Genomic DNA, 144,179 nt, shown 5'->3' on the forward strand with positions numbered 1-144,179 from the left:
CAATCTGTGGCCAGAAGTTTACACGTGTCTAGTTCTACGATAGAGGCACTCGTCTGAGACATGAGAGTTATACAAAAGATGCACTATCAGCCGAGGTATCTTAGGGGCCTGAAAGTTACATGGTGATCTTTACAGCAGGTAGCAATAAAACTTGTATCGTCATTGCAACTGCCCGCAATCAGCGGTGCAACTGGGAAGATGAAGCATCAGCGCGGCAAGGGGAAGGGCTTGTGGGTTGTGTTGCTGGTGAGGGAGGATGGTGCCTCGGGATGCAGGATGATTTCTGAGAGTTGCACGTTGGTCAATGGGCCCTATAGACAACCGTAAGCAAATGCGGGGACCTAGGGGACACGAGGTGGCCCTATGCGTGGACCTGCGGACTTTGGAGTGGTTCAACGTATGGTGATCCTGCGCAGATGATTTGGTCTTCTTGGAGTGCCACAGACTGGGTGTTTGGCCTCGGGTGACGCACAGAGGATTGGGAGGAGGGTTTCAATGCAGTCGGGTTTAAGTGTGGCAGTCGGATTAAGGGGTAGTCAGGGGCGTGACAGTGGGAGCATTGAGGGGGGGCTGCTGCGAAAGCCTCGGCTTGGGAGTTGGGTATTGGAGGCTGGACGCAGTGAATAGCAGTGAATGCTGGGGTATAAGGGGGGAAGCGAGGGGGTCCTGGGATCAAATCTGCCGACTTTGGAGTGGGGGATTGAGGTTTGGATCTCGGTGTGGTCCAACCTCCTGTGATCCTGGGCCGATTATTAATCTCCCAGAGTACTCACAAAGAGGAATTTGGCCTGGGGTGATGCAACGGGGGGGGGCATAAGAAACGTTTTTCAATGTTGGAGATGGGTTAGATGGAGACAGAGTGTGTGAGTGGGAGCGGTGAGAGTAGAGGGGCATGGGGGCCCTTGTTTTGGTGGCTTAGGGAGGGGCAGCAAAGGGTCTAATTACAAGGGAAAGGTGGGGCCGAGGAAACCAGGTGGCGCAGGAGGACGTTTTTTACAGATAACAATGGAGTGGGTCGGTTAGAGTACATTGCCCCCACGTGCCTGCAAATATGGTTGGCGTGGAGGTGGGGTTCTCAGATGAAGTGATGCAGTAGTGCAAGCTTTGCTTACACTTAAGAGTAAAAACGCAAGTGTAGTACAAGCTTCACTTACACTTAATAGTTAAAGCGCAGGCAGTAGAGCATGCTTTAATGACACCTGACAGACAAGGCAGAGGCAGAGCCACATGTTTGGAAGGAGAGATCCACGGGGGTAGGGGGGCGGAGGGGAGTGGGGACAAGAACCAGGAGTGGGAGAGAAGAAACTCTTGCACTAACAGATTAACAGGAAGAGGTGAGAGGGAGCGGGGGGGCTCTTTGTAAGACTCTGGAGCATGGGTACTCACAAACTTTCTCTCGGGGGCCACATTTACAGTGTGGTTTGTGTCCGTGGGCCACACCGATGGGGGCGGGGTCAGTGGGGAAGGGGGCGGGGCTAGAGCAAAGAAAACCTGTGCCCATGAGGTTGATCACAGGTACCTGCAGTGGACGCCTTCGTCCACTGAGCCACCAGACCCGGCATACACACATCTCTCTCTCTCTCTCTCGCTCTCTCTCTCCCTCCCTCTCTTTCTCCCTCCCTCTCTCTCTCTCCCTCTGTCTCTCTGTCTCCCTCTGTCTCACTCACTCTGACTCTCTCACTCCCTCTCTCCATCTCTCCCTCTGTCTCATTCACTCTGACTGTCTCACTCTCTCTCTTCCTCTGTCTCACTCACCCTGACTGTCTCACTCTCTCTCTCTCTCTGTCTCCCTCTCTCTCTGTTTCCCTCTCCCTCATTCTATTTCCCTCTCCAGAACTCTATTTCCCTCTCTCCCCTTTCCCTCTCTCTCCTTGCCTCTGTCTCCCTCTCTCTCTTTCCCTCTCCCTCATTCCCTCTGTCTCCCTCTCTCTCTGTTTCCTTCTCCCTCACTCTATTTTCCTCTCCCTCCTTCCCTCTCCCTCCTTCCCTCTGTCTCCCTCTCTCTCCCTCCCTCCCTCACTTGCTCTCCCTCCCTCGCTCTCCCTCCGTCCCTCGCTTGCTCTCCCTCCCTCCCTCGCTCTCCCTCCCTCACACTGCCTCCCTCGCGCTCTAGCGTCCCAAACCCCAGGCATTGCCCGACCCTATGTCGCTACACCCAGACCCCCGGTGCAGACACCAGGACGCTCGGAGAGGCTCGGCATAGTGCCTGGGGGCCTTATGGCTCGTCCACCACCTGTCTTCACTACCGGGCCGTACCACTGAGCTAACGGACTCTTTGAGAGCCACGGCTGCCCAAAACCGGGCGCTGCGTCCCTAAAGCCAGTGAAACTCACGCAGAGGGCAGGGCGCTGTGAGAGCCTCGGCTCTGTCTCTAGCGCCCCAAACAATGTGAAGGTAAACACCCAGGCTATCAGTTAAACACAAACCAGCTATGTATTCGACTAAAGAATTCCCAAAGTTGGAAACTTAAACCATAACACAAACAAACATAATGATATCAAAAATAGTATTTTTTAATAAAAACAAAGATACATTTATACAATGTAAATATACACTTATAATAGATTATTGGTGCAAAAATGATGAGTTTCCTAATTGAAGAAAACATAAATTTAAAACATATTTGGATAGACACTGATACATATCCTTTCTACAGTTATTGTGGCTGTTGAGTTACTTTACAAAATCTAGCGCCCCAAACACCAGGCACTGCGGGACCCTATGTACAGATGAAGGGACGTTTATTTTGTGATTAGCATGGGGACCGAAGAAGAAAGGTGAAAGAATGTCTGTCCCAGGTGGAGCGTGAGGATAGTGTCAACCAATACACAATTTCTGTTTTACGTCTGTTATGTCATTGATGGCTATGACTTCTTTCAGTAGAAGTTGGTGCCTATTATTATTTTGTTTTCATTCGGCTCCAGTTTTATATCATTGATGGCAGTGATTTCTTTGATTGGAATTTGTTGCTGATTTTTTACTGCTTTCTGTTTTACCTCTTATGTGTGGGAGGTGCCTCTTCGCAAATGTAAGATATCTATGCTACAATATAAGTGTTATTTTTGCAAGCATCCTTTTGAAGTAGCTCTGTGCTACATAAATTAATCTATGTCTTTTTCTTATGCTTTGTGGGGCTAGTTTTTGATTACAAGTGCATATTTATGAATCGAACTAGCACCCCTGGTGCGGACATCAGGACGCTCGGAGAGCCTCGGCTCTCTCCCTGAAGCTCGTCAACCTGTCTCCACTACCCGGACACCTGAGCTGACGGACTCTCTGAGAGCAACGTCTCTATCTCTGGCGCAGCCAAACACCGGGCGCTGGGCCCCTAAAGCCAGTGAAACTCACGCAGAGAGCAGGGCGCTGCAAGAGCCTCGGCTCTGTCCCTGGAGCACGGAGAGGCGGGCAACACAGGACACTCCGCAACGCCCCTGGTGTTTCCAGACATTGTTGGACCCCGTCACCTCTGCCACTGAGCACCGGAGCTGAATGGCTGGAGCTCTAAAGAGTGTCTGCTCTGTCCCTGGTGCTCCCAGAACAGGGTAGAGCCGATGAGGCTCTAGGCAGCGCCACTGGTGGTCACAGAGTGCGAAACAACGGGAGTCTCTGTACCTGTGCTGTCAGCATCAGCCTGTGCCATGGACCGCCGCCCCTGTGCCCCTCGCGGCGGGAACCTCTGTGAGCCATCACCATTTGCTGCGATGACTGGCTGGCACCACTGCCACCCGTTCGCTCAGTGACCCCAGAGAGACTCAAAAACCCGTGCGCGGACACGGAACAGGTGCATCAAATCAATAAGCAAGTCGCTGAGGCGTTCCGGCGCTTGCAAAGTAAACACCAACTATCCAAGCGGACGCAAATGAAAAAGCCTCGCTTTGTTTAGTCCTGAAAACAGTCTTGGAAACGGCGTGTCTCCTATGCTGTTCAGCTTCAAAGTGTTGCTGCCCGCCTGCGAAGAAGCTCAGCGATTTGAGAACATTTCTTTACTGGGCACGCACACACAATCTCCCCACACAGCCGCACCCAAGCACTTCACAGGTTTTTAAACGACCATTGGCATGTTAATGAGGTTTTGTTCACCTCTCAGCGCCCCTGCAGCTCCACTCTGACTATAGTGAGAATCGCCCGGCCCCCACAGAGCAGCAGAGTCTGAGTCGCGCTCTGTTTGCAGACACTCTTAAAAAGGAAAAAACAAAACTCTGGTACGATGTCTGGAAGGTCCGCGGGCCGCCAGGGAAGGCCTGCCGGGCCGCCACTGGCCCGCGGGCCGTACTATGAGTACCCCTGCTCTGGAGAGTCTAAAGACAGCTCTTGGAGCCAAAGTTATAAATGATCAGTAACTGTATTTCTCGTTTTTAATGTTCAGCATGGGACAGGATGATCTCCACTGGGGGATCCGGGGAACTGGGTTAAGTTTCAGATATAACAGTCAACACCCTATGATTCTGGGCAAATCGCTCAATCTCCATATATATATATATATATATTCACTGAAAAAACCATAGGTTATAGACCATATATAGTTAGGAATTAGCATTTACAAAACCTTGAAAATTCACTGAAAAAACCATAGGTTATAGACCATATATAGTTGGGAATTAGCATTTAGAAAACCTTATTTTACTCACACAAAACCATTGAAATTCCATATATAGTTAGTTGCACTAACTATATATCGCGCACCCGCAATCCACTGCTGATGATGTCACATATTACATCATTCATGACATGGTCAGTGACATCACTGATGACATCACTGATGACATCATCTAGTGTCTGTGTGTTTTTGTAAAGTTTAAATACGTTCTACATATTGAAGAATGACTGGATGTATGGAAGACTGAGTGTGTGTGTGGCTGGCTGGGAGGTGTGTGACTCTGTGCATATCAATGTGTACTTGTATCAGTGATTGTATAAGAGAGTAAGTATGTGTTAGTATATGTGTGAAAAGTATGGTGTTCTGTGTTAAACTATAGATGAGGAAATCGAAGTGTGATTGATTCTTCACAGGACTGACTAGGTGTATGAGTGCATATGATAGTGTTCTAATAATAAGTGACTGTATGTATGAGTAATTGTATGGGTGAATGAGTGAATGTGTGTGTAGACGTACGAATCAGTGAGTGCGTATGTAGTAACTGTTATTGGTGTGTCATGATGTCATCAGTGATGTCATTTGAGATGTCATCAGTGATGTCATTTCAGATGTCATTAGTGATATCATCAGTGATGTCACTGAAGTATGGTGTTCTGTGTTTAACTGTATAGATGAAGAAATGGAAGTGTGATTGATTCTTTACAGGACTGACTTGGTGTGTGAGTAACTCCATGGATGAGTGGCAGTGTGTGACTGTCTGCATAGGTCTATGAGTGCATATGATAGTGTTGTAATAATGAGTGACTGTATGTATGAGTGATAGTATGGGTGAATGAGTGAATGTGTGTGTAGACGTAGGAATCAGTGAGTGCGTATGTAGTAACTGGTATTGGTGTGTCATGATATCATCAGTGATGTAATTTGAGATGTCATCAGTGATGTCATCAGTGATGTCATTTGAGATGTCATCAGTGATGTCATCAGTGATGTCACTGACCATGTCATGAATGATGTAATATGTGACATCATCAGCAGTGGATTGCGGGTGCGCGATATATAGTTAGTGCAACTAACTATATATGGAATTTCAATGGTTTTGTGTGAGTAAAATAAGGTTTTCTAAATGCTAATTCCTAACTATATATGGTCTATAACCTATGGTTTTTTCAGTGAATTTTCAAGGTTTTGTAAATGCTAATTCCTAACTATATATGGTCTATAACCTATGGTTTTTTCAGTGAATTTCATTGGTTTTTTAACAGCTAATATCTGTAGCTGTAAAATGTATTCTTCTTTAAATCCAAAAATATATTTTATATGTTTATTAATAACTTTTTTTAAAATTTTTTTTTTTTCTTCGTTCCCGCTTCGCGAATCGGGAAGCTTCCCGTTAGCTGACCTTGATGCCGCAAAATAGACCACGAGCCGGTAAACGTTTCTTTACCGCAACTGCCGCGTTAGAAAACAACATCGTCACGCCTCCCGTCCGCATGACGTTTCGCGTTGTCGCGTGATACGTCATATGACGTGCTACGTTAGCGAACTGGTACGCTTACCGAGTCGCAAAGCACAGGTTTCTGGAAGCAAACCGGGAGGCCCTGCAAAGCGCGTAACGTAAACACAGCAGGTCATGTGACTTGGTAATAACACTTTTCATTGGTTCATTTCACTTTTGGTTTCCTAATGATGTAAGACTAGGTCATATAATAAAAAATGAACACTTTTCATTGGTTGAGAACTATTGTTTTTCCCAAATGATAAAAATCCCTCCTTCTTTCCTCACTCTGACTTTCATCATTGTGAGAGAAAGACCCTTTGTTACCAGTGAGCAATGGCTTCTTTAGTAGCTTCAGCTGGTGCTTCCCCACCACCTCCACCACATCCAAGGAAGAGTGGACCACCTGCTGAAGTTATAATTCAGCAAGAAGAGGAAGAAGAGGAACAGGACGACGAGCACAAAGAGAGGCACTTTTTGCCTGAGGAGCCCAGGACGTCTCACCGGAAAGAAAATTTCATTTGGCAATTTTTTAAAATTCCCAAAGGTCAGAAAAAAGTAAATGCAAGATACGTAACTTGCCTTATATGTCAAGATAGACTGTCCAGAGGGACCGAGAAAAAATACAGTTTCGGAAACTACACAATGCATCGCCATATGACTAGGTGGCATCCTAACAACTACAGTGCTGCACAGTTTCGTAACGACCTAGATAATCTCCCTATTATGGCCAGAAGATCTGTTGTACCGGAAGTAACGGGACCAGAGGGCAGGGAGATGGTGCCAAATATACAAACGAGATTTCGTGAAGTAAAACAAGTCTGCGTACATTGCAGTGGATTCATTTGCTACGGAGAAAGAAGCATCACTCTGATCAACAGAGCTATTGACAATCATGCTCCTGTTTGTCCGAAACGCCCCAAACAATAAATTCTTTTTTTTTTTTTTGTTGCTCCTGTTGAGCCCTTTACAATGAATCGTTTTCGTTGCCCCCTCTGAAAAAAACCCCCAAAAAATATAAAACTGTTCAGAAAAATAAAAAAAAAGTAAAAAAATGTTCAGAAAAATAATAAAAAAAATATAAAACAACAAAAACAATAAAAAAAAAAGTTCTTTTCAGAACTACCTCCCCGGTATTAAAAAATTGGTACAATATTTGGAACTGTGCCAACCTCTATTTCTCTTAGTTCGCTTCCCAGTTCGCTCGCCGGTACGCGAACCGGAAGCGAACCAAAAAAACAGTAAGTATAAGGGAAGGAAACAGACAGTTATGTTAAAAGAAAGACAGCTATAGGGGAGTAAACTAGAGATACTATTACCCGTAATCCACTGCTGATGATGTCACATATTACATCATTCATGACATGCTCAGTATGTATGGAAAGGGGCAGATTTATATTAACTAGCACATCCCCAGAGATGCACCAGTTAACGTGCACCGCTGCTCTGCCACCCACGGTCTGCCGCATTTACAATCAGATAGGACAAAGCTGCATCAAAACCCTGCGCCTGCTTGAAGCAGACATAGATCTTGACGCAGGTAGGCTGAAAGTTAAAGCAACAACTAAGTGTTGTGTGCAGAAGTTGCAAAAAAGGAAAAATGGCGTTTAAACCAGTAATGAGCCCATGCTAACTTAACACAGTGTAAAGATATCCAGGATCTACATCAGTTTGGGGTTCACGAACCTGGCAGGTACAAGGCACTGAGGCTTTGCACCGTGCATATCTCATCCCAAATCATATGTTGTTTGTGAATGAAACAATTTCCCAGACCAAATGCTTTGGATTGGCTACTTCTAAAAAATTAAACACCCCTACTATCCCGGACTTAGAGGAATATGATGGTTGGAGTAATTTTACTCGGTTGTCCATTAAAGATTTACAGGCCCTACTCCATAATTCTTCCTTTAACATTTCCAGTATAAATCCAAAAGGTTGGCTGCTTTGGCAACGTGCCTTATCCACGGTTTAATAACCCTGCCTTTTGCTTTATATAAGTTTTCAAATTGTATGAAATATATACCAATAGGTCGTTATGCACCTTTAGGTAGTGATTTTCTTCATGAGGTCTGGTCGCTTCCATACACATACAGATGTTTCAAAGATGATCAAGAAGTTTATCTGAATGGAGAGGAATGCACTGAGACGCCAGATCATTCACTAATGTGTAGACACATACAGTTACACGGTTCATGCAACAAACACCGACCAAATATGGCTTGCGTGTTGCAAGGCACGCCAGTTCCTGCTATCATCCCCACGTTCAAGTTGTTGGAAAATGGTAGTTATTTGATGCTCAATAATGAAGATTGTTCTGGGTTAATTAAAAGTATTCCTTTTATCGTAACAGTAAGTGAACGGGTTATTTGATGCAGAAATGTTCTATTTCCTCCCACACATGAACATAGGGAGTTTTCAATCTGGCCACAAATACCAACCTTGGGAGCAGATTTCAACGGCATGGCAAGAATAAGAGCTCTTTTGTCTCAGAGAGAGGTGGCCTTGAGTTCGGCCCGTGAAACTTTCGTGCTTCACATAGCGAACACCCGTACAGAGGTGCAGACCCTTTTAAATACAGATTTGCCTTTCCATTTCAGCAAGATGGTTCGGACTATCTTTAACGCGTCCTCCACAAAGGGCCTGGCGCACTTTTTTAAAGTTGTTACCAGTGGTCTCGTGACTTCATTTGAGAAAATCTTTGGAGTCATCCCTGCTTTCTTCCATTCTATTTTTTCCACTGTGCTTGGTGGATTCCCATTTTTACTTGCATTACCAGCGGACGCTCTTGTGCTTTTTTACATTTTTAAATATGGATGTCCCTCCTGTGCAAGCTCCCGCCCTGCAGCTGCTGACGCTGTTCCGCAATCGCATGCTTGAATATTATGGCACAATGCCGTTGGCGATATTAAGCACGGCATATGGATTATCTTTTCGATTCTCCTACTTCACCTGTGTCCAGCCTGTATTTCACTGCCTGACCTGTGATTTCGATTGGGCCATTGATTTGTGTCTCTGCAGACCGGTTTCTCCTGACGTCGACTTTAATCAGCTGATGACTCCTATCATTACTCACGAGTTGGTTTGTCCTGGCGAAAGGATTATGGCTGTGGCATTGATGCATGGACTAATTGGTCCCTGGAATTTACTGGCGGCAACACAGTCTTTCTTGGAACAGAGCTTTCTTGAAAACCCACCGAGCTGTCCTCTGATGGTGATAGAGGATCCGGTGCTGGGAGAGCACGTATGTTCTTTTCCGCTTTTAAATTGGATGGCTGAACTCTTTTCGGATGAAGACGGTGACTTCCTATTGGAGGCTGTTGCAGCTTATTTTGCATACACAGTTATGTCATAGACCTTTTTCATGTTTGATATGCTGAGTACTAGCATTTCATTGACAATTCATTGACTTATTTGTCAAGTTTTTATTATTTAGCTTGCCTATTGGCTTAAGCCTCGATAAAGTAGTTGGCTGTTTTATTTTTCTTTAGCATTAAATTTTCCTAGTTTTTAATGTTTTACCTTGCGGACCGTCCACATATAAAGTTGCAATCTGCTCTCATGAGATGCCACTTCTATTACCTTATTCAGTTCGTTTCCGGATCATGGGGAGGTGTCATCTAGATCCTGGATATCTTTACACCGTGTTAAGTTAGCATGGGCTCATTACCGGTTTAAACGCCATTTTTCCTTTTTTGCAACTTCTGCACACGACACTTAGTTGTTGCTTTAGCTTTCAACCTAGTAGTTCATCGTGGTTTACATGAGAATAATATGTTATTGCTCTACTATCTGCTTTGCTTGTTAAACTATATCTGTACAGCGACTGCTGAAGTTTCAAGAACAACACGATACAGAATTGTTATGAGGTCTGATCTCCACGACTTCATACTCATAACATAAGTGCAGCTTCTGCCAATTCTGGGCATGAGGCGGGTTTTATATTGCTTTGCCGAACACACATACACAACACTTGATGCGGTTCACATGAAGAGAGAGCTGCTGTATGCTGATGTGATTCCTTCAAATCTAAGACACTAAAGTATGGGCACGCCCTAAACCAACACAAAGAGACCTTCTTAGCAAATAATATAATATGTGTATTAGGGAGGGTGAGATATAAGCAGCCGCGGGCCGTGGAGGGAGTTACGGTGGGGCAGGGAGGCGGGGAGGGGGAGGGGCAGGGAGGAGCCCTCTCCACCCTGCCCCTCCCCCTCCCCACCTCCCTGCCCCACCGTAACTCCCTCCACGGCCCGCGGCTGCTTATAAGTGTTGCTAACTCTCATTCATTTACAGCATGTTAACATACTGTCACCATTCGCTTTTTATGTACTAGTAACTATGCTGGTAATTTTGCTACTGATAATATGTGTACTTGTATTATCTAAGATACTACGCCTGAGAAGACGGCATTAGTAAATAAACATTTCAAATACACATGTGTTCTTCTTAACTCCATGTTCTGGTTTCTAACAAATATATAACGACCGACTCTTCATGAGTTCCACGTATCCTGAGGTACTATAAGTTCATATTCTGGATTGTCTAAACATTGAGAGTTTGTTATATCCAATGTGACACTGTACCTAGCTTGCTAAGGGGTTTTTGATTACTAAGGTGAGTTTTGGGGCACCCTAATTCGCCGAGGTTCCAATCCTCTGTCCACAGTTCTGTGTGAGAACAGAAACCCTGCGACAGGGGCACCCCTGAGCCTTGCTGGAGCTTCATCACACTTGCGATACAACTCCAGCAATGCGCCACCTTTACGGCACAGATACGTCACGCATCTGTGCTGTTTTTGCCCCATGATGCGCCGCATTGTAAATGCAGCACACCATAGGTGACGGAACAGCGGCACAGAATGACTAACACATCCCTGGTGATGCGCCAGTCATCATAAATCTATCCCTATGCTTCTTATCTTGTTAGAGATGAACCGCCATATGTATCATCAAAGTTTTTTGCATTTCCTAAATAGCGAACTTTAAGGAATAAATAGCGATTCTTTACCATTCCTAGTTTGCGATGAGCTATTTGCTAATTACAAATTACCCATTCATTTCCATGCAGCAGGAGGCCCATAGGAATGAAGGTGCAATTTGCGATTAGCAATTACCTCATCGCAAATTACGAATTTTTCCGAGGGTGCAGGGGTGTCTCAAGAACACCCTGCTGCACCCCTGAAAAAGAAATTTGGGGGCATATGGCGCACATAAATTTTGAAAACATTCCTTTACCTCAAAAACGATTTTCAACTCATAATTTGAAAACACTGCACATGGGGAAATGACTTGAAATGTCCTTAAGACACATAAAAGCGTTTTTTGATTGCCTTTGCAGCATGTTTCAGTCACCTTTAACATGCCTATGTAACGCAAACATTCAAAATCTAAATTTGCCATGCACAGGTGGGAGCATATTTACAAGCAATTTGCTCCACAGACAAACTTCTTACATTGAAATGGGAAAAATAACATCAGAGACTCTCAATTACCTTATAAAGAAGCAGACACCATTATGTCCTTGTCATCAATATTAAAACCATTGCTTTTTCTCAAAAACGATTTACAAGTCATAATTTGAAAACACTCCACAGCTCCTATGCACATAAAAACCCTGTCAGTACTAATACTTCACATTTTCTCCAATTACAATCTCTCAAAGAAACAAAATCTATTTGTAAAACACTTGAGACAAAGCAACATTTGAAAAACACAACTTTCTTCATAATTTTCTCCTTAAAGCACACTATTTTCTATCTAAATTAAAGAAATCTTTTCTCACCTTAGCAAATACTTTGAGTTTCAAAACAGTCTCAGAAACACACCAATTTGTCTTCAGCAGAGCAAAAGGTATGCACTCCAGAGTCTGCAGCTATCAAAAGCACAGAAATGCTGTAATTCCTCACACATATCTCTCATGTCACCCAATCAAAACTCTTCCCTCACTTTTTTTCAAATCAAAACCCTTCCCCCCTCTGCCCCTCTCTGCTTTTTCTGCATAGCAACCACCTCTTGCAAGACCTCTGGTGTTTCCAAGTTCACACAACAATGTTGCAATTGAACTCTGAACTCTCAGTGCACCTGCATATCCAGTGCAATCTTTCATTTAATAATTTTTTCTTCGCCACTCAAAATACATCTTTCAACGAACTCATCCATGCACCCTAACTTTCTGTTTTCAGCAATCAAAATCCACCAATCACTCTTACTGCTTCATTAACACAGAAACTCCTCAGTTTTTTTCATTTTACACTCTCATTTTTTCAACTGCCATTTCATTGCCACACTTCATCTGACTGCAGGAGAACCTTCTCTCGCCATGTTTTCTGTCTGGATTGTTGGACATAGTTACATCTATTGGGCTCAGAGGTACGCTGAAAACAGGAATTTACCTAACCTCAATTTACAAGATGTGGAAATTAAGTGGTTTGGCCACAGAGGATTAAAATGTCACCAATTGATACCATTGGTGAAAACCTTTATGCATTTGCCAAAACCTGACCTGTTAATTGTGCACTGTGGAGGTAATGATTTGGGCACTTTGACTGGGGTAGGTCTGGAAATGCTTTTAAAGGACACCTTTGAGCAATTGATGGCACTTTTTCCTCAGACTGCCTTGGTATATTCAAATATATGCCAAAGACAAAAATGGAGGTGGTCGAACCAATTTTGTCCACAAATTGAGAAATCGAGGAAGCATGTAAACAAATCTGTTTCAGCTTACATGAGAGACCATGGAATGGGCTCCCTGTACAACAATAACTTGCGTTACTACATGCAAGATATCTACAGAGGAGATGGAGTTCACTTCTCAGATGAGGGCAACAGAATTTTCACTCTGAATTTAAGACTGTGCATTGGTACCTACTTATAAGTACCTAAATGTACCATAAACCCAAAAGCTCTTCTCAGAGCTACCCTACATCTGATCACTCACAATTATTATTTTACTCTAACTTTTTTCACTAATTTTCAAGAAAGTACGCTCCCCAGAACGCTTCCCGGTTCGCGAACCGGGCGCACTCCACGCAAAAAAACTAAAAAAACGATATATTTTTTTTTTGCCCTGCGAGACCCTTTTAAAGCCTCCACATCAAACCTAGGGGGTCAAGGAGGATCTACTATGCCCCCTTATGGTCATTTGCCCCTTCCCTTTGGCCTCCTCTTGTCTCTCGATCCTACCGAGAGACAAGATGGCGGCCGCTACGGACTGTTTGGAATGTTTACAGACGCCGAAGAACCAATCAGCTGCGCAAAGCTCCGTAACGCGAAAAGTACGCGAAGCGGAGCGCTGTTACAGATATGTATCTTTTTTTGAACGTTAATTTCTCAAAATCCACTGGAGCACATATATTGAGACCTAGCAAAGACACATCGGGCTACCAGTCCCTACAATTTTGCCAAGTTTCGTGCAAATCCATTCAGCCGTTCGATTATTATTATTTTATTTTTTTTTGCCCCGCGGGGCCCTTTTAAAACCTCCACATCAAACCTAGGGGGTCAGCGAGAATCTACTATGCCCCCTTATGGTCATTTGCCCCTTCGCTTTGGCCTCCTCTTGTCTCTCGATCCTACCGAGAGACAAGATGGCGGCCGCTACGGACTGTTTGGAATGTTTACAGACGCCGGAGAACCAATCAGCTTCGCTTCACAAAGCTCCGTTGCGCGAAAAGTACACGAACTGGAGCGCTGCCCGGTCCGCTGTTACAGATATATATCTTTTTTTGAACGTTAATTTCTCAAAATCCACTGAAGCACATATATTGAGACCTACAAAAGGCACATCGGGCTACCAGTCCCTACAATTTTGCCAAGTTTCGTGCAAATCCATTCAGCCCTTCGGGCTAAAAGTGAGGCCAACCGCCCTATGGAAAACTCAATGTTAAAAACACGTTTTGGGACCCCCCTTTTTTCTCGGCCCCCCCTTGACGAACCCCCCCAAATTTTCAAGGGCTGCTCACAAACAAAATGTGCCATTTTCCTGAAAATTTCAGCCAATTCCGTCCACAAACGCCAAAGTTATTAGACATAGAATTTTCAAAAATCCCATAGGGAAAAAATCCTAACTATATATACCTACTGGCGACCGCCAGTAGGTAATATACCTACTGGCGACCGCCAGTAGGTAATATTACCTACTGGCGGTCGCCAGTAGGTATATATAGTTAGGATTTTTTCTCTATGGGATTTTTGAAAATTCTATGTCTAATAACTTTGGCGTTTGTGGACGGAATTGGCTGAAATTTTCAGGAAAATGGCACATTTTGTTTCTGAGCAGCCCCTGAAAATTGGGGGGGGGTTCGTCCAGGGGGGGTCGAGAAAAAAGGGGGGTCCCAAAACGTGTTTTTAACATTGAGTTTTCCATAGGGCGGTTGGCCTCACTTTTAGCCCGAACGGCTGAATGGATTTGCACGAAACTTGGCAAAATTGTAGGGACTGGTAGCCCGATGTGCCTTTTGTAGGTCTCAATATATGTGCTCCAGTGGATTTTGAGAAATTAACGTTTAAAAAAAGATATATATCTGTAACAGCGGACGGGGCAGCGCTCCAGTTCGCGTACTTTTCGCGCAACGGAGCTTTGTGAAGCGAAGCTGATTGGTTCTCCGGCGTCTGTGAACATTCCAAACAGTCCGTAGCGGCCGCCATCTTGTCTCTCGGTAGGATCGAGAGACAAGAGGAGGCCAAAGCGAAGGGGCAAATGACCATAAGGGGGCATAGTAGATCCTCCTTGACCTCTTATGTTTGATGTGGAGGTTTTAAAAGGGCCCCGCGGGGCAAAAATAAATAAATAATAATAATCGAACGGCTGAATGGATTTGCACGAAACTTGCAAAATTGTAGGGACTGGTAGCTCGATGTGCCTTTGCTAGGTCTCAATATATGTGCTTCAGTGGATTTTGAGAAATTAACGTTCAAAAACAAGATATATATCTGTAACAGCGCTCCGCTTCGCGGAGATAAAATTATAACTGTATTACCTAGCTGTTGCTAACACCAGTTAGCGACGGCTAGTAGGAGATAGCGACCATCTTGGGCCCCACTTTGCATGTGAGTGATATTTATCACTAATGACATGCAAAGTGGGCATGCCAAGATGTTAGCGACTGGAAACAGTCGCTAACATCGCTATCTCCTATTATCAACTTTTAGAAATATTCGCGATAAGCGCGAATATCTCCAAAAGCTAGCCCCTGCCCTGAGCAGTTCTTAGCCATGTTATCCAATGGGAGGTGGATAACATGGCTAAGAGCATTAGCTCGGTAATGCATGAATATCGCTGAGTTTTCAGCGATATTAATGCATTGCGGTCGTTTTTTATCGTATTTGCGATAAACCTTGATAATAGCAAGGTTTATCTGCGATAATTTCTGACGATGCTTAGCGGTAAAAAAATCGTTGCTAAGCATCGTTAGGGATAAATATCGCTTAACTTTGGTAATATGCCCCAACGTCTGTTAACGTTCGATTCGAAGGAAATCAGGAAGTGTTGAAAAACATTGTCTGCGCCATCTTGCCTTTTTTCAAATGCCACACTCTTGTCGTGCACGGCAGCCATTTTAGATGCCTTGACCAGACCCACTCTGTGCACGCTGTCGATCCTTAGCATGGCTCCCCACCCTCGCAAGCATCTCCCCCAGGCAGTGGTCACCCCGCTCTCTGTCTTATGCATGGGTAATAAACCACCCCCCATCTGCGCTGCTCTTCCCTGAGAATCACACCCTGTGCCCGCCCGACACCTCCCTTTCGCCCTATTCACTACCGCACCCTCTGACACTCCTTTTCCTCTGTGTCCGATTGTCCAGGCCGGTCCTAGGGTATCAGCTAGCCCTGCAGATGTAGTTTATGGCCCCAGCTGTAAAGAATCACCCCTCTTCAAAGGAGTTATAGTAGATCAAGGCCCACACTCGATGAGATCCGTCACAGCAGACGCGTTCCTATTATCTGAAAACCATCCTGTATTGTGATTGGGGAGGGGACCGAGCCTGAAGCGGAAGATTCCAGGGATGACTCTTTGTACATCAAAGTTTTTACAATTATGTGTCACATTAAAAATATATAGCACTCCAACAAAGTAGTAAGATTATAAAACTTTAATAACTTATAAATATATACAAGAAAACAAAAACAGTAATAACATATAAACATTTTTAGGGAAAAACAACGAAGTAGCGGTCGGCTGTGCGAATAGTCCCAACGCAGCACAACGTCCAGATTTCTGGCGTGGGGCGTTGCGGGGGGTGGGTCATCAGTAGCAAACTGTTGTGCGAATAGTTCCAAGGCAGCAGAACGATGGCACCAAGGTGATGTCCAGTAAGTTGCCGCACTGGTTTTGGTATCCTACAATGCTGCTCGAATAACGGCGTGGGGCGCCCCGGGGGAGGCGGCGTGAACGGGCCTCTCCAGGTGGAGTCTCGTCTGTTGTAGTGGGGCGCCCCTTTACCGTTTCAGTTGCCATTCCGTCCGATTTTGGTCCACTGTGTCAAAAGCCGCAATTCAGCTGAGTTTCGCCCACTCTTGCGGTGCAGCGATAGGCGGCTGTCACAGGACTCTCAAAATGGCGGCAGGCTGTTTCCTTTTTGGGCCTGGTCCACTGAAATGGCCCTGGGACACCTTGGAAATCCGACGCTTGTCTGCTAGGTCTTGGACCCCATTCTCGAAAGCGTCCCCTCCGCCTTGAGGATTCATCAAAAGTTTTGGGGGCCCCCGACTCCTGTAGGCTTCTGGTGGGGAGCGGCTGCCATGATTGCTCGCGGAATGACCACGACGGAGCTACGAGATGGTGGTGCTCTCATTCTGACGCCAGCTTCAGTCTGAAACATCCAGAAACAAGGTGGGGCTTTCATCGTTTGGGAAAAAAATAAGTTTTCATCCAATGAAAAGTGTTGTTTTTAGGTCATATGATCAAGCCTTCCATCATTAGGAAACCAAAAGTAAAATGAACCAATGAAAAGTTTTAAAAACAAGTCACATGACCTGTTATGCGGCATAGGGTATAAAATGCGGAGAAAATACGTTGGCATGTGAGGCGGCGTCAGTAGCGGACCGATGTGCGAATAGGCCGAAGGCAACACAACGCGCCAAGATCCGGATGGCACCGAGGTGGTGTCCAGCAAGTTGCAGCACTGGTGTGGCCACCCTACAATGCTGAAAGTCGGCGTGGGGCGCCCCGTTGGCCTGTGAGTTTGCGTCAGTAGCGGACCGATGTGCGAATAGGCCGAAGGCAGCACAACGCGCCAAGATCCGGATGGCACCGAGGTGGTGTCTAGTAAGTTGCCGCACTGGTGTGGCCATCGTACAATGTTCAAAGTCGGCGTGGGGCGCCCCGTTGGCCTGTGAGATGGCGTCAGTAGCGGACCGATGTGCGAATGGGGCCAAAGGCAGCGCAACAATATTTTCTGACTGGAAGACACCACAAGGCGCTGAGATGCCAAGATTCGGATGGCACCGAGGTGGTGTCTAGCAAGTTGTGGCACTGGTGTGGCCATCCTACAATGGTAAAAGTCGGCGTGGGGCGCCCTTTTGGCCTGTGAGATGGTGTCAGTAGCGGACCGATGTGCGAATGGGGCCAAAGGCAGCGCAACAATATTTTCTGACTGACACCACAAGGCGCTGAGATGCCAAGATCCGGATGGCACCGAGGGGATGTCTAGCAAGTTGCTGTACTGGTGTGGCCATCCTACAATGGTAAAAGTCAGCGTGGGGCGCCCTGTTGGCCTGTGAGATGGTGTCAGTTGCGGACCGATGTGCGAATGGGGCCAAAGGCAGCGCAACAATATTTTCTGTATGGAAGATACCACTAGGCGTTGAGATGCCAAGATCCGGATGGCACCGAGGTGATGTCTAGCAAGTTGCTGTACTGGTGTGGTCATCCTACAATGCTGAAACTCGGCGTGGGGCGCCCCATTAGCCTGTGAGATGGCGTCAGTAGCGGACCGATGTGTGAATAGGCCGGAACCAGCACAAGGCGCCAAGATCCGGATGTCACCGTGGTGGTTTCATAATTGAGAGGTACTTCATCTGCAGTGGGGCGCCGAGATCCGGATGGCACCGAGGTGATGTCTAGCAAGTTGCTGTACTGGTGTGGTCATCCTACAATGCTGAAACTCAGCGTGGGGCGCCCCATTAGCCTGTGAGATGGCGTCAGTAGCGGACCGATGTGTGAATGGGGCAAAGGTAGCGCAAGAATATTTTCTGAAGAGGAGACACCACAAGGGGCTGAGATTCGGTTACCACCGAGGTGATGTCTAGCAAGTTGCCGCACTGGTGTGGCCATCCTACAATACTGCTCCGAATAACGGCGTGGGGTGCCCGAAGGGGGGGGGGGGGAGGCGGCGTAAACGGGCCTTCCTAGGTGGAGGCTCGTCTGCTGTAGTGGGGCGCCCCTTTACCGTTTCAGTTGCCATTCAGCTGAGTTTCGGCTGCTCTTGATGCTACAGCGACAGGCGGCTGCAACAGGACTCTCAAAATGGCGGCCTGTTCTTTGGATTTGGGCCTGGTCCACTAAAATGGCCCTGGGACACCTTAGAACTCGGACGCTCGATTTTTTTTTCCTTTCCTGTACATGCAAAAAAAGGTAAATGCCCGGTACGTTACACGCTTCATCTGCCACGATGAACTCTCCAGAGGAACCGAAAAAAAATATAGTTATGGTAACTATACCATGCATCGTCATATGGAGAGGTGGCACCAATTAATTATAGTGCTGCATAAAAGAGAGATTTGGAGGAGAACCCCTGACCTGCTAGTCCATTCATCAAAGAAGTGGCACTGACAGCATCAGAGGCAAGGGAAACGGTCCCAAATATTTAGAAGAACTTTGGAAAGATTAAAATGACATGTTTAGATTGTGGCAAATTAATTTCATGTGGACAGATGAGTGTTACTCTAATAAATACAGCATATGAACATCATCATAGTCGATGGTTGGTAGAGACATTTTGACTATATCCTGGACCTGCCCGTCTCGCCCAAAATGGCGCCGGAATAAATGGGACTCGTAACTCCTTGTTGTGTACTGGTTGCAGAACCTTGAAATCACGAGATACGTATGCAGTTTTGAAGCACATGGCGGGCGGGGACGAGAATTGATAGAATATTTCGACATCCCTATTGATATTAAGTTCTGATGTGTTATTGATTACTGTACTATTGAAAGTTCGAATTAACGTCACCCATGGTACTTGCCCGCAAATGTATATCTAGATAATTTTATTGTAACTGGCCCTGTCGTATTTTAATTATAAAATGTACGTCCACCGATTCCGTAACTGTTAGACACCTTAGTTCTTGCAACCTAATGGCCCGCCCGTTACGTTCCTCTACAGTGTAAATGTCTACTCATCATATACGATTACAGTTTGCTCCGTGGCCGGCCCACGTGGTTATAGGCTCGTATTTGTATAATGAAATTTTCACAATAAAGGTTTTTAAAAGAAAACATGGTAGTAGTATATACATTGGTAAAGTTTTTAATAATAGTCACTGTTTTAGAATCAGTAAAAGGCAAGTGAAATAAAGCAGACCAATTACATGAAGGGTAAAAGGTATAATTCGAAGGAACGCAGTAAAGATAAATGGTCAAGGGCTGTTGTGTTTTCTACTCCTGCAACATAAAGTGATCGATAAAAATCTCATATTCAGGCGTATCGGCGACTAAGACAGCAGGTCGACCCTCTTTTGCTCAACGGCTCCGTCATGGGACGAAGAAACGCTCTTTTTCTCGAAAAAAGAATATATTTTACTTGCAGGACAGTTGTAAATTTTCCGGGAAAGTACATTAGCCTGGAACATTATAACATATATTTAAGAAAAAATAATGTTCGGAAGTAATAAAAAGCGTATTTTTTAGGTCATATGACCAAGCCTTTCATCATTAGAATAAGAAAAGTAAAATGAACCAATGAAAAGTTTTATTAACAAGTCACATGACTTGTTATGCTTACGTTACGCGCTGCGCGCCCCGGATGACTTCCGGATGCGCTAACGCGGCGCGTCATATGACGCATTACGCGACAACGCAGGTCCAGAATATAGTCAAAATGTCTCCACCAACCAGCGGTCGGAACACAACCCCTTTCAGCAGGCTAAATAGTTCTGTTAAATGACAACAGAAGGGACAGGCAACAAGAACCATCAGTCAAAGAGGGGAGGGCTAGTTCTTCTCTACCGGGTTACATTGGGGCGCTACCGGAACTGATCGAATTGGTAGTCTACAGTGTTTCTGGATGTTTCAGACTGAAGCTGGGGTTAGCATGAGAGCAGCACCATTTCGTAGCTCCGTCGTGGCCATTCCGCAACCAATCATGGCAGCCGCTCTTTATCGTTATTTTGGGCGGGGTGGGTGGCGGAGCCAAGCTGTTTTGCAGCCATCATTGTGTGGAGTTCAGTTCATCTCACTAGTTTTGTATTTGTCATGAGGGGTTGTTCCTAATGTTTCTATTTTAGCGAGGTCAAAAAGAGATCCCATTAGTGGCCTACTGATTTTGCTCGATTCCTTTTCTTTTTTTTTTTACACGATTTTTCGTTATCTGCGAAGACTAAACAGAGTATTGCGACTCTGTGTTTGTTTGTAAATAGAGAATGAACCAAAGAGAACCAATTCTAAAACAGTAAATACTTGGATAACAATCAATCAAATGGAGAGAGAAGCAGGCACGACGTATTACAACGGGGGCAAAGGCCTGCGTTAACTACCCTTCACTATGTGCAAAGAGAGAGTACTCCTAATAGAAATGAGGGGGGGGGCACCATTCAAAGCAGATCAGTGTGCATAAACACGAAAATGTTTTCACTTACCACGTACTTGACATTCGACAGCTTATGATATTTGCCATTAAAAAACCATTGAAATTCACTGAAAAAACCATAGGTTATAGACCATATATAGTTAGGAATTAGCATTTACAAAACCTTGAAAATTCACTGAAAAAACCATAGGTTATAGACCATATATAGTTAGGAATTAGCATTTAAAAAACCTTATTTTACTCACACAAAACCATTGAAATTCCATATATAGTTAGTTGCACTAACTATATATCGTGCACCCGCAATCCACTGCTGATCATGTCACATATTACATCATTCATGACATGGTCAGTGACATCACTGATGACATCACTGATGACATCTCAAATGACATCACTGATGAGATCACTGATGACATCTCATTTGACATCAATGACCACATCACTGATGATATCATTCATGTGACAATACAATGCATCTCCTCACATTTTAATATAACCTCTGTTTCACCCAGTGTTAAATACAGAGTATAATTTTTGAAACCATTGACACACCAATACTAGTTACTACATACGTACTCACTGATTCCTACGTTTACACACACATTCACTCATTCACCCATACAATCATTCATACATACAATCACTCATCTTTACAACACTATCATATGCACTCATACACCTATACAGACACTCACACTCTGCCACTCATCCATGGAGTTACTCACACACCTAGTCAGTCCTGTAAAGAATCAATCACACTTCCATTTTCTTGTCTATACAGTTAAACATAGAGCACCTTACATTTTCAAACATATACTAACACATACTTACTTTCTTATACAATCATTGATACAAGTACACATTGATCTGCTCAGAGTCACACACCTCCCAGCCAGCCACACACACACTCAGTCTCCCATACAAATACTTGGACAATCAATCAATAACCCATATAGTTAATCATATAGCTACTGATCAACACATGCAGCAGTTTACAGAACAACAGACATAATGATGCACAAATTAAGACAGTTTAGTCACTAACCCATGCACTCAGTGAGACACATTTAATCACTCACTCATACATTCAGTCATGCACCTACTAAATCCTTCGTCCAGACACTTATACATCTACTCATTCTTCAATATGTAAAACATATTTAAACTTTACAGAAACACACAGTCACTGGATGATGTCATCAGTGATCTCATCAGTGATGTCATTTGAGATGTCATCAGTGATGTCATCAGTGATGTCACTGACCATGTCATGAATGATGTAATATGTGACATGATCAGCAGTGGATTGCGGGTGCGCGATATATAGTTAGTGCAACTAACTATATATGGAATTTCAATGGTTTTGTGTGAGTAAAATAAGGTTTTTTAAATGCTAATTCCTAACTATATATGGTCTATAACCTATGTTTTTTTCAGTGAATTTTCAAGGTTTTGTAAATGCTAATTCCTAACTATATATGGTCTATAACCTATGGTTTTTTCAGTGAATATATATATATATATATATATATATATATATATATATATATATATATATATATATATATATATATATATATATATATATATATATATATATATATATATATATATATATTCACTGAAAAAACCATAGGTTTCACACCAGTTATAGTTAGGAATTAGCATTTAAAAAACCTATTAAATTCACTGAAAAAACCATAGGTTTTACACCAGTTATAGTTAGCTGGAAATTTTACTCGCATAAAACCATTGAAATTCCCACGTTATAGTTAGTTGGACTAACTTGCGCGTGCAATGCACTGTTGATGATGTCACATATTACATCACTCATGACATGGTCAGTGACATCACTCATGACATCACTGATGACACCATCCAGGGAATGTGTGTCTTTCTGAAAAATAAATATTTTTATTATATGTATATGTAAAAGTTGATGGTAGAATAAATGTTTAAATAAGTGTGTAAATTGATTTTTTTTTATTTATAATTGATTGGTTAACTGGCTTATTAAGTGTATCTTAGTGAATACATATATTAGTGAGTAATGTTTAAATATTTAAATATATGTATTAATGTTTCACTTTGTGTATAAGTGGCTGCATGGGTTGGTGAGTAGCTACATGTGTAGGTATATGGTTTATTAGATTTTTTTAATATCAATATGAGTGTCTATATGTTTGGTGGGGGTGTTACTTAGCACATAGATGCATGAATGACTGACTCTCTCTTTGTATGTGTTTTGAAGACAGCATATGTGCAGGACTGTATGGGTGGATGAGTGTGTATATGTGTGTGTTAGTGAGTGAATGACTGTATCACTAGTGTCTTTATCAGTAACTACATATGTTTTAATCTAGTATATGTGAATATTGATGTATATAAGTGAGTATATGTGAGAGTGAGGGATTCTAAGAGTTCCTGTTTAAATTAGTATGTGTTTCTATAAGTGATTGTTTAAGAGAGTAAGTATGTGTAAGTTTCCTTAGAAGTAGAGTGGTAGTGTGTGTATAGCTGTATATGCTAATGAATGGATGTTCAATAGTTTATTTGCATGTGTGAGTATGTGTGTGAGTAACTTTTGGATGCCTGTCAGTGTGTAACAGGATGTATAGGTGTATCACTACATATGATGAGTGAGTATATGTATGAATGACTATATAGAACTGTTGGTGAATCAGTGCATGTGTATATAGATGGTGGAATTATTCAATTGGTTGTTGTAACTGGTGTGGGTATCTCCATTTTTTTTAAAATTTTAGTTTCTATTTTTGAATATGTGTTTTAAGGGTTACATTACAGTGAAAAGAGGTCTGTCACTCTGTCACAAGGATGGTGTCATCAGTGATGTCATGAGTGATGTCACTGACCATGTCATGAGTGATGTAATATGTGACGTCATCAGCAGTGCATTGCACGCGCAAGTTATAGTGAGTCCAACTAACTATAACGTGGGAATTTCAATGGTTTTATGCGAGTAAAATTTCCACCTAACTATAACTGGTGTGAAACCTATGGTTTTTTCAGTGAATTTAATAGGTTTTTTAAATGCTAATTCCTAACTATAACTGGTGTGAAACCTATGGTTTTTTCAGTGAATTTCAATGGTTTTTTAATAGCAAATCTTAATAGGTATAGAAAGTGAAACATTTTAAAACAAATTTTATATTGTATAAACATGTAAAAAAAAAGAAATTTTTATTTTTTTATTTGTAACCCGGGGGCGCTCCCAGGGCGCGTACCGGTGAACGCACTGGTAAGCGCTATTCTCGCAAACGAAAACAACATCGTGACGTTTCGCGTAACCGCGTGATGCGTCATATGACGCACAGCGTAATCGCAACCGAAAGCACGCGATCGCATAATCGCATACAATCGCGAAACGTCCTGACGCGCTTACGCTACGCACCCGCGGGCGCGCCCCAGAGCGCGACTACGGGCGCTCCCCGGTGCGCGTAGCGTAAGCGCGTCTGGTCATGTGACCTGAAAATAACACTTTCTATTGGTGCAGAACAGTTTTGGTTTCCAAATGAGTATAGCCTGGGTCTTGTGACCAGACTGGGTCTTGTGACCTGAAAATAACACTTTCTATTGGTGCAGAACAGTTTTGGTTTCCAAATGAGTAAAGCCTGGGTCTTGTGACCTGAAAATAACACTTCTGATTGGTTCAGCACAGTTTTTTTTTCCAAATGATAAAAAACCCCACCTTTCTTCCTCACACTGACTTTGGCTTTTGACTGAGGAAGACCTGTTTCATCTACAGAGACAATTCTTTTGTACTTTGAAATGGCTACTGTAGCAGCAGCTGGAGCATCTGCACCACCACCACCACCACAACCACCAAGAGGACCACCACAACAATACATTGCTGGTGGAGAAGAGGAGGAGGAGGAAGAGGAAGAGGAGGAGGGGAGCAGATGGCTGCCGGAAGAAATTACTCCATACAAGCCAAAAGAACACATTGTATGGGAGTTTTTTTCTCTTCCAGAGGGCAAGAAGAAAGTTAATGCGGCCAAGGTAACGTGTCGAATCTGTGGTGCAGAACTCTCAAGGGGCAATCCAAATAAAAAATATTCATTTGGGAATCATACCATGATTCGGCATATGACCCGGAAGCATCCTGCTAACTATTCTCGTGCAGAGATCAGGGAACTGGCCAGTCACCTCCCCCAGTGTTCAAGAACCAGCTCAAAAAGAAAGCAACCCAGTCAATCGGACCCAGAAACAACGGAGACGATGCCTTGCAGTCAGCAACAATTTGGTACTTTTTGAATCACTTGTACTGAATGTGGCAAGCTCATTGCCTATGGTGAAAAGAGCGTAAAGCTGATAGTCCTTGCTGGTCAGAATCACATTTGCCCCAAACAAAAGAAGTAATTTTTTTCGTTTTTTGTTTTTTGCTCAAGTTGAGCCATTTTCAATTCCCTTTCTCTTTGTTTCTTCCCATAAAAAATACAAAAAAATATAAAACTGTTTTGAAAAGCCAAAAAAAGTACAAAATGTTCAAAAAACATTAAAAAAAATATAAAACACCAAAAAGAATAAAAAAAAAGTTATTTTCAGAACTACCTTTCATTTATAAAATTAAACCTATATTTGTAAAGGATCTCCGTCAATTTTTTGTCCTTAGGGTACGCATACCGGGGCGCACCCCGCAAAAAAATAGATTTTTTTTTTTTTAATGAAGCAGTTAGCATGAGGAGAGTTATGTTAAGAGAAAAAGAGCTACAAGATGACCACAGACGGATTATTTATCACATAGTAAAAAATAGAGAAGGTGTAATTGGATGAAAGTGAGAAAAGTAAAATGAATAAAGGAGCGAAAGAAAGGAAGAGAGAGGAAGAACACTAAAGTAGAGATAGTGTGAGACTGTGATTGGCTGTTAAAAGAAAAAAAAAGGATAGTAAAAAATGGACAATGAAGGGTAGTGGCGGAACCACGATAAATGAAGAACGATGAGGGAAAGTGAGAAAAGACCAGGTAGTATAAGTAAAGAGGGATGAAAGAGGGAGAAAAATTGAATTAGGATAACACATGGGGAGTGACAAAGAGAGAGGACAAAGAGAGTAAAGGAAACAGTACCTGAATGGACTTGAGTAAAACAGTAAAAAAAGATAAGTAATGCAGTGTGTGTGACTTACAGGGAGTCAGTGGGTGTAGGTCGGAGTGTGGGTGTGTAAGGTGTGTCTGTGGGTGTGGTTGTGTGCAGTGTTTTGGTGTGGGTGGAGGTGAGGGTGTGTAAAATATGTGTGAGAAGTGTATGAGTGTGGGATGTATATGTGTTCGATGTATGTGTGTGTATGGAATGTGTGTGTGTGTTTGAGGAGTGTGTGTGGGAGGATTTTTTGTGTGTAGGAGGTGTGTGTGTGGTGTGTGTGGGGTGTATGTTACAGGTGTGTGTATGTGTTGGAAGGGGGATGAGGTGTATGTGTAGGAGTAAGGTAAATAATTAAGAAAAAGAGAATGAGTGAAGAAGCAAAGGAAGGGATTAGAGGGTAAGTAAAGTAAAGAAAAGGGATTGAAAGACGTTCAATATGAGATGGGAAATCGGAAAAGGGGAGTAAACATGTAGAATAAGAATAAGTGAGTGAAACAGAGTAAAGACACAGGAGTGTAGTAGATTAAGAAAATGTTAGTGAGCTTAAAGCAAAGGGTGATCACAAACTACATTTTTTTAGTCATTCTTACCATATAATAAATACATTTTTTAACTACACTTTGGGGCCGATTAGGATGGCGGACGGAAATGGGTACTGTCCGCCATGGTGGGGGAAATTTTACTCCCGGCTGCGCCGCGGAGAAACCGCGGTTGGGATTAGGATATTCATGTCACGAAACTCCGACCGCGGCGGACGGATCACAACCAACACCGTCCGCGGTGGACGGAACACAACCAAGTCCGTCCGCGGCGGACGGAGTCCAATGAACAACCACTGCCGCGGACGGAAATGACCGCGGAAAATAAAACATGTACCGCCATACCTGAGAATACTCCGTGGCCGCAATTAGGATAAATCCGCCCGTACCACGGAACTCACAGCCATCCACGTCCGCGGCGGAAACAATGCTACGAGAACCACAGCATCACTGCGGAAGGCCAACACGCACAACATCCCTAGCGCCTAACAAATGTATGAAAGTGCACCGCAAGTCCTAAGCAAACATACGAACATTGACAAGGCCCCTCCCCCCCAAGCACAAGCCACCATGACACGTCCCAATTATCCAATAATGCACACAAGTCAACACGCCCACCTACCACCTGACTCGCAACAACCATTGAGACACGACTACAAAAAGACACCCCCACACAACCACAATCCCTTGCACCACAGCATTGCTGCCAGCAAGAGGGCCATTCGAGACACTGCTAACTCACATAAAATCACATAGAAGACACCCACCCACCACCCTACCACACCCACCACACAAACACCCACCACACAAATCCCACACATCACACACCACACACCTGCACCTCCCAACTCACTCAACTCACACACTGAGCACCACACACTATGGCACCCAAAAAAAAACCAAATTCACGGAGACAGAGTTGCGGGTAATGGTAGATGAAATTATCCGTGTGGAGCCCAACATCTTCGGGGCCCAAGTCCAGCAGACGACCGTGGCGCAAAAGAACCACATGTGGGACAGGATCGTCACTCGGGTGAATGCGTCGGGGACTGTGCCGAGGACGAAGCACGACATTCAGAGGCGGTGGCATGACCTTAAGACCAGGGTCAAGGGCATCCAAACGAAAAACCACGCCAGAGCCAATCTTACTGGCGGTGGCACACCCCCGGAGCCCATACCCTACACCGATTGGGAGGAGAAGGTGCTGGTGATACTACACCCAGAGAGCCTAGACGGCCTTAACGAAGGAGAAGAGACTGGTGAGTACAAACCAAGCACCACGATCAGCACGACATGGTCAGGCTCACACAACTGAGAATAAACATCCCCCACGCCCCAACCCATGCACGTCGGACACCAACACACTAACATGTCCATGGCTCCCAACAGGCCCCCATGTTCACGGGGAGGGTGGTGGTGGTGGTGGTGGTGGTGGAGGGTGGGGTGTGTGAGAGGCCCAAACTACAACTCCCAACAGGCCCCCATGTTCACGGGGAGGGTGGTGGTGGTGGTGGTGGTGGAGGGTGGGGTGTGTGAGAGGCCCAAACTACAACTCCCAACAGGCCCCCATGTTCACGGGGAGGGTGGTGGTGGTGGTGGTGGTGGTGGAGGGTGGGGTGTGTGAGAGGCCCAAACTACAACTCCCAACAGGCCCCCATGTTCACGGGGAGGGTGGTGGTGGTGGAGGGTGGGGTGTGTGCGACAGGAAACAGAAATGTCTACAAATCAATGTAACCATGTACTGTCCACATTACTGACCAGCTCGATCTTGTCCCTCAGGTGATCGTCAACTGACTGGGGAAAGCAGTACCCGGCCGCCAGCCTCGCCTCCCACACCTACAGGACTCTCTGCTGACGACGACACAGGCAGCTCCGGGGCGGAGGATGGAGCGGGACCAAGCACGCAGCCAGGGCCATCTGGCTCACAGGGACTCCCGGGACCGACCAACGTCGCATGTGTGACTCCCGCGGCACCTGTCTCTGTGATCTGCACAGTCCCCACCACCACCAGTACCACCAGTACCACCAGTACCACCAGTACCACCACTACCACCAGCACCACGACTCCTGCCGGTGCCACCCAGCATGACCCAGCGCGCAACGCTGGTCCAACGGCCCCACACACAAGCAGGGTGAGTGGGCCACAAACACAGGCAACGGGACAACTGCCAATCAGGCGAGCCACACACCGCCGGTCAGAGGAGGGACAGCTACCCGAGCCAGTGGCACAGTCCCTACAAGCTCTTGCCAGGTGCCAGGCCTCATACGACCGGTCCCAGGCAAACGCTGATCGTGTTCACCAGGACTCAGTGGACAACACCAACATCCTGCGCGAAATCTCTGGCATCCTTGGCCAGATGTTGGTGATCATGGGCCAGCAGGCAACGATGTGGAGGGAATGGGTTGGCCGGAACAACCCCCCCCCCTCCACCAAGTGTGTCAGCGCCACCGCCACCGTCACCTCCGCCTCCCCCGTCACCTCCGCCTCCCCCGCCACCTCCGCCTCCGCCTCCACCGCCGCCACCACCACCTGAGCCCCTGGCGACGGATGTGGCCCATCACCAACCTGCCCTCCCAGCTGACTCTGTACCACCTCCGAGACGGAGGGGGCGGCCGAGGCAGGAAGTGGCTGAGAGCAGTGTTGGAGCGCCAGGCACACGCTCCAAGAGGGGACGACCTTGACAATGCCACTGCCTGTGCCAGACATTCACCCTGCAAACCATCCTGTCCCACATAGACAATCATTGCCACTGGTCTGCTGGACTAGCCTGACACCCCCCAATGTGGTGTCAGCACGGACATTTCATCTGCCATTACCTTCAACTCCAACTCCCTCCCCCCCACTTACTTGTAAATATTCACCAGCACAAAAGCACAACCTGTCAATAAATTGCATTTACTCACACAATGATGTTTTGCCTCCATGTTTATTCACATGATTGCCATCAGATACAGACGTAAACAGGTACAGGGATCATAGTCGCACATGATCATGGCGCTGCGGGAGTGACCTAGAGAAAACCAGAGACAGCAAACACACGTCAGTAAAGAGATTCACACACATCACAACACAATGCACAGCAACATTACACAAACGACAACCATCACACAAGCATGGGATGGGAGCACACACATCATGGACACTCCTATGTCCAAAGACATGAAGACACACATGTGCAACCATCACAAACCACACCCAGCTGATTAACCCCATATCCACACAACACCAGAAAACATACATGAGGCATTGTCAACCGCCACTAGAGGTAGATACTCACATTCAAGGGAAGTAGCGATCAATGAGCTGGCGCCTCTGGTCCACACCTTCCTCCTCACCACTATCCTCATCAGTCGACATGGGTGGGATGGGAGGCCGAGGAACTCCTTCGTCTTCAGGGTCCAACAGCAGTTCAATGTCATTGCGTACTGCCAGGTTGTGGAGCATGCAGCAGGCAATCACGATCTTGCATACTTTTCCTGGTGAGTAAGGCAGGGCCCCTCCGGTCTTATCGAGGCACCGAAACCTAGACTTGAGCAGTCCAAAGGTACGTTCGATGACTCTCCGTGTCCTTCCATGTGCCTCATTGTACCGCATTTCACCCGCCGTCCTCGGATTACGTAGGGGACTGAGGAGCCAGGGCCGGTTTGGGTAAGCCGAGTCGCCTATGTAGGGGGATGACAGAGACAAACATCAGAACAAGATATGGTGGGTACCCCATGCAACACAGAGATCACAAGAGTCCCCACTGCACACTCACCAACAAGCCACGCTTGACCGGGTGGCAGATTTGCCATGAGTCGTGGGACATTGCTGGTCCGCATGATGTGGGCGTCATGTGCGGATCCAGGAAATCTTGCACACACATGGGAGATGATGTTGCTCGCCAGGCACACCACCTGCACGTTCAGCGAATGAAAGTGTTTGCGATTCCTGAACACTTGTTCGCATGCCCGTGGTGGAATGAGCGCGATGTGCGTGCCATCAATTGAGCCCACAACGTGAGGTATGTGGCCCAGTGCATAGAAACCAGCTTTGACAGCTGGCAACTCTTCCGGACGTGGGAAATGTATGTACTCATCCTTGTACAGCATCATAGCTGTTAACACATCCCGAAGAACCGTGCTGAACATGGCCTGTGACATACCCCCGGCACCTCCAACTGTATACTGAAATGTGCCAGTAGCGAAGAAATGTAGTACCGCCATGACCTTTGCAGTGGGTGTAAACGAGCCAGGATACGTTCTACGTGGCTGCAGATGAGGAGACAATTGAGCCACAAGCTCCAGCAACCGACGTCGATCCAGCCTGAATTTCCAAATCACCTCCTCGTCTACCATATCCTCCAGCAGAGTGTATGGGCGATGCACATTTGGAGCCCTCCTGTGTGGGAGAGAGATGTAACTTAGGTCAACTTACAAACGACGCATTCGTGTACAACTCCATCACATGTGTACCTTACTGACAAAACTTCAGTCGTCACCCTAATGTATCGTAGACACATCACAGACACACATGCAACTGCATGCACACAAACGATAAGTTTACACACGCCATGTCATCAAGCACAAATGCCACCACCAATGATGATGTGCATACGGTAATGACATGCATGGTGACACAACGTAGAAATCACATACACGGAATGCATGTGTACCACCACCACTGTAGTCACCTCGACACAACAAGAAACTGACAACAGATGCATTAATTGGCCACACAGCCGTGATGTACTGTGTAGTTGTGAAGATGTAACAACGTCTGTAGGGTCAAACCCGACGTCAACACGTACAAATGCACATCTGTTGCCCATTGTGTGCCGACCGATGTCCATTGTATGGACACACATGCTATATTGTATGACATATGACCTTTCACAATCACGCTCACATCCCTCATGACGCAACTGCACACAACACATCACGGTGCAGCGTCTGACAAGATCACATATTTGGCGCCGCCATGGCGGTGCTCAACTTCCGCTACTTCCCAAAGGCCATATGCGGCCTGCGTCCCTCTTCCCATTGGCTGCATGTGCAGGGACCGTCACGGGCACACATCGGCAACCGCACGTGCAAGCCTCAGGCACGGATGCTTCAGTTGCAACATTGTACTATCACTGGCGCCTCCATGGCGGTGCACGTACACAGCGGGGGAGGTGCAGGCCTATACACCCTGCAGATGTACTCAATGGACATGCCAGTTCATGACCCCCCTTACAGTCACCTTGCATCATCCACCGTACACCGGCCGGAGCGGCCGGCCCATGAACAACCGCCGGTCCCGGCCATGAACAACCGCCGTGCCCGGCCATGAACAACCGCCGTGCCCGGCCATGAACAACCGCCGGTCCCGGCCATGAACAACCGCCGTGCCCGGCCATGAACAACCGCCGTGCCCGGCCATGAACAACCGCCGGTCCCGGCCATGAACAACCGCCGGTCCCGGCCATGAACAACCGCCGTGCCCGGCCATGAACAACCGCCGTGCCCGGCCATGAACAACCGCCGTGCCCGGCCATGATCAACCGCCGTGCCCGGCCATGAACAACCGCCGGTCCCGGCCATGAACAACCGCCGGTCCCGGCCATGGCGGTTGTGTTCATGGCCGGGCACGGCGGTTGTTCATGGGCCGGCCGCTCCGGCCGGTGTACGGTGGATGATGCAAGGTGACTGTAAGGGGGGTCATGAACTGGCATGTCCATTGAGTACATCTGCAGGGTGTATAGGCCTGCACCTCCCCCGCTGTGTACGTGCACCGCCATGGAGGCGCCAGTGATAGTACATTGTTGCAACTGAAGCATCCGTGCCTGAAGCTTGCACGTGCAGTTGCCGATGTGTGCCCGTGACGGTCCCTGCACATGCAGCCAATGGGAAGAGGGACGCTGGCCGCATACGGCCAATCGCAAGTAGCGGAAGCTGTGCACCGCAACAACAGGGCCAGTCATTGGCCCATTTCACGATCACGCTTCCAGGGCTGACCAATTGCTGGCGACGTATGCCACTGACACGTGCTGAGGGCCCTATATATGTGTCTTGGCCAAAATGAAACTTCCTACCCTGGGGACCAGTGCTGCCTGTGACCATCACCTCGACCTGCTGCTGCTGCTGCTGAGCTGACCACCGACTGCTGCCTGTGACCATCACCTCGACCTGCTGCTGCTGCTGCTGAGCTGACCACCGACTGCTGCCTGTGACCATCACCTCGACCTGCTGCTGCTGCTGCTGAGCTGACCACCGACTGCTGCTCTAGTGCCATACTCCGTGATCTTGCCATGTCGAGTGGCAAAGAGATCCGGTCTCGACCCTTCACCGCCGCGGAGCTTGATGTCCTCGTGGACGGTGTACTCCGCAACTATGGATGCCTCTACGGCGCACCGGGACGGGTGGTAAGTGCAGTGTGGGACATGTTGGTGTGCATGAGGGGGCCAAATGATCAGGCCTATTTCTATCTTAGCTGTGTAGTGTGGGCTAGACATATGTTCCTGATTCTGCATGGCTGCTGACAGTAACGTCTTGCCCCTATGTGTGTGACAGGCCACCTGTCCACTGACTTAAACCCTTTTGTCTCCCATCATGGTAGGTCAAGCTGCACCTTCGCAAGGACCTGTGGAGGACCATAGCACGGGAAGTACGGGCATTGGGGGTGTGCAACAGACGACATACACACTGCCACAAACGCTGGGACGACATTTCCAGGCTGAGCAAGAATGTAGCGGAAGTAACACTGGGCCTGATTCCAAGGACGCCCCGTCTGGCCCGACGCTCCATGACCCCTCTCATGCACCGTATCATTGCAGTGACGCATCCTGAACTGGCCGAACGTCTGAGTGCCGATCAACAGCAAACTAGCGGTGAGCATACTGTCTGTGTAGGAAACTTGTGAGTGCTATGCATGTATTGGTGCACAGACACACTATTGAGTTCCGTGTTGCGTATGTATGCCTGTGATGGCATTTTGGTCCCATTGGGTGGTACTCATTTGACATCCAGGTCCGCCATGTTGACACGCCACTTGCTTAGTAGTTGAGTGTTAAAGCACATCCCCTAGTGGTCCATGGCCCCATGGCAGAAAATGTGAGGATGACTGGTAGGGGTGGGCCATGTGCAGGATGAGGGCTCATAAACCTTTGTCTGCTATGTGATTTGGCTATCCTGTTCCTTCTGTACGTGAGTGTGCCCATGACTCACACATCTTTTCTGTGCATTTCAGCTTTGCCAGAGGACACTCAGCCACAGACGGTGGAGAGTAGCCGAGGAAATGAGTCCGGATCAGACTTCGCACACACGCAGACTGACACGGAGGAGGCCAGCGCCGGAGAGGGGGACAGGACCGTCCCTGAGGACTCGCATGTGGAGACACCATCGTCCTCCTCGTCGGACACTCTTGGTGAGCCTGCACTGTTGTCACAGACTGGGAGTGGGCACTCATCACCTTCTGTCGGAAGACAGCACACAGGGCCCACACTTCCGCCAACTGCACCATGTATTGTTCGTGGCCGGAGGAGTAGGGGGAGCAGAGTGGCGTTCGGTGCAGGCACCGCTGCCCCTGCCACGGTGAGCCAAAATGCACTGTGTGCTGAGGCCGTTGATCTGCTGCGACAGCTGTGTGTGGGGCAGACCAATATGACAAATGCTTTCCAGGACCATGATAGGAAGTTGGGGCAGGTGGTGGCATTCATGGAAGGGATGCATGGCGATCTTGCAGGTCTACACAGGACAGTGCAGTCATTGGCAAGCAGTGTGTCGTCTGCAATAGTACAGTCGAATGAACAGGGTGCTACTTCTGTTTCCCCATCTACACCGCTGGATGTCTCAGGGGGTAGTGATTATTCAGAGCAGGACTCAAATACAGGTTATTGCACTAGAAGCAGCGTCAGACAGCACGTCAGGGCACGCAGGGCACAGACCCCATCCCCTAGATCAGCTAAATCTGTTCACGTAGACGACGTCAGATGCACTGGAGTACACACACAGGATCCACAAGTGTTGTTGGGGGACATGCCTTCCGGAGCTACACAGGCATTCAACACGAAAGGTACTCCCAAGGCAAGGGATACTCACATGTCCATGGACTGTTCCTTGGACAAGGCCAGTCAGAAGACAAAGGCACCTACTAAGAGCAGGGAGACTCCCAAGAGCAGGCCCACAGCAGAGGTAAGGGACACTCCCAAGGACAGTGAGAAGACTAAGGCACCTACTGAGAGCAGGGAGACTCCCAAGAGCAGGCCCACAGCAGAGGTAAGGGACACTCCCAAGGACAGTGAGAAGACTAAGGCACCTACTGAGAGCAGGGAGACTCCCAAGAGCAGGCCCACAGCACAGGTAAGGGACACTCCCAAGGACAGTGAGAAGACTAAGGCCCCTACTAAGAGCAGGGAGACTCCCAAGAGCAGGCCCACAGCAGTGGATAGGAACACTCCCAAGGACAGTGAGAAGACTAAGGCACCTACTAAGAGCAGGGAGACTCCCAAGAGCAGGCCCACAGCAGTGGATAGGAACACTCCCAAGGACAGTGAGAAGACTAAGGCACCTACTAAGAGCAGGGAGACTCCCAAGAGCAGGCCCACAGCAGTGGATAGGAACACTCCCAAGGGCAGGGACACACACAGGGAGCAGGTGTCTGCTGGAGGCAGGTGCACCACAGACGACAAGTCTGCTGGCAGGAACAGGGCGGCGAGCAGGGCACAGGCTACATCCAGAGACAACACTCCACCTAAGGATAAGGCACATCCTACGGACAAGGCATCTAGCATGGACAATGGCGCTATCAAGGACAGGCATACTTCACCCCTGGCTGCACTGAGGCTGATGTTTTCTACTAAACGCCAAACTGATGTCTCCGCGGTGGAGTCCCCCCATACCTCCACTCCCATCCAGGCCAGTCAGAAGCAGAGGAGGGTGTCCCCTGTTGTTGCATCCCCCATTACACATCATTCCGAGTCCAGGCGGCAGGCACAGAGCAAACGACAAGCAGGCTCCAGCACGTCCCCCGAAACCAGATCCCCGCCAGCAGTTGCTCCACCTATGCTGGGTGGTGATTCTTTGGAGTCCCCACCACTTGGCAGTCCTGTCCTGTCCAGGGTGCACTCACACCTCCCTAAGAAACGCAGACACACACCATTGACACCTGCCAACCCCGATTTGGCTCTAGGTGAGCTATCCCCAGCTCCCAGGCCCACCCTGCCTCCTGGCCCATACAGCCCTGTGGCTCATCATTTCAGTTGTCCCAGTGGCGCTGGTGCAGTTGACTCTCATGTATCAGATGGTGGCACAGTGTCAGTTGTGCCCTCTCCTGTTGCAGGTCCTGGCAGTGTATCTGAGTCTATGGCTCACGTGTCAGTTAGAAGATCTGTGGCTGTGTTGCACACTCCTGTTTCTGGTGCTGGCAGTCTGTCTGGGTCAGTGGCTCACGTGTCAGTGACTACATCTGTGGCTGTGTGTCACACTCCTGTTGCTGGTGCTGCCAGTGTGTCTGGGTCCGTGGCCCATGTGTGTGTCACTCGGGCTGTGGCTGTGTGTCACACTCCTGTTGCTGGTGCTGCCAGTGTGTCTGGGTCCGTGGCCCATGTGTGTGTCACTCGGGCTGTGGCTGTGTCTCACACTCCTGTTGCTGGTGCTGCCAGTGTGTCTGGGTCCGTGGCCCATGTGTGTGTCACTCGGGCTGTGGCTGTGTGTCACACTCCTGTTGCTGGTGCTGCCAGTGTGTCTGGGTCCGTGGCCCATGTGTGTGTCACTCGGGCTGTGGCTGTGTCTCACACTCCTGTTGCTGGTGCTGCCAGTGTGTCCGAGGCAGGTAGTTCACGCAGTCCCCCTGAATCTGTGATGTGAGGTGCTGTACACTTCACTCAAATGTTACTTCACATGGTGTGTCCATTGAGAACTGCGTGGCACTCTTGTGGTCCCTGTGACGGGTTGGTAGGGACACGTAGTTGTGCTGCCTCTGATGTACCTGCTCTGTAATGCACAATGCCCTGTTGATGCTCTGATACTGCATGCTGCCCTCTCGTTACCTGCTCTGATGTACCTGCTCTGTACTGCACAATGCCCTGTTGATGCTCTGATACTGCATACTGCCCCTCTCACGTGCTGCCTCTGATGGGCCTGTTCTGTGCAATGGACTGTTGATGCACTTTGCCCCTCTCACGTGCTGCCTCTGATGGGCATGTTCTGTGCAATGGACTGTTGATGCACTTTGGCCCTCTCACGTGCTGCCTCTGATGGACCTGTTCTGTGCAATGGACTGTTGATGCACTTTGGCCCTCTCACGTGCTGCCTCTGATGGGCCTGTTCTGTGCAATGGACTGTTGATGCACTTTGGCCCTCTCACGTGCTGCCTCTGATGGACCTGTTCTGTGCAATGGACTGTTGATGCACTTTGGCCCTCTCACGTGCTGCCTCTGATGGGCCTGTTCTGTGCAATGGACTGTTGATGCACTTTGGCCCTCTCACGTGCTGCCTCTGATGGACCTGTTCTGTGCAATGGACTGTTGATGCACTTTGGCCCTCTCACGTGCTGCCTCTGATGGGCCTGTTCTGTGCAATGGACTGTTGATGCACTTTGGCCCTCTCACGTGCTGCCTCTGATGGGCCTGTTCTGTGCAATGGACTGTTGATGCACTTTGCCCCTCTCACGTGCTGCCTCTGATGTACCTGCTCTGTACTGCACAATGCCCTGTTGATGCTCTGATACTGCATGCTGCCCTCTCGTTACCTGCTGTGATGTACCTGCTCTGTACTGCACAATGCCCTGTTGTTGCTCTGATACTGCATGCTGCCCTCTCGTTACCTGCTGTGATGTACCTGCTCTGTACTGCACAATGCCCTGTTGATGCTCTGATACTGCATGCTGCCCTCTCGTTACCTGCTGTGATGTACCTGCTCTGTACTGCACAATGCCCTGTTGATGCTCTGATACTGCATGCTGCCCTCTCGTTACCTGCTGTGATGTACCTGCTCTGTACTGCACAATGCCCTGTTGTTGCTCTGATACTGCATGCTGCCCTCTCGTTACCTGCTGTGATGTACCTGCTCTGTACTGCACAATGCCCTGTTGATGCTCTGATACTGCATGCTGCCCTCTCGTTACCTGCTGTGATGTACCTGCTCTGTACTGCACAATGCCCTGTTGATGCTCTGATACTGCATGCTGCCCTCTCGTTACCTGCTGTGATGTACCTGCTCTGTACTGCACAATGCCCTGTTGATGCTCTGATACTGCATGCTGCCCTCTCGTTACCTGCTGTGATGTACCTTCTCTGTACTGCACAATGCCCTGTTGTTGCTCTGATACTGCATGCTGCCCTCTCGTTACCTGCTGTGATGTACCTGCTCTGTACTGCACAATGCCCTGTTGATGCTCTGATACTGCATGCTGCCCTCTCGTTGCCTGCTATGTTGTACCTGCTCTGGTGCCCACTTTTCCCATGCTCACGCATACACTGTGATTTGACCCCTATTTTGGACAATAAAGGTAGTCTATCAAGTCTCGTGGTCTGTCGTTGTCATTCCTGCTTGCGTACTGCAAATGTGTATTCGTATATGCTTCTCATCAGTGGTTTCGGTAACATGACACTCCCCCTCCCTACGTCACGTCCCTTGCTGGTATTCCCCTCCAGACAGCCAATGGTTTGTACCTTACCTGCGTCGTCGTCCATAGTAGGCCATGACTAGGACGTGGTGGATCGCGAAGAGCATCGGGAAAGCGTGTAGCGCCGGGTCCATGGTGGTGGTCAGCTTGCGGTGGGTATCTCGGCTGTGTCACCTATGTTCGCTGTGGGGATTCCGCCGTGTTAAGACAGGTTGTTTTTCCGCTGCGGTTTTATGTGTGTTTTCCGCCATCTTGATTTGGGGGACGGTCTTAGACGTCAGTGCGTACGGCGGAGCGTCCGGATGTGTTCCGTCCGCCGCGTGGTCGTGTGTAGTTGGCCGGCGGAGCGTGCTTTTCCGTCGCGGACGGAAATTTGACACGTTTTCCTATCCTGATATGGCGGACGGAGTATCCGCGGCAGGCGGACACGGAAAAGGCTTTTTCCGCCTACTCACGGGCCGCGGTGGCTCTTCCGTCCGCCATCCTGATCGACCCCATTGTATCTGTAAAAGAGAGAAGAAAAAATAAGTTATAATTAGTAAAATATGTATTTTAAATTAAAAGATACAAATGAAGAGGTTACAAATCATAACACTCTATTTAGAAATAAAGTTAGAGTGAAGAACACAGAAAGGGAAATAAACTAAGGTAGAAGGACAAAAAGAGGGAAAAAGAAATAGAAGGAGAGCAAATTACAAAGAGTAAGGCATATAGATTCACTGAGAAAAAGAGAGAGAAGAACAGAGAAATGAACTGAAGGTAAGAAAGATACTAAAACAATGTGAGTTAGCAAAACTAAATCAGGAAACAGAAGTAAGTAAAAAGATAATGACTGAGACAGAAAACAGTCTAATTAAGGATGCATTTAGAAGAATGAGGAATAGAAGATAACTGAGAGTAAGTGAAGAACAGTCATAGAGTGAAAGGATGAAGGGAGACAGGATAATATACAACGATTGAAGGAAATGGACTGAGGAAGTTATAAGGTAGACACACTAAGAGAAAAACTGAGTGAGGTGGAGTACAATGAGTGAGAAAAGGAAATGAGTAAGTGAGGAAAAAGAAGGAAAGAGAGGAGAAGACGACTAAAACAGTGGTACTGAGAAACAATAATTTGGTGATGAAAGCAAAGAGAAGGACATTGAAAGAAAGGAAATGAAGGATAGTAATGGAACCAGAGTAAAAGAAATGGGATGAAGAACGATGAGAAAGGAGCAGTGAAGTTGTTGTAAAAGAAGTGATAGAAGGTATATAAACACAAGTGAACATAACACAAGGGGAGTGAGGCACTGAGCACATAGAAGAAGTGAACGAAAAACAGAGAGAAGAGGTAAAAAGTAAGGAGCAAACAAAGATAAGCTAAGGAGAGTGGGTGATTTATAGTGATAGAGTGCAATAATACTGCTGAGTGAGTAAACAGGAATTACTAATAGAGCAAAGGAGGAAAATACGGAAAAGAAAAGAAAAACAGAAAGACTGAAAGCTGAAAAGTTATGCAAGGGAGAGACGGGATACACACAGTTGAAATGAAAATGAGGGATTGTCAAAGAAGTGGAGTAAGGGAACGGGGGTTACAGAGAGTGAGAGAAAGACATTATAAGTGAGTAAAAAGAAATGAAAGAGGATGGAAAAAGGAAAGTAAATGTCAGAGAATGGAATACAATTTAATTTACACAATCCAAAGTATAAAATAACTTGTACAACATGTTACAAAGTTTATTTTTGCTGTTCTCAGAATATATTGAATTTCACTTAAAAGAGTGAGTTCAAATTACTCATCATATGACAGCGGGAAAAAAAACCACAATCTAAAAGATTGTGTTTTAAAAAAAACCTTAGATACTGACAAATCACAAATCTACGCTAATCTTAGATTGACTTACTTTTCCTTGAGGCCAAATACTGTATCATGGTGGTCCTTTTCGCGTTGGAAAGTAGTTTGCTGTTCACTTAAAAATCCATTTCATCGACTTTCTAGAAGAAAAGCTCCAAGAACATCTGAAATATTTTCAATATTTTCATATACTCCTTTTTTCAGTCATGACTCTTTACTCATTCCTGCACCTTTCCATTTGGCCAAATAGTGTCAGATGTATGAGTATTTGTTCAAATTAATTCTAAGGCACTCTGAAATGATCTTTTTCCCGACGTTCTGAAAGAAAGGCTCTACAACATTTTCACAACATTTAAATATTTGTAAAACCATCTCTGACTCACTCATGTTCATCATTTTGTATAATACTAACCTCACTTATTATGAGATCCAATTACAGTACCTATATGACAAGTCAATTTTTTATATTGCCTGGAACACTTTTACTCAGAATATATTTTTAAACAGCAAAATAACCTTTATAAACTACTCCCGTCTTCATATGCCAATTACTGTTACCTAAATTTTGGCTGTAAAAACACTAGGTATGAATTTATAAAGCTAAAAGGCAAACGTTGTTTGAAAGTCAAATGAGTGTCGTTACATTGGGTCCAACCTTTAGAAGTTTTTAAATAGCATGTGTAATGCCCTGATGTTGTAGAAGGACCATCATGAAAAATAATAGCTACAGTTGCAAAGGTTCTTCCTGATATCGATAACTGAGAAGCCACGAAATTTTTTATAGAAGTTGTCAATTTAGTTCCATCAGGTCTACATCGTTGGAACATTAAAATGACATAGTGACCATAATTTTGTAGAAATAATGTGGACAGCATTGTAGACTTACATTGGGTACACACCATATTGTGATCAGCTGCTTTAACTAGATTATTAAAAGGCACTGATTTGCAGTCTGGTAAAGTCAAATATATAAATCTTTCACTGTCTATTCTAGTAGTACTTGATGAAGCACAGTTATCACAGTCATGTTGCCATTGATAAGAAAGGTTAAAAAGATTTTTTATATCTACTCCTTCATCTTCCAATACATCAAACATATACATTAAAAATTCCTGACAATCCTGCTGAATTATCTGTGAAAATTGATTTTGACCTGAACATATGTCTACAAGATTCCTAATTTCTGAAACACTTTCTGTTTTTCCTCTATCACTACTACATTTCTCTAACACAGAATTCAATAAACAGCACAATGTTTGTTCCCGATTTTCGACAATCTGATTTGTAAATGTTGAAGAAAAAAAACAACATTAACTACTACATTAGCATAGCAGTTGACACCAGAACTGTTTTCAAACTGAAATCCAACAACATCCTCAACAGAATCCTTTTTCCTTCTGCTTACAATTACAGTTTCATCTACTTTTTGTCTTTTTGCTACTACCTCACTGCAATTACTCTCATTTCTTCTTTTTCGGCCTACCACACGTTTTTCAATCAGAGGATATTGAGGCAAATGTGGAGCATACTCTCTTCTTAACCTATTGTATTCTTTAACACAATGTAGATCTGCACAAATCTTTGTTTCATCACACTCAATCAAGTACAATCCTGATAAAGTTCTGACTCGTGATAAAGCCACATATGCCATACCCTCTTTAAACACAGAACTTCCAATGTTCACCAAAGCACTATCTACACTTAAACCTTGAGATTTATGAATTGTCACCGCATATGCCAAACAAATAGGAAACTGTTTTCGGCGAACATATAAGTCTTTCAAGAGCAAAAAGCTAGCTGAACAACGACAAATTTGTTCTATTTCATCAATGCCATCAAATTTAATTTTTATAATTTCAATTCCATCTCTATTTTTGTAATTCACAAAACCAACAACATGACCCATTGCTCCATTTACCATACCTCTTTCAACATTTAAATTCCTTCTCAAAATGACACGACAATTCAAACAAACATTCAGAGTCTTTTCAAAACAAGCAGTTTTAGATATAGTCTTCTCCAAAGAATCCAATTTTGATTTCAAATTTTCTGACAAAATAATTGTTGCTCCCATATGCTCTATTTTATCTATAGCTTCCAGTTTCACTATCTCTTCATTTTCTAACTTCAGCATTTTGATGTTGAACATGGAACATTCTTTCAGAGTGGGCATCAAACATATGGCAGATTTCTTCTCGTTAATTTTCTTAAAAATATTCTCTGGAAGAATGTTTTCATTTGGGTACAAATTAGAAATTAACCGTCCATGTAAAGCTTCTTTCCCGTGTTGACTTATTTTTCCTACTCTTACATCTTGTAAAATATTTTTATAATCTTCATCCTTTGCCTGCAGCATATTTTGAAGCAGTTCTGCATATTTGAAGTTTAACCATATATTAACGTTTCCAATGCTTCCTAGGCACTTCCTGGTATCTTCATGTGTGAGCATTTTGAACACAGGTTGTCCTTTCACTGGAGTCAACTGCAGAAGATCTCCAAAAACAATAATATGTTTTCCTCCAAATAAAACATCATAGTCTGTTCTAAGAATTTCTTGCATTCTCAAATGCACAAAAGCAAGCATTATATTTGACACCATGCTTACTTCATCAATGATAAGAAGTTTCATTTTCTTCAGGACTCTCGAAACTTCGGAACACGCATCTCCAGATAGCTTGTGATATTGCAATTTGTTATCATGCTCCACTGGCAGCATCAGTAAAATATGTAAAGTGATCCCTTTAATATTATGTGCTGCCAGCCCACTTGGAGCAGTAACAACACAAGACAGCGGTGATTCAGTCCTTTTCTGCAGATAAGATGCAATTGCTTTAATCAGAAAACTTTTTCCAGTTCCCGCTTCTCCACTCACGTACAGTCGGACAAGCTTAAATGATGTACATGAGCACTCTTTCTTCTCATGACACAATCCATGTTCAACCTGTTCTGTGACTTCGTCATATATCAGTTTCTGCTCAACGTTTAATTGTTTCACCAAATCTTCTAAATTAATTACATCCTCTTGAGCTTGCTCCATAGCTCTTTCCACCTCATCCATGGCAGTGGCAGCTTCATTTTGGATAATTGGTCCTCCTAGTGGATCCTGACTCAATGAAGCAGAACTCTGACTGCCTTGAGAACTATCTCTCGCAATCTCTGCAGCAATTGTTGATTCTTGCTCTATTTCTTCATTCAACATTTGCAGATAATTTGGAAAAACAGGACATTCTATGGTATCCTTCATAGCATTAAAAGAGTCTTCATAACAGAGAAAATCTCCAAGTAGTTCCTCTTCTTCTCGCCATGGTTTAAAGAGTTGCAAAAGAGCCAAATAGTAAAATTCTCTTTTGTCTGGATTTTCACAACTCAATTTTCGATGATTAATCAAATGACCTTTTTTCTGTTTCACTAGACATCCTTCACATCCAATGATTCCATATATTCCATTATTGATATCTTCTCTGATGTTCCTCTTATAAATATATCTTTGCAGAACTTCATAGAGACAAACATTCTCAAGGTGAGGACTTCTATTTGGATAGTATATATCCAACATGTTTGTCTTCAAAATATCTGTACTTTCTGGTTCTTTCTCCGCCAAATACTCTATCTCTTGTACAGATTTCAAAACTCGATTTCGTGTTACAGCAAGACCTAGACTCACCCAAATGATGGTTCTAGATTTGGCATAGAGACTTGCTGACGACAATCGATCAGAACATTCATATGCTCCAATTTCTCGATGCGACAACATCTTCAGACTGTAACTGTACAATTTCTTGCTTAGGCTCTTTTCATGTGAAATGTCCTCCCAAATTTCCTTCAGTTCTGTCTTTTCTTTTTTTGTGATGTAAGACGTCACATATCGAGCTACAGCAATAGAGTTGTCAGCAACGAATTGAATATCCATGTTAGCATTCCACATGGACAAAATCACTGGGTTGTAGTCATTGATATACTTGGACTCTTCGTTTCTTTTTAAATTGTATGTATTTTTTTGTGATTTTCTCGTCACAGTATGTCGCAGAGAAGACATTAAATTATTTACTCTTCCTTTAGAAATCACTGGTCGTGGAAAAGCGAAACGACATTTTGTGTAGAACTTGTCCTTGTTTCTGAATTTTCGACGACAGTACTTTCCACAACGATGGGATTGAAAGCGTAAAACTTGTTGCCTTAAGTTGTTTTCTTCGGTAGTTTTCGGAACAGCACATGTTGAATACTTTTCAATGAAGCTCATCACTGTCTCATCTGAATCTGTTCCAAACTTGGGTGCATCTTTAATCCATAATAACATATGTATGTGAGGAACACCTCTCGCTTGATACTCCTTTCTCCAAAAGAAATCCAAAACCTCTCCAAGGGGAGGATTTTTTTTGTTGGTAATAAAAGACATCATAGCTTCAAATCTATGATTAAAATATCTGCATACATTCACTAGATCCAAAGAACACAGTTCTCCAGGTGTTTTGAATTCTATATTTTGTATATTAGCATTGGCCTCTCGTAGAAATTGAAGTAAGTCCTCCCATGCATACTCGGCACAGCTAAGAGTGAGGAACCATGTAGGAGTTCCTAAGTTTCTTAGCATACATTTCAATTCCCCATGGCGACGGTACCAATACACATTTGTACCACGCTGACATGCCATGAGATTGATTAGATGAGATTCTAAAATATTATCTTGCAGATTTACTTTCTCCATAAAGTCCTTCGCCGAAACATTTTGCAGATGTGCTCCACTTTTCAGAATATGGTTTACTGCATAAGAAAGCCCAGACAAGTCACTTTCATACAGTAGATGAAACAAATAGGGAATGCATTGACGAAACCTTGCATCTTCAGCATATAATCTTACAGTTCGATATTCAGATGCAGGAATTTGAAGTGGTCGATCGTCATATCGTCCACCTCGACCTGTTGGAAATAGCTGTGGAAAACAACGAGCTTCCAAACTTTCTTCCCATACACTAATGGGACTTACTTTTGCTGTTTTCATTTGACACAATTCAATTGCATTCCCCATTACTTCTTTGGAATGCAATGGATGAACAGTATAATGTTCATATATTTCTTCACTTCTAGACACATCAACTTTTTCAATTTGGCCGCCTGAACAATCACTGTCTTCATCTGCAGCTGTTTCCTATGCTGCAACACATACATCTTTGTAGTACTCATTGTTTTTGACTAAATACAACGTTGCCTTTTTGACTTTCCTAACATCCACTAAATCTTGCCAGATTTTTTTACTCTTTGTTGGATCCCCATTAACTAGAATAACTAAAGGTTCCTTTTCTACTTTTTCTATACCAATTGTATCAATATTTTTTCAAATCTAGGGGCAAATAAACAACTCTTCCCTTTAATCCTCTCTGCAAATCTGTAGGAGGCAATTTCCCTATCTTAGGCTCCATGCGAACAATTGCCTAAAAAGGATGGACACATTGAATCAAAATAGACTCATATGTATTTAAATCCATCAATTCACGGGGAATGTCTACCAACTCCAGATTATTATGAACAGCTCTAGCAGGCATTCTGTTTTGATTTAATTTATCATAACAATATTTACAAATACGCTGATCAGAACTCAAATCAAAACAATTCTCCACCCACAAAAAAGTTGCTAAATCTTTCCACTCATAATTATCCATCTTTTCACTTTTTGCATATAAATCAACTAACCTAGTCTGAATCTTAAAATGAGTCAGTCGACAACACACACAAGTAAAATTCGGCCTTTCACTTGATTTCACCTTAAACCTGGTAATTTCCTTCTCAAACTTTTCTGTATTTAAAATCTGTACATTGTCTTCCACATTACCTTGAATTGCTGTCTCAATTTCTACACTGTCCTCTTTTTCACGAAAATAACAAATCTCAATTTCTTCACAAATCTTCTTCACATCTAATTCAGTTCCATGCAAAAGAGCACTGTTTAATTGTTTAAGCTTAAGTGCAGGACTTTTTGCATAATACAACATTCTCACTAATTTCCTCATTTTGGTATGATGCACTGCTAACATCCTAAAATGATGAAAAACACTCTGATAGACTTTTCTAGAAAGACAAGCCAGTGAATGGCCTTGCAAACCTGTGATTCCTCTCACTCTGCAAGGATCTAAGTCTTGCAACAACTTCACTTTCTGCTTTATACTTTTTTTACTATATGTACGTAAGAAATTACAAAACAAATCAATTGATTCCTGTCGCACACTACAAATACTACTACACTTCCAAGTGTACACTGGACCCTTAGTACGTCTCCCTAAAACTCCATCAGATAACACCTCTTCTGGTTCTCTAGGCACAAGTTTCTCTTTTTCAATCGGACAACCGTCTTTCACTTCATACGCTCGACCACTGGTGTCAACTGCATGCACTAAATCATTCTTCTGGAAGTAACTCTCCTCATTAAAAGAATGGCTCACAACTTGAACTGTGCATCCATTCTCCAGAAAAAACTTTACAAAAATTAGTCCGGTTAATTACTCTTTTCCATCTACTGTTTGATTTGAAAACATCAATTGTCTTGTTAAGTGTCCTAATTCTATTGATTATTAAAATAAATAATTTTTTCTTAACTTCAAAAGCCTGATCAACAATCTTCTCTACACTTTTCTTTTTCTTATAAAAAGCAGCTCTCTGTTTACCTTTCCTAATGTTTTTTAACAAATTTAAAAGCACTCTATTGCGAAACATTCGTCTACGAATGTCTCTAAACTGATTCTGCCTTCTATTCCTATACATATTATTCTCTCCTGCTCCAGTTTTAGGATTCTTTGAAGTTCTCTCCTTCCTTTTCAATTTTACTCTCTCATTTTCTTTTTCTACATGCTGTCCATCATTTTTTTGGGATGTACATATGTTACGTAAAAAAGACTTAGTTGTCTTACCAGGAGCTTTGTTCCTGTTTTTTGAAGTATTTGTTGTGGAAGAATGCTGTAATTCCGTTGCTGTTTTTGATTTTTCCCGGTTACGTTGTTTCTTTGTCCTTTCCTTTGTGGGCATCTTTGCTTACTCTTGAAATAACGATTTCAATCTGTGTTAAAGAAAAAAGTAGCACATTATAGACCACTGTTACCAAACAACAAAGCAATGACAAAAAGCAAACTATCTATACAGGGTTACAGATCAGGTGAGGATTCTCCAGGGGTGCACAAAAGGTGAGGCCTGTATTGAAGAGTATAGTGGAAGACAGCTCTGTCCACAAGGACAAAGAAGATCAGACCTTTGTCTAAGTCCACTGCACTCTTATACACAGGCTTCACCACCTATGCTTCCCGAGAAAGTATTGAGTTATATAGTTATATAGAATTGTATTTTATAAAATTGTGAAGCTTCATGTGAAAGCGTTTGCTTCAGTCTTATTCCTGTTGTGAGGCAGGTGCAAGATTTTGCCTCAGTCTTATCCCGGCTGTGAGGCAGATGATTGTAAATACGATCTGTGCTGTGTTTCCTAAATGTGATGTCAAAAACGATTTTGGAGAAAATGAATGGTTTTTACATTTTTGATTATAATGTGGCGCAGAGGTTTAAAAAGTGACGCATCTACCTACATGCATCAATTTTTAAATATGGAGCAAAAAGGTACTTGTTTGGGTTTTCCTGGGGAGCGTAGGTGGTGAAGCTTGTGTCTAAGAGTGCAGTGGACTAGGCTTCATGAAGCATATACCTGTCTGCATTCTTAGACGCAGGTGTCAATTTGAATCTTTACAATGATGTTACCTGTGTTTTAAATCAGTGTAGGAAGCATATTGAGTTTGTTTGCATAGAGGAATTGTATTTTGTAAAATTGTGAAGCTCCATGTGAAAGCGTTTGCCTCAGTCTTATTACTGTTGTGAGGCAGGTGCAAGATTTTGCCTCAGTCTTATCCCTGCTGTGAGGCAGATGATTGTAAATATGATCTCTGCTGTGTTTCCTAAATGTGAAGTCAAAAACAATTTTGGGGAAAATAAATGGTTTTTACATTTTTGAGTATAATGTGGCGCAAAGGTTTAAAAAATGACGCATCTACCTACATGCGTCACTTTTTAAATATGGGGGGAAAAGGTACATGTTTGGGCTTTCCTGGGGAGCCTAGGTGGTGAGGCTTGTATCTAAGAGTGCAGTGGAGTAGGCTTCCTGAAGCATATCCCTGTCTGCATTCTTAGAGACAGGTGTCAATTTGACTCTTTACAATGATGTTACCTGTGTTTTAAATCAGTGTAGGAAGCATATTGAGTTTGTTTGCATAGAGGAATTGTATTTTGTAAAATTGTGAAGCTCCATGAGAAAGCGTTTGCCTCAGTCTTATTCCTGTTGTGAGGCAGGTGCAAGATTTTGCCTCAGTCTTATCCCTGCTGTGAGGCAGATGATTTTAATTGGATCTGTGCTGTGTTTCCTAAATGTGATATCAAAAACGATTTGGGGGAAAATAAATGTTTTTTACATTTTTGAGTATAATGTGGCGCAGAGGTTTAAAAAGTGACGCATCTACCTACATGCGTCAATTTTTAAATATGGGGCAAAAAGGTACTTGTTTGGGCTTTCCTGGGGAGCGTAGGTGGTGAGGCTTGTGTCTAAGAGTGCAGTGGACTAGGCTTCCTGAAGCATATCCCTGTCTGCATTCTTAGACACAGGTGTCAATTTGACTCTTTACAATGATGTTACCTGTGTTTTAACTCAGTGTAGGAAGCATATTGAGTTTGTTTGCATAGAGTAATTGTATTTTGTAAAATTGTGAAGCTCCATGTGAAAGCGTTTGCCTCAGTCTTATTCCTGTTGTGAGACAGGTGCAAGATTTTGCCTCAAAACACCTGTGTCTAAGAATGCAGCAGAGATAGGCTTCATGAAGCCTAGTCCACTGCACTCTTAGACACAAGCCTCACCACCTACGCTCCCCAGGAAAACCCAAACAAGTACCTTTTTGCCCCATATTTAAAAATTGACACATGTAGGTAGATGCGTCACTTTTTAAACCTCTGCGCCACATTATACTCAAAAATGTAAAAACCATTTATTTTCCCCAAAATCGTTTTTGACATCACATTTAGGAAACACAGCACAGATCATATTTACAATCATCTGCCTCACAGCAGGGATAAGACTGAGGCAAAATCTTGCACCTGCCTCACAACAGGAATAAGACTGAGGCAAACGCTTTCTCATGGAGCTTCACAATTTTACAAAATACAATTCCTCTATGCAAACAAACTCAATATGCTTCCTACAATGTTTTAAAACACAGCTAACATCATTGTAAAGAGTCAAATTGACACCTGTGTCTAAGAATGCAGACAGGGATATGCTTCATTAAGCCTAGTTCACTGCACACTTAGATACAATCCTCACCATCCAGGCTCCCCAGGAAAGCCCAAACATGTACCCTTTTCCCCATATTTAAAAAGTGACGCATGTATGCGTAATTTTTTAAACCTTTGCGCCACATTATGCTCAAAAATGTAAAATCCATTTATTTTCCCCAAAATCGTTTTTGACATCACATTTAGGAAACACAGCACAGATCATATTTACAACCATCTGCCTCACAGCAGGGATAAGACTGAGGCAAAATCTTGCACCTGCCTCACAACAGGAATAAGACTGAGGCAAACGCTTTCACATGAAGCTTCACAATTTTACAAAATACAATTCCTCTATGCAAACAAACTCAATATGCTTCCTACACTGAGTTAACACAGGTAACATCATTGTAAAGAGTCAAATGTATTTCTAATAAACATGCACACATTCTTTATTCCTTTAAAAAAATGTAAAAACCATTTATATTCCCCAAAATCGTTTTTGACATCACATTTACAAAACACAGCACAGGTCCTATGTAGAAGCATTCCATGTCACGACTAAAACTTCACAATTTTACAAAATACAATTACTCTATGCAGTAAAAACTTTTTACCAAGCATTATCAAAAAGCATGACACAAAGCAACATTAAAAAACCACAATTTGCTTCCAAATCTTCTCCATAGAGTATACAAGTCTCTATGTATATTAAATGAATCATAACTCACCTTTACAAATATTTTAGGAGATTCAGAACAGTGTCAGATACACACACCAATATTTCTTTAGCAGAGCTAAAGGTATGTTCTCCAGACACTGCAAACCATAAAGGCACAGAAAACCTCTAATTCTACACACATATTGCTCATGGTAACCAATCAAATCTCTTCCCTCTGTATTTTCAAACCAACACCCTTCCCCCCCTCAGCCCTTTCTACCTGTTACCATAGCAACTCCCTCCTCACTGAGCTCCCAGGGTTAAAAGTTTATTCTACAATGTTGCAAATCACCTCATCAAGGATGTTTGACCTGCGAATACACCAGCTTTTCTGGTGCAAGGTTTCTTTAAATGACTTTTTTTTAACCATTCAAATGATTTCTTATACAGAACACAACCATGCACCCTAATGTTCAGTTTTCAACTATCTCATTCTACCAATCATTGCTTGTGATTCAAGAGCACTGAAACTCCACAGTTTTTTTTTTGCAAACTCCTATTGTTCCAACTGCCATTTATTTTCCACACTTCATCTGACTGCATCAGAATCTCCTCTCACCATGTATTCTGTCTGGATTATTAGACATAGCTATATCCACTGGGCTCAAAGGTATGCAGCTACCAGAAATTTTCACAACCTTGACTTACCAAATGTGAAGATTAAATGGATTGGCCACAGAGGATTGAAATGCCACCAATTGATACCATTGGTGAAAACCTTTTTGCGTTTGCCACACCCTGACCTTTTAATTGTGCACTGTGGAGGAAATGACTTGGGCACTTTGACTGGGGTAGGTCTGGAAATGCTTATAAAGGACACTTTTGATCAATTTATGGCACTTTTTCCTCAAACTGCCTTGGTATATTCCAATATATGCCAAAGGCAGAAATGGAAGTGGTCCAATCAATTTTGTCCACAATTTGAGAAAGCACGGAAACATGTGAATAAATCTGTTTCTGCTTACATGAGAGACTATGGAATGGGTTCAATATACAATAATAACTTGCGTTACAACATGCAAGATATCTACAGGGAAGATGGTGTGCACTTTTCAGATGAGGGGAATAGAATATTCCTCCTGAATTTAAGACTGTGCATTGGTACCTACTTGTAGGTACCTAAATCAGCCACAGAACCCAAAAGCCCTTTTCAGGGCTACCCTATCTCTGATCACTCCAAATGATTATCTTTTTCTAACTTTTTTTCACTATTTTTCACCAAAGTACGCTCCCCGGTACGCTTCCCGGTGCGCGTACCAAGTGCTCCCCCCGCGAAAATTTGAAAATAATGTTTTTTTTTGTCTATATGGGCCTCCTAACACCCCCTCAGAAAACCTAGGGGGTCAGGGAGTGCCTACCGTGCCCCCTTATACCCATTCCCAACATTGTTTGTCCTCCATTTTCTGTCTCAAATCTACCAAAACACAAAATGGAGGACTCCTGTAGCGCTGCCGGTACGCGTACCGGGGCGCGCACCGGGAAGCGCTCTAAAAAAAAATGTTAAAAGTTAATTTACATAAAAACCACTGGAGACACTTTCACCAAATATAGAATAGCTCATACTACATACCAGTCCCTACCATTTTCCCAAATTTGGTGGAATTCCATTGAGCCATTTGAGCTGTGATTCCTCTCACTCTGCAAGGATCTAAGTCTTGCAACAACTTCACTTTCTGCTTTATACTTTTTTTACTATATGTACGTAAGAAATTACAAAACAAATCAATTGATTCCTGTCGCACACTACAAATACTACTACAATTCAAAGTGTACACTGGACCCTTAGTACGTCTCCCTAAAACTCCATCAGATAACACCTCTTCTGGTTCTCCAGGCACAAGTTTCTCTTTTTCAATCGGACAACCGTCTTTCACTTCATACGCTCGACCACTGGTGTCAACTGCATGCACTAAATCATTCTTCTGGAAGTAACTCTCCTCATTAAAAAAATGGCTCACAACTTGAACTGTGCATCCATTCTCCAGAAAAAACTTTACAAAAATTAGTCCGATTAATTACTCTTTTCCATCTACTGTTTGATTTGAAAACATCAATTGTCTTGTTAAGTGTCCTAATTCTATTGATTATTAAAATAAATAATTTTTTCTTAACTTCAAAAGCCTGATCAACAATCTTCTCTACACTTTTCTTTTTCTTATAAAAAGCAGCTCTCTGTTTACCTTTCCTAATGTTTTTTAACAAATTTAAAAGCACTCTATTGCGAAACATTCGTCTACGAATGTCTCTAAACTGATTCTGCCTTCTATTCCTATACATATTATTCTCTCCTGCTCCAGTTTTAGGATTCTTTGAAGTTCTCTCCTTCCTTTTCAATTTTACTCTCTCATTTTCTTTTTCTACATGCTGTCCATCATTTTTTTGGGATGTAAATATGTTACGTAAAAAAGACTTAGTTGTCTTACCAGGAGTTTTGTTCCTGTTTTTTGAAGTATTTGTTGTGGAAGAATGCTGTAATTCCGTTGCTGTTTTTGATTTTTCCCGGTTACGTTGTTTCTTTGTCCTTTCCTTTGTGGGCATCTTTGCTTACTCTTCAAATAACAATTTCAATATGTGTTAAAGAAAAAAGTAGCACATTATAGACCACTATTACCAAACAACAAAGCAATGACACAAAGCAAACGATCTATACAGGGTTACAGTTCAGGTGAAGATTCTCCAGGGGTGCACAAAAGGTGAGGCCTGTATTGAAGAGTATAGTGGAAGACAGCTCTGTCCACAAGTACAAAGAAGATCAGACCTTTGTCTAAGTCCACTGCACTCTTAAACACAGGCTTCACCACCTATGCTTCCCGAGAAAGTATTAAGTTATATAGTTATATAGAATTGTATTTTATAAAATTGTGAAGCTCCATGTGAAAGCGTTTGCTTCAGTCTTATTCCTGTTGTGAGGCAGGTGCAAGATTTTGCCTCAGTCTTATCCCTGCTGTGAGGCAGATGATTGTAAATAGGATATGTGCTGTGTTTCCTAAATGTGATGTCAAAAACGATTTTGGAGAAAATGAATGGTTTTTACATTTTTGATTATAATGTGGCGCAGAGGTTTAAAAAGTGACGCATCTACCTACATGCATCAATTTTTAAATATGGAGCAAAAAGGTACTTGTTTGGGTTTTCCTGGGGAGCGTAGGTGGAGAAGCTTGTGTCTAAGAGTGCAGTGGACTAGGCTTCATGAAGCATATACCTGTCTGCATTCTTAGACGCAGGTGTCAATTTGACTCTTTACAATGATGTTACCTGTGTTTTAAATCAGTGTAGGAAGCATATTGAGTTTGTTTGCATAGAGGAATTGTATTTTGTAAAATTGTGAAGCTCCATGTGAAAGCGTTTGCCTCAGTCTTATTCCTGTTGTGAGGCAGGTGCAAGATTTTGCCTCAGTCTTATCCCTGCTGTGAGGCAGATGATTGTAAATATGATCTCTGCTGTGTTTCCTAAATGTGAAGTCAAAAACAATTTTGGGGAAAATAAATGGTTTTTACATTTTTGAGTATAATGTGGCGCAAAGGTTTAAAAAATGACGCATCTACCTACATGCGTCACTTTTTAAATATGGGGGGAAAAGGTACATGTTTGGGCTTTCCTGGGGAGCCTAGGTGGTGAGGCTTGTATCTAAGAGTGCAGTGGACTAGGCTTCCTGAAGCATATCCCTGTCTGCATTCTTAGAGACAGGTGTCAATTTGACTCTTTACAATGATGTTACCTGTGTTTTAAATCAGTGTAGGAAGCATATTGAGATTGTTTGCATAGAGGAATTGTATTTTGTAAAATTGTGAAGCTCCATGAGAAAGCGTTTGCCTCAGTCTTATTCCTGTTGTGAGGCAGGTGCAAGATTTTGCCTCAGTCTTATCCCTGCTGTGAGGCAGATGATTGTAAATAGGATCTGTGCTGTGTTTCCTAAATGTGATATCAAAAACGATTTGGGGGAAAATAAATGTTTTTTAAATTTTTGAGTATAATGTGGCGCAGAGGTTTAAAAAGTGACGCATCTACCTACATGCGTCAATTTTTAAATATGGGGCAAAAAGGTACTTGTTTGGGCTTTCCTGGGGAGCGTAGGTGGTGAGGCTTGTGTCTAAGAGTGCAGTGGACTAGGCTTCCTGAAGCATATCCCTGTCTGCATTCTTAGACACAGGTGTCAATTTGACTCTTTACAATGATGTTACCTGTGTTTTAACTCAGTGTAGGAAGCATATTGAGTTTGTTTGCATAGAGTAATTGTATTTTGTAAAATTGTGAAACTCCATGTGAAAGCGTTTGCCTCAGTCTTATTCCTGTTGTGAGACAGGTGCAAGATTTTGCCTCAAAACACCTGTGTCTAAGAATGCAGCAGAGATAGGCTTCATGAAGCCTAGTCCACTGCACTCTTAGACACAAGCCTCACCACCTATGCTCCCCAGGAAAGCCCAAACATGTACCTTTTTTCCCCATATTTAAAAAGTGACGCATGTATGCGTCATTTTTTAAACCTTTGCGCCACATTATACTCAAAAATGTAAAAACAATTTATTTTCCCCAAAATCGTTTTTGACATCACATTTAGGAAACACAGCACAGATCATATTTACAATCATCTGCCTCACAGCAGGGATAAGACTGAGGCAAAATCTTGCACCTGCCTCACAACAGGAATAAGACTGAGGCAAACGCTTTCACATGGAGCTTCACAATTTTACAAAATACAATTCCTCTATGCAAACAAACTCAATATGCTTCCTACACTGAGTTAACACAGGTAACATCATTGTAAAGAGTTAAATTGACACCTGTGTCTAAGAATGCAGACAGGGATATGCTTCATGAAACCTAGTCCACTACACACTTAGATACAATCCTCACCACCTAGGCTCCCCAGGAAAGCCCAAACATGTACCTTTTTTCCCCATATTTAAAAAGTGACGCATGTATGCGTAATTTTTTTAACCTTTGCGCCACATTATACTCAAAAATGTAAAATCCATTTATTTTCCCCAAAATCGTTTTTGACATCACATTTAGGAAACACAGCACAGATCATATTTACAACCATCTGCCTCACAGCAGGGATAAGACTGAGGCAAAATCTTGCACCTGCCTCACAACAGGAATAAGACTGAGGCAAACGCTTTCACATGAAGCTTCACAATTTTACAAAATACAATTCCTCTATGCAAACAAACTCAATATGCTTCCTACACTGAGTTAACACAGGTAACATCATTTTAAAGAGTCAAATGTATTTCTATTAAACATGCACACATTCTTTATTCCTTTTAAAAAATGTAAAAACCATTTAATTTCCCCAAAATCGTTTTTGACATCACATTTACAATACACAGCACAGGTCCTATGTAGAAGCATTCCATGTCACGACTAAAACTTCACAATTTTACAAAATACAATTACTCTATGCAGTAAAAACTTTTTACCAAGCATTATCAAAAAGCATGACACAAAGCAACATTAAAAAACCACAATTTGCTTCCAAATCTTCTCCATAGAGTATACAAGTCTCTATGTATATTAAATGGATCATAACTCACCTTTACAAATATTTTAGGAGATTCAGAACAGTGTCAGATACACACACCAATATTTCTTTAGCAGAGCTAAAGGTATGTTCTCCAGACACTGCAAACCATAAAGGCACAGAAAACCTCTAATTCTACACACATATTGCTCATGGTAACCAATCAAATCTCTTCCCTCTGTATTTTCAAACCAACACCCTTCCCCCCTCAGCCCTTTCTTTCTGTTACCATAGCAACTCCCTCCTCACTGAGCTCCCAGGGTTAAAAGTTTATTCTACAATGTTGCAAATCACCTCATCAAGGATGTTTGACCTGCGAATACACCAGCTTTTCTGGTGCAAGTTTTCTTTAAATGACTTTTTTTTAACCATTCAAATTATTTCTTATACAGAACACAACCATGCACCCTAACGTTCAGTTTTCAACTATCTCATTCTACCAATCATTGCTTGTGATTCAAGAGCACTGAAACTCCACAGGTTTTTTTTTGCAAACTCCTATTGTTCCAACTGCCATTTATTTTCCACACTTCATCTGACTGCATCAGAATCTCCTCTCACCATGTATTCTGTCTGGATTATTAGACATAGCTATATCCACTGGGCTCAAAGGTATGCAGCTACCAGAAATTTTCACAACCTTGACTTACCAAATGTGAAGATTAAATGGATTGGCCACAGAGGATTGAAATGCCACCAATTGATATCATTGGTGAAAACCTTTTTGCGTTTGCCACACCCTGACCTTTTAATTGTGCACTGTGGAGGAAATGACTTGGGCACTTTGACTGGGGTAGGTCTGGAAATGCTTATAAAGGACACCTTTGATCAATTGATGGCACTTTTTCCTCAAACTGCCTTGGTATATTCCAATATATGCCAAAGGCAGAAATGGAAGTGGTCCAATTAATTTTGTCCACAATTTGAGAAAGCAAGGAAACATGTGAATAAATCTGTTTCTGCTTACATGAGAGACTATGGAATGGGTTCAATATACAATAATAACTTGCGTTACAACATGCAAGATATCTACAGGGAAGATGGTGTGCACTTTTCAGATGAGGGGAATAGAATATTCCTCCTGAATTTAAGACTGTGCATTGGTACCTACTTGTAGGTACCTATATCAGCCACAGAACCCAAAAGCCCTTCTCAGGGCTACCCTATCTCTGATCACTCCAAATGATTATCTTTTTCTAACTTTTTTTCACTATTTTTCACCAAAGTACGCTCCCCGGTACGCTTCCCGGTGCGCGTACCGGGCGCTCCCCCCGCGAAAATTTGAAAATAATGTTGTTTTTTTTTGTCTATATGGGCCTCCTAACACCCCCTCAGAAAACCTAGGGGGTCAGGGAGTGCCTACCGTGCCCCCTTATACCCATTCCCAACGTTGTTTGTCCTCCATTTTCTGTCTCAAATCTACCGAAACACAAAATGGAGGACTCCTGTAGCGCTGCCGGTACGCGTACCGGGGCGCGCACCGGGAAGCGCTCTAAAAAAAATGTTAAAAGTTAGTTTACATAAAAACCACTGGAGACACTTTCACCAAATATAGAATAGCTCATACTACATACCAGTCCCTACCATTTTCCCAAATTTGGTGGAATTCCATTGAGCCATTTGAGCTGTAGCACTGTCTAAATATCCTGAGGTAAATTACATGACTAAAACACATATGAAAGTGTTAGAATTTGCAACCAATGAAAATGTTACTTTCATTTTGTATTTTTATGTGCTGAAATTTCATTGGTTATGAACATGAATATATATGAAAAATGAGAGGGAAACACGGCCATTTTGAGTATTACTACCTGAGGTACATTTATAAAGGATTTCCTCTGAAAACATCAACTCCTTTCTGAAAGGTAATTTGTTAATTTTTAAGGGGAACTATGTTCTGCACTTTAAGTTAAATTGGAAAAACATTTTATGATAGTTTTTTACTGTCCCTCTGTTATAGTTATAGATTCAGATAGGCTTCTCTGTTATAGTTATGGATTGATTTAGGCTTCTCTAGTATATTTATGAATTTACTTAAGCTTCTTCACAAGCACTTTTTTATATTTCTACTTCCTGCCTGATACCATACACTGCCCAAAGATAACTTGACTGTTAAAAACTCAAAAGTACCTCTCTGAACTTAAACCCAACAGTGCCCTATCTCTACTGATATATTTATTTTTTATGCAATTTACAGCAACATAATGGAAGGAGATCAACATAAATGTAATATTTCATTCGAACTTGATCTTCAGGACAAGCCAGAGGAAGAGAATAACGATTCAGATTTTTTGGGTCAGTCTCTTGATGAAGAGTTTCTCAAATATGTGGAAGAAATGGAATAATGTAATCCAAATGAGGACATTCCCAACGACATAATGTTGGAAGTCTTATTACATTTTGAAAAATCAGAGCAATAAATTTATATTTAATAATTAAAAATTGTTCCAGACATTATTCTTTTTTATATGTAATCAATGAAATAGTACCAAAATGAATATAATATAATGTGAGACTTATAGTATACTGTGCAATTGTTTTTGTGATACATAGTAATTTTGCTCATAGTTACTTCCTTTCTCCCACTATATTATCTCCAAAATGTATTTGACATCTGTTTTTCATCTCCTGCCTCCTTTCTCTCACAGTCTGTCTCTAATGCACGATATCACCGCCACTTTTCTATACATTTACAAGAGATTAAATGTAATACTGGAAAACATCATAAGGGAGCAGGATAGACTACCTCTGAACCCCTAGACCTTCTCAGGGTGTGCATAAAGGATCTGTTTCTACTTTCCTGACAGACTATGCTATGCATTCCATATACCACAATAACTTCTGTAACAACATACAAATTATCTACAAAGGAGATGGTCTACATTGAATTTAAAACTCTGCATTGGTACCTACATGTTGGTACTTAAATACGCCACACAACACAACAACTCTATTCAGAGCTACCCTACCTCTAAGCACTTTAAATTATTATTTTACTGTTTCACTGAGTTGTCCCCATGTGTGGAGGGGGGGAGGTGTGTGTGGGGGATTTGTGGGGTGTGTGTGTGTGTCTGCGGGGGGTGAGGTGTAAAGGTGTGTGTAAGTGCGTGGGGTATGTGGGTGTGGGTGGGGGTGTGGCTGTGTAAGCTGTGTGTGTGGGTGTGGGTGTGTGGGGTGTTTGGGTGGAGGTGGAGGTGTGAGTGTGTGCGGTGTGTGTGGGGTGTGTGTGTGTGGGGGGGATATGTGTGTAGGATGTGTGTGTATGTGTGGGATGTGTTGGTGTGTCTGTGAGGTGTGTGTGTGTCTGTGGGGGGGAGGGAGTTGTGTGTATGTATGGGATGTGTGGGGTGTGTCTGTGAGGTATCTGTGTGTGCGTGTGTGTTTGTGTGTGTTGGGGGGGTTGAGGTGTGTGTGGGTGTGTGGGTGTGGGTGTGGGTGTGTAAGGTGTCGGTGTGGGGTGTTTGGGTGTGGGTGGAGGTGTGCGTGTGTGAGGTATGTGTGGGGAGTGTGTGACTGTAGGGGTGTGGGGTTGTGTGTGTGTGGGTGTGTGTGGGACGTACTTGTAGGCACCTAAAACAGCCACAGAACCCAAAAGCTCTTTTCAGAGCTACCCTACCTGTAATCACTCAAAATGATTATTTTACACTATTATTTTCACTATTTTTCACCAAAGTACGCTTCCCGGTACGCTCCCCGGTGCGCGTACCGGGCGCTCCCCCCGCGAAAATCGAAAAAAAAAATAAAAAATGTTTTTTTACCCGAGGGACCCTTTTATGGCCCCCACATCAAACCTAGGGGGTCAGGGGGGTTGTACCCTGCCCCCTTTTCATTATTTTCCCTTTTGTTTTTACCACCTCTTGTGTCTGGATCCTACCGAGACACAAGATGGCGGCCGCTACGGACTGTTTCGAATGTTTACAGATACCCGAGAGCCAATCAGCTTGCCATGCGCAAGTCGCATGGCGCACCCGGAGCGCTCCCCGGTACGCGTACCGGGGCGCGGCTCTAGATATATAAATTTTTTGGAACCTAAATTACTCAAAATCCTCTGGAGCACATATCTTGAGACATAGCAAAGGCACATCGGGCTATAAGTCCCTACAAGTTTGGTGAAAATCCATTCAGCCGTTCGAGCTAAAAGTGCGACAGACCGTCCTATGGAAATTAACATGGGAAAAACACGTTTTGGGACCCCCCTTTTATCTCAACCCCCACTTGACGAATGCCCCCCAAACTTTCAGGGAAGGAGCGGAGCGCCGCGAGGCAAAGTTGCTAAAAAATTCAGGCTGATTCCTCAACCGGCGCCAAAGTTATTCCAAATAGAATGTTGCGATTTCCCTATGGAAATCGATCCTAACTATAACTACCTACTGGCGACCGCCAGTAGGTAATATATATATATATATTACCTACTGGCGGTCGCCAGTAGGTAGTTATAGTTAGGACCTAGTTTCCATAGGAAATCCGCAACATTCTATTGGGAATAACTTTGGCGCCGGTGGACGAATTTTCCCTGAATGTTTGGGGGGATTCGTTAAGCGGGGGCCGAGATAAAAGGGGGGTCCCAAAACGTGTTAATTTCCATAGGGCGGTTGGACTCACTTTTAGCCCGAACGGCTGAATGGATTCCCACGAATCTTGGCAAAATTGTAGGGACTGGTAGCCCGATGTGCCTTTGCTATGTCTCAAGATATGTGCTATGCATTGCCAAACTAGATTGACAAAGGCCTCTTGAAGGCTGAAACGCGTCTCTCCTTGTGCTCATGATTGAGGGCGTCCTGCACTAAAATAAATGCCGAATCCAATGCCACTTTGTGTCCGTGCCTGCTCTCCGTGGATTCCATGTGGGAGCTGGGTGTTTTTGTTCATTGTGATACAGCGTGAATGGTCGTCACGCTTTCCCGGAACACCAGTCGTTTTGTGGCTCTCCTATCAGACCGTTTTTGTGAGGAGTACTGGAGTGCTATCAGGAGAGCCCCCAGCTGTGCAAACTGGATAAGGATCGAGGATGACTGCCGAGGGAATGCAGGTCTCAGAGCGGGGCGGTTTTCGTGACTGCCAGCATGGATCTGTATCTCACCGACAAGAAATGCCTTGCCTGGAATACTGGTACATACTGGTGACTGGGCACCGCGGACGCTACAAAACCCCGATGCGGTGAGGTGGTGATGGCGTTATCTATTTTGCGGATGGGTCCCCCTTAATCACGAGGTTGTGCCATTTAAAAATGTTTACGCTTGCCGTTTTTGTCCTTCAGACATTACCTGTCCTTGCCTGGGTGTTAACCGCCTCTTTGACACTGACTTTGCAACAACATTAGGAGGTTTATACTGCCTATATTTTACTGACTATTCTGCTGCATTGTGGGATCCGCAGTCTCTAAGGAATTTCAAGTGTGTGCCTGAAATAACTCTGAGGTGACATTTCTTTAACGATACAAAGATGTTACCTCATGCGCGAAGAATGTTTGCCGGTCCCGGGACGTCACACAGCAGCAACAGCTGATCATAACAAGGCAGAGTTCGAGTGTCTGCCCGAAATAATCTTGATGTGACATTTCTTGAAGGATGCCAAGGTGTTACCCCATGCGTGAAAAACATTTTCCGGTCCCGGAGCTCCAGGCAGCAGTAATTGTTGATAATGATATGGCAGAGATTATTTCTCCTTCCTTGACAAGGTCAGAGGTCGAGTTGTGGCAGGATAGTTACAGGCGCAAATGAGCTACCAGGACTATGGACAGTCATTAAGGACTACTATGAGTATGTGCGGCAACAGTTTTAAAACTATTTTGACTATTTTAGAACATATTGGCAACACTGGGTGTTAGTTTGGCTGAACAGTTTTAATGCCCGTGTGCATCCCATTGAGCAGTGGTTTTATTGTTATACATGCTTCATCGTATATTTTGTCTGTTTTATTAGGTAATTTCGCAACCTTGGTTAATGCACTGTGCACTTTATATCAGTATGTTGCGTCTTTCCTACATTTATGTTTATGAAGAGTTTTTAGGCAACGCGAGCATGTTGTATTTAAGCTAATATGGGAATACACACGCCATAGTATGTCTTCCATGTTTACCAACAGGGCTAGTGAGATGGGCTATTTAATGTATGAGCTATGCATTGCCAAACTAGATTGACAAAGGCCTCTTGAAGGCTGAAACGCGTCTCTCCTTGTGCTCATGATTGAGGGCGTCCTGCACTGAAATAAATGCTGAATCCATTGCCACTTCGTGTCCGTGCCTGCTCTCCGTGGATTCCATGTGGGAGCTGGGTGTTTTTGTTCATATATATATATATATGTATATATATATATATTACCTACTGGCGGTCGCCAGTAGGTAGTTATAGTTAGGACCTAGTTTCCATAGGAAATCCGCAACATTCTATTGGGAATAACTTTGGCGCCGGTGGACGAATTTTTGCGAATTTCTCAAATTAGGTGGCCAGTTCCGCTCCGCTCCTTCCCTGAACGTTTTGGGGGGGATTCGTTAAGCGGGGGCCGAGATAAAAGGGGGTCCCAAAACATGTTTTCCCCATGTTAATTTCCATAGGGCGGTTGGACTCACTTTTAGCCCGAACGGCTGAATGGATTCCCACGAAACTTGGCAACATTGTAGGGACTGGTAGCCCGATGTGCCTTTGCTATGTCTCAAGATATGTGCTCCAGAGGATTTTGAGTAATTTAGGTTAAAAAAAAAAATATATATCTATAAGCGCGCCCCGGTACGCGCACCGGGGAGCGCTCCATCGCGCTACGCGAGTTCGCGCGCGGAAAGCTGATTGGCTCTCGGGTGTCTGTCAACATTCCAAACAGTCCGTAGCGGCCGCCATCTTGTGTCTCGGTAGGATCGAGACACAAGAGGTGGCAAAAACAAAATGGGAAATGACCAAAAGGGGGCACGGTAAACCCCCCCTGAACCCATAGGTTTGATGTGGGGGCCATAAAAGGGCTTTGCGGGGCAAAAAATAAATAAATCGATTTTCGCGGGGGGAGCGCCCGGTACTCGCACCGGGGAGCGTACCATGAGGAAAACCCAGTGAAACAGTAAAATAATAATTTAAAGTGCTTAGAGGTAGGGTAGCTTTGCATAGAGTTGTTGTGTTGTGTTGGTGATTTAAGTACCAGCATGTAGGTACCAATACAGAGTCTTAAATTCCATGTACACCGTCTCCTCTGTAGATAATTTGCATGTTGTTACAGAAGTTATTGTGGTATATGGAATCCATACCATAGTCTGTCAGGAAAGCAGAAACAACATGGAGGCAGGAGATGAAAAAGAGATGTGAAATACACATTGGAGATAATATAGTAGGAGAAAGGAAGTAACTATGAGCAAAATTACTATGTAACACAAAAAGGTGGCACAGTATACTATAAGTCTCACTTTATATTATATTCATTTTGGTACTATTTCATGAATCACATATAAAAAAGAATAATGTCTAGAACAATTTTTAATTATTAAATAAAAATGTATTGCTGTGATTTTACAAAATTTAAAAGAACTTCCAACATTATATCGTCAGGAATGTCCTCATTTTCAGTCCATGATTCCATTTCTTCCACACAATTAACTAACTCTTCGTCCAGAGACTGATCCATAAAGTCAAAGTCTTCCTCAGGATTGTTCTCCAGAACAATTTCGAAAGAAATATTTGGTTTTCCTTCCATTTTCTTGCTGTATATTGCATTAAAAATAAATATATCAGTAGAGTTAGGGCAGTGTTGGGTTTAAGTTTAGACAGGTACTTCTGAGTTTTTAACAGTGAAGTTATCTTTGGGCAGTGTATGGTATCAGGCAGGAAGTAGAAATATCAAAAAAGTGTATGTGAAGAAGCCTAAGTAATTTCATAATTATACCAGAGAAGCCTAACTCAATCTATAACTATAACAGAGAAGCCTATCTCAATCTATAACTATAACAGAGGGACAGTAAAAAACTATCAAAAAAACCTAGGAGAAGGGGTTTTTTAGGGTACAGGGGAAAACTAGGCGCACAGCACACGTTAGTATACAAGATAAGTAGGTTCGGGTGCAAGTAGGTGAGGGGACCAAGACCCTAAACCCCTCCAAGTGTGTGCAGAGCACACGCAATATAAAGTAAAAACAAGTACCAATTGCACACCAAATTACAGTAAAGACAAAGATGCCTCAATGGACATGAAGGAGCAATTAAAAGTGGTCGAAACAGAGGAAGAAATGGATGTTGGATGACTCCTCTTTTATTGTATGGATGGCCAGCCGACACGTGTTTCGTCGTCAAGTTGTAACAGTGCTTGCACGACTCATCAGGGCTGTGACTCGAAGAAGAAGGACCACAGGTCGCTTAGCCGGTGATACTTCCGACCCGGCCCTTGCTCGGGACCAGGTAATAGGTTGGCAGGTATAGGATATTGCTTCAGATCCAGTGGACGGATTGTAGAGAGGGGAGTGCTCAATAAAGGAGACAGTGCTCCAAAATCCTGGAGTGCGTAGTGCCACTTGATAACACGAGCATTCACATGGAGATATGGGAATATGGAGGTATTAAGTCCAAGTGGTGGCAGGCGAGAGATCGTCGGATTACAGTGGAATCCGAAATCAGGTTGATAGTCAGAGGGGAGGGTGCTCCCAAGCAGCGGTTCCGGGTGCGGACCCTAGTAAAAAACTATCAGACAACGTTTTTACAAATTAACTAAAGTGCCCCTTACAAATTAACAACTTACCTTATTAAAAGGTGATGAAGATAAATGGAGAAAATTCTTTAAAGATGTACCTCAGGTAGTTGTAGTCAAAATGCCCGTGTTTCCCTCTCATTTTTCATTTATATTCATGTACATAACCAATCAAATGTCAGGAAAAAAAAGTAGAAAATGAAAGTAACATTTTAATTGGTTGTAAATTCTAACACTTCATATGTGTTTTTGTCATGTAATTTACCTCAGGATATTTAGACAGTGCTACAGTTCAAATGGATCAATGGAATTCCACCAAATTTGGGAAAATGGTGGGGATGTGGGGTTGTGTGTGTGTGGGTGTGTGTGGGACGTACTTGTAGGCACCTAAAACAGCCACAGAACCCAAAAGCTCTTTTCAGAGCTACCCTACCTGTAATCACTCAAAATGATTATTTTACACTATTATTTTCACTATTTTTCACCAAAGTACGCTCCCCGGTACGCTCCCCGGTGCGCGTACCGGGCGCTCCCCCCGCGAAAATCGAAAAAAAAATAAAAAATGTTTTTTTACCCGAGGGACCCTTTTATGGCCCCCACATCAAACCTAGGGGGTCAGGGGGGTTGTACCCTGCCCCCTTTTCATTATTTTCCCTTTTGTTTTTACCACCTCTTGTGTCTGGATCCTACCGAGACACAAGATGGCGGCCGCTACGGACTGTTTCGAATGTTTACAGATACCCGAGAGCCAATCAGCTTGCCATGCGCAAGTCGCATGGCGCACCCGGAGCGCTCCCCGGTACGCGTACCGGGGCGCGGCTCTAGATATATAAATTTTTTGGAACCTAAATTACTCAAAATCCTCTGGAGCACATATCTTGAGACATAGCAAAGGCACATCGGGCTATAAGTCCCTACAAGTTTGGTGAAAATCCATTCAGCCGTTCGAGCTAAAAGTGCGACAGACCGTCCTATGGAAATTAACATGGGAAAAACACGTTTTGGGACCCCCCTTTTATCTCAACCCCCACTTGACGAATGCCCCCCAAACTTTCAGGGAAGGAGCGGAGCGCCGCGAGGCAAAGTTGCTAAAAAATTCAGGCTGATTCCTCAACCGGCGCCAAAGTTATTCCAAATAGAATGTTGCGATTTCCCTATGGAAATCGATCCTAACTATAACTACCTACTGGCGACCGCCAGTAGGTAATATATATATATATATTACCTACTGGCGGTCGCCAGTAGGTAGTTATAGTTAGGACCTAGTTTCCATAGGAAATCCGCAACATTCTATTGGGAATAACTTTGGCGCCGGTGGACGAATTTTCCCTGAATGTTTGGGGGGATTCGTTAAGCGGGGGCCGAGATAAAAGGGGGGTCCCAAAACGTGTTAATTTCCATAGGGCGGTTGGACTCACTTTTAGCCCGAACGGCTGAATGGATTCCCACGAATCTTGGCAAAATTGTAGGGACTGGTAGCCCGATGTGCCTTTGCTATGTCTCAAGATATGTGCTATGCATTGCCAAACTAGATTGACAAAGGCCTCTTGAAGGCTGAAACGCGTCTCTCCTTGTGCTCATGATTGAGGGCGTCCTGCACTAAAATAAATGCCGAATCCAATGCCACTTTGTGTCCGTGCCTGCTCTCCGTGGATTCCATGTGGGAGCTGGGTGTTTTTGTTCATTGTGATACAGCGTGAATGGTCGTCACGCTTTCCCGGAACACCAGTCGTTTTGTGGCTCTCCTATCAGACCGTTTTTGTGAGGAGTACTGGAGTGCTATCAGGAGAGCCCCCAGCTGTGCAAACTGGATAAGGATCGAGGATGACTGCCGAGGGAATGCAGGTCTCAGAGCGGGGCGGTTTTCGTGACTGCCAGCATGGATCTGTATCTCACCGACAAGAAATGCCTTGCCTGGAATACTGGTACATACTGGTGACTGGGCACCGCGGACGCTACAAAACCCCGATGCGGTGAGGTGGTGATGGCGTTATCTATTTTGCGGATGGGTCCCCCTTAATCACGAGGTTGTGCCATTTAAAAATGTTTACGCTTGCCGTTTTTGTCCTTCAGACATTACCTGTCCTTGCCTGGGTGTTAACCGCCTCTTTGACACTGACTTTGCAACAACATTAGGAGGTTTATACTGCCTATATTTTACTGACTATTCTGCTGCATTGTGGGATCCGCAGTCTCTAAGGAATTTCAAGTGTGTGCCTGAAATAACTCTGAGGTGACATTTCTTTAACGATACAAAGATGTTACCTCATGCGCGAAGAATGTTTGCCGGTCCCGGGACGTCACACAGCAGCAACAGCTGATCATAACAAGGCAGAGTTCGAGTGTCTGCCCGAAATAATCTTGATGTGACATTTCTTGAAGGATGCCAAGGTGTTACCCCATGCGTGAAAAACATTTTCCGGTCCCGGAGCTCCAGGCAGCAGTAATTGTTGATAATGATATGGCAGAGATTATTTCTCCTTCCTTGACAAGGTCAGAGGTCGAGTTGTGGCAGGATAGTTACAGGCGCAAATGAGCTACCAGGACTATGGACAGTCATTAAGGACTACTATGAGTATGTGCGGCAACAGTTTTAAAACTATTTTGACTATTTTAGAACATATTGGCAACACTGGGTGTTAGTTTGGCTGAACAGTTTTAATGCCCGTGTGCATCCCATTGAGCAGTGGTTTTATTGTTATACATGCTTCATCGTATATTTTGTCTGTTTTATTAGGTAATTTCGCAACCTTGGTTAATGCACTGTGCACTTTATATCAGTATGTTGCGTCTTTCCTACATTTATGTTTATGAAGAGTTTTTAGGCAACGCGAGCATGTTGTATTTAAGCTAATATGGGAATACACACGCCATAGTATGTCTTCCATGTTTACCAACAGGGCTAGTGAGATGGGCTATTTAATGTATGAGCTATGCATTGCCAAACTAGATTGACAAAGGCCTCTTGAAGGCTGAAACGCGTCTCTCCTTGTGCTCATGATTGAGGGCGTCCTGCACTGAAATAAATGCTGAATCCATTGCCACTTCGTGTCCGTGCCTGCTCTCCGTGGATTCCATGTGGGAGCTGGGTGTTTTTGTTCATATATATATATATATGTATATATATATATATTACCTACTGGCGGTCGCCAGTAGGTAGTTATAGTTAGGACCTAGTTTCCATAGGAAATCCGCAACATTCTATTGGGAATAACTTTGGCGCCGGTGGACGAATTTTTGCGAATTTCTCAAATTAGGTGGCCAGTTCCGCTCCGCTCCTTCCCTGAACGTTTTGGGGGGGATTCGTTAAGCGGGGGCCGAGATAAAAGGGGGTCCCAAAACATGTTTTCCCCATGTTAATTTCCATAGGGCGGTTGGACTCACTTTTAGCCCGAACGGCTGAATGGATTCCCACGAAACTTGGCAACATTGTAGGGACTGGTAGCCCGATGTGCCTTTGCTATGTCTCAAGATATGTGCTCCAGAGGATTTTGAGTAATTTAGGTTAAAAAAAAAAAATATATCTATAAGCGCGCCCCGGTACGCGCACCGGGGAGCGCTCCATCGCGCTACGCGAGTTCGCGCGCGGAAAGCTGATTGGCTCTCGGGTGTCTGTCAACATTCCAAACAGTCCGTAGCGGCCGCCATCTTGTGTCTCGGTAGGATCGAGACACAAGAGGTGGCAAAAACAAAATGGGAAATGACCAAAAGGGGGCACGGTAAACCCCCCCTGAACCCATAGGTTTGATGTGGGGGCCATAAAAGGGCTTTGCGGGGCAAAAAATAAATAAATCGATTTTCGCGGGGGGAGCGCCCGGTACTCGCACCGGGGAGCGTACCATGAGGAAAACCCAGTGAAACAGTAAAATAATAATTTAAAGTGCTTAGAGGTAGGGTAGCTTTGCATAGAGTTGTTGTGTTGTGTTGGTGATTTAAGTACCAGCATGTAGGTACCAATACAGAGTCTTAAATTCCATGTACACCGTCTCCTCTGTAGATAATTTGCATGTTGTTACAGAAGTTATTGTGGTATATGGAATCCATACCATAGTCTGTCAGGAAAGCAGAAACAACATGGAGGCAGGAGATGAAAAAGAGATGTGAAATACACATTGGAGATAATATAGTAGGAGAAAGGAAGTAACTATGAGCAAAATTACTATGTAACACAAAAAGGTGGCACAGTATACTATAAGTCTCACTTTATATTATATTCATTTTGGTACTATTTCATGAATCACATATAAAAAAGAATAATGTCTAGAACAATTTTTAATTATTAAATAAAAATGTATTGCTGTGATTTTACAAAATTTAAAAGAACTTCCAACATTATATCGTCAGGAATGTCCTCATTTTCAGTCCATGATTCCATTTCTTCCACACAATTAACTAACTCTTCGTCCAGAGACTGATCCATAAAGTCAAAGTCTTCCTCAGGATTGTTCTCCAGAACAATTTCGAAAGAAATATTTGGTTTTCCTTCCATTTTCTTGCTGTATATTGCATTAAAAATAAATATATCAGTAGAGTTAGGGCAGTGTTGGGTTTAAGTTTAGACAGGTACTTCTGAGTTTTTAACAGTGAAGTTATCTTTGGGCAGTGTATGGTATCAGGCAGGAAGTAGAAATATCAAAAAAGTGTATGTGAAGAAGCCTAAGTAATTTCATAATTATACCAGAGAAGCCTAACTCAATCTATAACTATAACAGAGAAGCCTATCTCAATCTATAACTATAACAGAGGGACAGTAAAAAACTATCAAAAAAACCTAGGAGAAGGGGTTTTTTAGGGTACAGGGGAAAACTAGGCGCACAGCACACGTTAGTATACAAGATAAGTAGGTTCGGGTGCAAGTAGGTGAGGGGACCAAGACCCTAAACCCCTCCAAGTGTGTGCAGAGCACACGCAATATAAAGTAAAAACAAGTACCAATTGCACACCAAATTACAGTAAAGACAAAGATGCCTCAATGGACATGAAGGAGCAATTAAAAGTGGTCGAAACAGAGGAAGAAATGGATGTTGGATGACTCCTCTTTTATTGTATGGATGGCCAGCCGACACGTGTTTCGTCGTCAAGTTGTAACAGTGCTTGCACGACTCATCAGGGCTGTGACTCGAAGAAGAAGGACCACAGGTCGCTTAGCCGGTGATACTTCCGACCCGGCCCTTGCTCGGGACCAGGTAATAGGTTGGCAGGTATAGGATATTGCTTCAGATCCAGTGGACGGATTGTAGAGAGGGGAGTGCTCAATAAAGGAGACAGTGCTCCAAAATCCTGGAGTGCGTAGTGCCACTTGATAACACGAGCATTCACATGGAGATATGGGAATATGGAGGTATTAAGTCCAAGTGGTGGCAGGCGAGAGATCGTCGGATTACAGTGGAATCCGAAATCAGGTTGATAGTCAGAGGGGAGGGTGCTCCCAAGCAGCGGTTCCGGGTGCGGACCCTAGTAAAAAACTATCAGACAACGTTTTTACAAATTAACTAAAGTGCCCCTTACAAATTAACAACTTACCTTATTAAAAGGTGATGAAGATAAATGGAGAAAATTCTTTAAAGATGTACCTCAGGTAGTTGTAGTCAAAATGCCCGTGTTTCCCTCTCATTTTTCATTTATATTCATGTACATAACCAATCAAATGTCAGGAAAAAAAAGTAGAAAATGAAAGTAACATTTTAATTGGTTGTAAATTCTAACACTTCATATGTGTTTTTGTCATGTAATTTACCTCAGGATATTTAGACAGTGCTACAGTTCAAATGGATCAATGGAATTCCACCAAATTTGGGAAAATGGTGGGGATGTGGGGTTGTGTGTGTGTGGGTGTGTGTGGGACGTACTTGTAGGCACCTAAAACAGCCACAGAACCCAAAAGCTCTTTTCAGAGCTACCCTACCTGTAATCACTCAAAATGATTATTTTACACTATTATTTTCACTATTTTTCACCAAAGTACGCTCCCCGGTACGCTCCCCGGTGCGCGTACCGGGCGCTCCCCCCGCGAAAATCGAAAAAAAAATAAAAAATGTTTTTTTACCCGAGGGACCCTTTTATGGCCCCCACATCAAACCTAGGGGGTCAGGGGGGTTGTACCCTGCCCCCTTTTCATTATTTTCCCTTTTGTTTTTACCACCTCTTGTGTCTGGATCCTACCGAGACACAAGATGGCGGCCGCTACGGACTGTTTCGAATGTTTACAGATACCCGAGAGCCAATCAGCTTGCCATGCGCAAGTCGCATGGCGCACCCGGAGCGCTCCCCGGTACGCGTACCGGGGCGCGGCTCTAGATATATAAATTTTTTGGAACCTAAATTACTCAAAATCCTCTGGAGCACATATCTTGAGACATAGCAAAGGCACATCGGGCTATAAGTCCCTACAAGTTTGGTGAAAATCCATTCAGCCGTTCGAGCTAAAAGTGCGACAGACCGTCCTATGGAAATTAACATGGGAAAAACACGTTTTGGGACCCCCCTTTTATCTCAACCCCCACTTGACGAATGCCCCCCAAACTTTCAGGGAAGGAGCGGAGCGCCGCGAGGCAAAGTTGCTAAATTCAGGCTGATTCCTCAACCGGCGCCAAAGTTATTCCAAATAGAATGTTGCGATTTCCCTATGGAAATCGATCCTAACTATAACTACCTACTGGCGACCGCCAGTAGGTAATATATATATATATATTACCTACTGGCGGTCGCCAGTAGGTAGTTATAGTTAGGACCTAGTTTCCATAGGAAATCCGCAACATTCTATTGGGAATAACTTTGGCGCCGGTGGACGAATTTTCCCTGAATGTTTGGGGGGATTCGTTAAGCGGGGGCCGAGATAAAAGGGGGGTCCCAAAACGTGTTAATTTCCATAGGGCGGTTGGACTCACTTTTAGCCCGAACGGCTGAATGGATTCCCACGAATCTTGGCAAAATTGTAGGGACTGGTAGCCCGATGTGCCTTTGCTATGTCTCAAGATATGTGCTATGCATTGCCAAACTAGATTGACAAAGGCCTCTTGAAGGCTGAAACGCGTCTCTCCTTGTGCTCATGATTGAGGGCGTCCTGCACTAAAATAAATGCCGAATCCAATGCCACTTTGTGTCCGTGCCTGCTCTCCGTGGATTCCATGTGGGAGCTGGGTGTTTTTGTTCATTGTGATACAGCGTGAATGGTCGTCACGCTTTCCCGGAACACCAGTCGTTTTGTGGCTCTCCTATCAGACCGTTTTTGTGAGGAGTACTGGAGTGCTATCAGGAGAGCCCCCAGCTGTGCAAACTGGATAAGGATCGAGGATGACTGCCGAGGGAATGCAGGTCTCAGAGCGGGGCGGTTTTCGTGACTGCCAGCATGGATCTGTATCTCACCGACAAGAAATGCCTTGCCTGGAATACTGGTACATACTGGTGACTGGGCACCGCGGACGCTACAAAACCCCGATGCGGTGAGGTGGTGATGGCGTTATCTATTTTGCGGATGGGTCCCCCTTAATCACGAGGTTGTGCCATTTAAAAATGTTTACGCTTGCCGTTTTTGTCCTTCAGACATTACCTGTCCTTGCCTGGGTGTTAACCGCCTCTTTGACACTGACTTTGCAACAACATTAGGAGGTTTATACTGCCTATATTTTACTGACTATTCTGCTGCATTGTGGGATCCGCAGTCTCTAAGGAATTTCAAGTGTGTGCCTGAAATAACTCTGAGGTGACATTTCTTTAACGATACAAAGATGTTACCTCATGCGCGAAGAATGTTTGCCGGTCCCGGGACGTCACACAGCAGCAACAGCTGATCATAACAAGGCAGAGTTCGAGTGTCTGCCCGAAATAATCTTGATGTGACATTTCTTGAAGGATGCCAAGGTGTTACCCCATGCGTGAAAAACATTTTCCGGTCCCGGAGCTCCAGGCAGCAGTAATTGTTGATAATGATATGGCAGAGATTATTTCTCCTTCCTTGACAAGGTCAGAGGTCGAGTTGTGGCAGGATAGTTACAGGCGCAAATGAGCTACCAGGACTATGGACAGTCATTAAGGACTACTATGAGTATGTGCGGCAACAGTTTTAAAACTATTTTGACTATTTTAGAACATATTGGCAACACTGGGTGTTAGTTTGGCTGAACAGTTTTAATGCCCGTGTGCATCCCATTGAGCAGTGGTTTTATTGTTATACATGCTTCATCGTATATTTTGTCTGTTTTATTAGGTAATTTCGCAACCTTGGTTAATGCACTGTGCACTTTATATCAGTATGTTGCGTCTTTCCTACATTTATGTTTATGAAGAGTTTTTAGGCAACGCGAGCATGTTGTATTTAAGCTAATATGGGAATACACACGCCATAGTATGTCTTCCATGTTTACCAACAGGGCTAGTGAGATGGGCTATTTAATGTATGAGCTATGCATTGCCAAACTAGATTGACAAAGGCCTCTTGAAGGCTGAAACGCGTCTCTCCTTGTGCTCATGATTGAGGGCGTCCTGCACTGAAATAAATGCTGAATCCATTGCCACTTCGTGTCCGTGCCTGCTCTCCGTGGATTCCATGTGGGAGCTGGGTGTTTTTGTTCATATATATATATATATGTATATATATATATATTACCTACTGGCGGTCGCCAGTAGGTAGTTATAGTTAGGACCTAGTTTCCATAGGAAATCCGCAACATTCTATTGGGAATAACTTTGGCGCCGGTGGACGAATTTTTGCGAATTTCTCAAATTAGGTGGCCAGTTCCGCTCCGCTCCTTCCCTGAACGTTTTGGGGGGGATTCGTTAAGCGGGGGCCGAGATAAAAGGGGGTCCCAAAACATGTTTTCCCCATGTTAATTTCCATAGGGCGGTTGGACTCACTTTTAGCCCGAACGGCTGAATGGATTCCCACGAAACTTGGCAACATTGTAGGGACTGGTAGCCCGATGTGCCTTTGCTATGTCTCAAGATATGTGCTCCAGAGGATTTTGAGTAATTTAGGTTAAAAAATATATATATATCTATAAGCGCGCCCCGGTACGCGCACCGGGGAGCGCTCCATCGCGCTACGCGAGTTCGCGCGCGGAAAGCTGATTGGCTCTCGGGTGTCTGTCAACATTCCAAACAGTCCGTAGCGGCCGCCATCTTGTGTCTCGGTAGGATCGAGACACAAGAGGTGGCAAAAACAAAATGGGAAATGACCAAAAGGGGGCACGGTAAACCCCCCCTGAACCCATAGGTTTGATGTGGGGGCCATAAAAGGGCTTTGCGGGGCAAAAAATAAATAAATCGATTTTCGCGGGGGGAGCGCCCGGTACTCGCACCGGGGAGCGTACCATGAGGAAAACCCAGTGAAACAGTAAAATAATAATTTAAAGTGCTTAGAGGTAGGGTAGCTTTGCATAGAGTTGTTGTGTTGTGTTGGTGATTTAAGTACCAGCATGTAGGTACCAATACAGAGTCTTAAATTCCATGTACACCGTCTCCTCTGTAGATAATTTGCATGTTGTTACAGAAGTTATTGTGGTATATGGAATCCATACCATAGTCTGTCAGGAAAGCAGAAACAACATGGAGGCAGGAGATGAAAAAGAGATGTGAAATACACATTGGAGATAATATAGTAGGAGAAAGGAAGTAACTATGAGCAAAATTACTATGTAACACAAAAAGGTGGCACAGTATACTATAAGTCTCACTTTATATTATATTCATTTTGGTACTATTTCATGAATCACATATAAAAAAGAATAATGTCTAGAACAATTTTTAATTATTAAATAAAAATGTATTGCTGTGATTTTACAAAATTTAAAAGAACTTCCAACATTATATCGTCAGGAATGTCCTCATTTTCAGTCCATGATTCCATTTCTTCCACACAATTAACTAACTCTTCGTCCAGAGACTGATCCATAAAGTCAAAGTCTTCCTCAGGATTGTTCTCCAGAACAATTTCGAAAGAAATATTTGGTTTTCCTTCCATTTTCTTGCTGTATATTGCATTAAAAATAAATATATCAGTAGAGTTAGGGCAGTGTTGGGTTTAAGTTTAGACAGGTACTTCTGAGTTTTTAACAGTGAAGTTATCTTTGGGCAGTGTATGGTATCAGGCAGGAAGTAGAAATATCAAAAAAGTGTATGTGAAGAAGCCTAAGTAATTTCATAATTATACCAGAGAAGCCTAACTCAATCTATAACTATAACAGAGAAGCCTATCTCAATCTATAACTATAACAGAGGGACAGTAAAAAACTATCAAAAAAACCTAGGAGAAGGGGTTTTTTAGGGTACAGGGGAAAACTAGGCGCACAGCACACGTTAGTATACAAGATAAGTAGGTTCGGGTGCAAGTAGGTGAGGGGACCAAGACCCTAAACCCCTCCAAGTGTGTGCAGAGCACACGCAATATAAAGTAAAAACAAGTACCAATTGCACACCAAATTACAGTAAAGACAAAGATGCCTCAATGGACATGAAGGAGCAATTAAAAGTGGTCGAAACAGAGGAAGAAATGGATGTTGGATGACTCCTCTTTTATTGTATGGATGGCCAGCCGACACGTGTTTCGTCGTCAAGTTGTAACAGTGCTTGCACGACTCATCAGGGCTGTGACTCGAAGAAGAAGGACCACAGGTCGCTTAGCCGGTGATACTTCCGACCCGGCCCTTGCTCGGGACCAGGTAATAGGTTGGCAGGTATAGGATATTGCTTCAGATCCAGTGGACGGATTGTAGAGAGGGGAGTGCTCAATAAAGGAGACAGTGCTCCAAAATCCTGGAGTGCGTAGTGCCACTTGATAACACGAGCATTCACATGGAGATATGGGAATATGGAGGTATTAAGTCCAAGTGGTGGCAGGCGAGAGATCGTCGGATTACAGTGGAATCCGAAATCAGGTTGATAGTCAGAGGGGAGGGTGCTCCCAAGCAGCGGTTCCGGGTGCGGACCCTAGTAAAAAACTATCAGACAACGTTTTTACAAATTAACTAAAGTGCCCCTTACAAATTAACAACTTACCTTATTAAAAGGTGATGAAGATAAATGGAGAAAATTCTTTAAAGATGTACCTCAGGTAGTTGTAGTCAAAATGCCCGTGTTTCCCTCTCATTTTTCATTTATATTCATGTACATAACCAATCAAATGTCAGGAAAAAAAAGTAGAAAATGAAAGTAACATTTTAATTGGTTGTAAATTCTAACACTTCATATGTGTTTTTGTCATGTAATTTACCTCAGGATATTTAGACAGTGCTACAGTTCAAATGGATCAATGGAATTCCACCAAATTTGGGAAAATGGTGGGGATGTGGGGTTGTGTGTGTGTGGGTGTGTGTGGGACGTACTTGTAGGCACCTAAAACAGCCACAGAACCCAAAAGCTCTTTTCAGAGCTACCCTACCTGTAATCACTCAAAATGATTATTTTACACTATTATTTTCACTATTTTTCACCAAAGTACGCTCCCCGGTACGCTCCCCGGTGCGCGTACCGGGCGCTCCCCCGCGAAAATCGAAAAAAAAATAAAAAATGTTTTTTTACCCGAGGGACCCTTTTATGGCCCCCACATCAAACCTAGGGGGTCAGGGGGGTTGTACCCTGCCCCCTTTTCATTATTTTCCCTTTTGTTTTTACCACCTCTTGTGTCTGGATCCTACCGAGACACAAGATGGCGGCCGCTACGGACTGTTTCGAATGTTTACAGATACCCGAGAGCCAATCAGCTTGCCATGCGCAAGTCGCATGGCGCACCCGGAGCGCTCCCCGGTACGCGTACCGGGGCGCGGCTCTAGATATATAAATTTTTTGGAACCTAAATTACTCAAAATCCTCTGGAGCACATATCTTGAGACATAGCAAAGGCACATCGGGCTATAAGTCCCTACAAGTTTGGTGAAAATCCATTCAGCCGTTCGAGCTAAAAGTGCGACAGACCGTCCTATGGAAATTAACATGGGAAAAACACGTTTTGGGACCCCCCTTTTATCTCAACCCCCACTTGACGAATGCCCCCCAAACTTTCAGGGAAGGAGCGGAGCGCCGCGAGGCAAAGTTGCTAAATTCAGGCTGATTCCTCAACCGGCGCCAAAGTTATTCCAAATAGAATGTTGCGATTTCCCTATGGAAATCGATCCTAACTATAACTACCTACTGGCGACCGCCAGTAGGTAATATATATATATATATTACCTACTGGCGGTCGCCAGTAGGTAGTTATAGTTAGGACCTAGTTTCCATAGGAAATCCGCAACATTCTATTGGGAATAACTTTGGCGCCGGTGGACGAATTTTCCCTGAATGTTTGGGGGGATTCGTTAAGCGGGGGCCGAGATAAAAGGGGGGTCCCAAAACGTGTTAATTTCCATAGGGCGGTTGGACTCACTTTTAGCCCGAACGGCTGAATGGATTCCCACGAATCTTGGCAAAATTGTAGGGACTGGTAGCCCGATGTGCCTTTGCTATGTCTCAAGATATGTGCTATGCATTGCCAAACTAGATTGACAAAGGCCTCTTGAAGGCTGAAACGCGTCTCTCCTTGTGCTCATGATTGAGGGCGTCCTGCACTAAAATAAATGCCGAATCCAATGCCACTTTGTGTCCGTGCCTGCTCTCCGTGGATTCCATGTGGGAGCTGGGTGTTTTTGTTCATTGTGATACAGCGTGAATGGTCGTCACGCTTTCCCGGAACACCAGTCGTTTTGTGGCTCTCCTATCAGACCGTTTTTGTGAGGAGTACTGGAGTGCTATCAGGAGAGCCCCCAGCTGTGCAAACTGGATTAGGATCGAGGGTGACTGCCGAGGGAATGCAGGTCTCAGAGCGGGGCGATTTTCGTGACTGCCAGCATGGATCTGTATCTCACCGACAAGAAATGCCTTGCCTGGAATACTGGTACATACTGGTGACTGGGCACCGCGGACGCTACAAAACCCCGATGCGGTGAGGTGGTGATGGCGTTATCTATTTTGCGGATGGGTCCCCCTTAATCACGAGGTTGTGCCATTTAAAAATGTTTACGCTTGCCGTTTTTGTCCTTAAGACATTACCTGTCCTTGCCTGGGTGTTAACCGCCTCTTTGACACTGACTTTGCAACAACATTAGGAGGTTTATACTGCCTATATTTTACTGACTATTCTGCTGCATTGTGGGATCCGCAGTCTCTAAGGAATTTCAAGTGTGTGCCTGAAATAACTCTGAGGTGACATTTCTTTAACGATACAAAGATGTTACCTCATGCGCGAAGAATGTTTGCCGGTCCCGGGACGTCACACAGCAGCAACAGCTGATCATAACAAGGCAGAGTTCGAGTGTCTGCCCGAAATAATCTTGATGTGACATTTCTTGAAGGATGCCAAGGTGTTACCCCATGCGTGAAAAACATTTTCCGGTCCCGGAGCTCCAGGCAGCAGTAATTGTTGATAATGATATGGCAGAGATTATTTCTCCTTCCTTGACAAGGTCAGAGGTCGAGTTGTGGCAGGATAGTTACAGGCGCAAATGAGCTACCAGGACTATGGACAGTCATTAAGGACTACTATGAGTATGTGCGGCAACAGTTTTAAAACTATTTTGACTATTTTAGAACATATTGGCAACACTGGGTGTTAGTTTGGCTGAACAGTTTTAATGCCCGTGTGCATCCCATTGAGCAGTGGTTTTATTGTTATACATGCTTCATCGTATATTTTGTCTGTTTTATTAGGTAATTTCGCAACCTTGGTTAATGCACTGTGCACTTTATATCAGTATGTTGCGTCTTTCCTACATTTATGTTTATGAAGAGTTTTTAGGCAACGCGAGCATGTTGTATTTAAGCTAATATGGGAATACACACGCCATAGTATGTCTTCCATGTTTACCAACAGGGCTAGTGAGATGGGCTATTTAATGTATGAGCTATGCATTGCCAAACTAGATTGACAAAGGCCTCTTGAAGGCTGAAACGCGTCTCTCCTTGTGCTCATGATTGAGGGCGTCCTGCACTGAAATAAATGCTGAATCCATTGCCACTTCGTGTCCGTGCCTGCTCTCCGTGGATTCCATGTGGGAGCTGGGTGTTTTTGTTCATATATATATATATATGTATATATATATATATTACCTACTGGCGGTCGCCAGTAGGTAGTTATAGTTAGGACCTAGTTTCCATAGGAAATCCGCAACATTCTATTGGGAATAACTTTGGCGCCGGTGGACGAATTTTTGCGAATTTCTCAAATTAGGTGGCCAGTTCCGCTCCGCTCCTTCCCTGAACGTTTTGGGGGGGATTCGTTAAGCGGGGGCCGAGATAAAAGGGGGTCCCAAAACATGTTTTCCCCATGTTAATTTCCATAGGGCGGTTGGACTCACTTTTAGCCCGAACGGCTGAATGGATTCCCACGAAACTTGGCAACATTGTAGGGACTGGTAGCCCGATGTGCCTTTGCTATGTCTCAAGATATGTGCTCCAGAGGATTTTGAGTAATTTAGGTTAAAAAAAATATATATATCTATAAGCGCGCCCCGGTACGCGCACCGGGGAGCGCTCCATCGCGCTACGCGAGTTCGCGCGCGGAAAGCTGATTGGCTCTCGGGTGTCTGTCAACATTCCAAACAGTCCGTAGCGGCCGCCATCTTGTGTCTCGGTAGGATCGAGACACAAGAGGTGGCAAAAACAAAATGGGAAATGACCAAAAGGGGGCACGGTAAACCCCCCCTGAACCCATAGGTTTGATGTGGGGGCCATAAAAGGGCTTTGCGGGGCAAAAAATAAATAAATCGATTTTCGCTGGGGGAGCGCCCGGTACTCGCACCGGGGAGCGTACCATGAGGAAAACCCAGTGAAACAGTAAAATAATAATTTAAAGTGCTTAGAGGTAGGGTAGCTTTGCATAGAGTTGTTGTGTTGTGTTGGTGATTTAAGTACCAGCATGTAGGTACCAATACAGAGTCTTAAATTCCATGTACACCGTCTCCTCTGTAGATAATTTGCATGTTGTTACAGAAGTTATTGTGGTATATGGAATCCATACCATAGTCTGTCAGGAAAGCAGAAACAACATGGAGGCAGGAGATGAAAAAGAGATGTGAAATACACATTGGAGATAATATAGTAGGAGAAAGGAAGTAACTATGAGCAAAATTACTATGTAACACAAAAAGGTGGCACAGTATACTATAAGTCTCACTTTATATTATATTCATTTTGGTACTATTTCATGAATCACATATAAAAAAGAATAATGTCTAGAACAATTTTTAATTATTAAATAAAAATGTATTGCTGTGATTTTACAAAATTTAAAAGAACTTCCAACATTATATCGTCAGGAATGTCCTCATTTTCAGTCCATGATTCCATTTCTTCCACACAATTAACTAACTCTTCGTCCAGAGACTGATCCATAAAGTCAAAGTCTTCCTCAGGATTGTTCTCCAGAACAATTTCGAAAGAAATATTTGGTTTTCCTTCCATTTTCTTGCTGTATATTGCATTAAAAATAAATATATCAGTAGAGTTAGGGCAGTGTTGGGTTTAAGTTTAGACAGGTACTTCTGAGTTTTTAACAGTGAAGTTATCTTTGGGCAGTGTATGGTATCAGGCAGGAAGTAGAAATATCAAAAAAGTGTATGTGAAGAAGCCTAAGTAATTTCATAATTATACCAGAGAAGCCTAACTCAATCTATAACTATAACAGAGAAGCCTATCTCAATCTATAACTATAACAGAGGGACAGTAAAAAACTATCAAAAAAACCTAGGAGAAGGGGTTTTTTAGGGTACAGGGGAAAACTAGGCGCACAGCACACGTTAGTATACAAGATAAGTAGGTTCGGGTGCAAGTAGGTGAGGGGACCAAGACCCTAAACCCCTCCAAGTGTGTGCAGAGCACACGCAATATAAAGTAAAAACAAGTACCAATTGCACACCAAATTACAGTAAAGACAAAGATGCCTCAATGGACATGAAGGAGCAATTAAAAGTGGTCGAAACAGAGGAAGAAATGGATGTTGGATGACTCCTCTTTTATTGTATGGATGGCCAGCCGACACGTGTTTCGTCGTCAAGTTGTAACAGTGCTTGCACGACTCATCAGGGCTGTGACTCGAAGAAGAAGGACCACAGGTCGCTTAGCCGGTGATACTTCCGACCCGGCCCTTGCTCGGGACCAGGTAATAGGTTGGCAGGTATAGGATATTGCTTCAGATCCAGTGGACGGATTGTAGAGAGGGGAGTGCTCAATAAAGGAGACAGTGCTCCAAAATCCTGGAGTGCGTAGTGCCACTTGATAACACGAGCATTCACATGGAGATATGGGAATATGGAGGTATTAAGTCCAAGTGGTGGCAGGCGAGAGATCGTCGGATTACAGTGGAATCCGAAATCAGGTTGATAGTCAGAGGGGAGGGTGCTCCCAAGCAGCGGTTCCGGGTGCGGACCCTAGTAAAAAACTATCAGACAACGTTTTTACAAATTAACTAAAGTGCCCCTTACAAATTAACAACTTACCTTATTAAAAGGTGATGAAGATAAATGGAGAAAATTCTTTAAAGATGTACCTCAGGTAGTTGTAGTCAAAATGCCCGTGTTTCCCTCTCATTTTTCATTTATATTCATGTACATAACCAATCAAATGTCAGGAAAAAAAAGTAGAAAATGAAAGTAACATTTTAATTGGTTGTAAATTCTAACACTTCATATGTGTTTTTGTCATGTAATTTACCTCAGGATATTTAGACAGTGCTACAGTTCAAATGGATCAATGGAATTCCACCAAATTTGGGAAAATGGTAGGGACTGGTATGTAGTAGGGCCTATTCTATATTTGGTGAAAGTCTCTCCAGTGGTTTTTATGTGAATTAAATTTCAAAATTTTTGGGGAGAGATCACCGGTCCGCGCCCCGGTACGCGTACCGGCAGCGCTACGGGAGTCCTCCATCTTGTGTTTCGGTAGATTTGAGACACAAGATGGAGGACAAACAACGTTGGGAATGGGTAAAAGGGGACACGGTAGAGACCCTCTGACCCCCTAGGTTTTCTGAGGGGGGCTTAGGAGGCCCATATAGGCCCAAAAAAACAATTTTTTTTCAAAAATTTCGCGGGGAAGCTCCCGGTACGCGTACCGGGGAGCGTACTTTGTTGAAAATTAGTGAAAAAAGTTAGAGTAAAATAATCATTTTGAGTGATCAGATGTAGGGTAGCCCTGAAAAGAGCTTTTGGGTTCTGTGGCTGATTTAGGTACCTACAAGTAGGTTCCAATGCACAGTCTTAAATTCAGGAGGAATATTCTATTCCTCTCATCTGAGAAGTGCACACCATCTCCTCTGTAGATATCTTGCATGTTGTAACGCAAGTTATTGTTGTATATTGAACCCATTCCATAGTCTCTCATGTAAGCAGAAACAGATTTATTCACATGTTTCCGTGCTTTCTCAAATTGTGGACAAAATTGGTTGGACCACTTCCATTTCTGTCTTTGGCATATATTGGAATATACCAAGGTAGTTTGTGGAAAAAGTGTCATCAATTGCCCAAAGGTGTCCTTTAAAAGCATCTCCAGACCTACCCCAGTCAAAGTGCCTAGGTCATTTCCACCACAGTGCAAAATTATGAGGTCAGGTTGTGGCAGATGGTAAAAGGCTTTCACTAATGGTATCAATTGATGACATCTCATTCCTCTTTGGCCAATCCACTTGATGTGCACATTTGGTAAATCAAGGTTGTGAAAATTTCTGATAGCTGCATACCTTTGAGCCCAGTGAATGTAGCTATGTCCAATAATCCAGACAGAGTACATGGTGAGAGGAGGTTCTGGTGCAGTCAGATGAAGTGTAGGAATGAAATGGCAGTTGGAACAGTAGGAGTTTGCAAAAAAAAACTGTGCAGTTTCAGTGCTCTTGAATCACAAGCAATGATTGGTGGATTCAGATAGTTGAAAACTGAAAGTTAGGGTGCATGGTTCTGTTCTGTGAAAGAAGTAATTTGAATGGTTAAGAAAAAGTCATTTAAAGAAACATTGCACTGGATAAGCTGGTGTATTGAGAGGTCAAACATCCTTGCTGAGTTTATTTGCAACATTGTAGAATAAACCTTTAACCCTGAGAGGTGAGTGAGGAGGGAGTTGCTATGGTAACAGGCAGGCAGAAAGGGCTGAGGGGGGAAGGGTGTTGGTTTGAAAATTGAGAGGGAAGAGTTTTAATTGGTTAACATGAGGGATATGTGTGTAGAATTAGAGGTTTTCTGTGCCATTCATGGTTGCAGTGCCTGGAGTACATACCTTTTGCTCTGCTAAAGAAATATTGGTGTGTGTATCTGCATTTGTAAAGGTGAGTTATGATTCATTCAATATAGATAGAGAGTTCAGATTAGGAAGCACATTGAGCTTCTTTGCTGTTGGTTTGTGTGATGCTTTTTGAAAATGCATGGTATCACTATTTGCAAGATAGAGGATTTGTATTTTGTGAAATAGTGAGGTTTTAGTAGTGAAATTGAATGCTTGTACATAGGACCTGCGCTCTGTTTCTAAAATGTTATTTAAAAAACGATTTTAGGGCAAATCAATGGGTTTCAGTAGTGAAATTGAATGCTCGTACATAGGACCTGTGCTCTGTTTCTAAAATGTTATTGTAAAAACGATTTGGGGGCAAATCAATGGCTTTTACATTTTTGAGAAGGAATAAATAGTGTGTGCATGATTACATAAAAATATTTGAACCTTTCACAATCATGTCACCTGTTTTACCTCAGATTAGGAAGCAGACTGAGCTTCTTTGCTGTTGGTTTGTGTCATTTTCTGAGTAATGCTTGGTAGGAATGTTTGCAATAGAGAGGAAATGTATTTTGAACAATAGTGAGTTTTCAGTACTGAAATGGAATGCTTGTACATAGGACCTGCGCTCTGTTTCTAAAATGTTATTCAAAAAACGATTTTGGGGCAAATCAATGGCTTTTACATTTTTGAGAAGGAATAAATAGTGTGTGCATGATTACATAAAAATATTTGAACCTTTCACATTCATGTCACCTGTGTTACCTCAGATTAGGAAGCAGACTGAGCTTGTTTGCTGTTGGTTTGTGTCATTTTTTTGGTAATGCTTGGTAGGAATATTTGCAAGAGAGAGGAAGTGTATTTTGTAAAATAGTGAGTTTTCAGTACTGAAATGGAATGCTTGTACATAGGACCTGCGTTCTGTTTCTAAAATGTTATTAAAAAACGATTTTGGGGCAAATCAATGGCTTTTACATTTTTGAGAAGGAATAAATAGTGTGTGCATGATTACATAAAAATATTTGAACCTTTCACAATCATGTCACATGTGTTACCTCAGATTAGAAAGCAGACTGAGCTTCTTTGCTGTTGGCTTGTGTCATTTTTTTGGTAATGCTTGGTAGGAATGTTTGCAATAGAGAGGAAATGTATTTTGTAAAATAGTGAGTTTTCAGTACTGAAATGGAATGCTTGTACATAGGACATGCGCTCTGTTTCTAAAATGTTATTCAAAAAACGATTTTGGGGCAAATCAATGGCTTTTACATTTTTGAGAAGGAATAAATAGTGTGTGCATGATTACATAAAAATATTTGAACCTTTCACAATCATGTCACCTGTGTTTCCTCAGATTAGGAAGCAGACAGAGCTTCTTTGCTGTTGGTTTGTGTCATTTTTTTGGTAATGCTTGGTAGGAATGTTTGCAATAGAGAGGAAATGTATTTTGTAAAATAGTGAGTTTTCAGTACTGAAAAGGAATGCTTGTACATAGGACCTGCGCTCTGTTTCTAAAATGTTATTTAAAAAACGATTTTGGGTCAAATCAATGGCATTTACATTTTTGAGAAGGAATAAATAGTGTGTGAATGATTACATAAAAATATTTAAATTTTTCACAATCATGTCACCTGTGTTACTTCAGATTAGGAAGCAGACTGAGCTTCTTTGCTGTTGGTTTGTGTCATTTGTTTGGTAATGCTTGGTAGGAATGTTTGCAATAGAGAGGAAATGTATTTTGTGAAATAGTGAGTTTTCAGTACTGAACTGGAATGCTTGTACATAGCACCTGCACTCTGTTTCTAAAATGTTATTCAAAAAACGATTTTCGGGCAAATCAATGGCTTTTACATTTTTGAGAAGGAATACATAGTGTGGGCATGATTACATAAAAATATTTGAACATTTCACAATCATGTCACCAGTGTTTCCTCAAATTAGGAAGTGGATTGTGCAGATGAGGTGAGGCATGTCCAGGGGTGCAAAGGAGTTGAGGCCTGTGTCCATGAGTGCAATGGAGAGTACTTACCTCCTCTGACCCTTAGACAAGCATGATCTAATCTGCGCCCCTTGGACAGACCTTAATACATTGAGTATAATTGATGGTTACAGGGTGCATATGAGAAGAGGGGTGTCCAGGGGTGTAGATTAATTGAGGCCTCTCTAATGGTGCAGATGATTTGAGGTCTATTCAGGGTTGCAGATGAGGTGAGGATTGTCCAGGATTGCATAGGAAGTGATGCCTGTGTTGAAGAGTGTAGTGGAAGAGAGGTCTGTCCAGGGGTGGAAAGAAGGTGAGGGCTGTGTCTAAGAGTGTAGTGGGGGATAGGCTTCATGAAGTCCAGTCCAGTGCACTCTTAGACACCGGTCTCACCACCTATGCTCCCCAGGACAGGCCTTACCTCATGTGTACAATCTGCTTACTAATCTGAGGAAACACAGGTGATATGATTGGGAAATGTGCAAATATATTTTTTTAATCATGCAGATACTATCTAATCCTTGTCAATAATGTAAAACCAATTAATGTGCCCGAAATATTTTTTTAGAATAACATTTAAAAAACAGAGATAAGGTTATATGTATAAGCATTATAGTGTTTATATCGTTTGCTTATTGTCATTGCTTTGTTGTTTGGTAATAGTGATCTATAATGAGTTTTTTTTATTTGTTTACCACAGATTGAAATCAAGATTTCAATAGTAAGGAAATATGCCCTCAAGGCAGAGGAGACGGAAAGATGCTAAGCGGAATAAATCAAAAACAGCAACTGAATTAAAGCAGTCTCCTACAACAAATACTTCAAAAAACGCGGTAAAAGCTCCTGGTAAGACAACTAAGTCTTTTTTTCGGAACATATGTAGATCCCAAAAATATGATAATATACATGTGAATGTACGGAAGGAGAGAGCAAATTTGAAGAGGAAGGAGAGATCCCCAAAAAATGTTACTACAGCAGCAGGAGACAATAATATGTATAGGAATAGAAGGCAAAATCAATTTAGGGACATTCGTAAACGAATGTTTCGCAATAGGGTGGTTATAAATTTGTTAAAAAATATTAAGAAAGGTAAACAGAGAGCTGCTTTTTTAAGAAAAAAAAAGGTGTATAGAAGATTGTTGATCAGGCTTTTGAAGTTAAGAAAAAACTATTTATTTTAGTAATCAATAGAATTAGGACACTTAACAAGACAATTGATGTTTTCAAATCAAAGAGTCGATGCAAAAGAGTAATTAATCGGACTCATTTTTGTAAAGTTTTTTCTGGAGAATGGATGCATAGTTCAAGTTGTGAGCCATTTTTTAAAGAGGAGAGTTACTTCCAGGAGAATGATTTGGTGCATGCAGTTGACACCAGTGGTCGAGCATATGAGGTGAAAGACGGTTGTCCGATTGAAAAAGAGAAACTTGTGCCTAGAGAAGCAGAAGAGGTGTTAGCTGATGAAGTTTTAGGGAGACGTACTAAGGGTCCAGTGTACACTTGGAAGTGTAGTAGTATTTGTAGTGTGCGACAGGAATCAATTGATTTGCTTCGTAATTTCTTACGTACATATAGTAAGAAAAGTCTAAAATAGAAAATGAAGATGTTGCAAGACTTGGATCCTTGCAGAGTGAGAGAAAACACAGGTTTGCAAGGGCATTCACTGGCTTGTCTTTCTAGAAAAGTATGTCAGAGTGTTTTTCATCATTTTAGGATGTTAGCAGTGCATCATAACAAAATGAGGAAATTAGTGAGAATGTTTTATTATGCAAAAAGTCCAGCACTTAAGCTTAAACAATTAAACAGTGCTCTTTTGCATGGAACTGAATTAGATGTGAAGAAGATTTGTGAAGAAATTGAGATTTGTTATTTTTGTGAAAAAGAGGACAGTGTAGAAATTGACACAGTAATACAAGGTAATGTAGAAGACAATGTACAGATTTCAAGTACAGAAAAGTTTGACCAGGAAATTACCAGGTTTAGGGTGAAATCAAGTGAAAGGCCTAATTTTACTTGTGTGTGTTGTCGACGAACTCATTATAAGCATCAAACTAGATTAGTTGATTTATATGTAAAAAATGAAAAGATAAATAATTATGAGTGGAAGGATTTTGCAACTTATTTGTGGGTGGAGAATTCTTTTGATTTGAGTTCTGATCAGCGTATTTGTAAATATTGTTATAATAAATTAAATCAAAACAGAATGCCTGCTAGAGCTGTTCATAATAATCTTGAGTTGGTAGACATTCCTCCTGAATTGATGGATTTAAATACATATGAGTCTATTTTGATTCAATGAGTCCATCCTTTTCAGGCAATTGTTCGCATGGAGCCTAAGATAGGGAAATTGCCTCCTTCAGATTTACAGAGAGGATTAAAGGGAAGAGTTGTTTATTTGCCTCTAGATTTCAAGAAAAATATTGATACAATTGGTGTAGAGAAAGTGGAAGAGGAACCTCTCGTTATTCTAGTTAATGGGGTTCCGACAAAGAGTAAGAAAATCTGGCAAGATTTAGTGGATGTTAGGAAAGTCAAAAAGGCAACGTTGTATTTGGTCAAAAACAATGAGTACTACAAACATGTATGTGTTGGAGCAGAGGAAACAGCTGCAGATGAAGACAGTGATTGTTCAGCTGGCCAAATTGAAAAAGTTGATGTTTCTAATTTTTAAGAAATATATGAACATTATACTGTTCATCCTTTGCATTCCAAAGAAGTAATGGGGAATGCAATTGACTTGTTTCAAATGAAATCAGCAAAAGGAAGTCCCATTAGTGTATGGGAAGAAAGTTTGGAAGCTCGTTGTTTTCCACATTTATTTCCAACAGGTCGAGGTGGACGATATGACGATCGACCACTTCAAATTCCTGCATCTGAATACCGGACTTTAAGATTATATGCTGAAGATCCAAGGTTTCGTCAATGCATCCCATATTTGTTTCATCTACTGTATGAAAGTGACTTGTCTGGGCTTTCTTATGCAGTAAACCATATACTGAAAAGTGGAGCACATCTGCAAAATGTTTCGGCGAGGGACTTTATGGATAAAGTTAATCTGCAAGATAATATTTTGGAATCTCATGGCATGTCAGAGTGGTACAAACAAGTATTGGTACCGTCATCATGGGGAATTGAAATGTATGCTAAAAAACTTAGGAACTCCTACATGGTTCTTCACTCTTAGCTGTGCCGAGTATGCATGGGACGACTTACTTCAATTTATACGCGAGGCAAATGCAAATATACAAAATATAGAATCCAAAACACCTGGAGAACTGTGTTCTTTGGATCCAGTGAATGTATGCAGATATTTTAATCATAGATTTGAAGCTATGATGTCTTTCATTTCCAACAAAAAAATCCTCCCCTTGGAGAGGTTTTGGATTTCTTTTGGAGAAAGGAGTATCAAGCGAGAGGTGCTCCTCACATACATATGTTGTTGTGGATTAAAGATGCACCCAGATTTTGAACAGATTCGGATGAAACAGTGATGAGTTTCATTGAAGAGTATTCAACATGTGCTGTTCCGAAAACTACAGAGGAAAACAGTTTAAAACAACAAGTTTTACGCTTTCAATCCCATCGTTGTGAGAAGTATTGTCGTAGAAAATTCAAAAACAAGGAAAAGTTCTACACAAAATGTCGTGTCAGCTTTCCACGACCAGTGATTTCTAAAGGAAGAGTAAATAATTTGATGTCTTCTCTACGACATACTGTGACGAGGAAATCACCCAAAAATACATACAATTTAAAAAGAAACGAAGAATCCAAGTACATCAACGACTACAACCCAGTGATTTTGTCCATGTGGAATGCTAACATGGATATTCAATTCGTTGCTGACAACTCTATTACTGTGGCTCGATATGTGACGTCTTACATCACAAAAAAAGAAAAGACAGAACTGAAGGAAATGTGGGAGGATATTTCACATGAAAAGAGTCTAAGCAAGAAATTATACAGTTACAGTCTGAAGATGTTGTCACATCGAGAAATTGGAGCATATGAATGTTCTGATCGATTGTCATCAGCAAGTCTATATGCCAAATCTAGAACCATCATTTGGGTGAGTCTAGGTCTTGCTGCAACACGAAACCGAGTTTTGAAATCTGTACAAGAAATAGAGTATTTGGCGGAGAAAAAACTTGAAAGTAGAGATATTTTTAAGACAATCATGTTGGATACATACTATCCAAATAGAAGTCCTTACCTTGAGAGTGCTTGTCTCTATGAAGTTCTGCAAAGATATATTTATAAGAGGAACATCAGAGAAGATATCAATAATGGAATATATGCTGTCATTGGATGTGAAGGATGTCTAGTCAAACAGAGAAAAGGTCATTTGATTAATCATCGAAAATTAAGTTGCGAAAATCCAGACAAAAGGGAATTTTACTATTTGGCTCTTTTGCAACTCTTTAAACCATGGCGTACAGAAGAGGAACTACTTGGAGATTTTGTCTGTTACGAAGACTCTTTTAATGCGACCAAGGATACCATAGAATGTCCTGTTTTTCCAAATTATCTGCAAATGTTGAACGAAGAAATAGAGCAAGAAGCAACAATTGCTGCAGAGATTGCGAGAGAAAGTTCTCAAGACAGTCAGAGTTCTACTTCATTGAGTCAGGATCCACTAGGAGGACCAATTATTCAAAATGAGGCTGCCACTGCCATGGATGAGGTGGAAAGAGCTATGGAACAAGCTGAAGAGGATGTAATTAACTTAGAAGATTTGGTGAAACAACTAAACATTGAGCAGAAATAGATATATGATGAAGTCACAGAACAGGTTGAACATGGATTCAGTCATGAGAAAAAAGAGTGCTCATGTACATCATTTAAGCCTGTCCGACTGTATGTGAGTGGAGAAGCGGGAACTGGAAAACGTTTTCTGATTAAAGCAATTGCAACTTATCTGCAGAAAAGGACTGAATCACCACTGTCTTGAGTTGTTACCGCTCCAACTGGGCTGGCAGCACATAACATTAAAGGGATTAATTTACATCGTTTACTGATGCTACCAGTTGAGCATGATAACAAATTACAACACCACAAGCTATCTGGAGATGCTTGTTCTGAAGTTTCCAGAGTCCTGAAGAAAATGAAACTTCTTATCATTGATGAGGTAAGCATGGTCTCAAATCTAATGCTTGCTTTTGTGCATTTGAGAATGCAAGAAATTCTTAGAACAGACTATGATGTCTTATTCGGAGAAAAACACATTATTGTTTTTGGAGATCTACTGCAGTTGACTCCAGTGAAAGGACAACCAGTGTTTAAAATGGTCACGCATGAAGATACCAGGAAGTGCCTAGGAAGCATTGGAAAAGTTAATATATGGTAAAATTTCAAATATGCAGAACTGCTTCAAAATATGCGACAGGCAAAGGATGAAGATTATAAAAATATTCTACAAGATGTACGAATTGGAAAAGTAAGTGAGCATGGGAAAGAAGCATTACATGCACGATTAATTTCAAATTTGTATCCAAATGAAAACATTCTTCCAGAGAATATTTTTAAGAAAATTACTGAGAACAAATCTGGGATATGCTTGATGCCAACCCTGCAAGAATGTTCCATCTTCAACCACAAAATGTTAAAGTTAGAAAATGAAGAGATTGTGAAACTGGAAGCTACAGATAAAATAGAGCATATGGGAGCAACAATTATTTTGTCTGAAAATTTGAAATCAAAATTGGATTCATTAGAGAAGACTATATCTAAAACTGCTGGTTTTGAAAAGACTCTGAATGTGTGTTTAAATTGTCGTATCATTTTGAGAAGGAATTTAAATGTTGAAAGAGGTCTGGTAAATGGAGCAATGGGTCATGTTGTTGATTTTGTGAATTACAAAAATAGAGATGGAATTGAAATATTAAAAATTAAATTTGATGGCATTGACGAAATAGAACAAATTTGTCGTTGTTCAGCTAGATTTTTGCTTGTGAAAGCCTTATATGTTCGCCGAAAACAGTTTCCTTTTTGTTTGGCATATGCGGTGACAATTCATAAATCTCAAGGTTTAAGTGTAGATAGTGCTTTGGTGAACATTGGAAGTTCTGTGTTTAAAGAGGGTATGGCATATGTGGCATTATCACGAGTCAGAACTTTATCCGGATTGTACTTGATTGAGTGTGATGAAACAAAGATTTGTGATGATCTAGATTGTGTTAAAGAATACAATAGGTTAAGAAGAGAGTATGCTCCACATTTGCCTCAATATCCTCTGTTTGAAAAACGTGTGGTAGGCCGAAAAAGAAGAAATGAGAATAATTGCAGTGAGGTAGTAGCAAAAAGACAATAAGTAGATGAAACTGTAATTGTAAGCAGAAAGAAAAAGGATTCTGTTGAAGATGTTGTTGGATTTCAGTTTGAAAACAGTTTTGGTGTCAACTGCTATGCTAATGTAGTGCTTAATGTTGTTTTTTTCTTCAAAATTTACAAGAACAGATTGTTGAAAATCGGGATCAAACATTCTAGTGTTTATTGAATCTGTGTTTGAGAAATATAGCAGTGATAGAGCAAAAATAGAAAGTGTTTCAGAAATTCGAAATTTTCTAGATATATGTTCTGAACAAAATCAATTTTCACAGAATATTCAGCAGGATTGTCAGGAATTTTTAATGTATATGTTTGAAGTATCGGAAGATGAAGGTGTAGATATAAAAAATCTTTTTAGCCTTTCTTATCAATGGCAGCATGACTGCGACAACTGCAGTTTATCAAGTAGTACTAGAATAGACACTAAAAGATTTGTGTTTTTGATTTTACCAGACTGCAAATCAGTGTCTTTTAAAAATCTAGTTAAAGCAGCTGATCACAATATGGTGTGTACCCAATGTAAGTCTGCAATGCTGTCCATATTATTTTTACAAACTTATGGTCAGTATGTCATTTTAATGTTCCAACGATGTAGACCTGATGGAAGTAAATTGACAACTTCTATTAAAAATTTTGTGGCTTCTCAGTTATCAATATCAGGGAGAACTTTTGCAACTGTAGCTATTATTTATCATGACGGTCCTTCAACAACATCAGGGCATTACACATGCTATTTAAAAAGTCGAAAAGGTTGGACTAACTGTAATGACACTCATTTGACTTTCAAACAACGTTTGCCTTTTGACTTAAAAAATTCATACCTAGTGTTTTTAGAACCAAAATTTAAATAAAGGTAATTGCCCTATGAAGATGGGAGCAGTTAATAAAAGTTAGATTGCTGTTTAAAATTATATTGTGCGTAAAAGTGATGAAGACAATATGAAAATTATAGTTCTCATAAAGGTATGGTAAGTGGATCGCATATTAAGTGATATCTGTATTATAGGAAATGTTCAACATGAGAGAACCAGAGATGGAATTATGAATATTTAAATATTGTGAAAATGTTGTTTGAGCCTTTCTTTGAGATTGTCGGGAAAACTGTAATTTTAGAGTTTGTTTTAAGTAATTTGAAAATATACTGATACATCTCACACTATTTGGCCTTAAGGAAAGTTGAAGGAATGAGCAAAGAGTCATGACTGAACAAAAGGAGTATATGAAAACATTAAAACATATTTCAGATGTTCTTCGAGCTTTTTTTCTAGAGAGTCGATGAAATGGATTTTTTAGAGAACAGCAGAGTACCTTCCAACGTAAAGGACCTTCATGATGTACTATTTGGCCTAAAGGAAAAGTAAGTGAATCAAAGATTAGTGTATATATGTGATTTGTAAGTTTATATGTTTTTTTTTAAACATAATCTTTTTGATTGTGTTTTTTTTTCCCGCTGTCATATGATGAATAGTTTGAACTCACTGTTTTTAGTGAAATTCAATATGTTCTGAGAACAGCAAAAATAAACTATCTAACATGTTGTATAAATTATTCTACAGTTTGAATTGTGTAATTTATATTGTATTCCCATTGTCTCACACTCACTTTCCTTTTTCCTCTCTCTTTCAGGTCTCTTTACTCACTCACACTGTCTTTCTCTCACTCTGTTTCACACCCATTTGTTTACTGCACTTCTTTCACAACCCCTCATTTTCATTTCAACTGTCTGCATCCCCTCTCTCCATTGCACTACTTTTCAGTTTTCAGTCTCTCTGTTTTACTTCCCTTTTCCGTCTTTTCCTCCTTTGCTCTTTTAGTAATTCCTCTTTACTCACTCACCAGTATTGTTGCACTTTATCACTATAACTCACCCACTCTCCCTCGCTTATCTTTGTTTGCTCCTTTTTTTTTACCTCTTCTCTCTATTTTCCGTTCACTACCTCTATGTCCTCAGTCCCTCACTCTCCTTGTGTTATGTTCACTTGTGTTTATCTACCTTCTATCATTTCTCTTACAACAACTTCACTGCTCCTCTCTCATCGTTCTTCATCCCATTTCTTTTACGCTGGTTCCATCACTACCCCTCATTTCCTATCTTTCAGTGTCCTTCTCTTTACTTTCATCACTGAATCACTTTCTCTCAGTACCACTGTTTTTGTCCTCTTCTCCTCTCTTTCCTTTTTTTGCTCCCTTACTCATTCACTTTCCTCACTCATTGTACTCCACTTCACTCATCCTTCTGTTAGTCTCTCTGTCTACTAACGTCCTCACTCCTTTTCCCTCAATCCTTCTATATTATCCTCTCTCCCTTCATCCCTTCACTCTATGACTCTCCTTCACTTACTCTCAGTTATCTTCAATTCCTCATTCTTCTAAATGCATCCTTAATTAGACCCCTTTCCCTCTCAGTCATTAGCCTTTTACTTACTCATAATTCCTGATTTAGTTTTGCTAACTCATATTCTTTTAGTATCTTTCTTACCTTCAGTTCATTTCTCTCTTCTTTTCTTCCTCTCTGTCAGTGAATCTATATGCCTTACTCTTAGTAATTTGCTCTCCTTCTATTTCTTTTTCCCTTTTTTTTTGTCCTTCTACCTTACTTTATTTCCCTTTCTGTGTCCTTCACTCTTACTTTATTTCTAAATACACTGTTATGATTTTTAACCTCTTCATTTGTATCTTTTATTTTAAAATACACATTTTACTAATTATAACTTATTTTTTCTTCTCTATTTCACAGATACAAAGTGTAGTAAAAAAATGTAATTAAAGTTACATTAATTATATGGTAAGTGTGACTAAAAAAATTTAGTTTGTCATCACCCTTTGCTTTAACCTCACTACTATTTTCTCACCCTACCTCACTCATGTTTCTTTACTCTGCTTCCCTCACTTATTCTTATCCTCCATGTCTACTCCCCTTTCCCTAACTCCCCTCCCACATTCAACTTCTTTCAGTCCCCCTGCTTTACTTCCCTTACCCTTTGTTCCCTTCCTTTGCTCCCTCACTCATTCCCTTTCCCTTAATCATTTACTTTACTCCTGTCACTCCTTCTCTCGGTCCGTCTGTTCTCACAGTTCCTCATTTCCGTTCCCTCACTCTGTCTCTGTTATCGTCGCTGTCTCTGTCCCCTCATTCAGTCAATACTCTTTCGTCATGCTCACTTCCTACAACTCACCCACACTCCCTCACTTACCTTTCTTTGCTGCTTCACTCACTACCTTTCAGTCACTCCTTCCTTTACTCTCTCTCTTTTCTCTCTGTCACTCCCCATGTCTTACCTTTATTCACTTTTATCCACCCTCTTTAACCCCTCTTTACTTACAGTCACTTCTCTTTTCTAACCCTCCATCACCGATGTTCCTTTACTCTGGTTCCGTCACTACCCCTCATTCCCCATCCTTTACTGTCCTTCCCTTTACTTTCATCACCCACTCACACTCTTCCAGTACCTCTGCTTTAGTTTTCTTCCTCTCTCTTCCCTTCTTTCGCTCCCTTAATCTTTTTTTTCTCACTTACACTCTATTATACCTTCTCTCTGTCTTACTATGTAATATACAGTCCATCTGTGTTGCTCCCTCTAGCTCTCTTTCTCTTAACATCACTCTCTCTGTTCCCTTCCCTCATGCTCACTCGTTCATTATTTTATTTTTATTTTTTTTTGGGTGCGCGTACCCTGGAGAAAAAAGAATGACAGAGTTTTTAAAAAATATAGCATTTTTTTATAAATTGGAGGTAGTTCTAAAAATAACTGTTTTTTTTATTCTTTTTGTTGTTTTATATTTTTTTATTGTTCTTTTGAACATTTTTTACTTTTTTTGGTTTTTCAGAACAGTTTTATATTTTTTTTTGTATTTTTTATGGGGAGAAACAAAAAACAGGGAATTGTAAACGGCTCAACTGGAGCAAAAAAAAACCAGGAAAAAATTAGGGTTTTTTAGGGCAATTGTAGTTGTCACCAGCAAGGACGATGAGCTTTACGCTCTGCTCACCATAGCTGATGGTCTTACCACAAAAAATACATGTAACCCTGAATTCACCAAACCGTGGTTGCATGATTGGCATCGTCTCCCTTGTGTCTGGTCCCGATGGAGTGGGTTGCTTTCTTTTGGAGGTGCTGGGTGAAGATTGGGGAGGGTTACTGGCCAGTTCTCTCAGCTCTGCAGCAGCATAGTTGTTGGGATGCTGCGCTGCATGTGCCGAATCATGGTGTAATTACCAAATGAATATTTCTTATTAGGGTTCCCCCTTGAAAGTTCCATGCCACAGATTCGGCAAGTCACCTTTGGCGCATTCACTTTCTTCTTGCCCTCTGGGATGGAAAAAAACTCCCATACAATGTGCTCCTTTGGCCTATATGGGGTATTGTCTTCTGGGAGGAATGTCCTTCTCGCCTCCTCGTCCTCCTCCTCCTCTTCTTCTTCTTGACCACCAATGTGATGTTGTGGTGGTCCTCTTGGTGGTGGGGGTGGTGCAGATGCTCCAGCTGCTGCTGCTACTGTAGCCATTTTAAAGTACAAAAGATTAGAGACAGATCTCCAAACAGGTCTTCCTCAGTCAAAGGACAAAGTCAGAATAAGGAAAAAAGGTGGGGGCTTTCATCATTTGGAAAACAAAACTGTTCTGGACCAATGAAAAGTGTTATTTTCAAGTCACATGATCCAGGCTTTCATCATTTGGAAACCAAAACTGATCTGCACCAATGAAAAGTGTTATTTTCAGATCACATGACCCGACGCGCTTACGCTACGTGCCCCGGGGCGTGCCCGGCGGCGCTTACGTTGCGCGATCGTATGCGCTCGCGTGCTTCCGGGTGCGCTTACGCTGTGCGTCATATGACGCATCACGCGGCTACGCGATACGTCACGATGTTGTTTTCGTTCGCGGGAATAGCGCTAACGGGACGCTCACCGTGCCGAAGCACTGCGCTTACCGATGAGCGCATCGGTATGCGCCCCGGGAGCGCTCCGAGGCAAAAAAAAGAAAAACTATTACATAATTATACAATATAAAATTTGTTATAAAAAATATTACATTTCATACCTATAGAGATTTGCTATTAAAAAACCTATGAAATTCACTGAAAAAACCATAGGTTTCACACCAGTTATAGTTAGGAATTAGCATTTAAAAAACTTATTAAATTCACTGAAAAAACCATAGGTTTCACACCAGTTATAGTTAGCTGGAAGTTTTACTCGCATAAAACCATTGAAAGTCCCACATTATAGTTAGTTGGACTCACTATAACTTGCGCGTGCAATGCACTGCTGATGACGTCACATATTACATCACTCATGACATGGTCAGTGACATCAATCATGACATCACTGATGACACCATCCTTGTGACAGAGTGACAGACCTCCTTTCACTGTAATGTAACCCTTGAAACACATATTCAAAAATAGAAACTAAAATGTTTTTAAAAATGGAGATACCCATACCAGTTACAACAACCAATTCAATAATTCCACCATCTATATACACATCCACTCATTCATCAACAGTTCTATATAGTCACTCATACATATACTCACTCATCATATGTAGTGATACACCTATACATCCTGTTACACACCGACAGTCATCCAAAAGATACTCTCACACATACTCACACATGCAAATAAACTATTAAACATCCATTTATTTGCATATACAGCTATACACACACTAACACTTTACTTCTAAGGAAACGTACACATACTTACTCTCTTAAACAATCACTTATAGAAACACATACTACTTTAAATAGGAACTCTTACAATCCCTCACTCTCACATATACTCACTTACATACATCAATATTCACATATACTAGATTAAAACATATGTAGTTACTGATAAAGACACTAGTGAGACAGTCATTCACTCACTAACACACACACGTACACACTCATCCACCCATACAGTCCTGCACATATGCTGTCTTCAAAACACATACAAAGAGAGAGTCAGTCATTCATGCATCTATGTGCTAAGTAATACCCCCACCAAACCATACAAACACTCATACTGATACTAAGAAAAACATCTAATAACCCATATACATACACATGTAGCTACTCACCAACCCATGCAGCCACTTATACACAAAGTAAAACGCTAATACATATATTTAAATATTTAAACATTACTCTCTAAGATATGTATTCACTAAGATACACTTAATAAACCAGTTAACCAATCACTTCTTTTTTTTAAAAACATCCATGTAAACACTTATTTAAACATTTATTCTACCATCAACTTTTACATATACATATATAACACATATTTATTTTTTAAAAGACACACATTCACTGGATAGTGTCATCAGTGATGTCATGAGTGATGTCACTGACCATGTCATGAGTGATGTAATATGTGACGTCATCAGCAGTGCATTGCACGCGCAAGTTATAGTGAGTCCAACTAACTATAACGTGGGAATTTCAATGGTTTTATGCGAGTAAAACTTCCAGCTAACTATAACTGGTGTGAAACCTATGTTTTTTTCAGTGAATTTAATAGGTTTTTCAAATGCTAATTCCTAACTATAACTGGTGTGAAACCTATGGTTTTTTCAGTGAATATTACCTACTGGCAGTCGCCAGTAGGTATATATAGTTAGGACCTAGTTACCATAGGAAATTCGCAACATTCTATTGGGAATAACTTTGGCGTCGATTGAGGAAATTGCGTGCAATTTTCCAAAATGTTGGCCAGCTCAGTTCTGCTCCTTCCCTGAAAGTTTTGGGCGGATTCGTGAAGCAGGGACCGAGAAAAAAGGGGAGTCCCAAAACGTGTTTTCCCCATGTTAATTTCCATAGGACGATTAGACACGGCTACAGCCGGAACTGCTGAACGGAATTACACCAAACTTGGCAAAGAGGTAGGGACTGGTATGCAGAAGTGCCTTTTCTATATTTGGTGAAAATCCCTCCAGTAGTTCCTGAGAAAATCAAAAGAGAAAAAATATATATATCTATAGCAGCTTACTGTAAGCTTACTGTAAGCTTACCTTTCCGAGTACGAGCTGAATTCTAATTGGCTGTCAACTGTCTGTCAACACTCCAAACCAGAAAGTGTTGGCAGCCATCTTGTGCCTCGGTAGACTGAGGCACAGGAAAGCAGAAAAACAAACGTGTAGAACTCAAAAAGGTGGCAGAGTAAAAGCACCCTGACCCCTAGGGGGTCCCACAAGGACCCCCTAGGCCCCAATTTTTTTTTTAAATTGCAGGGTAAGCTTACTGTACTCTGTATGGTACACGTACGGTGCGCTCACCCGGCGATTTAAAAAAAAAAAATTTGGGCCTGGGGGGTCCTTGTGGGACCCCCTGAGCAGGCCTAGGGGTTAGGGTGCTTCCCTTTGCATGGTTTGCACCTTTGTTTCACTGCTTTCTTGTGCCTTGGTTCTACTGAGGCACAAGATGGCTGCCAACACTTTCTGGTTTGGAGTGTTGACAGACAGTGGCAGCCAATCAGCATGCCTTCCCAAGAAAGCTGCCTGCTCATTGGCTGTCAACACTTCTAACCAGGAAGTGTTGGCATCCATCTTGTGCTAGTGTTGACAGACAGTGGCAGCCAATCAGCATGCCTTCCCGAGAAAGCTGCATGCTCATTGGCTGTCAACACTTCTAACCAGGAAGTGTTGACATCCATCTTGTGCTCGATAGACAAAGGCAAAAGAAAGCAAAAAAACAAACGTGAAGAACACAAAAACGGGGCAGGGTAGATACATCCTGACACCCTAGGCCTGCCCAGGTGGTCCCACAAGGACAAACAAAGACCAATTTAAAAAAAAAAAAACCTGGTCTGTTTTTTTAAAAATTACCCCCCGGGGAGACCAAATCCTGGGGGCGTAGTGATAAAGAAGTGTGGGGGGTCCACAATCCCCCCCCACACTTCCCCGGGGACTGCCACCCCCGGGGCAAAGCAATGCAGCCCCTTGGCGCATACTGGAGGCTCCTGAAGGGCTAGTTGGCCCCCAGGGACCCCCAGTATGCAAGGGGAATTAGTTCCTACTCTGCAAACACGCCAGGGGTTGCGCTGCTGAGAGGTATAAAAAAGGGTGTGGCCTCATTACACCTCTCTGCAATGCAGCCCCCTGGCGCACACTGCAGGTTCCAGGTGGGCTAGTTGGCCCCCAGGGACCCCCAGCATGCAAGGGGAATTAGTTCCCCCTCTGCAAACACGACCGGGGGCTGCATTGCAGAGAGGTGTAAAAAGGGTGTGGCCTCATTACACCTCTCTGCAATGCAGCTCCCTGGCTTATACTGGAGGCTCCTGGTGGCCTAGTTGCCCCCAAGGGACCCCCAGTATACAAGGGGAATTAGTTCCTCCTCTGCAAACGCGCCAGGGGTTGCGCTGCAGAGTGTTGTAAAAAGGGGGCGTGCCCTCTGAACACCTGCCTACAAAAATGTAGTAAATCAGTATAAAAAAAACAAATTAATACATTTAAAAATTGTCATTTAAAAAACCTTGCAAATCCAGTTAAAAAACATAGGTTTCAGGCATTATCTAGTTAGAAATTAGCATTTAAAAAACCTTTCAAATTCACTGAAAAAACCATAGGTTTCAGGCCTTATATAGTTAGGAATTTGCATTTAAAAAACCTTGCAAATTCACTGAAAAAATCATAGGTTTCAGGCCTTATGTAGTTAGGAATTAGCATTTTAAAAACCTTGCAAATTCACTGAAAAAAACATAGGTTTCAGGCCTTATATAGTTAGGAATTAGCTTTTAAAAAACCTTTGAAATTCACTCAAAAAACTATAAGTTTTAGGGGTGTTATAGTTAGCTGGACATTTCACTCATACAAAACCATTGAAATTGCTCCTATATAGTTAGTTGTACTAACTATATTTCACGCACCCGCAATCCACTGCTGATGATGTCACATATTACATCATTCATGCCATGGTCAGTGACATCACTGATGACATCTCAAATGACATCAATGATTGCATCACTGATGACATCATCCATGTGACAATCACATACACCTTTTCATACACTAGTAAAATCTTTCATCACTCTTTGTAAAATACAGAGTATCATATTTGAATCCATTGACACAGCAATACAAGTATCTAAAAACCCACTCATTGATTCCTAGAGGTATACACACACCTAATCACTTACCTGTAGATTCACTCATACATGCTGTCAATGAACAATAGAACACTATCAAAAATACTAATTCACCTATATCGACATTACACACCAGCACACAACCTATTCACATATGAAGTTATCCTACTCACTTATGCAAACAATGGATCATACTTACTTAGCTACACACTTATACAAACACCACTTCATCTATTCATTTAGATAGTGAGTCATATTTAGTATATTATAAAATCATTATTACAAGTATACAGTTATCCATACAGTCACTCACACAATCATTGAGTCTTATGTATACTTATGTATATAAAACAACTGACACATACACTGCCTTTTATTTTTCTAGTTTGTTGGACATGTACCATTGAGAAATATATTTGCTCATCACCACACCCATAAAGATATTCACTCACCCAAACAACTGTTAGAACATGTAGTTTTAACTTCATATATCTACTGAATCAACTATTCACACATCTTTGGGCAGTCACACACCCTCCACCGAACCACACACACATTCACTCTCCCATACAAATACTCAATTAACTAATCAATAACTAATATAGACTTTTACATAGCTAGTAACCGACTGGAGAACCAGTTTACACAACAACTGACAAAGTGATACAGATATTCATACAGTTTAGTCACTATCCACTATATTTAGTGAGACACTATACATTGTTAAAGTCCTCCATCCAAATATTTATTTTTATATATCCACTCATACTTCAATGCAAATTGCTATATATATAATGCATATTTAAATAACGAAGCAAACCACATTCACTGGATGATGTCATCAGTGATGTCATCATTGATGTCATTTGAGATGTCATCAGGGATGTCACTGACCATGTCATGAATGATGTAATATGTGACATCATCAGCAGTGGAGTGCGGGTGCACAAAATATAGTTAGTACAAATAACTATATAGGAGCAATTTCAATGGTTTTGTATGAGTGAAATGTCCAGCTAACTATAACACCCCTAAAACTTATAGTTTTTTGAGTGAATTTCAAAGGTTTTTTAAAAGCTAAATCCTAACTATATAAGGCCTGAAACCTATGGTTTTTTCAGTGAATTTGCAAGGTTTTTAAAATGCTAATTCCTAACTAAATAAGGCCTGAAACCTATGGTTTTTTCAGTGAAGTTGCAAGGTTTTTTAAATGCAAATTCCTAACTATATAAGGCCTGAATCCTATGTTTTTTTCAGTGAATATATATATATATATATATACATATTCACTGAAAAAACCATAGGTTATAGACCATATATAGTTAGGAATTAGCATTTACAAAACCTTGAAAATTCACTGAAAAAACCATGGGTTATAGACCATATATAGTTAGGAATCAGCATTTACAAAACCTTATTTTACTCACACAAAACCATTGAAATTCCATATATAGTTAGTAGCACTAACTATATATCGCGCACACGCAATCCACTGCTGATGATGTCACATATGACATCATTTATGACATGGTCAGTGACATCACTGATGACATCTCAAATGACATCACTGATGACATCATCCAGTGACTGTGTGTTTCTGTAAAGTTTAAATATGTTTTACATATTGAAAAATGAGTAGATGTAGAAGTGTCTAAATAAAAGATTTAGTAGGTGCGTGACTGACTGTATGAGTGAGTGATTAAATGTGTCTCACTGAGTGCATGGGTTAGTGACTAAACTGTCTTAATTTGTGCATCATTATGTCTGTTTTCTGTAAACTGCTGCATGTGTTGATCAGTAGCTATATGAGTAACTATATGGGTTATTGATTGATTGTCCAAGTATTTGTATGGGAGACTGAGTGTGTGTGTGGCTGGCTGGGAGATGTGTGACTCTGTGCAGATCAATGTGTTCTTGTATCAATGATTGTATAAGAGAGTAAGAATGTGTTTGTATATGTTTGAAAATGTAAGGTACTCTATGTTTAACTGTATAGATTAGAAAATGGAAGTGTGATTGATTCTTTACAGGACTGACTAGGTGTGTGAGTAACTCCATGGATGAGTGGCAGAGTGTGAGTGTCTGTATAGGTGTATGAGTGCATATGATAGTGTTGTAAAGATGAGTGATTGTATGTATGAATGATTGTATAGGTGAATGAGCGAATGTGTGTGTAGACGTAGGAATCAGTGAGTGCGTATGTAGTAACTAGTATTGGTGTGTCAATGGTTTAAAAAATTATATTCTGTATTTAACACTGGGTGTAACAGAGGTTATATTAAAGTGTGAGGAAATGCATTGTATTGTCACATGAATGATATCATCAGTGATGTGACCATTGATGTCAAATGACATGTCATCAGTGATGTCATCAGTGATGTCATTTGAGATGTCATCAGTGATGTCATCAGTGATGTCATTTTAGATGTTATCAGTGATGTCATTTGAGATGTCATCAGTGATGTCATCAGTGATGTCATTTGAGATGTCATCAGTGATGTCATCAGTGATGTCATTTGAGATGTCATCAGTGATGTCATCAGTGATGTCACTGACCATGTCATGAATGATGTAATATGTGACATCATCAGCAGTGGATTGCGTGTGCGCGATATATAGTTAGTGCAACTAACTATATATGGAATTTCAATGGTTTTGTGTGAGTAAAATAAGGTTTTGTAAATGCTAATTCCTAACTATATATGGTCTATAACCCATGGTATTTTCAGTGAATTTTCAAGGTTTTGTAAATGCTAATTCCTAACTATATATGGTCTATAACCTATGGTTTTTTCAGTGAATTTCAATGGTTTTTTATTAGCAAATATCAAAAGCTTTAAAATGTCAAGTACGTGGTAGGTAAAAACATTTTCGTGTTTATGCACGCTGATGTGCTTTGAACGCTGCCTCCCCCCCCCTCTTTTCTTTTAGGAGTATTCTCTCTTTGCAGATAGTGAAGGGTAGGTAACGCAGGCCTTTGCCCCCGTTGTAACCCGTCGTGCCTGCTTCCCTCTCCATTTGAATGATTGTCATCCAAGCATTTACTGTTTTGGAATTGGTTCTCTTTGGTTCATTCTCTATTTACAAACAAGCACAGAGTCGCAATACTCTGTTTAGTCTTTGCAGATAGTGAAAAATCGTTAGAAAAAACAAAAGGAATCAAGCAAAATCAGTAGGCCACTAATGGGATCTCTTTTTGACCTCGCTAAAATAGAAACATTAGGAACAACCCCTCATGAGAAATATGAAACTAGTGAGAGGAACCGAGCTCGACGCCATGATGGCTGCAAGACAGCTCGGCTCCGCCGCCCACCCCGCCCAAAATAACGACAAACCCTATGCAAATATTATAAATATATACAACACACCAGCAAAGTAACAGGGTAAAACGTTTTATTAAATAACTATTTACATGGCAGCCTGCTGCAACATCGATCCAAATGCATGCCGCCGTTCCCGGGATTTCTCCCCGACTACTCTGCGGCCTACGAGATGGAGAGGCCGGGGCGTTGACTAGGCGGGGCCTCCGGCCGCAACCAGAGCGCCAACGATCGCTGCTGACGGAGGGGAGCCTTGCCGGTGAGACCACTGATCTGAAGAACCGCTGCCTGCGGTGCCTCCCTGAGCCGCTTGACGGAGGCCCCCGAGGGGCGGTGTGGTGGCGCGGACTCGGAGGGGGCGCTTGGCTCCTGCCCCCCCCCAAGTCTTGTTGCCCTGGTGTGGCCTGAGATCGCCCCGACATAGGCGGCCGGCTCCCGGGGTCAGGCGGAACTTTTTGCCTTTTGGTGACTCTTCCATTCTGGACCTTGTCCCACAATCCGTTTGACCTGAAGACACGTCCTGCGGTGCCCTGGTCCGACCATCACATATACCTGCACCAGGAGACGGCGTGGGGTGCACTGGAAGGGAGAGGCGGGGTGAACGAGCCTCCCCCACCTCCCCAGGTGGAGGTTTCTCAGCTGCACCCCAGCGCTTCACTCGGCCAGCTGAATTGCGCCCGCTCTTGCGGCACAGTGCCTCGCTCGGCCAGCTGAGTTGTGCCTGCTCTTGCTATTACAACGTCTCACCCGCCATCCGGCTGAATTGCACCCACTCTTGCGGTACAGCGACAGGCGGCTGCCACGGAGCTCACGAAATGGCGGTCGGCTCCACAGACTTGGGCCTGGCCTGCAAGGATGGCTCTGGGCAACCCTGGAACTTGGACGCTTGACTGCTAGGGCAGTGGAGAAGCGTGGCTCAGTGGTTAGAGGCGGCAGACCCGGAAACTGAGATCAGCTGTGGACCAGGGTTCGATTCCCCGCCTCGGCGGGTCTCGGGCTCAAAAAAAATTCCACGGACTTGACAATTCTCGCTCCGGTGCCTACTCGACTCACGGGGTCACACTCTGCGACTCTGGGCAATAGCTTGCTTAATCTCCACTACGGCCCCTCGTGGCGGGATGCCTGGCTTTCACCTTGTGAATACCCTGCCGGGGTATCTCACAGGGGAATACCAGGACGGGTTCCCTAAGCAAGCGCCTTGAGACCCCTGGGTGATTCGTGCGCTATATAAATCGAAATACATTTACATTTACATTTACATTTACATGGGCCCCATTCCCAAAAGCGTCCCCTCAGCCTTGAAGACTCTACAAGAGTCACCGGGGCCCCCGACTCCCGCAGACTTCCGGTGGGGAGCGACTGCCATGATTGCTCGCGGAATGGCCACGACGTAGCCACGGGGTGCTCTCATGCTGACGCCAGCTTCAGTCTGAAACATCCAGAAACACTGTAGTATCGCGTTGTCGCGTAATGCGTCATATGACACGCCGCGTTAGTGCACCTGGTGCGCGAAGCGAGGCGCGAAGCGCAGTTTCCCGGAAGCGATCCGGGGCGCGGCGCGGAGCACGTAACGTAAGCATAACAGGTCATGTGACTTGTTAATAAAACTTTTCATTGGTTCATTTCACTTTTGGGTTCCTAATGATGTAAGGCTAGGTCATGTGACCTAAAAATAACACTTTTCATTGGTTTAGAACTATTTTTTGTCCCAAATGATGAAAACCCCTCCTTGTTTCCTCACTCTGACTTTCATCTTTGTGAGAGGAAGACCTTTTTTCATCACTTAGCAATGGCAAGTGTTGTAGCTTCAGCTGGTGCATCCCCACCACCACCACCACCTCCTAGGAAGAGAGTACCACCTCCTCAGGTGGTGGTTGAGCAAGAGGTGCCCCCCCCCCACCTTCTTGTTGCCTGATTCGGCCAGCTCAATCGATCGAGCATGAGACTCTGTTGTGATCTGAAGAACCGCTGCCTGCGGTGCCTCACAGAACCGCTTGACGGAGGCCCCCGAGGGGCGGTGTGGTGGCTCGGACTGGGAGGGGGCGCTTGGCTCCTGCCCCCTCCCCAAGTCTCGCTCGGCCAGCTGAGTTGCGCCCACTCTTGCGGCCTACGACATGGAGAGGCCGGGGCGTTGACTAGGCGGGGCCTCCGGCCGCAACCACAGCGCCAACGATCATCGCTGCTGACGGAGGGGAGCCTTGCCGGTGAGAGCCACTGATCTGAAGAACCGCTGCCTGCGGTGCCTCCCTGAGCCGCTTGACGGAGGCCCCCGAGGGGCGGTGTGGTGGCGCGGACTCGGAGGGGGCGCTTGGCTCCTGCCCCCTCCCCAAATCTTGTTGCCCTGGTATGGCCTGAGATCGCCCCCGACATAGGCGGCCGGCTCCCGGGGTCCGGCGGGACTTTTAGCCTTTTGGTGACTCTTCCTTTCTCCCCGACTACTCTGCGGCCTACGAGATGGAGAGGCCGGGGCGTTGACTAGGCGGGGCCTCCAGCCGCAACCACAGCGCCAACGATCGCTGCTGACGGAGGGGAGCCTTGCCGGTGAGAGCCACTGATCTGAAGAACCGCTGCCTGCGGTGCCTCCCTGAACCGCTTGACGGAGGCCCCCAAGGGGCGGTGTGGTGGCGCGGACTGGGAGGGGGCGCTTGGCTCCTGCCCCCTCCCCAAGTCTTGTTGCCCTGGTGTGGCCTGAGATCGCCCCCGACATAGGCGGCCGGCTCCCGGGGTCCGGCGGAACTTTTAGCCTTTTGGTGACTCTTCCATTCTGGACCTTGTCCCACAATCCGTTTGACCTGAAGACACGTCCTGCGGTGCCCTCGCAATGCGGCCTGGTCCCTGAATGTGTGCAGGGGGACGGTATTGATTGGATCAAGATGGCGGCTTCACACAAAGCTGACTCAAGTGTTGCTGCTGATGCTATGCAGACAAAAACTGGTTTTCAGTTTGTACATTCTTCCGGATTTTTCCATCCAAGGCTGGTTGAGAGTTTGTAGAACGATGGCTTCAGATTTTCAACATACTACTCTTCAACATTCTTCATAAATGTAACAATGTGAGACTCACTAGGAGAACGGACGTTTATCTTTCCTTTCAAAATGCTGCCAACAATATTTTCTGAATGGAAGACACCATCTTGTAGCATAAAGGGCTGCGTCAAGGGTGGTATTGCCCAGAATGTCTTGTTTTCTAGTGCTCGTAATGACGAAGCCAGAACTGCCGAAAGGGATTCTGGTCCTGCCGCTACTTATTAGAGACATTGAACTATACTCTGGACCTGCCTGGCCTCGACCAAAATGGCGCCAGTATGGGAGCAACTTGCAACTCCTTATGACGTTCTAGTTACTTAGCCTTGACGTTATGGGGGATGTATGCGGTCTTTGTGTACATGGCGGGCGGGGAAGGGTACTGGCTGGGAATACGGACAACCCTATTGATGTTGATTTTTCATTATTGATTATTGATTATTGTATTAATAAAGCTTCGAAGTAATGTTACCCATGATACTCGCCCATGGTGTGCGTATGGACGATTTTATTGTAACTGATCCTGTTATACTTCCAATTATAAAATCAACCTTCACTGATCCTGCAACCGTTTGTCACGTTTAGTTTTTTCAATTAAATGGCTTGCTTGTTACATACTCCTATACCCCTGGCTTTTGAAAGACACCATCTTGTAGAATAAAGGGCTGCGTCAAGGGTGGTATTTTCTGAATGTTTTGTTTTCTAGTGCTCGTAATGACGAAGCCAGAACTGCCGAAAGGGATTCTGGTCCTGCCGCTACTTATTGGAGACATTGAATTATACTCTGGACCTGCCTGGCCTCGACCAAAATGGCGCCAGTATGGGAGCGAATTGCAACTCCTTATGACGTTCTAGTTACTAAGCCTTGACGTTATGGGGGATGTATGCGGTCTTTGTGCACATTGCGGGCAGGGAAGGGTACTGACTGGGAATACGGACATTCCTATTGATGTCGATTTTTCATTATTGATTATTGTATTAATAAAGCTTCGAAGTAATGTTACCCATGATACTCGCCCATGGTATGCATATGGACGATTTTCAAGTTCAAGTAAGCTTTATTCGGCTTTTGAATTTAAAACCATAAAAGCAGCAGAGAAAAGATACAAACATACAAAGAACTAGTCCAGCAAATCAAAGCATAGTTAAAAGAAAAACAGACTGTTTAGGACAAGCTAAAACAGTTTGACGAATCAACTATTCAAGATCCTAATCCAAAATACACAGAATCCTCCTTTATCATCAGGTATGATAGTAATTTGGTACACCGGGGCCAGGATAAAAGTCATGCAGATCCCAGATACGGATGGAGCCATCTCCAACTTTGTGTTGGGTAGAACGTAAAAAGGGGGCAATGTTTCTGTCTTTAAACTTAATTAAAATCAGATCTCCTGGAACATTTTTGGGCAGAGAACCAAGCCACCCCACCCTCCTGACGCTCAATATCCCGCCGTCTAAAACAGATGGTAAATGTCTATGGTTTTTAAGCCAGAAAATGGCTTTATTCATTAGGTCCTGCTGTAGTTCACGTTTACCCGGGGTGAGTTCAGGGACCCCAGAAAGCACGGTAACGTATGGCGCGGCTTCCGGGGGTAGGTCCATTTGATGCCTTCTTTCCAGGAGTCTGTGAGGGGTATGTTTTAGATTAAGAGGAGCGTTGCGACCACTTAGAGTGGGTGGTATAGGAGGGGGGTCACAAGTGGGAAGTATGCTGGAAGCATTGTTCATAGGCCTTTCATGGATGTTAGTAAAGGTAGAGGATGTGGATATCATGGTGTTGGCATTTGGTGGGAGGGACCTTATTACAGTGTTTTCGATCCTGGTCAGCCTCTCCCCCAGATCATTAATTTTTACGACCAGTGGTGATAGAGCACTGTTTAACATTCGTTCAATTTGGGCCAGCAGGGTCAAATGAAGGGGGGATACGGGGTCATTTGATCGAGTCTCCGCTTTATCCGAAGTTAGTGAGACAGGGTTTGGGGCGGATAAATGGGGGCTGCAGAAAGTTGGTTCGGGGGATGCGGGAGGTGTGAAATTTACTTGTTCATTGTCTCTGACCACTATAGGGGGAGTTAATAAATCCTGGGCATAGTTTATACCGCACATGGCATTCAATTCTTCCCAGATTGACATCGTGGTTGGGAGACAGGATACCAAGGGCAACAATGAACAGATCAAAGCAATAGAGGGAAAAAGGTTAGCATCTGACTGTACCTCCTCCTGTAGTAAAACCAAGTGTAGTGGCCCGTCCCGTCCTCCTCGTGCCTCTGAGGGCCACAGAGGGCCCGCCCTTTGCCCGGGCTTAGCTCGGCGTCCCGCTCGCGTCCCGCGAAGCGAAGCAGAGCGCTGTTTGTAGGCGCCTCCTGGCGCTTGCGGTGCGTGGCCAATCAGCGCCGCCGCTAAGGCAGCCGGGATTTGTAGTCCCGGGGCGGCGGCGCTGTCTCAAGACTGTGGTGACTCCTGGTGGTGGCGGCAGCGGAAAGGGACTCCCCTCGTCCCCCCAGCACAGGTAAGTGATGCCCCCCTGCTCCGCCAAGCAGAGCGCTGTTTGTAGGCGCCTCCTGGCGCTTGCGGTGCGTGGCCAATCAGCGCCGCCGCTAAGGCAGCCGGGATTTGCAGTCCCGGGGCGGCGGCGCTGTCTCAAGACTGTGGTGACTCCTGGCGGTGGCGGCAGCGGACAGGGACTCCCCTCGTCCCCCCAGCACAGGTAAGTGATGCCCCCCTGCTCCGCCAAGCAGAGCGCTGTTTGTAGGCGCCTCCTGGCGCTTGCGGTGCGTGGCCAATCAGCGCCGCCGCTAAGGCAGCCGGGATTTGCAGTCCCGGGGCGGCGGCGCTGTCTCAAGACTGTGGTGACTCCTGGCGGTGGCGGCAGCGGAAAGGGACTCCCCTCGTCCCCCCAGCACAGGTAAGTGATGCCCCCCTGCTCCGCCAAGCAGAGCGCTGTTTGTAGGCGCCTCCTGGCGCTTGCGGTGCGTGGCCAATCAGCGCCGCCGCTAAGGCAGCCGGGATTTGCAGTCCCGGGGCGGCGGCGCTGTCTCAAGACTGTGGTGACTCCTGGCGGTGGCGGCAGCGGACAGGGACTCCCCTCGTCCCCCCAGCACAGGTAAGTGATGCCCCCCTGCTCCGCCAAGCAGAGCGCTGTTTGTAGGCGCCTTCTGGCGCTTGCGGTGCGTGGCCAATCAGCGCCGCCGCTAAGGCAGCCGGGATTTGCAGTCCCGGGGCGGCGGCGCTGTCTCAAGACTGTGGTGACTCCTGGCGGTGGCGGCAGCGGAAAGGGACTCCCCTCGTCCCCCCAACACAGGTAAGTGATGCCCCCCTGCTCCGCCAAGCAGAGCGCTGTTTGTAGGCGCCTCCTGGCGCTTGCGGTGCGTGGCCAATCAGCGCCGTCGCTAAGGCAGCCGGGATTTGCAGTCCCGGGGCGGCGGCGCTGTCTCAAGACTGTGGTGACTCCTGGCGGTGGCGGCAGCGGAAAGGGACTCCCCTCGCCCCCCAGCACAGGTAAGTGATGCCCCCCATTGTAACTGATCCTGTTATACTTTCAATTAAAAAATCAACCTTCACTGATCCTGCAACCGTTTGTCACGTTTATTTTTTTCAATTAAATGGCTCGCTTGTTACATACTCCTATACCCCTGGCTTTTGAAAGACACCATCTTGTAGAATAAAGGGCTGCGTCAAGGGTGGTATTGCCCAGAATGTCTTGTTTTCTAGTGCTCGTAATGACGAAGCCAGAACTGCCGAAAGGGATTCTGGTCCTGCCGCTACTTATTGGAGACATTGAACTATACTCTGGACCTGCCTGGCCTCGACCAAAATGGCGCCAGTATGGGAGCGACTTGCAACTCCTTATGACGTTCTAGTTACTTAGCCTTGACGTTATGAGGGATGTATGCGGTCTTTGTGCACATGGCGGGCGGGGAAGGGTACTGACTAGGAATACGGACAACCCTATATACTTTCAATTATAAAATCAACCTTCACTGATCCTGCAACCGTTTGTCACGTTTATTTTTTTCAATTAAATGCCTCGCTTGTTACATACTCCTATACCCCTGGCTTTTGACCCTTTCCTACGCGCGGTCTGTACTACCGCCCTCGGGCGATCTATGTAATGAACAGACTACCATTGCCGAAACACAAGGGAATGCATCTCAGAGAGATAAGTCAAGTACGTGGTAGATAAAAACATTTTCGTGTTTATGCACGCTGATGTGCTTTTAACGCTGCCCCCCCCCTCATCATTTAGATTACCACCGCCCATTGCACAAAAGCGTATCGGGCGCTCCCCACGCAAAAAAAACTATGCCCCCTTATGGTCATTTCCCCCTTTGTTTTGGCATCCTCTTTTCTCTCGATCCTACCGAGAGACAAGATGGCGGCCGCTCCGGACTGTTTAGAATGTTGACAGACACAGGAGAGCCAATCAGCTTCGGTTCGCGAAGTTCCGTTACGCGTCAAGTACGCGAACCGGAGCGCTACCCGGAGCGCTATTACAGATATATATATTTTTTTGAACGTTAATTTATCAAAATCCACTGGAGCTCATATATTGAGACCTAGCAAAGGCACATCGGGCTACCAGTCCCTACAATTTTGCCAAGTTTCGTGCAAATCCATTCAGCCGTTCGAGCTAAAAGTGAGGCCAACCGCCCTATGGAAATTAACATGGGAAAAACGCGTTTTGGGACCCCCCTTTTTTCTCGGCCCCCCCTTGACGAAACCCCCCACATTTTCAGGGGCTGCTCAGAAACAAAATGTTCCATTTTCCTGAGAATTTCAGCCAATTCCGTCCACAAAATCCAAAGTTATTAGACATAGAATTTTCAAAAATCCCATAGAGAAAAAATCCTAACTATATATACCTACTGGCGACCGCCAGTAGGTCATATATATATATATATATATCTATATATATATATATATATATATATATATATATATATATATATATATATATATAAATAAATGTGGCTTTATGTAGCGCAATTCATGCTCAAGCTAAAGCGCTCTGATACTTGGTGCAAAATTCATGTTAAAAGGGAAATAAGTAATAAATGGAATTGTGCACACCACGATTTCCTTTCAGTGACGATGGGGCTGAAAACGGACAAATAACGTGAATACATGTTGTCAAACAACGACACAAGAATGTCAGAAGGGGGAGAGAAGGCAGGTTATAGTCGGAAAGATAGATGCAGGAAGGAAGGGGAACAAAGATGCAGGAACAGGAGGTGGCCTAAGGGCTAGCGCGGACAACCTCCACTATGGGTTCCGGGAAACTGGGTTAAGTTTCAGAGATAACGGTCAACACCCTGTGATTCTGGGCAAATCGCTTACTCCCCCATACATATTAAAAAAAAATAATGTGGCTTTATGTAACGCACTTCGTTTTCATGTATAGCACTCTGATACTTGGTACACAATTCTTGTTAAAAAGGGAAACCAGTAATACACACTGTTGCACACACAACGATTTCCCTTCAGTGACAATGGGGCTAAAAAACACCCCAATAACGGGAATACTCACGCTACTACTTGTGAAGACGGGGTAGGCCCTACCACAGGCTGACCCGGGCACCCTCAGTAAGACTTCCTGGGGCTAGATCCGCCGTTGGTCAGGCAGTCTGCCTCACTTCCGGTTTTCGCAGCTCTCGGGGGTGGTTTCACCGGGGCATCGGCAATGCAGGGTTGGCTTCCGCTGGATTCCTAGGAGCACACAAATGCGGGGTAGGCTCCCGCTGTACCAAGCAGGCACCAGCACGTCTCCAGGCAATGCGGGGGAATCCAGGCATCGCACGCATATTAATGTGCACTACTTTAAAAACAAGCATTTGCAATGCAATAGAACTCGCATTTACGCGTGTCCTATTGCATTTTAAAAGGGAGTACTGGTGGACAAAAAGGCACAAACAGGAGTGCGTGGGGGTGGTGATGGTGTCCTGAAAAGTCATGGACTGCGAAAGTGGAGGGGGTGAGCCACAGAACAAAATTGAGTTTACAGTAAAGGGAAAAAAAATCAATCAGGCTGGGCGTGACACTATTGATTCTTGTTTTCACTATAATCCGTCCACTGCACACAGCACCCCGAAACAACCTGGAAATTTATTTACACATTTGTGACAATCATGTCTTACGACAATATTTCAAACTTGACGGAACCAAGAGCAGAGACATTCGCCTTTACAGATACTGATGCCACCAAAATATATGTTCTAATACAAGAAGATATCACACCTATAACATCCAACAAAAACAAAGAAAGCAATATTAAACAATTACTGTATTTGATGAAAAAGGAAACCAACCAAATGCTGCATACCAGCACACTCATTAGGCACCATCGTGTACAACGGATCTCACGTGGCTTAAGGATACCTCTAAAACCACTGCTGTGCACGAATAATTCAAAATATGTGGACAAATGGTACGCCATACTCAATAAGTGCTCTCTCGACTTAATTTTGTTAATCATTGAGGAAATATCAAATGTACTGGAGGAATTAACCACTGAAATCAATCAAATCAAAACCAAATTAAACAACATGTTGGAGGAAGATGAACTAACTAAAATCCTGGATGACATCAACAGTCAACTGAACAAATATACCATAGAGATACAGGCTCGTAAAATCCGGAAGTACAAACGAGATACTATTGACTACAAGTTAGGAGAAGTATATACATGGGCGGAGGTGTATGCTCCCCGATGCCAGAATAATCCAAACAATCCGAATTCAGAAACTGAGACATCCTCGTCTGAAGGAGAAACATGCCCTCGAGTACCACGTCCCACTGACATAACCGGGAGTTTAACATACAACACCCAAGCACCTTCTACTTCCGCGGTGCATTTTTTAGACAAGGGAATACAAGATGTAGGCTACCCAGGAGGAGCCAAAGGTTCAGAAAAAGAGACACATTGACCGAGAAGAATCTTGATTACAGGCAGGAAGGGCTGGGACAGGAAATAATGGATCATGATAACTTGGTCATAAATATTTCATTACACCAATTGTCATCCAGCGAAATACGAACCCTTCAAAAGGGACAATCATTCATTCCTACAACCTTTACCAATACTTTAGAGCTTGAAATCAGCTTTTTCAAATGTATGAGAAATTTAAAATTGAGGAATGAAGACACTTTATTGAAATGATTAAGACCACGGAGCACTTTTTTGGCTCCAGTAAGTCATAAAAGTCTGGATCTTTTTTAGAACCCAGTGAAGCAAGAACTATCTACCCTCAAATTTCAACATAAGTCCAAACATTGCAACATGTCAGTTAAAGAAAAAGCTATTTTACGTAGCCTGACCAACAATCGTAAAATTGTCTGTCAAAATGCTGATAAGGGCGGCGCTCTGGTGATAATGGATAGCCAATTCTATAATGAACAAGTTGACAAAATGTGAATGACATCAACACCTATATGGCCTTGGAACATAACCCTACAAATCAATTTGAAAGAGAACTTAAAAAGATCATATTAAGAGCAGTAGAAAATTGTGTTATCAATGAAAGAGTTAAAAAATATTTAACTCAAACCAATCCAAGATCGCCGTCATTATACATGTCGCCTAAGGTATATAAGAACTTGCAACAACAACCCTTCAGACCTATAGTCTCTACCCGAGGCAGTATACACAAGCCAATTGGAAAACATTTTTGATAGGCACCTGCAACCTTTCGTAACGAGTATCAGCACCTATGTGAGGGACACCACAGACTTTATTGACAAAATCAGCCACGTGAAGTTTTCCCCTGAAGATGAAATATGGATGTGCACAGCAGACGTTAAATCTCTCTATACGTCTATACCCCACGACTTGGGCATTGAAGCCATCGAACACATACTATTAAGATCAGACATAGACAAAGAACTACCAGTCTTCATTATGGAACTTCTACATTTCACATTGTACCAAAGTTATTTTAAATGGGAAAATAAATGGTATTTACAACTCTCCGGCACATCAATGGGGAATTGTGCAGCTCAGTATATGCCAACATCTTTATGCACCATTTTGAAGAGAGCCACATACTGAACAAAGAACCATGGATTACGCATAGGAGGATTTTCCTCCGATGTATTGGTGATCTATTCATCATATGGTCAGGAGCCTGAGACACTTACAACTATCATTAGAACAACTTAACAACATCGATGAGCGTATTCACTTCACTTTTGAAGTCCAACAAAAGGTTATACACTTCTTGGATGTAGAAATACGACGTGAACAAGATCACCTTTAGACCAACATTTTCCGCAAGGATACAGATAGAAATAGTATTTTGCATTTCAACAGCTTTCACAGACCAAACTTCAAATGTAACCTACCGTACTCACAATTACTGCGAGTTAAGAGGTTTGTCTCAGATACCACAGAAAGCGCCATACATTCTCATGCCATGATAGAGAGATTTTAAAAACGTGGGTACCCCACTCGAAATCCTGAAAATTAAAACTAAACAACCACAAAATCGTAAGGTAATCACTTCAAAATACTCTAATATGAGTCAACAATACAACAAAATAATTTTAAAGTATTGGCCTATACTAACAGTTGAACCGGAATTTAATGGCATTTATGTACAACCACCGATATTTGCATATACTCGGGGCCCCAATCTAAAAGAACTATTAAAAAACCCAGATATGAAACAAAAGAATATCACCTTCAAAGGCCTGCAACCATGTCAGAACTGCAGCAACTGCAATAATGTGATCCGTGGATCAAGCATGAGTCATCCTATGAAAGGTACCAATATTAAACTACAAGTGTTACAAAAACAGCTAAAAGGTCTATTAGTATTCCAGAATTACTAGGCGCACTTCCTAGGTGGCCGCAAGGTAATATGTTAAAACAATAGTCAATATAGGCAACGAGGCGAGCGGTAACACCTCTGAACCGCTCCAAGAAGGACCAGAAAGCTGATCCACACAAACTGAAAAAACAACTATGCCCCTGCACTATAAACAGTCAATGAGTGAAGGGTAATGGTGTAAATACGTTTTGGAAAAAATAAATTGAAGGTATTAGGACAAATCAAAACATTTAGTGAATCTTCGAGAATGAGTATATAAGAATGGAGATACATAGGTGGAGAAACAGTCTTTTCTTGGTGTAGTCACTTCTGTTTATTGTTCCATTTCAAAAGCCAACACGTGTTTCATCGCAGGGAACAGACTGCGAATCTTCAGGGCTTGATTGAAACACCTATTGGACTAGATACATTCCATCCGGATGTCTAATCCTCAATCCTTTTGTGATAATGAATTTAGGGGAGATGGCCGGTCAGTGTGCAGACTCTGTTAAGTGTCCTTGTAGGGAAACGAAGGTTCGTTTATGCAAAAAATCCCAGTCCGGGCGTTGTGTGGAAACCTGAGTTCGGATTTCCAAATTTTATGTTCGGGCTGTACGAGATCTCGTTACTTCCCGAGTAAGGTGAAAACCGGGAGGAGAAACAGTTACGTGGATGGGCGGGTGCGCCGTTTAATCCTGTAGGCAGTTCACCTAGTCTGTGTTGATCTCCCTCTCTTGGTTTCCCGGCGCCGTGTATCGATACACGGCGCCGGGAAACCAAGAGAGGGAGATCAACACAGATTCCACACAACGCCCGGACTGGGCTTTTTTGCATAAACAAACCTTCGTTTCCCTACGGGAGCTCTGGGCCCAGCTCCTTCCAAATTTGATGGGGCAAGGGGTCTAAAGGGGACCCTGAGGACACACTCATGGCAGTTCTGTTGAAAATCTCCTCCGAGAATGGCTCAAAGTGACTCAGGGAGGTCAAGCGGCCTAATTCTGCCCTTTTATCCTTCCCTAGACCTCGTGACTCCTTGGATTCATCAATAAGATTTCCTTTCATGGGAGGATTGTTCCTATTCAATCCATCAATGATGTTATTTATTTTTTCGATGAAGAAAATCGCCAGACTATCACACAGCGCTTGAGTTGGCAGAATTTTAGACTCTGTACAGTCTGGGGCCGTCATGTCTTTTACAATTTAAAAATTGTTCTTGAATTCTTTTTTGACTTTAGGATAATATCAGCAAAGTATTCAGATTTGGCCAGCTTAATTCCCTTCCTATATTCCATTATTGCAGCCTTCCAGGATGCTTTATCTTCATCTGAATAGATCTTCCTCCATTTACGCTCAGCCTGTCTGCAAATTATTTTTAAAGATTTTAGGTGATCATTAAACCAGCAGGCTGACGGCTTGCCAGTCTTTTTATAATTTTTAATAGGGGCAATCTGGTCGAGTTGGCTCTGAATCCGATCACAAAAGTCGATATAATTATCTTCCACCATTCTGTGATTATCAAAATCATTTGCAAAGGAGAAAATCAAGGAGGAGTCAGACTTTTTTTTTTAAGCAATCCTCTCCAATCTCTACTCCTGAACGTCCTTATTTCTCTAGTAGCAGGCAAGGCCCTTCTAGAGTCAAATATCTGAAACTTAATCAGATGATGATTGGACCAGCCAACTGGGAGGATCTCTACTGCGCCCAAGGCCTGTTCCAATTTATTCCCCCCCTTATGGGTAGCTTCATTAACCCCTTCAGTGCTAATGACAAGGGTAACTCGTCATGGAGTTTCCATTGATTTCAATGGAAAGTCAATGGAAGTGCATCATGTGCCTTAGCAGCCAAGTGGTTAATTCACTAGTGGAGACAACAAGCTCTCACAGGCCTGGATAAGATTACTATATCTTGAATCTAAATTTCCATTACACCAGAGGTTAAAGTCACCCAAAAGAAACAGATTGGAGTGGGTAAGAGCCATATTACAGATGATGTCTATTAATCTCTGTAAATGAGGCAAGCTCACCACTCCTGGGGGTCTGTAACAAAGAATGCCCGCCAATAAGCAGCCTTTAGGATCTTTGAGTAAAAAAACAATACTTCGAAGCCTTTGACTTAGTCCAGCTCTAATTAGCCAAGATCCAGCGTCTTCTTAAAAATGATCCCTACCCCACCTCCTCGTCCTCTAGCTCGAGGTTTGTGTAAAATTTTATAACCCGGCGGACAGGCCAAACCTAGTTCTACCTCCAATCTCAACTGAGTCCAGGTTTCGGTCATAAAGAGGCAGTGGGCATTGAGTAGCAATTGGATCTCCACATAATGTTTAGGCAGGGACCTAACATTAAGTAACCCTCCCCCTATTACCTCCTTCCTGACAATGTTAGCCTTTATACCAGCTGTTTCCTCAAAGCGGGGTATGGCAGTCCTATTACTTGCTGACTTACCTATTTGTTTTAGCTCTTCACTAGAGTAGCAAATCTTCTTGCTGAAATCGCCCCCAACATCAGGTCGAGCAGAATAGCTGGCACTGGACGTGGCCGGTGCGTGGACGGGCGCCGACGGGCTTGCCATAGGCGCACCAGTGGCGCGCCCGCTGCTTATGTTGGTCTAGGGCGTGATAAAGACTAGGACGCCGACCTCAAAATGGCGGGTCCACTCTCACAGACGGACAGCGCGAGGACCGTCTAAAATCTAGGTATTTCAGGCAGAGTAGTCAGTACACTAATTTCCAATGCCTGCCTCTGTTTAGAGCTTTTTCCCGGGCACAAATGCAGTGTTTACAAATATTATGAGCAGCTACACGATTTAATATTTCCCCCAGAATACAGTTTGTTGTATGTGGGCAACTTGTCACTCACTACAACACCCCGTTATTCTTTGTAGAGACAACCACTGACCATTGTGAAACACCACTTGAATAATATTAAACGCACATGCACGTTTATGAGATTGGAATACCATCAAAATGTATCAAAATTGAACATTCCATGAATATGTTTAATCATGTGTTGATTACAAGCGCATATTATTGGTTTAATTTACAGATGGGTCCCCTGAATGCATCGGGAATATTTTATGTTGATTAACAATCTTTGTGAAGTTCGGGCTGGGGGATGTTTCCGGTATCGCTACTGACACAGACGAATTTTCGCCATACGTATTCGGCTGGGTTTTGGGGGCTACAGTCCCATGGAGTAATGGCGCTGCCCGGTCCGCCCGGATCGGTTGGACCCTCCACACGGCTCTGTATGCCGCTTGATGACTGACTGCATGTGAGTACTATTGATAGAAAAGGCCAGGGGTGAGACCGTCTGGGACATGGAGGAACGCATTGTTGGCTGACGGTGTTTAGGGGGACACTCAACGGGGATGTTATTGATTGAATTGATAATTATTGCTTACTGTGGCTATTCTGACCTTGCTTTTATGATGCTTATAGTGCGCGATGGGTGAGAGGGGGGCCGGGTGGTTTGATCGAGGGCCCTTCTCCACATTTTTTTCCTTTCTTTTCCCTTTTTCTATTATTCTATATTTTGGGTTTCTCTTTTAGGGCGATAGGCACGCTGCTGGGGGGGGTAGGCCGTAGCCTTCTGCAGGGGTGCAGGGTGGGGGGTAGGGGGAAAGGGGTTGTTTATTTGTTCTTTCTTTGTCTCTATGGCCCTTTGTCTTTTCTTCTTTTTGGTGTCGTCGTTTTTCATGTTTCCTACAGTCTGTCTTGTTTTAGGGGCTGGGGTGCTGTTTGACACGACCTGTATGTGTTGTTTACATTTATCCTGACTCGTTTGCCTTGCCCCCATGTCGTTAAGAGTGTTTGCACTCTTTGCAGATTTCTGTTTCATGTTGTTATTGTAGGACCATGTATGACCATATGGCAATTATTCTGATATTTTTTCCCTTTTATTTTTCTTCACTGTAAAATGAACCCTATTGAATCCTGATTATCACGCTGTACGCTTGAATACGAGTTATATCCTGGATGCATATCTGACCCCGACTTACGGGTTGCTGTATCTTTCTATATTGCTTTGCTGAACTTCCGAATTGACTAGCGGCCGGCCGGAAGGGTTGTGGGCCCATGCTTGTATTTATGTGAAGTGGTAATAAAGGTTCTCAAAAAAAAAAAAAAAAACAATCTTTGTGAATATGAAAAATAAGATATCTGAGATTACCTATCAGATTTTAGAGAAGAAAAAAGTAAGCAAATACATGCAATAAAAACTTTTCAACCTAATCCTGATCGGATTGATGCAATCATTGAACTCTAACATTGTATGCCTCTATAGGCCAGATAGCTGTGCACTGAGGGACATCCCCTAATTAGGAGATGCATCTTGGTTCTACAGTAAAGGGGCCAATAGCCGTGGAAGGACACAATTGACAACATGGCCGTCAGTAGGAGGGACTAACAAGCCTAAAACCAATGGGAAGTCTGCATTTAGGACTTAATCCAATACAAAAGATGGGCAGAGAGTGGGCGGGAGCATAAACGAAGCTTCCCCACTTTAGTATATACTGCATGTCTCAACAATACAGCGCATGCACTGCCTCGGCGAGACCTAACAAGGGGAATGCACCAAACCCTCTAAAATTTAAAAAGGTTTTTAGAGAGGGTTGTGTTCTTCACCCATTTTTATTTTTACTATATAGCAATAAGCTAAACGAGTTTTTGAAGGAAAAATTTTAAGATATCCCATTTGTCGCCTCGTCTCTGCCTATCATGCTATATGCATACAATGCGGTATGTTAGCCAGATCTCCAATGGACTGGCAAACCTACATAGGGAATTATTCTGCTTTTATGGCCTATATGTTAACAAATCAAAGTCTATTGTTATGGCTGTGGGTGGCGATAATAAAAGAACAATGAGGTTCCAAATAGATAAAAGAAAGCTGGAAAGCATGGAAAATGTTAAGTATATAGGTGTTCTTTTTGATGCCAAATTAAATTGGAAGGAGATAGTGAGAAATAGAGTAAATCCTATGTCTAAAAGCAATAGCCACAGGTTTTAAGTTTGCAAAAAATCTAGGAAACAAACCAATTCAGGAAATGGTGAAAAATTATTTAGCGAAAACAACATTTGTAGCTAGATATGGAGCAGCACTGTGGGGCATAGCACAAGTTGAGACATTACAAATCATAGAAGACAAATTTGCCAAAAGGCTATTGTCCATTCCCAGGGTCATGCTCCAATTTTATCGCTAATTAAGAAATAGGTCTACCCTGGTCCAAGATGGCGGATTGATGCCGCCAGTGCGGAGAACGGCTTCTGAGGGTCCGGCCGTGCGTACTATGGCTTGTTAACTCTCTAACTGGCCAGGATTCAATTTGAAGGTTTATCACAGAATCCTCCTTTGGGACAAAAATGGAGTTTGTGCAGAGAAACGTGCATGAATCGAAGGATTCCGGTGGCAGTCGCGGTCTGCCTATCTCACGGCAGCCAAGGAACACGGAGCAGGAACAGAGCAGAGCAGGGAATGGAGGCGGCTGATTGAGAGTGTCTTACCTCCTTCACGATATCGATCGACAGCAGTGGCAGAGAACTGTGCGAGAACCGAAGGTCTCCTGTGGCAGGAGAGTAGCGGTCCGCCTGTCTTACGGCAGCAAAAGGAACGTGGAGCAGGAACAGAGCAAGAGCTGGAGGCAGCTGATTGAGAGCGTCTTATCTGCCCCACGGCAACAGAGGAACGTGGAGCAGGAGCCACAGGTAGAGTTATCTGCGGTTGGAGAGTAGCGGCTTGCCTGTCACACGGCAATAGAGGAACGCAGAGCAGGAGTAGTGCAGGAACTGGATGCGGCGGCTGAGGCTGATTGAGAGCCGGGTAAGGGAACTGTTACGGTCCTTCTGGCTTTCGCGTATTGCCCCTGTAGTTCCAAAGGGGGGATGGTGATTGGCTGGCTCAACTTTTCGACTCACTGGGGCTTTGGCTCTGGGTCATCAACGGTGTCAGCAGAGCATTTTGCAATGGCGCCAAAACCTCAAACGAGGAACGCGCGAACAATGAAGCAGACGGGGGCAAATATTGTCTTGGAGAGTGATGCGGCATCTGCAATAGCAGCGGCCACAGGACTCAGAGCTACCATGGTGGGGTCTGAATTGAAAATCCCAGATGGAGGAAAAAAAGTGGGAAAGCCGGAGAAATTTGGACTGAATGCTGGTAAGCCACTTCTCCGTTTGCCGCTTTTTGTTAAACCCAATTTGGCACCCGATAAAAGCACATTGAAATTAACTGCTGTTGATCCCACAGCGCTATCAGACACTCCTGGCTCCTCTGGGCCACAGTGCAACATTGGTGCTACCTCAACAAATGGAGAGAATAGCGCTAAAATTACCGCCTTAGAAACGGTTCCCAGTACTTCCACTGATGGTGAGGGAGTGAATGCAACATTGTTAAAAGACTGTAATCCCTGCACAAATATTCAGACTCGAGCAGAGACTAATGGTAATAGTAATGCTAATGCTAATGCCAGCTCACCTATACCGGCCTCATTATCACCAATAGAGATATCGGAAAGCCTTTGCGAAAAAGTACTGACGGAAGGCGAGGAGGTAGCAACGGAGGTTGGGCAGATATCAGAGGCAGGAGAGGAGATAACCAGGGAAGCTGAGGGGGCTGCAGAGTTTATGCCGAATGAACATTGTGAGGGAACTGAAACAGACGAGGATCATAGTGATTTTCCTGATCCAGGCAATAATACATTCTCAAGCTCAGCTAAAGACAAAACCAATAGTGTAAAGAAAGGAAGAGGCAAAGTCAAGAATAAGGTGAAGAAGATTATAAATAAATCAAAGTCTGCTATGGCAAAAGTAATAGCAGAGAATAGCCCTATAAGGAAATGGGTACAGGCTAAAGGTGGTGTTAGATCTATGGCATTAAGGCTATCAGGGAACAGCCTTACCGAGGCAGGTGCTATGCCAGGGGGAATAAACTGCCTTGGTGAGGAGATAACTTCTGCAGTGGTATTGGTAAATGGTGGTGATACCCCGACTGCCGTATTGGAAACAATGGAGGCCTCTTCTATCCTTCCTTCTACCTCCCAGGTGGTCCCAACTTTATTTCCTGTATTATCCCCGGCAGCTTCAGATGCAGTAGTAACAAAAGATACCGGCTCTACTGTAATAGGGGTAGATAACTGTAATGATACACCCCCTTAAATATCTCTCAAAGTGATACATCTATCGATTGGAACCTTCATGGGGAGGTATCTTCGTCATTTCAGATGATCCTGCAGCTGCTCAGTGAGCAAAAACATGAAGCTCAGTCTCATTACCAACAGATGCGGGAGGACAGTAGCAAGACCCAGTCAACGCTACAAGAGATGTCCTGCAAATTAGGGGCTATGTCCCAGGAGATAGAAGAGCTACAACAGAGGGTTGTTTTAACGGAGGAGAAATCTACTCATTCCGAAACTACAGTGAACAAACAGGAGGCTCAGATCTGTCAAATGCAAGCCAAACTTGAAGATTTTGAAAAGACAGAATCTTCGAATATTTGGTACAGTGGAAGGGGCCGAAGGAGCCAATCCCAGGGCATATATGGTTCATATATTCCAGAAAGCATTTCCTGAGTTATCGGACTGGGATTGGGACTCACAAATACAACGAGCCCATCGACTTCCTCTGATCCAAAGAAATAAGGGTAGTCAGTACCCGCACCCTATTTTGATCTGTATCCGTAATTTTCTTCTTCGTCAAGCAATTGCAATGAAGGCAAGACCAAATACCCCTGTTACCATTGATTCAGTTACTGTTTTTTGTTCGATCGGATATAAGTGAACTTACTATGGAGCGGCGATGGAAATTACGACAATATATTGACCCAATAAAGGAATTGGGGGGCCAGGCCTTTCTGCAAGAACCAGCCAAGCTACAGGTTTTAAAGAATGGCCGTGTACACTATTTCTTGGAAGAAAGGGAGGTTGAGCAAACTATTTGTAAATGGAAATCGGAAAAAAATGGACAATTAAGTATATCTTATGTACTGTCTTATGAGCAATGATGAATTATTCTACATACAGGTTGATTGGGATTGGGATTGGATCTTGGTCATTTATTAGTTGCACTTGCAGTTAAATCTGAATTGGGTTTTTTCTTTTTCTTTTTTATATTTTGATATAAGATACTGCAAGACATGATACGTGGTTCTGCGCTTGTAGCAGTGTATGGCCGGATCTTTGGGCCGTGACTCCGCTTTTGCTGCCATTATAGCGGCAGTTGGTTTAATGGGGGGACCTGCACGTAGGCACAGAATTGGGAGGGGGTGGGGCAGAGAGCTGCTAGGTAGGGGATGGGGGGTGGGGAGGTTTAAGTAAAAAAAGGCATCATTGGGATAAGCAGTTTGACAATGCTAAGATATAGCAAGGCTGATTTGTTTTGGTATATTGACTTTAAGGATAGAAAAATTCATTATATTAAATGTATCAATTAAAGTGTTTGGTATGGAATGAGGCGGGCCTAAATAGTAGGATTAAAAGAAGCCTTGTGTTAGAGGAGTTGAAAACGTACAATCCTCAGATAGCAGTAATAACTGAGACTCATATTGCATTTAAGGATAGAAAACTATTTAAACATCTTGGCCTGTACTGATTTTAATGCCTCAATTCGGGGGGTATCAATTCTAAAACATAAGCAGTTTAAAGTAGAAATTAACAAAACGTTAACTGATAAGGCTGGCAGGTGGGCAAATGTACAGATAACAATCAAAGGTCGTAAATATACAATCTGCGGCATTTATGCGTCTAATCTGGATGAACCTAGAATTATTGACCAAATTAATTTGGAACTGCTTAGCTGGGAAGGGGAGTGTATAGTACTGGCAGATTTTAATTGTATTATGGATTATAACTTAGATACAACTAGAAGGGGTTCATTCCAGAGGATGCGGAAGACCAGGGCTGCAATTCGGGACCTTGCAGCAATTCATTCAATTAAGGATGCTTGGAGGTATTTGTATCCTAACATAGCCAGTTATACTTACTACTCTGCCGCTCACAAACTATGTTCACGCATAGACATGGTCTGGGTTTCGGATTCTGTTCTAGAAACTAGTACTATGGTAATATGTCCAAGAGTTACCTCGGACCATAACCCTATTCTTCTGTCATTCGATGTAACTACTGAAAGACAAACTCCTTGTTCTTTTTCATTTCCCAGATATTTATTTTTGGATTCTATCTTTATAAACGTATTAAAAGATCATATAAAAGAATTTATAGGTTTAAATATTCATTCAGCGTTACCAATGATAGTATGGGATGCATGTAAAGCTAGAATCCGAGTATTTACACAACAGTATATCTGGTGACAGAACAAGGAACGTAGGTGCCAAAATGAGAAAATGATAGCTGATATACTCTGCACTGAAAATCTATTGTCTGAAGCTCTGTTAAAAGGGGACAGTGTGGAAGAATTAAACTTTAAATTAATTGAGCTAAAATCAGCGGTAAAAAACTTATTCAGGGAAAAAAGTATTATTAAACTTAAAAAATATCAATTCGATCAGTATGAAGGGGGTGATAGGATAGGCAAAATGTTAGCGTATAAAGTGGCTGAAGAGCGAGCTCAAATGGCTATTAAAGAAATTAAAGGGGCTAATAATCAAATGTTCCAGGCGCCTAAATCAATATTGCAGCAATTTGCTCATTACTATCAAGAGCTATACACACTGGAATGTGAGGTCAGCGAAGATAATATTACAAAATATCTAACATTAAATAAAGTTATCACTATTGAAGAAGAACAATCGGATCAATTAACGCGGGATATCACACCGGCAGAAATTCGAATGGCTATTAGTTGTTTGGCATCTGGCAAAGCTACTGGAGAAGATTCGATTTCTTTAGAATTATTTAAAACCTGTACGGAAGAATTGATACTGTTATTAGTTAAGGTTATTCAAGCTATTGGTAATGGGGAGCAAGCGCCAAAGTCCTGGAATTCTACCCAAATTATTGTTTTTCTAAAGAAAGGCAAACCTGCGTATGAAAGAGGGTCTTACAGACCTATATCGCTTATAAACAATGATGCTAAAATATTTGCAAAGATATTAGCAAATAGGTTGGCACCATTAATGTCACAATTGGTATCACCCCAGCAACGTGGGTTCATCCCTAAGAGAGATACTACGGCGCATATTAATATGGCCATTATGGCTTTCGACATTGCACGGATTGCGTCAACCCCACTCGGTATGATTTTATTAGATGCAGAGAAAGCATTTGACCGAGTGGGGTGGGACTTTCTGTGGGCCACATTATTGGCTTTTGGTATAAAAGGTCAATTTTTGAAGTGGATCCAATCATTATATGATGAGCCTATTGGTAAAGTTTGTTATTTGGGCAAAAGCTCTCCCACCTTTTCGATCAAACGTGGGACAAGACAGGACTGTCCCTTATCACCCTTATTATTTGCCCTTATAATAGAACCATTCTTGATTGCGCTTCAGAACCAAGATCAGATTTCTCCCTTTGTAAATGGCGTAGACTCCCTTAAAATTACCGAACAAAGAACAAAGAACGTACCCCGCCAGTTGATAATGTGGTCCCAAATCTGGGATCCTAATATATGTGGGGTGATAAACCTAGAAGTTGGCACTGCACATTACGAGATTAACATGATTCAATTATTTGCACGAGAAAGTTTTTAGCAAATATATAAGTATTTTTATTTTAGTGTAGAAAACATTTATATACATTTATAACACATGATTATCTCATAAATATTGCACAATACACATAGTCAATTTGAAAAAAGATAAAAGTGACAAAATTACATACTTCTTTCGAACCTACCCAGTAACATTTCATGCTTCAATCATACTATCATTCTTTCAGTTTTTCAAGGCCTAATCCTACCTAAAGTTCAGACATTCCACTCTCATTCTTCAATCCATACAAATTGTTCTGTTGTATGCCACACAGAGATGGTAGATATGTGGCATAGAGCAGAATATTGTTCCAGACAATTGATCTTGTCACGGCATCTAATCGATACTATATAGTGTGCCGTATTTCTGGAGCCACGAGCCGACGCGCGTTTCGGTGAATGGCCGGGTGGGCCACACCTTCGTCAGGGCTGGGAGATGTTGACTGGGAGGAAACAGGATAGTAATCTAAAAATAAAACACAGTGCCTTAGTATTTATCTATATAACAGTTGGGTTAATCAAGGCATATCTCATTCTAATACATTTCTCTTTACCAAAACATAGATAAAATTTGAGAACATAATTGTCTTCTTTAGTCTCATGTTTCTATGGTCGCTATTATGACAGTGTGCAGTACCAAACAACACTAGGGCCACTCCCTAAGTCAGTCTCCCAAACGGTGAGATCTGTAAGAGGCAATTTAGATAACCTAGGCTAAGTAACCAAAAGAGAGCATTTAAGCATTTTAGCATCTTTCATAACTTCCATTTACTCGCATTATAAAAAATACTCATTCTCGGACACATGTTGACCAAACACAAAATTATTAGGATTATTGTACTTCAGGTTGGTAGTTCAGGGATACGACGTTTAAGGGCCAAACCTTTAGTATTTCTTGGACCTTAGATGTAACGTAAAATAAAATAGGTGACAGCAAACAACAACGGTATAGGGTCGTATCTAGTCAATTTAACTGAATATTATTGCCCAAAGTGGACATGATTTGCCTATTAATAGTTTCTGTTTTGACAAACGATGCAAAGGCTCATAGCACGGTCTAGGTGTTAAATTTACCTGAGATAGTCTGTAACGGGTTCCTTAGAGCAAAGGGCGCATAGGATATTTTTTCAGCAAAGCAGGACACTATTAGATGGAAAATAATTTCTGTTTATATATTATCCTCATTGATTAGTTCCCACCAGACTGTCAGTATGTTTTTAGTTCCATTACCTGAGTCTTTAAATTTGTTTATCAAAGGAAGAATTCCACTGCACAAGGATTTATAGATGAAGGATGAGCTGGGGATTGCTATACAATGGAGGTTTTTCAGAAGTATCAAGCATAAGTCCCTAAGATAGGAAGATATTATAAATATACATAATAGCCATTATTTACCTAATGAGAGGGTACAATTGTTTATAATTTATACACACCATGAATGTTGACTCAGGGGCGGCTAGTCTGAAAAATCTGGGTCCACCAACACAGCTGGCATATATCCGCCTAATAAAGAACAGTAGTCGAGTAAATGAGGCGTACTGGCGCATTTTGTTTAAAGAAACCGAACTAACGGCTAATTACACTTACTTGGCTGGGAGGACACACTGTCCGTAGCTTAAGTTCTGTCGATTTGGCTGGACTGACAAGGTTCACTAGTGCCCTTAGTTAATGGGTCCTTACACGAAGCTGCCTAATGTTTAAAGGTGAAAAAAAGGGGGGGGCAGAGTGAGGAAAGCCTCTACGCGCATTTTACTTAGAAGAAACGGGCGACATTGATAAAGAGCACTTACTCGGCATTCCTAGCCAGGCGTCCATCGATGGGGTTCTGTTACAGGCGCACTTAGTCTGCAGGTCTTTAAGAGGAGCTGCCTAGAGTTTAAAAGTAAAGAGAGGCAGGATGAAGAACCTCTTTACGCATTCTAATTTAGCGCCAGCGGGGGGCATCGACAAAGCGACAGAACTTAAGCTACGGACAGTGTGTCCTCCCAGCCAAGTAAGTGTAATTAGCCGTTAGTTCGGTTTCTTTAAACAAAATGCGCCAGTACGCCTCATTTACTCGACTACTGTTCTTTATTAGGCGGATATATGCCAGCTGTGTTGGTGGACCCAGATTTTTCAGACTAGCCGCCCCTGAGTCAACATTCATGGTGTGTATAAATTATAAACAATTGTACCCTCTCATTAGGTAAATAATGGCTATTATGTATATTTATAATATCTTCCTATCTTAGGGACTTATGCTTGATACTTCTGAAAAACCTCCATTGTATAGCAATCCCCAGCTCATCCTTCATCTATAAATCCTTGTGCAGTGGAATTCTTCCTTTGATAAACAAATTTAAAGACTCAGGTAATGGAACTAAAAACATACTGACAGTCTGGTGGGAACTAATCAATGAGGATAATATATAAACAGAAATTATTTTCCATCTAATAGTGTCCTGCTTTGCTGAAAAAATATCCTATGCGCCCTTTGCTCTAAGGAACCCGTTACAGACTATCTCAGGTAAATTTAACACCTAGACAGTGCTATGAGCCTTTGCATCGTTTGTCAAAACAGAAACTATTAATAGGCAAATCATGTCCACTTTGGGCAATAATATTCAGTTAAATTGACTAGATACGACCCTATACCGTTGTTGTTTGCTGTCACCTATTTTATTTTACGTTACATCTAAGGTCCAAGAAATACTAAAGGTTTGGCCCTTAAACGTCGTATCCCTGAACTACCAACCTGAAGTACAATAATCCTAATAATTTTGTGTTTGGTCAACATGTGTCCGAGAATGAGTATTTGTTATAATGCGAGTAAATGGAAGTTATGAAAGATGCTAAAATGCTTAAATGCTCTCTTTTGGTTACTTAGCCTAGGTTATCTAAATTGCCTCTTACAGATCTCACCGTTTGGGAGACTGACTTAGGGAGTGGCCCTAGTGTTGTTTGGTACTGCACACTGTCATAATAGCGACCATAGAAACATGAGACTAAAGAAGACAATTATGTTCTCAAATTTTATCTATGTTTTGGTAAAGAGAAATGTATTAGAATGAGATATGCCTTGATTAACCCAACTGTTATATAGATAAATACTAAGGCACTGTGTTTTATTTTTAGATTACTATCCTGTTTCCTCCCAGTCAACATCTCCCAGCCCTGACGAAGGTGTGGCCCACCCGGCCATTCACCGAAACGCGCGTCGGCTCGTGGCTCCAGAAATACGGCACACTATATAGTATCGATTAGATGCCGTGACAAGATCAATTGTCTGGAACAATATTCTGCTCTATGCCACATATCTACCATCTCTGTGTGGCATACAACAGAACAATTTGTATGGATTGAAGAATGAGAGTGGAATGTCTGAACTTTAGGTAGGATTAGGCCTTGAAAAACTGAAAGAATGATAGTATGATTGAAGCATGAAATGTTACTGGGTAGGTTCGAAAGAAGTATGTAATTTTGTCACTTTTATCTTTTTTCAAATTGACTATGTGTATTGTGCAATATTTATGAGATAATCATGTGTTATAAATGTATATAAATGTTTTCTACACTAAAATAAAAATACTTATATATTTGCTAAAAACTTTCTCGTGCAAATAATTGAATCATGTTAATCTCGTAATGTGCAGTGCCAACTTCTAGGTTTATCACCCCACATATATTAGGATCCCAGATTTGGGACCACATTATCAACTGGCGGGGTACCTTCTTTGTTCTTTGTTCAGTCTTTCTCCCCCCTCGACCCGCCTACATCCAATAAGAAGCCCATTGGGGAACCCCCTTCTTTCGCCTCCCTTAAAATTACCGTCTACGCTGACAATGTCGCAGTTTATTCCACTAATGTTTCTGAAGCAATGAAGGGCATTATAACAGAGGCAGGGGAATTTGGCTTGGTCTCGGGATACAGGCGTAATACTGGTAAGACCCAAATTGCTATGAATTATAAACCACCAAGCTTAGCGATTATGTGATGTAGCCACTTACTTGGGGGTTAAAATTTCTTTGAATATTTATTTAATATTTGCTTTAAATTATGAGTCGCTACTAAAAGAAACTACTGCTTTGTTTAAGAAATGGCACAAGCTACCTTTAAGTATTATTGGCCGAATAAATCTGTTCAAAATGAAGATACTGCCCAAATATCTATATCTTTTTCGATCTATTCCTTTACGGATCAATAACTCCTATTTCAATAGATTAGATGGTATTATTAGTAGCTTTGTTTGGGGGTATAAAAAAGCTCGCCGGGCTGTTCCATTGCTCAAACTCCCATTTAATCAGGGAGGATTGTCTTTACCAGACATTAAATCTTATTATTGGTCCACCTTTTTGACTCGATTTCGAAGTTTAATTATCCCCGATAAATGTTTTTACTTTCACAAATTTATGTTGGGTGAGGATGTTAATATGTTCCTTTACAGACTAAATGACCCTAACTATTTTAAACGCGTGAAATTCAAGACGCTACGAGATACTGTTAGCATTTGGCGCTCTATTCTTGTTAAGTGTAAAACCTCTCTTTTCCACTGCAGCACCCCTTTGTGGCTTAATCCGGGTTTACCAGGAATCTTCCATGATACAGCTGGTTTAGCATTGCTTGATTCCTGTATTAAAAACTTGGGAGATTTATATGACCATCAGGGGTTTTGTACATTTGAAAGGCTGAAGGTGTGCCATAATCTTACAGACGGGGCCCGGTTTAAGTATTATCAAATTAGAGATTATCTGGTTCGGAAACTAGGACTCACTAATATTTTGGATTCTAATTTATGGAACTGTATTTATAGAGAAGCTGATAAAGCATGGATTAGCATTGGATATAAAATCTTTACTGGCTATAGAAAAGACGATTCTACAAAATTAGCCGAGAAATGTAGTAGGAAGTTGGGTATTGATGTGACCCCTAACATGATCACTTCTTCTTTAGATAGTTTAAATCGTTCCATTCATTCCTCTAGTCTAAAGCTGCAGTTATTTAAAATTATCTGTCAACTCTACTATACGCCAGACAGGATTCTTAAATGGGCAAATGGTAATAGTTTTAGTGAACGCACGAAGTGTCCAAAATGTAATTTAAGATCAGCTGATATTACTCACATGCTTTTTACGTGTCCGCAACTTAGTGAATTTTGGAATGGTGTAACTAAAGTTATGTCTTCAAAACTGGCATGTCCAATAGTACTGACATCTGTCGACGTGCTTGTCGGCACTTCTGGGGCGAACAGCTTCCCGTGTGATTTGTTGAATATTTTAATTTCATGCGCTAGACTAATAATAGCTAGGGCCTGGATTCAACATAACCCACCGACGGTTCTGGAATGGTGGAGTCTTGTAAAGGAAATATATAATATGGAACAGGCTTTAGCAACAATAAGGGGTCTCCAAACTAAATTAAAAGTGGAAAGGATTTGGGGAATGTTAATGTCTTAATACTTGTTTATTCTTTTTTTTTTTTTTTTTTTTTGCTATCATATGTCCTTAATGTTCTATGATTTGTGTATTGACTTGCTGAATTTACTTTAAATGTATCAATTATTCTTTACGTTTGTATGAAATGTTTCTTTTTCTTCTGCTTTCTGCTTGTCCCTTTTTGATGCAAATAAAAAAAAAAAAAAAAAAAAGAAATAGGTCTACCCTATATTACTGATACCATTAAAATGGCCCCAATATTACTATGGCTATCAATATGGATAAGAAATTCTGTCCAACCAGCTCATTTTAAAAGATATTATGAAGCTAGATAACGCCTCAACTATCCGCTGGCTAACTTACATGAAACAGTCTTTTATTGCTCTGTGTTTGGAGTGTCTTCATGAACTTACTATTCGTTGTGTAACCTTCCCCAAATCTCGATTAAAATAACTTTTCATAGCCAAAAGTAGACAAGATAGATGGGATAGCAATGAAGCAAAATGTTCAGTAATAACATATCAGGTGATGCCTCCCGTGCTGTTTGGGCCTTCTACCTACCTCTCCTTTATAAACAACACCCAGCATCGATTTATATTGATAAGATTCCAATTACGTTATTTCCTTTTAATGCTGGGTTATCCTCCTTATATAGACTCATTAAACCAGCTCTTGTATGTACTTGCCACGATAAATCAAAATAATCTATCTCCCCCATCTTTTTTTTTTGTTCTCTTTTAAAGTAAAGAGCAAAAAGTTTATTGTTCCATCATTGCAAAAATGTATATACATTGTTATATCTTAGCACTCTCAGTGCTACAACGATTTGAATTGCCCTTTGTATGCTTTATGACTGCGTCATTTTTACAGGCTGCTGTAAATATCAGAAGGGCTGCCACTACAATGATAGCTTAGTGAGAGACAATTAACTTATAGCCCATGGATATAGGTAGAGCTTACTTTTATGTATTTAATGCTTTGCGAATTGATGGCTGCGTTTGGCTAACCAGCTACCCCACCTATATAGCACACTCTTCTTTTATGTAAAAGGCTGTATATCGGCCATTTATTTAAACTGTAATCATATCTGGGTGCGTCATACTGTATAGGAATTTTAAGAAGTTTTTAAAGAAACTTTGTATATTTGGATCGGAATTAATTGTTGTAAAAGAGTTTTATCTATATTTGTATTGCTTTAGAAATCGCATGGGTACTGAACTATAGTAAAAACAATCGCAAGAAATTAAATTGTATGTACTTTTATGCATTTTTAATTTGAAATTAGGTTTGAATTTGATTTGATTGCTGCTAAGCAAAAGATATAAACAATTATATAATATTTTACGAATATGCTTTCAATAAGGTTATATGATTTCATGTAAAAAAAGAAATTCCGCACATGGTGGAGATCGAATGGAAAGGGACAACCTCTAGTTGTTACAAAAATGTAAACTTTTTAGGTTGAGCAAGCTACTCAACATGTTCTCATCTCAAGAGCCCTGATGTAAAAGAGAGGCTCTAAACATATACAACGGCCTTTCCTTTCGGCACTGTTAGCTTATAGCTATATTAAGGCACTCTAATGTCTATAGATCCAGGTAGCTATAGCAAGTGTATAGAAAGAGTGAGGGGAATGATATGCCCTGTTGACCGTGTTGGAGACTTTGTTTATATGACCACCATTAAATAAGGAAACTGGCTAAATCACACTGAATTATATTCATCCTTTTTCTAATTTACTTTATAGGATGCCAGTGCCAACAGAATGTAACTATCCACAGTGCTAGTCTGGTGAGTAGTGTCCTATTTCGTTTTCATTGCTTAAATTTAATTAGTAATTAAAGGGGTCTGTGAGAGGTGCAAAGTGTCTTGATCGTAGTTCTTGGTAACCAGTTGATCGCTGCAGGACAGGCATCATGTGTTCTCTGGTGAAGACAGAAGAGGAGTCTTGCAGTATTTTGTATTTGTTGTTTTTTAGGTATGATGAAACTGGAGGGCACCAAGGCATAGGCCATAACTCCTCATACCACTTGGATGCAGGGGCCATTACAGCACCGACTGGGCGCATAAAAGCACTAGACAGGTCCTGCACAGTGGGAAGCAAGCAGCTAGGACTTCACAGCCCATAATTCCTCACAGTGCCGACAGGGCACAGAGAAGCACCTGACAGCTTCAGCAGCACAGGATGAACCCGTGGCAGACACTAGGCGAAGAGTGGGCCCATCTGTGTCCGTTCTTGGCCGTTTAAGACTGGCTGGGCCACCCCTCTTGTCTCCAGGATTTTGAATACACTCTCTTCTTTAAGGTATTTAAGATCCAGTCTTCCTGTTTACTCCCTTTGTGCAGACAGAGCATAGTTGTGCCCTAAAAGATGATTATTTTCAATGCGTGATTCCCAGGGCCTTCTCATATTTTGATTGACTAATCATGTGCCTCCCATTCTATCTTCGTCCCCTATTTCTTACTGCTGTTTCTTTAGATCTAAACAGAGACATGATGAAAAGGAAAGCTCCCAGCGTGAAGGTGGTTATGAAATCACACGGCTCAAATCTAGACACATTCTTAGCCTGTGCAGTTGGAGATATTAGCAAAGAAATCCAGTGGTAGCTGGTGGGGGGGTTTTAGAAAAAAAGAATATATGACTTACCTGCCGAATGCCGGCCACTGCCTCTCCTCCACCTTCCCTCTGTTCTTGGCTCTCGGCAGCACCCCGGCTCCCGGAAGCCAATCACGATGCTGCTCTCACCAGCATCACAGTAGCATCATGATTAGTCTGAGTGGCCTGTTTGGCCACTCAAGCAGTCCCTGGTACATTTCTCTATCCGGCTGTGCAACAGTACTAGGTGGAGAAATGCTAAGCGCGCATGATGATTTGGCTGGCCCAAGACGGCCGTTCAAACGGTCATGCACATTTATGGTACTCCAACCTCTTCTCCTCCCTCTGATGACAGCCGAGCCCCACCCCACCCTAAAAATAAAATTATAAAGATGATGTGTTATTATCATTAATTTTTCCTTATGCACTGCTCAGAAAGCAGTGGGGTGATGCTCCTCCACTTTACCAAAGGAGCTGCAGCTGAAGAAATTGACCTGGCAGAATGGCGCCATTCATTGGACATAGGTGATCTGCCTCCTCTTTCCACATCGGCTGATATGTGTTCCAATGAGCAGCTGGGTCTGGGGGGGTTTTGTGGCAGAACTTGAATGCAAAGGTGAAGGTACGAATCCCTCTCTGGATGCATAAGGCTTAAAGAGGTTGTACTCTGGTAGACTCTTAGCCAAACTTAAAAGGAAATCAAAGTGTGTCCCTCCTCACCTAGATGCCCCTCTCTCAGCAGTTCTGTTTATTTTTATTTTTTATTTTAGGTTCTTGTAAAGCGCTAACAATCATCCCGGGTAGGATATCACGGCGCTATGCTAGCTAATGTGAAAGTAGCATGGATGGAAGCCTAGTAGGAATTTATTCGGGAAGAGGAAAGAGGAAAGTTTTTAGCTGTTTCCTAAATGTCAGGTGGTCTTCTGTGAGTCGGAGAGCTGTAGGTAGTTCATTCCATTTGGTGGCTGCAATATGGGAGAAAGCGCGCTCGCCCATCCTGGCTCTCTTTACCCTGCAGGTTTTTGCGCGAGCCAAGAATTGAGAGCGGAGGTTCCGCGTGGGAGCATAGAACTGAATCCTATTTCTCAGGATGAGGGGACCAGTTTTGTGAAGTGCTCTATGAGTGATGCACATCATTTTAAAAGATGCTCTTTGCCTCATTGGTAGCCAGTGGAGGTGGCGCAGACAGCTCTTGGCCGAGTCGTATTTCCTTTTCATACAAATGGCCTTGGCTGCTGCGTTCTGTACCATTTGGAGCTTGTTAAAAAGGTACTCGGCCATGCCTACGAACAGAGAGTTGCCATAGTCCAGCCTACTCATCAAGAGTGACTGGACCAGGATCTTTCTGCACTCCAGTGGGATCCAGGGGAAAACTCTTTTAAGCATTTTTAGGATTCCGAAGCCTTTGCCACAAATGGCAGCTACATGAGTCTTCATGGATAGTGCAGTATCCACGGTTATTCCAAGGTTTTTCGCAGTTTGCGACGGGGTTGGTGGAGTGCCCAGCGATTTTGGCCACCAGCTGTCATTCCACAGCTCGGTGTGGCTACCGAACAGAAGAATCTCGGATTTGTCTGCATTGAGTTTTAAGCAATGCTGATGCTTCAATTCGGCCAGCTCAGTAAGACAGTTAAGGAGTCTTTCTTTGGGGTTGTTTTTTTCATCCAGGATGACCGTAAGTTGGGTGTCGTCGGCGTAGGAACAGATTTCTACGCCCCACTTTCTGCCTATTTCTGCCAGGGAAGAAACAAAAATATTGAACAAAGTTGGGCTTAGTGAGGCCCCCTGTGGGACCCCGTATTTGATGTTCCGGCATGGGGACGAGTAGTTACCCATGTGCACCGACTGTGATCTGTCCGACAGGAAAGACCGCAGCCAACCCAATGCTTTGTCCCTTATACCTTTGGATGCTAAGGTTTCCAGAAGCAGGTGGTGGGGGACGGTGTCGAAAGCCGCCGAGAGATCCAACAGTATCAGGGCCGCTATCTTTCCCTGATCGACATGCATCCTGATGTTATTCAGCACTGCTAGGAGAGTAGTTTCTGTGCTGTTATTGGCCCTGAAGCACGTCTGTGTGATGTCCAGCAGATTGTTTGCTTCGAGAAAACTGGCCAGTTGTCTGTTGACCAGTTTCTCTAGGACTTTCGATAGATAGGGAAGTTGGGATAGCATTGCTTGATTCCTGTATTAAAAACTTGGGAGATTTATATGACCATCAGGGGTTTTGTACATTTGAAAGGCTGAAGGTGTGCCATAATCTTACAGACGGGGCCCGGTTTAAGTATTATCAAATTAGAGATTATCTGGTTCGGAAACTAGGACTCACTAATATTTTGGATTCTAATTTATGGAACTGTATTTATAGAGAAGCTGATAAAGCATGGATTAGCATTGGATATAAAATCTTTACTGGCTATAGAAAAGACGATTCTACAAAATTAGCCGAGAAATGTAGTAGGAAGTTGGGTATTGATGTGACCCCTAACATGATCACTTCTTCTTTAGATAGTTTAAATCGTTCCATTCATTCCTCTAGTCTAAAGCTGCAGTTATTTAAAATTATCTGTCAACTCTACTATACGCCAGACAGGATTCTTAAATGGGCAAATGGTAATAGTTTTAGTGAACGCACGAAGTGTCCAAAATGTAATTTAAGATCAGCTGATATTACTCACATGCTTTTTACGTGTCCGCAACTTAGTGAATTTTGGAATGGTGTAACTAAAGTTATGTCTTCAAAACTGGCATGTCCAATAGTACTGACATCTGTCGACGTGCTTGTCGGCACTTCTGGGGCGAACAGCTTCCCGTGTGATTTGTTGAATATTTTAATTTCATGCGCTAGACTAATAATAGCTAGGGCCTGGATTCAACATAACCCACCGACGGTTCTGGAATGGTGGAGTCTTGTAAAGGAAATATATAATATGGAACAGGCTTTAGCAACAATAAGGGGTCTCCAAACTAAATTAAAAGTGGAAAGGATTTGGGGAATGTTAATGTCTTAATACTTGTTTATTCTTTTTTTTTTTTTTTTTTTTTGCTATCATATGTCCTTAATGTTCTATGATTTGTGTATTGACTTGCTGAATTTACTTTAAATGTATCAATTATTCTTTACGTTTGTATGAAATGTTTCTTTTTCTTCTGCTTTCTGCTTGTCCCTTTTTGATGCAAATAAAAAAAAAAAAAAAAAAAAGAAATAGGTCTACCCTATATTACTGATACCATTAAAATGGCCCCAATATTACTATGGCTATCAATATGGATAAGAAATTCTGTCCAACCAGCTCATTTTAAAAGATATTATGAAGCTAGATAACGCCTCAACTATCCGCTGGCTAACTTACATGAAACAGTCTTTTATTGCTCTGTGTTTGGAGTGTCTTCATGAACTTACTATTCGTTGTGTAACCTTCCCCAAATCTCGATTAAAATAACTTTTCATAGCCAAAAGTAGACAAGATAGATGGGATAGCAATGAAGCAAAATGTTCAGTAATAACATATCAGGTGATGCCTCCCGTGCTGTTTGGGCCTTCTACCTACCTCTCCTTTATAAACAACACCCAGCATCGATTTATATTGATAAGATTCCAATTACGTTATTTCCTTTTAATGCTGGGTTATCCTCCTTATATAGACTCATTAAACCAGCTCTTGTATGTACTTGCCACGATAAATCAAAATAATCTATCTCCCCCATCTTTTTTTTTTGTTCTCTTTTAAAGTAAAGAGCAAAAAGTTTATTGTTCCATCATTGCAAAAATGTATATACATTGTTATATCTTAGCACTCTCAGTGCTACAACGATTTGAATTGCCCTTTGTATGCTTTATGACTGCGTCATTTTTACAGGCTGCTGTAAATATCAGAAGGGCTGCCACTACAATGATAGCTTAGTGAGAGACAATTAACTTATAGCCCATGGATATAGGTAGAGCTTACTTTTATGTATTTAATGCTTTGCGAATTGATGGCTGCGTTTGGCTAACCAGCTACCCCACCTATATAGCACACTCTTCTTTTATGTAAAAGGCTGTATATCGGCCATTTATTTAAACTGTAATCATATCTGGGTGCGTCATACTGTATAGGAATTTTAAGAAGTTTTTAAAGAAACTTTGTATATTTGGATCGGAATTAATTGTTGTAAAAGAGTTTTATCTATATTTGTATTGCTTTAGAAATCGCATGGGTACTGAACTATAGTAAAAACAATCGCAAGAAATTAAATTGTATGTACTTTTATGCATTTTTAATTTGAAATTAGGTTTGAATTTGATTTGATTGCTGCTAAGCAAAAGATATAAACAATTATATAATATTTTACGAATATGCTTTCAATAAGGTTATATGATTTCATGTAAAAAAAGAAATTCCGCACATGGTGGAGATCGAATGGAAAGGGACAACCTCTAGTTGTTACAAAAATGTAAACTTTTTAGGTTGAGCAAGCTACTCAACATGTTCTCATCTCAAGAGCCCTGATGTAAAAGAGAGGCTCTAAACATATACAACGGCCTTTCCTTTCGGCACTGTTAGCTTATAGCTATATTAAGGCACTCTAATGTCTATAGATCCAGGTAGCTATAGCAAGTGTATAGAAAGAGTGAGGGGAATGATATGCCCTGTTGACCGTGTTGGAGACTTTGTTTATATGACCACCATTAAATAAGGAAACTGGCTAAATCACACTGAATTATATTCATCCTTTTTCTAATTTACTTTATAGGATGCCAGTGCCAACAGAATGTAACTATCCACAGTGCTAGTCTGGTGAGTAGTGTCCTATTTCGTTTTCATTGCTTAAATTTAATTAGTAATTAAAGGGGTCTGTGAGAGGTGCAAAGTGTCTTGATCGTAGTTCTTGGTAACCAGTTGATCGCTGCAGGACAGGCATCATGTGTTCTCTGGTGAAGACAGAAGAGGAGTCTTGCAGTATTTTGTATTTGTTGTTTTTTAGGTATGATGAAACTGGAGGGCACCAAGGCATAGGCCATAACTCCTCATACCACTTGGATGCAGGGGCCATTACAGCACCGACTGGGCGCATAAAAGCACTAGACAGGTCCTGCACAGTGGGAAGCAAGCAGCTAGGACTTCACAGCCCATAATTCCTCACAGTGCCGACAGGGCACAGAGAAGCACCTGACAGCTTCAGCAGCACAGGATGAACCCGTGGCAGACACTAGGCGAAGAGTGGGCCCATCTGTGTCCGTTCTTGGCCGTTTAAGACTGGCTGGGCCACCCCTCTTGTCTCCAGGATTTTGAATACACTCTCTTCTTTAAGGTATTTAAGATCCAGTCTTCCTGTTTACTCCCTTTGTGCAGACAGAGCATAGTTGTGCCCTAAAAGATGATTATTTTCAATGCGTGATTCCCAGGGCCTTCTCATATTTTGATTGACTAATCATGTGCCTCCCATTCTATCTTCGTCCCCTATTTCTTACTGCTGTTTCTTTAGATCTAAACAGAGACATGATGAAAAGGAAAGCTCCCAGCGTGAAGGTGGTTATGAAATCACACGGCTCAAATCTAGACACATTCTTAGCCTGTGCAGTTGGAGATATTAGCAAAGAAATCCAGTGGTAGCTGGTGGGGGGGTTTTAGAAAAAAAGAATATATGACTTACCTGCCGAATGCCGGCCACTGCCTCTCCTCCACCTTCCCTCTGTTCTTGGCTCTCGGCAGCACCCCGGCTCCCGGAAGCCAATCACGATGCTGCTCTCACCAGCATCACAGTAGCATCATGATTAGTCTGAGTGGCCTGTTTGGCCACTCAAGCAGTCCCTGGTACATTTCTCTATCCGGCTGTGCAACAGTACTAGGTGGAGAAATGCTAAGCGCGCATGATGATTTGGCTGGCCCAAGACGGCCGTTCAAACGGTCATGCACATTTATGGTACTCCAACCTCTTCTCCTCCCTCTGATGACAGCCGAGCCCCACCCCACCCTAAAAATAAAATTATAAAGATGATGTGTTATTATCATTAATTTTTCCTTATGCACTGCTCAGAAAGCAGTGGGGTGATGCTCCTCCACTTTACCAAAGGAGCTGCAGCTGAAGAAATTGACCTGGCAGAATGGCGCCATTCATTGGACATAGGTGATCTGCCTCCTCTTTCCACATCGGCTGATATGTGTTCCAATGAGCAGCTGGGTCTGGGGGGGTTTTGTGGCAGAACTTGAATGCAAAGGTGAAGGTACGAATCCCTCTCTGGATGCATAAGGCTTAAAGAGGTTGTACTCTGGTAGACTCTTAGCCAAACTTAAAAGGAAATCAAAGTGTGTCCCTCCTCACCTAGATGCCCCTCTCTCAGCAGTTCTGTTTATTTTTATTTTTTATTTTAGGTTCTTGTAAAGCGCTAACAATCATCCCGGGTAGGATATCACGGCGCTATGCTAGCTAATGTGAAAGTAGCATGGATGGAAGCCTAGTAGGAATTTATTCGGGAAGAGGAAAGAGGAAAGTTTTTAGCTGTTTCCTAAATGTCAGGTGGTCTTCTGTGAGTCGGAGAGCTGTAGGTAGTTCATTCCATTTGGTGGCTGCAATATGGGAGAAAGCGCGCTCGCCCATCCTGGCTCTCTTTACCCTGCAGGTTTTTGCGCGAGCCAAGAATTGAGAGCGGAGGTTCCGCGTGGGAGCATAGAACTGAATCCTATTTCTCAGGATGAGGGGACCAGTTTTGTGAAGTGCTCTATGAGTGATGCACATCATTTTAAAAGATGCTCTTTGCCTCATTGGTAGCCAGTGGAGGTGGCGCAGACAGCTCTTGGCCGAGTCGTATTTCCTTTTCATACAAATGGCCTTGGCTGCTGCGTTCTGTACCATTTGGAGCTTGTTAAAAAGGTACTCGGCCATGCCTACGAACAGAGAGTTGCCATAGTCCAGCCTACTCATCAAGAGTGACTGGACCAGGATCTTTCTGCACTCCAGTGGGATCCAGGGGAAAACTCTTTTAAGCATTTTTAGGATTCCGAAGCCTTTGCCACAAATGGCAGCTACATGAGTCTTCATGGATAGTGCAGTATCCACGGTTATTCCAAGGTTTTTCGCAGTTTGCGACGGGGTTGGTGGAGTGCCCAGCGATTTTGGCCACCAGCTGTCATTCCACAGCTCGGTGTGGCTACCGAACAGAAGAATCTCGGATTTGTCTGCATTGAGTTTTAAGCAATGCTGATGCTTCAATTCGGCCAGCTCAGTAAGACAGTTAAGGAGTCTTTCTTTGGGGTTGTTTTTTTCATCCAGGATGACCGTAAGTTGGGTGTCGTCGGCGTAGGAACAGATTTCTACGCCCCACTTTCTGCCTATTTCTGCCAGGGAAGAAACAAAAATATTGAACAAAGTTGGGCTTAGTGAGGCCCCCTGTGGGACCCCGTATTTGATGTTCCGGCATGGGGACGAGTAGTTACCCATGTGCACCGACTGTGATCTGTCCGACAGGAAAGACCGCAGCCAACCCAATGCTTTGTCCCTTATACCTTTGGATGCTAAGGTTTCCAGAAGCAGGTGGTGGGGGACGGTGTCGAAAGCCGCCGAGAGATCCAACAGTATCAGGGCCGCTGTCTTTCCCTGATCGACATGCATCCTGATGTTATTCAGCACTGCTAGGAGAGTAGTTTCTGTGCTGTTATTGGCCCTGAAGCACGTCTGTGTGATGTCCAGCAGATTGTTTGCTTCGAGAAAACTGGCCAGTTGTCTGTTGACCAGTTTCTCTAGGACTTTCGATAGATAGGGAAGTTGGGATATGGGCCTATAGTTGGCCGGGTTGTTAATATCCAATCCAGCTTTTTTTATCAGGGGGGTGACTGTGGCGATCTTCCAGCAGGATGGGAACTCTGCAGCCTCTAATGAATGATTTAGTACCTGAGTTACAGCGGGACAGATCAGGGGAATGAGCTTCCGGAAGATATGATGAGGGCAGGGGTCAAGGGGGGAGCCAGATTTGATTTCGAGCATAGCTTTGCCTACTTCCTCTTCGGAGTAAGGGCCAAAGCTAGCACAGCAGGTTTGGGGGGAGGAGGGCTCGGGTTCCAGCAGGCTGATGGTGTTGAGATTAGGGAAGGATGAATAGATCTTGTCAATTTTTTCGCAAAAGAAGGTGTTCATTTTGTCGCAGCCTGTTTGAGTGGGAGTCAAGTTGGCCGAGAGGTTGGGAGGACTGCAGAGCTCTTTTACAATTTTAAAAAGCTCTTTCGAGGAGTCCTTGTTATCTAAGATTCTACTTGAAAAGTAATCTTTTTTCGCCTTTCTGATGGCTTTGGTATATTGTGATAGTTCGTTTTTGTAAGTAGCCCTCGTCTCTTGAGTTTTTGTTAATCTCCACTTGTGTTCGAGCAAGGTACATTTCCTTTTTTGTGCCTTCAGATCTGGCCCGTACCAATTTTCGGACACAGTGCGCCTAGATTTGACATTGCAACAGAGTTTTGAGCAGTACTCCAAGGCTGAAGCTATGTGGCTCTGAAGTCTGTCTGTTGCTTCATCAACACCTGACTCGCCGCTTGGGGGGTGGACAAAGTGTTTCTGAAAGGTTTCAACTTTGAAGTTGGCATAACTTCTCCTATGGGTTGTTACTTGGTTGGAGGACCTGGGGTTTTTTGTGGGTAGGTGAAAGTTGAACTCGACCAGAGAATGGTCCGTCCACAATAGCGGTTTAATAGCAGAGATAGAAATGGAGTTGATATTGGAGAACAGCAGGTCAAGGGTGTGTCCTGCCCTGTGCGTTGGCTGATTAATTTTTTGGTACAGCTGCAGGATCTCCATATTCTCAGTCAATTGTCTGGTGAGGGGGTTGTTACTATCGTCGTAGTGGATGTTGAAGTCTCCTATGAGCAGTATATTTTTGTTCTGAAGGCATATAGGCATGACTTGTGACAGGAGTTGGGTATTAAAATCAGAGGCGCAGCCTGGGGGATTATAGATAATAACACCTCCAAGTATGATGGTGGTGTTGATGGATACCGAGAAAGCCATCGCTTCATGGCTGCTGGCCTGAGTAATTACTTCCTGTCTGCAGGTAAGGGAGTCCTTGAACAATAAAGCAACTCCACCTCCCTTCTTTCTTTCCCTGTTCAGGTTAAGTATTTTATAGTTATCAGGCAGGGCCGTAGCGATGTCCGGGGTATTGTGGTTGTCCAGCCATGTCTCCGTAAAGAAGGCTAGATCTGGTTGGTCACTTTCGAGGGTGTCCCAGATTTCAATGGCATGTTTGGGGAGGGACCTTACATTTAGCAGAATACATTTTAAGGTCACGTTAGGGGTAGTGGGATTACTGGGACCGTGCCAGGGGTCACTCAGCCAGTGGCAATTCCGACAACTAACTGGTCCCATGGTGTTCAAAGGGCCCAGTTGTGCACACATGGCATAGTGTGGTGTGCCAGTGGTGTTTAGTTGCCTTAGTTCACTGCCTGAGTATGTCGTGACGTCAATCCTATGTGGGTCAGGATAACCAGAGGAAGGGCCAGGGGTTTTGGCCCCGTGCCCCGGACTGTCACGGACGGGCACAGACGGGCTTGCCTTTGGCGCGCCTTCGGCGCACTGACGGCGCGCCCGCTGCGCCCGTCCGCTGCGCTTCCGGGGCAGTGGCTCCATTTGTAATGGAAATGGTGGGAGGGTGGGAGGGGCCGAGCAGTCGTCTGCTCACCCTTCTCGTGCCCTCACCTAAGATGGCGGGGGCCCCAGCAGCGATTACTCGGCTGTGGGGGGGAGAGCAGGGGAGCCTCGAGACACCGGCACACCTGAGGTTCTGAGAGGCGGTGGCAGCGGGTCAAAACACAGGTAAATTATCACACTGTAAAATTTGCTAACTCTTAAAATCAGTCAGTAAAAATATACCGAGGTAAAAGCATTAATAATACACAGTTTTAAAAATGCACTCCAGAATAGCGTTTTTGATTAAAATAAAGTGGTCCCAGCTTTCCGCCTCAGGACGATTCTTACCACACCCAAACACACTAGTAGTCAGTGGGGGAGTGAGGATTGTGGCTTTTTGAAGAAAATGGCGGGAGGGTGGGAGGGGCCGAGCAGTCGTCTGCTCGCCCTTCTCGTGCCCTCACCTAAGATGGCGGGGGCCCCAGCAGCGATTATTCGGCTGTGGGGGGAGAGCGGGGGAGCCTCGAGACACCGGCACACCTGAGGTTCTGAGAGGCGGTGGCAGCGGGTCAAAACACAGGTAAATTATCACACTGTAAAATTTGCTAACTCTTAAAATCAGTCAGTAAAAATATACGGGGGTAAAAGCATTAATAATACACAGTTTTAAAAATGCGCTCCAGAATAGCGTTTTTGATTAAAATAAAGTGTTCCTGGCTTTCCGCCTCAGGACGATTCTTACCACACCCAAACACACTAGTAGTCCATGTTTCTTTGTTTAATATGGCCCTGAAAGCACCTGGCAGTCAAAATGTTGCAATTTGGGATCTTTTAATCAATAAGCTCAAAGTTGCATTCAATGAGTGCATTATTAATCCCTTAGTTGACCTGCGAGCCTGAAAGTGGAAATGTCAAAAGTTACAACATCCAACCTAGCAACAGCCACTCTAATTTCTTTTGAGTGTTTGCCACCAGCAACACAGGCATTGTGATTCAGTTTGGCCATGATTCCTAGTACATCTTCAGTTACTACTGTTTCATCATCTAATAGCCCTCAGATGGCTCCTTTAGCAACATCGGGTGTTGCATCCCATACCTAGAACAAC

This window comes from Lissotriton helveticus, chromosome 11 (genome assembly GCF_964261635.1).
Source record: "Lissotriton helveticus chromosome 11, aLisHel1.1, whole genome shotgun sequence".
Classification (NCBI taxonomy): Eukaryota; Metazoa; Chordata; class Amphibia; order Caudata; family Salamandridae; genus Lissotriton; species Lissotriton helveticus.